At 28.7% G+C, this 112,190-nt stretch overlaps 4 protein-coding genes and 1 long non-coding RNA gene across 8 annotated transcripts in view; 4 read left to right on the forward strand and 1 right to left on the reverse strand.

The window, feature by feature from the left end:
- Positions 1–2,522, forward strand: part of LOC129959003 (centromere protein V-like) — a 7,847-nt gene extending 5,325 nt beyond the window's left edge. For both annotated transcript variants that reach the window (XM_056071768.1, XM_056071767.1), the window contains exon 4: positions 2,290–2,522. In XM_056071768.1, the coding sequence (XP_055927743.1) occupies positions 2,290–2,396 (107 nt within the window). In that variant the 3' untranslated portion in view covers positions 2,397–2,522. The remainder of the gene's footprint in view (positions 1–2,289) is intronic.
- A 5,178-nt stretch (positions 2,523–7,700) lies between these two features.
- Positions 7,701–10,526, forward strand: LOC129958609 (uncharacterized). Its single transcript, XM_056071206.1, has 3 exons — positions 7,701–8,711; positions 9,116–9,172; positions 9,260–10,526. Exon 3 carries the CDS (start codon positions 9,339–9,341, stop codon positions 10,176–10,178), a length of 840 nt encoding a protein of 279 aa, XP_055927181.1. The 5' UTR covers positions 7,701–8,711; positions 9,116–9,172; positions 9,260–9,338; the 3' UTR covers positions 10,179–10,526.
- Positions 10,527–14,932: 4,406 nt separating this feature from the next.
- Positions 14,933–76,482, forward strand: LOC129958232 (armadillo-like helical domain-containing protein 3). Of its 2 annotated transcripts, none has more exons than XM_056070525.1 (26): positions 14,933–15,054; positions 19,472–19,584; positions 19,676–19,732; positions 22,162–22,227; positions 28,724–28,804; positions 31,524–31,631; positions 32,260–32,352; positions 33,408–33,482; positions 35,015–35,101; positions 36,513–36,569; positions 37,372–37,415; positions 38,457–38,517; positions 40,692–40,744; positions 42,054–42,129; positions 43,123–43,192; positions 46,158–46,247; positions 51,951–52,009; positions 56,288–56,353; positions 56,662–56,792; positions 58,845–58,933; positions 62,963–63,045; positions 63,917–64,043; positions 66,365–66,440; positions 67,568–67,646; positions 73,002–73,118; positions 73,598–76,482. In XM_056070525.1, exons 2-26 carry the CDS (start codon positions 19,501–19,503, stop codon positions 73,688–73,690), a joined length of 2,022 nt encoding a protein of 673 aa, XP_055926500.1. In that variant the 5' UTR covers positions 14,933–15,054; positions 19,472–19,500; the 3' UTR covers positions 73,691–76,482. The 2 variants fall into 2 exon arrangements, with proteins under 2 accessions (XP_055926500.1, XP_055926501.1); XM_056070526.1 differs by having other exon boundaries at positions 14,944–15,056; positions 73,002–73,013; positions 74,144–76,482.
- A 1,365-nt stretch (positions 76,483–77,847) lies between these two features.
- Positions 77,848–78,384, reverse strand: LOC129959276 (uncharacterized). The gene has a single exon (XM_056072099.1). The coding sequence runs from the start codon at positions 78,382–78,384 to the stop codon at positions 77,848–77,850; it is 537 nt and encodes a 178-aa protein (XP_055928074.1).
- Positions 78,385–106,179: 27,795 nt separating this feature from the next.
- LOC129958125 (uncharacterized) lies at positions 106,180–110,818 on the forward strand. 2 transcript variants are annotated; one of them, XR_008783156.1, is made up of 3 exons: positions 106,180–106,254; positions 109,932–109,986; positions 110,708–110,818. It is a non-coding gene; the product is annotated as an uncharacterized LOC129958125 (long non-coding RNA). The 2 variants fall into 2 exon arrangements; XR_008783155.1 differs by lacking the exon at positions 110,708–110,818 and adding an exon at positions 110,267–110,379 and having other exon boundaries at positions 106,194–106,254.
- The last annotated feature ends 1,372 nt before the right edge of the window (positions 110,819–112,190 follow it).

Below are 112,190 nucleotides of genomic sequence, written 5' to 3' on the forward strand. Positions count from 1 at the left end.
TCACCTGATAGTTGGCATTCCGGCCAGATGTAACATCACCTGTCACTTCACACATTGTTACGCCCCGTTCCACCGACCTGTGCTTGTCTGCACACGAGCACATTTTCCCCTCTGTACCCTCACTAGTGGTTTTCCGAGGTTTTTTGATGTCTCTTCAGTTTACCGACAATTTGCTTGGAAACTCCGGATCGCGTCCACAGGCGTTGTTAGTTCAACAATGGGTCAATTGGAAGATTTACGACCTTATTCGTAAAGGCCACAAGACGTTGGAACGCGGCTTTAAATGCCTCCGGACTTCCAGATGGGGGAATCCTTTTCACAAGTGGAGTCATTGTGTCTGGTCATTAGTTGTATCCAGATAAAGGATAACATATGTGCATTTTGTCATTTCAAAGAGATCTATCGTATTTTCAAGGGAGAAGAGCATCAAAATATCTAGATGTTAAACTTTTTTTCCATAATGAAGGGAAGAATGAATACTATAAATGGGAATGAATGGGAATTATGAATTATTTCCCATTATGAATCACCAGCAACGGTTGTCATTAAGTGTCGCAGTTTCATTATCAGAGATTCCCACGATCGACTGGAGATCATTGAGGAAGCACTGCTGAGCAGCTATTGGATGATAATGAACTTAAGTTCACCAATGAGATAAATCAGAGGTGGAGATTGGCCGAAATAAAATGCGGTATTTTTCGAAGAGAAGAAAGAAGAGCTGTGAGAGCCATTTTTAAAGAGGAGTCGGAGAGACGTGAGTGTTGGAAGGTGTTCCTGATTTTATGAGAAGCTCCGTCGTGTGATTCGAGCTTCTGTGTTAAGATCCACCCGATAAAGATCGGTAGATTTCTGGAGCTACCCCTGGAGTTGCCGTTTGAGCTAACCGCCTATTAACGTTTTTGTGTGTGTGCGTGCTTGTGTGTGTGTTTATTCTCTGAATTGATCGAGGAACTATTTCAGGATTGACTTTTAACTGTTGTGTAAATTTTTTAAATAATATTAACCTAGATGAAAACAAGTTGTTTTTGTGTACATATATAAGACAATAAATACAATAAAGGAATTGTTTGTTACTCTACTCTCTCTTATTTGATTTGTCAGGATCAAGACATTACAATATGCTCCCAAATATACTGACTGACTGATGGCCAATCCTATGAAGAATTGAGCTCAGATTTGATTCAGGTCTACAATTCTAATGATAAATCTATATATTAACTTCATACAATTGATTGGTCGAGTTGGTGAGTTATTATGGTGCCATGGCCAAATGGACTTCTGAACTAATTTTGTCCAAAATTTCTAGAAATTTGCTTAGTTGATGAAAAGGCCTAAAATGCATTTCATGATTGCAGTTTTGTGGTTGGTTTGTACTCACAAAGTGATAGAGAGAATTTGGGAAAAATGCATCAAAATCTTGATATCATGTTGTTGTTGTTGTTGTTTTCATGATCATAATGATTACAATACTTTCCCTTTGTATATGAAAAAGTAGGAAAAACTAGCAGTGCCAGAGAAGTATTCTACCTCCACTACACCCATGCTCAGGACAATATTCTATTATAAAAAAATTTGCTGAAGCATGGGATATACTAACTTAGAAAAATTTGAGCTCTACTGTAAGAACATTCTCAAATTGTCAGTTTCAAAGCCCTTATGATGAATAGTTTCATTAAATGGAAAATTATCTCATTATCAGAAATTTTTCTAGGCTTTATTCTATGACACTGTTATGTAATTTTCCAAGTTTCTATGTTCTTTGAAACTATTATGAAATTAATAAAAAAAAATGAAATGATAGCCATCAATATTAAAGATATTACTTGCTTGAGTTTTTAAAATTTCACTGAACCTTTCTTGGAAAAAATATATTTGGTAGTTTTTGCCCTCACATTAACAATCAGTGATTGTTAATGTGAGTTTTAAGATATATTTCTCATTCTTTCAATGTTTCTCAATTCAATTTAGTTTACTATATTTTTCTAGTTCTTATTATGAAATCTTATAAGAATTCTATATGCAATATGTTTTGAACTTATTGAAAATGCCTGACTAACAATAAATAGGAATAATGCATACATTTAAGGGACCTTTTATTTATTTACTTATTTTCATTTATAATATGTATCTTAAATTCTGAACATTCTATCAGTTTCATTTTATTTTTTAAAAAAATGATCTTATTTGGTCTATAAAAATAATTATTTACAAATTGAATATGTGACATTGCTGAGTATAAACCTTGTTGACTTAAAATAAGTTGAAAATGTTCATATTTAATTTAATTAGGTGTGTCGATATATTGCCTTGATCCTGGAACTGTTAAAGAGGTTGAAAAATTTACTTTTGATGGTCAAAACTGGGAAGAAGAAATGAAGAAACGAGGAGCTTTATAATGTCTATATTTATTAATGTAACATTTTTAATCTAATTTTTATATAAAAAATATAACTTCATGGACCCTATATTAATAAGAATTATTTTTTATTTATATGAGAAAATAAAAAAACAATTTATATGCATATTATTTATTGAATGCTTTCTTTAAATTCAAATTTATCTTGTACTTCTTTGTGTTCTGCACACCTGTTAAAAAAGAAGAAAAAAACGTACCGTGCTTTAACAGAGATTCTTTGCTATTAGGTTAACTTTCTGTGTGAAAAATTTCCCTGTCATTTGAAATGTAGTATCATATTGAAGTTTTAAAAAGGTATTTCAATGACAACAATCCTGTGAATTTTTATACTTCACTTAAGGGTACTAAAAAATAATAAAATAAAGTAAATGCAGATTAAATGAACTAATGAAAAACTATAGAAGGCATTGTTATGAAACAAAATCTTTTATCACTAATTTTTTTAAATTAAATTGTTACTATTAAAAATGAAATTATTTCATTCTCAAAATGAAATAAAATTTAATTCGCTGGATGGGCAAATAAAGCATTTTATGATTAAATTTTATTTTTTCTAAAGTTTCAAATTTAACAAAAGTACAGTAGCTTAAAATTAATGTGAAACTTCATTGTCCTACTGCTTTATTATACGTTCTTCAAAACAGAAATTTAGAAAGGCATAAAATATGCTCATTTCCAATAATTTTTATTATATTTATTTATTTCCGCTTTATTTTTATTAAACGTACTAACAAAATTAACTGAAATGATCTTGGATAACAGATAAAACAAATTTATCTGTGCGATTTTCTTTCAGTGTTTCAAAAGAAGCTCATGCTGTTTAGTAGCTTAAGTGCCCTGTGGAATCAAAAGGGAATGATCTGCCCATGACTTTCTTGTATTCCCTTTATAAAGATGTCTCCTCCCGTATGAAAATTACGAAGATTGGGCATCGGCATGAGATTTTTATTACCCTCGTAATCTGAAAACTAATTTAAAACGGATGGATGAAAACTTAACCAGGATTGTCCTTCCCCTTCCGACTATCACCCCTAGTGGCACAAAATGGCACCTTTCATGATATTATGAAGGAAAACCGAATATGTATTATGAACACTTTCTTTTCATTTGATTGAAACCAAAATTTGATACAGATCTGCAATTTTGGTTACAAGAACACATGTCAAATGCCCTTTAAAACGTCGTGGAGTTATCGCTTTCACGAGCAAGCGAATATACAGACCGACAGACGATGATTCGAAGTCAGGTTCAGGTCTATAATTCTTATAAAACTATGCACCAAATCTTATCCATTTTTTAAATTTCCGTATGCACATGGACAGACAGACTTCCCGTGGATAGATTTGATCTAGAATTTTATAGAAATATACGCGTTTTTTTTTAATTAGTATATACCAAATTTCAGCCATGTAGTTCATGGTGTTTTTTTTATTGTGTTCTTAAAGTATCAGAAAAACACAATACCAAAAATGTGTTTTTCAGATTCAGGGCATTCTAAAATGAGGAGATTCGTCAAAATTTCTGGATCAAATTTTTTGATGATTACAATACTTCGTTACTTCGCCTTAGAAAAAGTAGAAATGACTTATTTCGGCTCAAAATCATGAAATTGTATGTGACCTAAAAGTTAGAGCATGCCAGTTTTTGAACGATATATATTCACATATCTTTACAAGAAAACCTTTTGACCTGATTATATCTACACAGATAAAGGGGAATGATCAGCTCCTTTTTTTAAAAAATGCGGGAACATTTCAAAGAATGAGTCAGTGTACTGTAAAATGACCCCTTTTGGGATATATCTCATGTAAGTAGTTTCTCTCACTGAAGCACCTGAAGTCATTAGATAAAAAAAAGACTGGACTAATTTTTCTCTCCAAATACTCCCACCAACTACAGGAACTAAGCATTGAACTATTAATTTCTTACCCTTTAATTTGATGGTTGGTTAGTCTGGTTGGAATACATCTTGAATGTAGTACGACATTCTAAATCACGCAAAGCTGGAACACAGCTATCATTGTTTAAATTGATGTAAATTCATGTTACATAACAATTATTTTTCTCGTTATCATGTCTATCAAGAATTCCCAACATTTGTATTCTGTTCTGGAAGTGTACATACCATGGAAATGCTATTTTATCATTGAATAAATTGAAGCCTTTTAGAAAAATTTTTATTCCTAAGCAAGCAATATTTATAATGCAAGAGTAATTATTCACGTCATGTTTGTAGATTTATATTGTTATAACATCTATATATCTTGTCGGATTCTATCTTGTTATCCGTTATTAATATAATAGTATTCGCTGAAATGTTTTTACATTTCCTTCAATCCAACCAAAAAATAAGTGGGTTTTGGTACAAATACATAATCCACGAATTTTTGTATAACAAATATTTTTACTATTGTTATTTTAAATATTTATTCCAAATAACTGCTTTTCAATCACACTTTTAATTAAAAATTATTAATTATTATTAATAATGAAATTTATTAATTGTAATTATTACTTAATTAATTTATTTAAGTATGATTGACTTTATCTATTTAGCCTAATTTTTGATTTTAATTCTATTCAAAACCATTTATTTAAGTATTTTCTAAAAAAAATAAAATAAAGTGTCATTTCTGTAAAGAATTCACTTTAGTTCGATATTCTGCCAATAGATAGCGCCTATAAAGAATGCCAATGGCAGGTCATTTCACGAAGCAGTTAAAAAATATTCCTATGCCAAGTCACTGAAAGTCAAGTCGCCAATACTATTAAGAACGACTTCACACTTACAAACATTTTCCTAACCCCGATTTCAGTTGCATGCTGTTTCGAATGATTACAATGATATTGTAAGTCGAATTATAACCGGCCTGTTCACTTTTCAGCCCATTCATAGATTTCTCCCTTTTCCTTTATGGCCTCAATTAAGGGGATGAAAGAATGTCATTCCTGAGGCTGAATGTATGTTTCTGATATTTCCTGTCCTCCTGTAGATGTCACCCCTTCTTTCGCCTGTGTTGGGCCAGACTTTTGACCATATGTCATTTATCCGGGAATTGTTTCTTTGTGGTTTGGAGTTGATGGAAATTGACGACTCATTTCTTTTCCACTTACAATATTGCCTATTGCAGACTTATTTTTTACATTAACATTAAATTTAAATAGAATTCGATTTGTTCCCCAATGGCTTGCTGTTACATTAATCTGAGAAATATCGATTTTATATTAATTTTTAATCACCATGAATGCAATGTATTTTATTTTTCAATGCGCAAGGTAAAAATATCAATGGTGATGAAACTTTAAATTCATTTCTTTGAAATTTTAATAATATCACTTGAATTTACAGCTAGAACTTTTAATAAATCTGCTTCACTTCTAAAATTTTTGATAACAAAGCATTATCTGGTGTTTATCATGGGATTCCATGCGATACTAATAAGAAATTTTTAATGCATATTTTCTTTTCGATGTTATTTATTTTCCATGTAATGTACCACAAAAGTTATAAACTCTTTTTTTTTTATTCCACATATTTTTAAAATAAGTTAAAAAATGTTATCGTGTAGAAAAAATTTCATACAAAATATGTACTTTTATACATGGATTTCATTGATCATCATAAAAGGAATCAATTTGCTTCTTCTATACAACTAGAAAGAAGCTGTAGATGAATGAAATAAGCTAAGCATAGTCGATTTTATACCCATTTAATTGATCTTTCTGTTATCCATTTCGTAGGCATCTTGTACTTTTAAAATTATATTTTGAAAAATATAATTTTTATGTTTATAAAGTCTATTTTAATTATAATTTTTAAAGATTTATGCCTTAATATATTTACGCATTGCACTGAGAATTCACTGTGATTCATTGTGATTTCTATTGGATTACTTGGTTGAAAGGTATATTTTTCGCCGCATTAGAACAACAAAAATAAAAACTCAAACAAGTAAACATTTACACAGCGCTTTAAACTTTTAAATGTAGAAGAACGCTTGAAGCACGTTACGGCCGCCTTGCAGAAGTTTCACTTGAACGCGCTAGGCGCGTTACGGACAACGAAGAGGTTAACTCCTAAAAACTTTTTTAAGTTTTGAGAGTCGCACTTAGCTGGCTCTATAATGCCAATACGATACCAATTTTTTAAAAATTTTCAATGAAACATGGCTAATAATTTTTTTTTGATATAACATTTATTTTAACATTTAAAAAGGGTAATTTGAAGATACTTTTATTTTGTTAATAACTATTTTGTAATTAATGAAATTTTATGAATTTTTAATATGCTCTATGTGCGTTTCTCTTATTAAAACTTTCTCTGAAAAATTAAAATAGAGTTCCAATAAAAATAATATGTGGACATTACACACCGGGATATAAATGACTAACAGTCAAAAGGTGAGTTACAGCCCTTTTCATCTATTCATCTCTTTATTTTCAAAAATTTCATTATCGATTTCAAGCATTATCGGCATTTTCTTGAAATAACTTTATAGCAAATTCAATAGTTATTATATTTTCGAGTCTACAAAACCAATGATTTCATTTTTCTTTTATGTAGCTCGCAAGCAGTTTTTAGCAAAGGAAAAAAAAATTATGTTAAAAAGCAGTTTATTTATTTGCGTCACAATTAAAAATATTTTAAAGAAAAAATTAGTTTATTAAGAAAAAGAATTAGTTTAAAAAATAATTTTAATGTGAACATTATAATTTTTTCCGCTGAGGAGAAATCCACGTTACACTGAAAATGAAATTAATATTACAATAAAAGAAACGAAACTGTTTTCTTTTCCACACTGCCAGCAATATTACTGATGATGTATAAAAACCAGTGATGTATACCTTGTGCCAATATTTACATTTTCTGTTAAACATTTTAAAAAATATCCTCACTTGGATGAATTTCTATGCATAACTCAAGATGTTTTTTAAAATGTATGAAGGGAAATTTATCAGAGACAAATTATTTAAAATATTACTTTTATTTTTAAAAGGACTTAAAAATAAATCATATAATCTGTTTAAAAAAGCAGGGCAGTCTTTGGCTGCAGCGGAATTCTCATGCTAACCAGGCAACTACAATTTAATTATATGAATTTCAATCATGGAAAAATATTAAATGTATGTCAGTTACTATAGCATTTATATCTATTTAGACGAAACTATATATGAAATTTGTTTGGAGTTTTGAATATCTGCAAAAACCTCTTTAAGAATATATATATATATATATATATATATATATATATATATATATTGTGGAGGCGAAAATAATCTGGTACACTTGCACAATGAGATAAGCAGCTTATTGGTTCCAACTTCCGTCTAACTGTTCGTGAAATGGGAAAATCTCTGCATCTGACCAGTAAGTCCTGCAACAACAATTGGGTGGGAGGGGATCTTTACTTGAAACATGCGTGCCTTAAATCCCGCGCATTTCGTTTTTTTTTTTTTTTTTTTTTTTTCCTTTTGGTTTCGAAATTCTCTGATGTCTGTTCATTTTACCGGCAATTTGCGAGAAGTTCCTGCTCGACATCCCCAGGTGATAGTGGTCCTACAATTGGTAGGATGGCAGATCTATGACCATAGCATAAAGGCAATGGGCCTGTCGAAACAGGACTTTTCCTACGCATGACTGAATTCTTGTTCTTTAGCTTTTATTGGTCAGATCGTATCGATTATTACTTTCTATCGTGATTCAGACCCTGTAATCGAAAATATCACCAATAAAATCATATGAAGGATTTGAATCACACTTCTCTTTGAAAAGTATTGATCACTGGTAGTTATGACTTTTTGATATTGGTACATAAAAACCGTTCGTAAAATATTCTTCAACCCTAGTGCAGTTCAATTTGATACATGTTCCATTGCTGTTTCCTTATTGCTGCAGGCTTTATCACACGGCCAAATACCGTCTACACTTTCGTTTACAAACGACCACGAAAGTGTAGACGAAGTGTACGTCACTTGAACATTTGCTGTCTGGTAAACCTAAAAAAAAGGTGTACTTTATGGTGTATTTATCGCTCTTTTTTCACTGCTTCTACTTAGTGAATATCTGCAGTTTTCTCATTTCATAACTCGTTGGATTCTGTTGCTCGAGTTGTTGGATTCTGTTGAATTGCTCGGTGCAAAATGGATTTTGCTGAGACAGCGCTATTGTGCATTATCCTGGGAACAGTGCTAAAAGAAAAAGAGAAATCGAAAAGAAAATTGTGCTCGCGGAAATGGCTGCTGATGTAGACAGAAAGGCTGCTATGAAAATCTAATGAGTGAATTGGCTTTGGAGGTAAGCAAAAAATTAGCTTGCATTTTTTTATATAAATTGTTTGATAATTTTACGGAATGATACAGCTATAAAATGAATTCTCTATTATTATCTTTGCTTAGAAAATGCTCTGTCCTTGCTTAGTTGAGTAATTTTTTAATTAATTTATTTGCAATACCTAAGATATGCATTCCAGATTTGTCTATTGATTATTTACTTTTAAGGAATTTTAATTATTAGCACATTTTGTATTAATGAACAGAATTGATATTTTTTGAATGTTCAAACCATTCAATCATTAAGAATAATGTTATATTTCATAAATATGTGCATGGATAATCTTAAAATAGTTCAGTCTTAAAAATTGTGTTAATGAAATAATACAAATTAGCAGCATGTTTTTTTATGTTCATTTACCTTTATAGGTGAAACACAAAGCTCCCTATCTTTCCAATTTCGAATTGCCCAAAACACTACATCAGGTATGTTGAATTTATTTCTACTTCCCTATATCATTTTTTACAGCATAAAATTTATATATTTCAAATTCTATTTTTGAATTTTCTTAGGCATTATTAAATTGGCGGGCAATGCACTTGTGAAAGTGTTAAGCCCAAATCATCTGCATGTGCCATCAACAAAGACTGAATGGAAACTGTGAGCGCCGCTTTTTACACTATGTGGCAATTTTCTCAGTGCATTGGTGCTCTGGATGGAAAACATATAAAAATTTCTCCCCCTCCAAACTCTGGCTCACTCTACTATAATTACAAAGGGGACTTTAGTATTGTATTAATGGCTTTAGTTGATGCCAATTTAAAATTTCTTTTTGTAGATGTAGGGACAAACGGTAGAATAAGTGATGGGGGTGTATGGGGAAAATGTAAATTAAAGTCAGCTCTGGATAAAAATACATTAAATATTCTAGTGGCGAATACTTTGCCATTAACTAATACTAAAGTGCCTTATGTAATTGTTGCTGATGATGCTTTTCCTCTGTCATTCAATCTCATGAAACCTTATCCTGGCAGAGGCTTGAATGAAGAGGAAAGGATTTTCAATTATCGTTTGTCTCGAGCACGGAGGATTTCAGAAAATGCATTCGGAATTCTTGCTACTCGATTTCAAATTTTCAAGCAGAGAATTCTAACAACTCCAATGAATGCTACAAAAATAGTTTTGTCATGTTGTGCTCTACACAACTTTTTAATCTCTAATAATTCTAACATCTATATACCACCCTGTAGCATTGATGTAGAATTAATTGAGAATAAAGAAATTCAAAGGGGTGACTGGATGCATTATGCATCTGAAGCCGTTGTTCCATTATTAATGAAAAAAGGTAACCCTGGACAAATGACTAAAGATATACGTCAAAAGTTCTGTAGATATTTTAATGGAGTTGGTGCCGTTAAATGGCAGAACGATGTGCCTTTTACATTAATATTTACATGTATTGTCTATTGTACTATTAAATCTGTTACATAATAAAACTTTTTTATTGCTGTACTCATTTTCAATAAGTTTTGTTATAAAATTTGGAATAAATTGTTTTTTAGTGATCTCATTAGCTTTCAATGTATGAAAAGCCCATGATAGTTTGAATTAAAAAAAATTACAACTATTATTGCTATCTTATCAAACTTGCAGATAAATTATGAAGCCTGTGCAATGAAATTCCTATTTCTATTGACATATTTATTTTGAGCTAAAAAGTTATTGTATTAGTTGAAATTAAATCATGAATATAATAAGGATTGTAAAATCAAACCAAGTTGTACATTTATCAAATTCGAAAATGTTTTTCCTGCAATTTTTCCTCTGAATGTCTTTCATTCCTTTGTTGTCTTCCATTGTCTTTTTCAGTGTTGATCTTATTGTATCATTCAACTGGTTGTAATGGTTGTTAAAATTTGTAAAATAATAAAGGTATTTTTTTTATTATTCTTAGTAACAGTTTTGTTGTTAATTTTTGCAGTAATAATATAACAAGCAAAAACACTTTTTACTGCATCTGCACAAATCATTTAATAAATATTGTTAAATTTTAAGGTAATTCAGCATTTAGTCTCACACTAACTTCAAAAATTAGCTCTGTAGTTGAATTTTTTTAAAAAGAGTGTTTTTTTTTAATGCTTCAAATCTTCGTTAATTTGTTTCTATAGATTTTTCTCAATGCCAATACATAATCAAAAATAGATGTATCATTCCAAATTAACTGGTAATTTGTTAAATTTAAAAGAAGCCTGAATTTTATTGTTAATCGTACAAAAGGTGATTTAATTTTTTGGTAATGATAAAAGTATGATCGTTTTTTGTTTTTTTCAAAATCAAATATATTTTACAATAGATGCTCCTGCAGTGCTGCAGGAATTAAAAAGTATTAAAATTATTATCTTATTGCAGTAATAATTTAAAATTTCAAAAATACACATTTAAAATTAATTTTAAAAATTTCAATAAAAAATAAGGCGTTATAATAAACATCCCATGCTTAGAAAATAAACAGGCGCACATATGTATGAATGTTAAAAATGCTTAATTTTTGAAGCATTTTCTCACTATGCACTATTTAAATAGAAAAAGTATTTTTTTTTCACATTAAAAAGATGAAACAGTAGCAGAATCATTCATATCTTATGATTCCCTCAAATGTACTATATGGTAACTATTTCAAGGTTAAAAAACATAATTAATCCTTATTAATTTTTACATTAACATAGGATTTTAAATTAGATAGAGGCTGTGATTAAATGAACTCTTTAAGTAATTACCATTATCAAAAGATTCAATATGTTTAAAATATATTTCACAAAAAGAAAACATTTCACATCAACATTTTTTTTATTTTTTTTTATGAAAAAATATCTGGCTGGATTTCGCCAAACTCCATTACCAGTTCAAAGATTCTTCGGGTGAACTGTTCCCCATACGGTGGTGCCAGTTTTTTTAAAGTGGAGACAACAAGTTGTCCCACAGCATGGGGAACAGATTACGAAGCATCACTTTTTTTTTTTTTTTTTTTTTTGAGTTCTGCAGACACCATTCTCAGAACATCTCCCCCCACATTTGTCTGGCGGCGTCTTTTGGGAGGAGGACCTAGACTGAAATTGCTTTGTTCAGCAACTCTTTTCTGCAGAGTGGTTGCCGAAAACTCTGGGCAATTTTCTTCGTATTCCGGCTCTGGCACAAAGTGATCCTCTGTTTCCTCCACAGAAATCTAAAAATAATTATGTTTTACTATACATTGAAAAATTAATCAAAGGATATATTTAAATGCGCATAGAAATGTCCATGTTAAGAATAAAGGTACCACCCAACTCCTTCAAGAGATTAGATGCTAGACCCTTCTCTAATATTAATCGATTGATTGGTATGCGGTTAATTAATGATATGATCACTAAAGATATATTTAATAAAATTCAATTACATTAGATGTTATTTAGTTACACATTCTATTTCAATTCACTTCTTGACCAGATTTTTTATCATTCAATTTTAAAAATTAAAGGTCAATGATTAAGCTTAATTATAACTAAATATATATATATATATAAGTTATTCATCAACTAAATAAAAGCATTATATAAGAATTATAAACATTTTAGCAAAATATACCATTGGTTCCGAGCACCCAACATCAGTTGCGAAAGAATAATCTAAATTTGACTCGGAAGAGCCTACATATATCGTGTCCCTCAGGAACAGCAGTCTGTGATAATGCACCCATTTTGGTGCAATATCCAGAGCTGCTGATCCTGAAGGCAATCTTGCTCTTTTATCCTCTCTTTGAAAATATGATCTGAGGGTGCAAAATTTCTTGCGAAGTATTTCTGGAATAAATTACGAAGAATTTAGTATGAAATATATATATATATATTTCTTTATATAAATATGTGTGTGTATGTGCATCATAATAATGTAATTTTACGTAGCCAAATATCTTTAACTTTAAAAATTATTTTACGCAATACCAAATTTAATTTTGTATAATTTGATTTGTAAATGAATATAGAATAAATTCTTCAAAATTTTGCTTTTAGTTTCATGAAAAATAGGGTATATTTGTAAGAAAGTAATGCTGCATGTTAATACACATTTACATAAGTGAAACACAATAATCACAAATGAAAATTAATAATGAATACGGAAATAATAAGTTAGCAGCTAACTGGCCGCATTAACCATCTTGTCTAATTTAATGAATAATACAATTATATAAACTGTGTATGGTTCAATATAGTAAATAAATTGCATCCCAATTTTTAAAATAGTTAAACTTTTTTATGCGTTTCATATTTTTCAAATATTTTAGCTGGGATTAAAAGAAAAAATAATTCAGCAAAATAGATGAGATGCTTATAATTTGTTTTACATATACATACAGAAATTTTTATCAGGAATTTTTTTGTACATATTTAAAAGAATTTTAAAAATTGATTAAATGCCGCCTTTCTGCATTATCATAAAATGTATTCGTATAAAACGTTTTTTGATCACAACATCATACTGAGAAACATAGAATATTTCACCTACTTGATGTTAAGTGGTCCTCATCTTCGGGCCATCTTCTTAGCATTTCTATTTTAATAGCCACATATAACGTTTTTTTTTTGGCATAATGGGCATCCAGTGGATTCCAAAGAGCCGGCTTCTCCTGAACAAGGTCAATGAGAGCCGACTCTTTTTCATTCGACCACAATATTTTTTTTTGCCATTTTGTATGTAGATGATGGTGAACTTTCACACTCACAAATGGACTACTTTTCACAAAGTAGTTGGCGTCAGTCGCGCCATTCTTGGCACACTACGTCACTATCGAAGTTTGACATGATTGGTTGAATTTCATTTGCAAACGATATTTCCGTTGCTATCGTCAACATTTTCAAGCTGGTCAAAAAATGCTCACGATGACGGAAAACTTGCTTCACCGGTTGCCTGCGGGTAAAAACGGAAAATTGCCCACGAAAGTGTAGACGATATTTGCCCGTGTGATAAGGCCTTATGAAAAAATCGTACTCATGATTCTAAAAATTTTCGAGAGAAAATTAAATGGAAAACTTTCTTTTTGACATTTGAGAGGGGAAAAGCTTACTGAAGCCCTGTTTCATTTTCTTTTGTTGAATGTCCGCCACTTCTTGAAATTTCAGAGTTAGAATGTGTCGAATTGTAGCAAATAACATAATATTGCTAAGGAAAGAGAATTATCATCAAGAAAACCGGACCTAGACCTAGCCGGATGATTACAATATTCATTAAGTAAGGGTTTTTTTTTGAAATTTTTTTTTTGAAAATTCTGTCAGATGGAACCTTTAGAATAACTTTTTAAATTATCTGTTTAATTTCAGATCATTTCTCGAATGCAAATACAATGTGATTGTATTTTTTTAATAAATAAAATAAATTTGTCCGCTTTCTTTCAGTGTTATAGATTTACATTTCGCATTTGCTGCACTTGATGTTTGGAATTCTTACATTATCTTGCACATTTTAAAATTATTTCTCAACATTTTTTGCTTTTGCTGAGCTGCATCTATTTAGGGACGAGAGGCTTATTAAATCTTAGGAGAAGCATTAAAAAGGTTGATCGGAATTTACTCGTATTTCGCTTATTTGGAAAATGCTTGCAGAAGCAGTTGTCATGTCTATTATAACTATATTTCCGCCGGCGTCCTGGCCTAGGGGTAGCGTGACTTCCCCGTGATCTGGGCGCCCCGGGTCCGAGTCCTGGTTCGGGCATGGTTGTTCTTCATCCTATGTTCTATCTGTGGTGTGTGAAAGAGCCCCCTTGTAAAAAAGGGATTATGTATGCGAGTGTCTGAGTGCTTATCTTTATATGATCTAGACTTCTGCCCTCGGGTGCTCAGGGGCCTTTACTCTCAGAAGCTACTTCACAAACTCGGCTTAAAATTGCTGACTTCGTAAATGAGCTTGTCTATGACAAGTGCCATTAGTAATACCAACAGCTATATTTTCCAATTTAAGAGGGTAAGTCAGTGTCTATAGCAACAGAATTATCTGACCTCGAACATTTGTGTTAAAAGTTTAAGCGCGATTTTCCAGTCTTAAGATTTATTAACATCAAACCCTAAAACTTAACTCAATTTTTAGTAAATGCTGGATCAGTTATCATTTCAAACACGAAAATTACAAAAACAACAGAGCCATAGCGGATTCATCAATCGATATATACTTGGAGAGTAAATTGTAATCATAAGCGTATTTGTTTTGAAGTTAGTTGTGCGGCGTCGTGGGCAGCGCATAGTGGAGATGTAAAAATATTAGTTTCGTAATTGTTGTCGTTTAATCTGAGCAGCTGTGACAGACCACGATTTTCATTATCTTTGATCGCTGCATATTTCTGGTGTAATAACTTGATCTTTTGATTGAAATATGATTTTATAATGTGTGTTACTTAGAAATAAAATTTTTAATGTGTTAATTAGAAATTAATTTTTAAAGTAATTTTCATTTCTCTTTCTCGTAATTATAAATTCATTACATGAGTTCACTGAAAACAACGGCTTTATTTAATTGTGTATAAGAAAAATTAATGAAATAAAGTTTAAAATCTATTATTTCGGTTCTATGGATTTTTTCCCAAAATATTATATTATTTTGCATAGTTTGTTGCTTATCGTATGTTCATAAAGTTATCGGAGATTGCCACGCTTTTCAGCTTGTAGTCCAGAAAAGTATGCAGTGCTCACGAAAATACAAAAATTCTTGCGACACATTTATGTACTCAGTTTTACTTTTTTTCCAGTAGATGACATAAAAATTATTTTTATATTGTTAGTGTGACAGTAGTTACAGAAGTAAACATTTTAGGGTGTAAATGTTATCCTGTTATTGAAAAATAATTCAGAATTATTTGGCATGTATAAAATGTTTGAAAATACTGTTTTATTTTCAGTTTATACATGCAACATTTACTTTTTTTTAAACATTGTATTTGAATTCTATATTTAAATTTCAGTTCACTGAGTTATTTGTAGATTTCTCTGGACATTACATACCTATATGCTGTTGATTGTAATTCATTGTCTATCAAATTTTTGTCTTATTTATATGTGGTATATTAAATAGTTTTAAATTGGCATATTAACTGCTGATACTTACATATTTTTATTTTTTTGGAATTAAGTAATAACAATTTCCCCCTTCTTCAGAAATCTATGCACATTGTACTAAAAGGTAATTTGAATAAATTAAGGCCTAATGGTTGTAAAAGCTAAAATTTTGAAAATTTGTAAAAAAAAAAAAAAAAAAAAAACTTTTTATTTAGTCTATAGGCTTAACATTCAAGTGATCTTTTTACATGCTCTGTTGAATTACGTAGAGAATTGCTAGGCATTTTTTTCATTATTTGCACTGCTCCGTATAAGTATTAGACAGTATTTTAGTATGAATAATTGAATTTTTTTTAGTACTTGCATTGTAAATTTTAAATTTGATTCACTGTGATTTTTTTTCTTCTCATTTTAAGACATTAAATAAAGTAAGAGAATAAGTGAATTTTTTCAGAATTTGTGACTTCATTCATTCAAATTTTTCATGTATCAAAATTTTTGGCTTAATTTTTTTTTCAAACTATAATTAAAAAATTATTCTTACCATGCATCATCATTATTATTCTTTAAAGTTTTTACTGAATTAATTACAAAAACTAGGTTTAGAACCAAAAATTTTATGAACAGTACAGAATGAATATCATGTAAAGTAATTAAAAATGATTTCATCTCATTGCTGTTGTGAGCTTCAGCTTGTTTATAAGAAATTATCCAAATCATAAAATTTAATTTTATTTGGAATTATTGCATAATATTACTCTCATGTTTATGTATTGGAAAAATCTGACATAAGCCATTATAGAGAAAGAGAGCTGCATTATCAGTTTTCTACTGTAGAATATTCCTACAAATATTGAGTCGTAAAGAAAAAAAGAATTATTCGTTATTCTGTTAAAGTAACTAGAGATTATATTTAAATTTTATTTTTGTTTTAAAAGACAGTACATTTCTTTTAAAAATGTAATGCTGAAAGTGAAACTCTTCTTTCACTCATGGCATGTTACGTTATTATATGCCGGTTCTTTTGTTGAATATAAAATAATTAAAACTGGAGTATAGTATATTCTTTTCATTTGTTTATTTATTCACTTCAGGATCAGTTTTAAATCGTAATTTATGGAAAAGGACATAAAATTAGAATAAACCTTTTAAAAGGCAGTAGTACAAAATATGTCCCACTTTTTTTTTTGTATATAAACTTGTTCTCTCTATTTTATCACAAAAATTAATTTACTGGATATTTGAATGCTTCTTATATATATTAAATTCCAGCATCATTGGAAACTAATTAAATGTCTTTAAAGTAAATTTAAATTCATAGATTTCTTATTAATGAAATTTCTTTTCATTGGTAATGTAACAAAATGATTTTTGGAGTAAGTGTTTGGTCCTACAAAGATCTTCAGTATTCAGTGAATATAGAAATAAAAATAAGTTTTTAAAAATAGAATTTCCTTATCAGTTATTTCAGTTGATAAAAATGTGACTCGCTGCACATCTACGGTTTATCTACCTGCAGAAGACAGTTCAGAAATTTGTTGATCATTTGTCTTTAATTTTGCTTGAATGTTATTAGTAATTTAGATAGTTTTATTTATATAAATTACTTTTGATGATTTTTTTTTATAAATTACCATTAACTAGTATTGGAAAAGGAATACCTCATGTCTAATAAAAATAATGTTGATATTTTTTAACATAGTAAAATAAAAGTATTTAACAAGAAAAAAAAAATTCTTCAAAAGTACAATTATACTTTTAAAGAAATTGCTGTACCTGAATTTATTTTGAGCAGAACTGCTGAAATAAAGATATTCCTGTTTTTTCTTGTAATTTCACTGTCCATGCACAACCAGTTTATTGACTTTTCATTCTTTTCTTTAACACAATGCTCTGAAGTTTCTGAGAATATCTGAGTTTTCCCTTTAATTTACCATTTCCTATTGTTTTTGAAATCTTACTTTGAACTTCCCAAAATGCACATTGCTGTGTATAATATACTAGTTTTACTGAATGTATTCAAGGGAAGTCTGAGGTTTTTCTTTGGATAATTTACAAATGGGAAGGGAGCATTTTTTAATAATGATTTTTGTTGAATTTAATCTCCATTAGCAAGCTTTTATGATTAGCTTCTTTATAAAAACTGAATAATTGTAAACATGTGTGCAGATAACACATTCCCGTTTCTTCTCTTTTAAAACACACAGAAGATGAATAAGATTTTTTTAAATTGAAAGTAGGTAACCTGTTTTATTTTGAAGCTTTTAAGGAGAATGGCATCCATCAGAATACAGTAGAAGAATATCAGATTTGAATCAGAACTCGTTATGAGAATTATTTTCTATTAAAATTGCAAATGCTCATACTTTTAAGGTATTTGAAGGGGAAGGGACCCTGTCTAAATAACCAGTTTTATGCTTTCAGTGTAAACAAGAATGAACAACACAAGTTGCAGAGGGATTTCTGAAAATATTCTAGACTTTTCAGGGACTTTGGGACACATAATATCCTACCTGTTGAGTGAAAATTTTATTTTTAATATAGTGTCCTCAAAGAGTTAATTTTTTCTTATGTAATGCCCTTCTGCCTTATGTAAAATAATAATAAAGCCATTATGTATTTTTCTTTCTGTTGCATATGAATTGAGATTTTTTGGCAATTTTATTTTTATGTACTTAAAAAAAAAAATAAAACTATATATATATATATATAATATTGGTAAGTTCTAAGGTTGGCTTTCTTTTTATATTCTAAAAAAATTATACTTTTCATTTTTACGGCTTAAATAAGAAAATAAGACAGTCACTTTCATGCACACATCCTGTTATTTTAACTATTGCAAAATTGAAATGAATTTAATTGGCAAAATGAATTTTATTGAAATATTAAAATATTTTAATGCTATTATATGGTAGAAGGTAATGTTATAAATTATGTCCAGAGTATATTTACAAAGTAAATTTGCATATACATTAAAACCAGAAGGGAAGGAGCTATACCATCAAATTTTAAGATGGCATAAAAGACTTTTCAAAGCTTAGTGATAAAAAGAATTCTGAAAAATACACATATAATTATACTTTTTATAATTTATGTTATTAAATTTAATTAAAAAGTTAATTAAAATCTAAAAGTATCACTCCAAGGTTTTGATTTGCACCTTACAAAGTGTATTTTAGGTAGATTCGTAATTCTTAGCGTAAAAGTCAGCCTTTCCTCACCTGAAGTGCCAACAAATATACACTGTTTTAGAGAAAAAATTCTTAAATTTAAAAAAAAATTTAATTTGAAAATTTTGATTTTTAATTTTCAAATTAATGGATGTTTTTCTAATTATCAGCAATTGTAAATTTTTTCATTATTGAAAGATGTAATAAAAAAAGTATATTTTGTTTGACAGTATTTCTGTTTTCTTCCAGTTTTATTTGCAAAGGCATAACAAAAATATATCTTTCTGAGGTTTTTTTTTTTTTTTTTTTTTGTTCAAGAAGGCATTGGCAATAATTATGGAAACTTAAAAATAAAAAATATATATCACATTGCTGTAATATTATTTCTTTTTTATGTGTTCAGTAATTACATAAAATATTCCAGTATGTCAGAAATGTATATTTTTAGTATTTTAGAGGAAAGAAAATTTCCCTTTTAGAATATTTTTTTTGTGAAGGATTTTATTTTAAAATTTTATAAATGTTTTGTTCTTTTTAGGATTTTTGTAGTCTATATGACATAAAAATATGAGTAATTCTGTGATAAAGAATGAAGGATCAAGAAGGCCCTTGAAGGAGAAAATTGTCCAAATATATGAAGCTTTTTTTCGTGTAGGCATAACTTCATTTTTTAAATTATTTCTCTTTTTTGGTGACAAATTTATTTTAAAAAATGATATAATTTCTCCTATATCTTTCATAGGGAGAAGATCCGTCGTTGGATAATATAAATTTTTGGGATGAATATTTTCTGCTGAGGGTAAAAAAAATATTTATTATACTCGTTAGTAAAGTATTTTAAAACATGTTATAATTATTTATTTTCTAGTATTAAAAACACTTTCAATTAGAAAATTTAATTTTCTATATAGATTTTAACTTGCTGATAGCTGTTGGCAAAGGAAAATAAGAATTTAAAATTTGTACATTGACTACTGTTGAAAAGCAGCTTACTGTTGTAAAATTTTGTCTTTTGATTTACATATTTGAAGATTTATACAGAAGACAGTTGAATAAACATTATTATGTTTTGTAATTATCAAAACGAATTTTCTATTTAAAAAATAATTATATTTCAGTGATATGTCATTTTTCTAAAGCATCATAATTCAGAATATCTTGCAAAGATTTTAATATAAATAGAAATGGAGATTTGCATCTGACATCTTCATCTCTTCTATCAACAAATTTGCTCCAAATGTTATTTTTATATAATAAAATAGAAAAAAAAACTGTAATAGGTATCTGCATCAAAAATTTTCTGTCTTGTTTATTTTTATACCATGATGGTTGCAGAATGCTGCAAAATCATTTCCAGTGTAATTATAAGATTTTGATTCCCTTTCTCAAATTAGTTATGTACAAATTACTAATTTCTAATAAACAATGTATCAATTCAATAATTTAGGAAAGTACTAGAATTGCTACATGGATATTAAATGAATTCTCGATTTTGAAAATTTAAATAATTGTTTTGGTCATGGCTTGTTTTTGAAATACCAGATTACTTTTAAAATGTCCACATTTAAATTTTGAAGCTGTTCTTTCATTTAGCGATACCAATGTAAGATGAACATTCACTACCAAACATTTTTTATTCAGGAATTTATTATAAAAAATTATAAATTTATATATAAATATGTATTATATATATATTTAAAAATTTCTCACTTGAAGAAGAAAAGAACAAAATTTCAAATAATCTTCATTTTATTTCCTTCTGACTATCTTTTTAATTAAGCATGGTATATGTTTGTGTTTAGTCTGTTTAAATAAAATATATTGAATGTGAAAGTTATGTGTCTTAATAGTAGTAAGATCACATAAAAAAAGAGAGAGAATTTCTATTTAGATGGAATGCAAAAGTAAGTCTAAATTCATTCAGCATTGTATAGAGGCTCCAAAAGTATTTTAAACCTAGGAAGCACTCTTAAATAGTTGTAACTATTGGGGAAATGAAAATGAACTGAATTTAAAATCTAAACAACTGAACTGGAAAAAAGATTTATTATGTTGGCTTAAAATATATATTCAATTTATGCCCACTCAGATTGTGAGTAGTTTTCTTTAGTAGCATTTCTAAAATCTACATTCTGATATATCTTGTATAATATTAATAACTCATTCTGATTCATCTTGCTTGATTAATATAAAATATGCATGTTTCTTTAGGTTTTTTATTTTCTAATAGCTGATTTATATATTCAGCATTGCTTGGAATGAAAACATTTTTGTGTCCCATTTATAAAAAAATTTACTATTTACTGTATTGTCTTTTAACTTTTACTATAACTTTTCTTATTCTGTCATATTTGCAAATTTTTAAAGTACTAATATTATGACTAATACTTGTTGAATTACAAAGACTATTGTTATCAAATACTTAATCAACTTGTGATGGCTCTATAGTAGAAATGTCATATGCCAGAAAGTAATAAATATATTTATTATAGCTGTCAGCTAAATGTCTACTCACAAATAACACATTTAAAAAAAATATATGTGTATAATATTTTTATTGTAAAAATACTTTTGTATAAGATAATATAACGCTAAAATCCATTATGAGCTTTTATTGTATTAATTAATTTGAAAGCTATCTTTAAATTATTGCTTCTTGAAAAATTACTAACTGTGAATTAGAAAATATGAAAGCATAATTTTTAATAAATAAAATATCACAGATCTTTTAATATAACCTTGTAACTTCATAATATTTATGAGCAAAATTTGAAGAAAATCTATTGTGTGTTTTGGATTTAAATACATTAACTGTGCAAAATGTTAAGCTTTTCTCTTTTTCAAGAAATATCTATTTGAAGTTCAAATCTGGAACTTTGAAACTTACAATAGGGTGCATTGTCATCTGTTCCTTTAGGATTTACTATTGCTAGATGTTTTTACCTTTTATTTGACACCAAAAGAGTGGCGTCCTTGACATGCATCGTCATGATAGCTTGTACTAATGAGTAGGAACTTTGGAAGGAGTTTTTAATTAATAAATAATTAACTGCTTAATTGATTGTGAGAAAACCTTCTTTAGGACTCATACTATTTGTGAGCAAAATTTGAAGAAACTTTATTTAATTAATTTTATTTCTATGGAATACAACTATTTTAGTATTTGATTTTTATAGATTCTATTACTGTAAGGAAATATGTTTTCTAATTATGAATTGAATATTTTAGCCAAACCTATATTTTTTGGAGAGTCAATTTGAAGCAATGACATATGAAGAAATTTCTAGCCTCAAAGTAAGTTCTGGGTTGATTGTTTCATTCGGTGTTAAAAAAAAAATCATTATTTGAAATGCAAGATTATTTAAATTAAACAAAAGGTGTGTAAAAATACAGTCTAAAATTGTAGAGCGAGTCAAAACCAAATTCCCCACATACCCTCCTGAATATGCGGTTTCGATTTCTGAAGGAAAAACAAATAGGTCAAAGCTTGGCCGATGGGGTTGAAATGACATTGCTACATAGCAAATATAAGTTATTTATTTTTGGAAAATAACTGCAAGTATTTTATGAAATAAAAAAGAGAAGTAGGTAAACTACATGCTATTTGTGACTCTTTTCAGATTTCATTGCAAACGTTCCAATCTCTTCAAAGTCAACCATTTGTCTAAAGTTTGTAATTGTTATATGACCTCAGAGCAAAAATTTTACTTATTGAAATACTTTGCACATAGCAGAAGCGTTGTTATTCCTCTGGCAAAAGAATTTTTTATGGGAAATGCTCGATTTGCTAAATTTAGTTCATTGTCACTAAAATCATAGTTTAAAGAAAAACTGCTTACTGCATTCATTTGTATAGGCTGAAGAATTTTAAATACTTTAAATTTTACAGAATTTACCACAGCGTTAGTGCCATTTTATCTCTATCAACAAAAACATGAGCTTCTCTTCAGCCCTCTTTAGATTTGAAGCTGCACATTCAGAAGAATATGTTTACTAAATTTGGTTGAGATTCAGTCTGTAGTTTTATACTTGAAGTGCTATCATATCTCCTAATTTGGATTATCCTGTATAATATGTGAAATAATAAATTATACAAAAGTTGTAAATTTTAATGTTCAAGTAATGAGTACTTTTTTGTTTTAAAAATGGTTGATTTAATTGCATTTTTAAAAAATTCTCTTTCCATCTCTCCAATTCTCTTTCTTGATTATCCCTTGCACATATTTTTAGATTGATTAGTTAGATTTATGTCCAATTTTAAAGCTAAATTAGGTCTCTTTTGTAATGAACTGGAATTAGGGCCCAAAAAAGAATGACATTTTAGCTTTTTTCTCAATCCCCTAACTTCCTTTTGTCACCACTTAGACCACCACCACAGCACAACAATAGATTTTGCAGATTCTAAACTTACATTCACCTATGCTCAAAGGAATAGAATATAAATCAGTAATCATTTTTTCTCGAAGACAAGATTGCCACCTTGACTATGTCTCTTTTTAGAAAATCTCTTTGTGGTATTTTTTCTTACTTTTTAACGTATTTTTAATATTCACCTCCTTAAATAAAAATGTGTTTGCATAAAAGTTTTTGATTATTCAAATTTTAATATAAATTTTGGCAGTGTTTTTTTTTTTATTTTTTGTTGTTTTCAGAATGAAAACACAAAAGTAGGAGACTTAGTCTATTTCTATAAGTTTTTAAGTTAATAATTTTACCTTTTTATCTCATTATTATAATTGAAAATCTAAAAACGAAATTATTTGATTATTTTTACAAATTATTTCTCTGATTAATTTTTATGAAGCACTATTTAAAAAGAACTTTGATGATCTATCTGATTCACATCCAAATTTTTCCATTCAAATAAATAGTTTATTTAAAATCACATTATTTATAATTTTCTTTTGAGTATAGTTCCTTAAATTATAAATCTACTCTCAAATGGTATTGCATGAAAGAATATTGGAGTTACATTGGCGAATATTGAAAGAAAACTTTCACATATTTCTGATTTTGGAATTCCATCATAATTTGCTGCAAAGTAAATTCCACAGAGTTCTTTTATTTAAGCATCCAAAATATGGTGCAAAAAGTTTTATCTGTAAAAAGTAAAAAATCTGTAAAAATTAAAATATTTAATAAAATATTTTTTTTCTCTTGCAAATAACTTTTAAACTAAATATATTTCTGAAAAATTAATGTTACAAAGCAAAGAGGCACAAAATTATTAACTAAGAAATTAACTTAAAAAAATTAACTAAGTTATTTCATAAGACTACAGATGACAAAGCTAAAAATTTTTGACAATTTGTTAATAAACTGAAGAGCAAGTGGGAAATGTTCTTTCTTGATACAAATAATATATTTAGTACCTGTCTAACAAGAGTGTGTGTGAGTGAGAGAGAAAGAGAGAGAGAGCCATTTCCTTAGTAAAAGAATGCAGGTGTGGAGTTCTTTAATGATTATATTTTATTACTTCATGAGAACAATGAAATTGTTCAATTTTGAACTATTATCAAGATTTTGCGCGTGTGTGTTCAAACTATGACCAGGCAGAACCATGATCTAAGTAGAAAGGCAGAAAGCATGAAAAAGAGCCTGTGGAAAAGCATTCCTAACTTCTAGTTTCAAAAAGGAATTTATCTGAAGTAGCATTTGGATACAACACATGTAGATTAAGCATATTAGAATAAAAGCACTGTGCAGAAGTTTAAGTGACGCCTGAGTGTGAGTAATTAGAAAATAACTATTTTTAGGGAAGTAGATAAATTTAAATTATTATATATTATTTAAAAGTCCGTTGATTTTGATAAAATATACTCTCAGCTAAAGATTTTACATATTTATAATGACATAATAATGTTTCATATACTGACAATGAATACATAGTGTTTTATCATATGTTTTCATCTTAATCTAGCATTTCTCTTGGCATTTTTTAAAATTCATACAAATTAATATTGAACTTTAAGATACAATTTTGAAATATTATTTTATAAGTTCACTAGATTTTTTTTAAATATAAGTGCGAAATATAAGAGCCTTAGAATATATAATTTTTGAAAGAAATTTTTTTTAATGAGTTTTTTAACTTAGATATGGAATAATTTAGAATACTGTAATCATAAAATGCTTTTCTAGGTATGCATTTTAAAGCTTAAATTGTTTTCTGCAAAATGGTATTGAATTATTTTAGTTAAAAGGAAAATTTTTTGGCTAGATAGGTTGGTGATGAAATAACATTTTCTTTCCTATTTTGATACATAGAAGTCCTTAATATAATTCTGTTCTTTAAAAGTGCACCTTAATTACATTTATATATTTATTTTCTGCATCAAAACATAGCTTTTAATGGAAATTTCAAAATCCGCTCACAAAATCGTTTTATTTGTTATTGTAACATATTCTTTGATTGAGTAGTTTCAGCATTTTAAAGTAAGATAAATATAAAATCCTAGAATGTTTTAATACAAGTAAGCAACTTCGTTTTTATTTGTGGCTGTAAACTGTATCCACTTTCCACTTCTGTGTCTATATAATGATTCAATTTCAGTTGGAAAATTGAATAAGTACACTTTTAGACATCTCATGTAGCAAAGCTGACAAAAGCCTGGATGTTTTGCTACATTATTGAATTTGGTTTAAGTTTTGTAGGCCTTTATACTATTGAAAATTGTTTAATTGTATTTTGTTAATTTGAATGTTAAAAAATACGAAATTAGATTTCAATAATCTGTAATCTATAAAGATAATCGCTTTTATGCTTAGTGTTGATAGCTAAAAGCACCCTATTACAACTTCTTTTTTTAAGTAATTAAGATATGTTTTGATTTAAAATTTCTCATTAAGATGTCCTGGGCAATTATTTTAAACTGGCATTTATTTTAAAGTAACTACAACTAATGTTTTTTTTTCTTACTTTTTTCAATTTTGAGGTTATTACAAAATTTTCCTTTGCAAAATTGGGCTGTTTAATTATTGTTTTGACCAGAACAGGTTCAGGTGAAAAGTTTCAGAAGCTATGCTTTTAAAACATTTTATTCTCACCCTTTTCATGCTTGATATTTTTATTATTGATGAATTTTGATAGTTTGTTATGGAAATCTGATGCTAGATTCTCATTAAGTACTGATTGCTAAATCCAATTCTTCGTATTGTGCAAATCATAGCTATTAAAAATTCTGCTGCCTTAAATTATTTTCCATTCATTGTCAGATGTTAATAATTTAATTATATTAAACTATATATCTTTCTCCTTCTTATTCGTTGATTCTTAACAAAGTAACTATAAAAAAAAAAAAAAAAAAAAAACTAAGCATAATGATATAGAGCTCATGAGCTCATGAGCAAGACATTGTAAGAGTTGTTGAGTACATTCCAACTTTTTTTTTTTTTTTGGATTTTATGCATTAAAGAAACGTATTGAAGCACAAACATGAGAAACAAGCATTGAAGGAAACATAAATTATTTCCTTACACTGACAAGTACTGTTTCCAATCACTGACAAATACTGTTTCACAAAAAAAAAAAAAAAAAAAAAAACTTACAAATCGTTGTCCAGTTTTGCCCTCCAACAGTAATGCATGTTTCCATGCTATGAAGTCCTTAGTGTACATTTTTCGATAGTTCCCGTTAAGGACTTCGTTACTTAGATTACGATTGCAGCTGCATATTTATGAGAAATTCCTGGCTTCTTTAAAAGTTTATATTAATCATTCTATTGTATATATATATTTGCTCATTAATGATAAGTTTTGATACTTTCCATAACAAGAAACATTTATTATAGTTTACTGTACTATACTTTAAGGTTTTATTCATGAGCTCTAAGTCATCTAGTATATATGAATCTTCAGTGTTTCCATCATGAGAATTTAAAAGCAAAGCGGTTTTAAAAAAACAGACAGAATCTTTTTAATAAACATATAGAATCTTTTGAGAAACATACAGAATCTTTTTGTGAGAAGTAAGTGAGTAATTAGAGTTGTTGTATGATCTGCATCATTTGAAGCTACAAAAGCATCTTTTTCACCTAAATTACACTGCTTCTATATTCGGATAATGTGAATGTAGTAGTGGTCGTCTTCAACGTCGAAACATACAATTCAAAGATATCTTCTTTTTTTTGTTTTCATCGCAGGTGGAGTGATCAGTTTTCTCACTCGCTTTGAAATTACAACTGAGAGTCGACAGATGATTTTATATACATTTTGTATCATATCATCCAATTAATAGCTTGGAAATGTGAGGAGTATAGAATACGTGTTATTGAATAATCTCTTGTTTTGCAAATTTTCTTCTTCATTGATAAATTGCCTGTGCTGTTACATTCATTGTTGTTTCGTGAATTAATATATAGTAGAGATTTTTGTTACGCTTATTAAGCAATATTGCCTAAATGCTTTTATCAACAGTAATATATTCTTGTTGCTTTTTATTATTACAAAAATTACAATATTCATGCGATTACTTCTCAGTATCAACAGTTGCGGAAAAATTCCTCACAAAAACCGTAAAATTCAACGACATTCAACAGATTTGGTGTAGTGCGTATATGGTGAAACAGTCTGCAGACTCAATCACACATTAAGATGTTTATTCAACACGAACATACAGGTGACAAAAACAGGTGACTTACACAAGAACAGCATTTACAATAAGCAGCAGAACACTGCTGCTTCACATAACTATTCTTGTCTCTTCAAAGGACTGCTACTCTTCACTGTCTCATCTCTTTAGCTGTACTCAAATGCAGATTCACTACTGACTCGACTGTATGACTGGTTATTCTGCACACTACTCGATGCTTCTTCAATACTTGACCCCAAGGCGCGGAACACAGATCAATCCTCACTAATCGCTTGAACTCCACTCAACTGACTCAATGCTTGTGCTTCGCTCAACTCACTCAACTGATCCAACGCTTGGTCTCTCGACATTTCATGGTTTCCGAAACATGTCAGAGAAAGTTCTAGAAAGATCATTTTAAATCACCTTTTAATGGACCTATTACCAAACTTCCTGAAAATTCTGGAATCTTTCATTTTGTCGCTAAATTTGTCACCAAGTCGCCATGCTCGGAGTTTATTAATCCGGCATCCATCAAAGCTGACTGCAAGACTGTTTTTCGTACGAGGAAATTAACTGCGCTGAGAAGCAACATTACAGATTCGTAACAATATTCTTGTAATTATTTTTCACTTTTTGAAACACTATAGTATATTAAAAGATTGCAGTCTTGAGATTTTGATTTTTTTAAAACTCTTTGAATGGAAAAAAAAAAAAAAATGCAGCATTTTGTCCAATTTCTTTTAACCCGCACAAAGACTAATTTAGTATCCTTATATGAGTTTTTTTTTAAAAAAATTCCTACAATTATTCTTATGTAAGAGTGACCCATAGTTTCTAATGCAATGTACCAAAAATTAGTTATTTGAAATGAGAGTGATTACTGTCATCCTGTTACCACTTTTATGTATGTATATGTGTATGAGTATAGGTTTCAAGCGTCTGAATAGTTTTGATCATTTCTTAACAAGAAATTTTTCTAAATTTTGTTATTCTGATTTTACCAAAAAATGATTTAGATAATGAGAGTAGTGCTTATTTAATAGGGAAAAGTGTATCCTTTCTATATCATTGTATTAAAAAAAACACTATAAATCTAATTGTAAATTGTTTATGTATAAATTGTGTTTGTTACTTGAATCTTTTATGAATGCAGTTTTAAATAATAAGTGGCTTTGTGAATTGTTGTAAAGTGTGTTAAAACATACTTATCTATTTCAGGAAACTATAAATAATTTGTTTTACCAGTGTGTTCGTATACTGAAAGATGGAAATCAAATACGTTGCATGAATGCCATACAGGTACTTTTAGTGTCTAAAATTGTTTTAATATTTGATTTGCATTCTTTATAGTTGATGCACAAATAATTTTTTTATTAGTCATAAATTATTTTTAAAATTGCAATACTGCAAAATACAATACGAAAAAAAAAAATGAATATAGTTGGATGAGCACACTAATATAAATTTATTTGAAACTAAATTAAAAATGCACTGGTATAATTTTTGTTCAATATTTTCAATTTTTATGTAATTTTTACTGTACCACATCTTATTCCCCACTTCTTTTAAACAATTAAGTACGACTTTATTGTTATTATTATTTTCAAAAATAAACAATAAAAAGACTTCATTTTTCAAAAAAATTAAATTTATTTCAAAAATTGAATATTGACATTAACTTTCTGAATTTCAGATGAGATAATTTGGATAGGATGTTGGGGTGGGTAAAAGTTGGCTGGATCGTTTATGCGTGTCCTATGTAACATGAAATTCTAATTATTGATATATATTAACCAAAATGTACCATATTAAAATCATGTAATCTGAAGGACGAAATACCACTAATAATAGAAAAAATGCTTTGTGAATGCAGTCTTAATGATGTTGCCATAGGCCCTCGATTTCCAAGACCATGTTAAATATCAGACTTCTGACTTTTCTTAATGCTTATTTTTCACCATTTATGGTTTTAAATTATAATTTATGAATAATTTTTTGTAATTTTATGGCAAATTAAGGAAATAGCTGAATTTTAAGGCTATTTGGGTAACCAATTACTTAATTTGACCGAACTATTTTACAGTATAAATAAGTTTTGTATTCGCAGCTTTTCCATGTATATGCATTACGTAATATATTAATGTAATAAATCCGTTTGTTAGTTTTGAGCAGTAATCCTTTTTTATCTCATACAATAAATATCATGTAATATTTACAGTGCTATTGAAGTTATGTAATCCTTACCCACTTTCTTCATTTTAAAACTGCACATGCTCTTTTGTGACTGCTGAATTTTCTAGTTTTTCCAAGCATTATTTACATTGTTATTAATCTTCTGTGTGCCATTGAATCTATACCTAGTTTTGAAACAAATGTGTTTTTTGATATCTTGAATTTTTTTTTTTAAAGAATCGCAAGTTTACGTTTATTTAAAATGAAATTCACATGAATTTTTAATAACTAAGGGAATCTAATTTCTAATAACCTAAAGCTATGATTTAACTATTAAATTCCTGTGTTATTGTTTGTTAATTTTGTCAAGAAGTGCCAGTGGTGTGATAACAATTATCTTAATTTTCTCAGATGCCTTATTAACAGTATATTTACTTCAATAAACACCAAGAGACAAAATAGTGTCTTTCATAACATTTGTATTTTCGAAGAATTTATATTTCAGCAAATTTCAAACACATTGATATTCAAACATGAAAGTCAAATGTAATTGATGTTTTCTGCATGAAATAAGAAAAGCGTATTCTTGATATGTTGAATTCAAAAATTTAAAGGTCTGATTGTCATATGTACTTGAAATATCAAATATTTTAGGTTATTTGCCTCGTATGATTATTGCTGTAAAATAATATGACTTGCTATATGGTTCATTAAGAGATGATATGAAATGCTAATTCATCAATAATTTTTCTGTAAAAATTTTCCAAACTCATATGTTGTAAAAGCAATTTTCTACCCTTCCAAATTTATTTCATATATTTTTAAACATTTCTTCTTCCATTTTCTACACACAAATATTTTTTTTTAAATATCCACTTCAGAACTTTTCTTTTCTCTCACATCCATGCCAAACTGATCAATACCAATGAATGCTCTAGAAATGTGATGTGTTATTTGACAATGGATTCTTAAACTCTCCGAGCTTTTGCGCATGCGTTAGGATATGTTTAATTCGTTAAAATAGAGGGGAGAAAAAAGATGAAAGGAGGAAATGTTTACATTTAACAATAAAATAAACTCAGATTACTCGCAGATTGAATTAAAATAATATGATCAGAAACAATACGTTATTCACATACGAGTGAAAAAAATTGAGCAAAAAAGTATCTTAATAGGGCGAAAATCAAGATCACAGAATGACGAAGAATTCTGGAAATGCGCTCATCCTTCCGCTTCTCTCCCCTTAATGAGATAGAATCTTCGAATCGTGGTCATCTCAGAATACTGAAACGAACAAGTAATAACAGTATGGTTCATGAAAAGGCTTATGCTGTATATATTGTATTTGAAATATTGTTTTCTACGCCATGTAATTTTATTATTTATATGTTGTTCAACTTGTGTTAATTTTTTTGTTCAAATAATATTGAAGTTCTTTATTATTTTTGATAATTATTGTTGTGCAAGTTAGCACTCACTTTATTGCATTATCCTTTCTTCTGTTGTCCTGTTTGAAATTTTGTTTTGCTTATCTTTTAATTTATAAAAAAATGTAGTATTTCCTATAATTTTAATTATTCTTTGTTGTTTTTAATTCAAAAATCAAGTTAAATGAACTAAAGTAGTTCTAGTGTCTCATAAACAATCCATTCTTTAACTATAGTAATCAATTTCACCAATTTAAAAGTTTAAAATTTTGAATTGTGCAGTATCTCAGTTTGACTTTTATTATTTGCCTGAAGTTGAGTTAAAAATAGAAAATAATAATGAACATTTAGCATATTACTAAGTAAAAAATCATTATATGGTTTATGATATCAAATAATTTAACATTTTTCATTTTTAGACATTATGTGCTCTTGTTCATGGTGTCTATGGAAAAGCCCCTGGAGATTATGGTTTTGATGTAATTAACCTTTTAATTGGTTTCAGTTCAGCTGAGCATCTCATGCAAGTAAGTGATATCTTATGCATGCAATTTTCTTATTTTTGAAATTTGGGGGGGGGGTTGTTTAGCTTCTTAGTAGGATCTGGATTTTTTTCTTTTTCCGTTGATCATTTTCTAAATTTTTGAATCTGTAGCATTACTCAAACTTTTCATGATGTAAAGTGGTATTTGAACTTTAAAAATAATTTTTTGCTCAGTGTTCAATAATAAGATATTAGAATTAATCCTTAATTTTATTTGAAGTCATATTTCCTGGTGATTATTAAATGTTTTATTTTATTAAGTGAAAATAAATGTGAGATGTCTGTAGGGTTAATACTTTGTTATTCATTAAATTGTAAAAATGAATTTACTGCCGCCATATTACGAAAAAAAAAATTATTTTATTTTATTTTTGTGCTGATTGTGAAAACTTATATTTGTGATCTAGGAAGGATGGATTGAATCCACATTAAAGTATTAACTTTCATTATTGGCAATCATTTTGTTTTTAAAAAAATGAATTTATTTTTTAGATTTATTTTAGTTATCATCTTTGATTTTCCGCTTGAAGTAATGTATATTACAGTGGGATGTTTGATGCAGATATTCGTTACATTTTACATATGTTCTAATCATCTTATTTTCCTTTCAGACTTTGATTGAACGGCTGTCTCATATTCTTTGCAATGAATATCCATCGAATTTGAAATCTCTAGTCTTAAAATTTTTATTGATTTTAGTTACTGTGAGTACTCACTCATTTATGTCATTTTTTTCACTTGATTATGTTAATTAAAATTGTGCTGCAGTTAATTGCGTTTTTATTTGAATATTTTTGCTAGCCATGGCAATGAAAATGTTAATTTTAAATGAAAAATTAAGTACAAATGTTAAAATATATATAAAAAAATCAGATATTGCTTTTTTAAAAAGAAAATATATAAAGTATTTATCATTTTTCCTCCTTAAAACCCATTTTTATGAGAGTCAGAATAAAATGAGTATACAGTTTTGTAATATTTGATTATTTTACTGCATATATGCAGTATCATCTGTCTTTGCGTCACTTAAACTACCAGAAATATGGATTATTAAATATTTTGAAGTCTCTGATATGAGGTTTATTATTAATCGGGTTCAAACTATTATTATTATTAAAAGATAAACGGGCATAGTGGAGCTACTTTTATTAAATCAAAAGGGTGACAAACGCCAATTACAATAAGAGTTGAAGGAAGAAAAAAAAAAGGCTTGTCATAGGCCCAGAAAAGTAATAAACTTTGATTTGTTTGTTAAAACTTGGATCGAAAATAGTTATCGATTATGTGGATGGCATATTTACATGAAATCGAATTTTCTTCTTCCGGCTCACTAGAATGAAGTGCTGTTGAAATTAATGTTTGGTTCTGCTAGTCTGTACATATATTTGCATAGCCATTTCGTGTTTAAATTTTTTTTCAAGAGTAGAGATTTTGGAATAAAAATTGAAAAATTTAGTGTAGAGCATATTATGTAATTTTTCTTGATTGTATTAAATTATTAATTGTCGAGTCTTTGCTGTAAAAAATCTTCATGGAACAAGTTTTTCCCCAAAATTTTAAATAGCTTAAGGACTTTCAAGGCTTTTTAAGATATTAACATTTTGTAAATTATTTTCCGACTTCATGGTAAGAATGCAATATAAATTTAGGTTATGAATAAAAGTTTAATGACTGATAAGGATTGATATAATTTTAAGCCTTGTAATGCTTTGCTTTGTTTCCTCTTCCCTTTATTTAAATTATTTTCTTTTACAAATAGGCTACTGAAAACGTAAGTCAAAATACATTGCTGGAGTATCTTATGATGAATAGTGCATTTGAAGCTATTATACAGGTATATATCTCATCTTATAAATGTCTTTCATCTTTTTAAATGTTATTTTCTTGAAACTTTTTTTAATTTCCTACATTATTTCATTATTTATTCAAGAGCACTTATTCAGTTTTGAGAATACTGTATAAAGAATTTCCATGAACTTACCTTTCAAATTTTATAAAATTACTTACCTTCTTAAAGATTTCATTTGACTGAGAGAGAAAAAAGAAATTTTTAAAGAATTTATTAAGGATGTTGTTATTATTATGCTGGACTAGCATCACATCATGGTCTGGTTGCTTAGGCAGCGGGGAAAGAAAAATTAATTAAAAAAAATATTGGAAGATGAAAATATCAATTCTATGTACAATTTTCAATAAATTAAACAAGCTCTTACACTATTTTTTAAGGACTAATTATCACATAAATGATATTTTAATTATAAATTTATTTTTAAATTCGTAAATTTAAAAGCAAATATATCTTATTAATGAATCTATGTTACTTTTAAAAGAATATTGAGCGAAAATAACATAGATGAATGTTACTTTTTTTTCATTTTTTTAATGTTTTGTTAATTTGAAAGATCGAATTAATATCGTTGATGGTATAACTAAAATTGTTGTTCTTTTTTTATTATCTTTTCTAAAGCAAATTTGTAAATTGATGCTTTTAGTTTATGTTCTAATTATACATATAAATATCAGAAGTAATAATGATTAATGTGAGAGATGTTACACTTTGCAGATATTATAGTGCATGAATATGCAGTATTTTGGGAATATCTTTACATACTTTATACAGATAACTGCAATTAAAATGTAATTTTCGTCTAAATTTGCACCATAGTATTGAAATATAAGATTTTGTTGTTAGCACATATATTGACAGCTTTCACTTTACTGTAATATATCATCACTTTGAAAGATTTTAAGTGATGAAACATTATCACATTCTGATGATTAATTTTTGCTAGAATTATTACTATGATGTTCTTAAATAAGTTATTTGATTTTTCACTTGCTGCAATGAAATATGTAAGTTGAATTTATATTAATAAATATCAGATTAAAAAGTATTTAGTAAATATTCTCAAAAGTAAATTAAAATGTTTTGCATAAAAAATAGACAATACTAGAAATTGGAAGATATTGCAACTTAAAACTTAATAAAAGGGGAAAAAAAATCGACTTCTTAATTTAAATTGAATTTTTGCATTAAGTAAATAAAATTGAATATTATGCCAGAGGAAGTAAAATATAAGCTTGGAAACTTTGACTTAAAAAAAAAAATTACTTAAAACCTACAAAATTTGCATCTTCTTGTTATAAAAATAGTTTTCCTGCTTTGAGATTAATTTTTAACTGTAAAGGTGTAACTCTTCTTTGACATTCGAAACAATTTCTCAACCAGAATATTGAAAGAATCTACTTATTCTTTATCATTTATTTCGGTATACAAGATATTATCGAATTATATATGAATATTAATTTAATATTAAAATGTTTGCTGATTCTGATGACACTAACATAATATTATTTGCATTGCAGCTTTTAAATGACACAAAATCGAGACAACATCATGGATATGATGCTGTGTTGTTATTAACAATACTTGTCAATTATCGTAAGCATGAGGTAAATCTGGCTTTATTTTAATTAGTGTTCTTTATATTTCTTATATTTAAATTAGTAGATGTTTTAATATTTTTATTTTAAAGAATTTAAAGCGTATATATTTAAGGCTTTTAAAAGCCTTTTCTATCTGCAAATTACCTGATTATTATGTGGCAATTTTTACAGACTGTATCATTAATACTATTATACTTAGTACAACTGTACCATTACCACTACATACTTTATATTTTCTTCTAGATAACAAGCAGTTTTTGTTTCAATATTATACATGACATTGTTAAAAGACCATCTTCATGAAATGACTGTTATAAAAATAAACATTTATGCATGCTGTGTAACATTTAATTAAACATGTATTATATTTAAGCTGCAAATTTTTAGTGATTGTTTGTGTTGGATAGCAAAATCGAATTTGATAATTGTTTTTTGCATATGGCATTATATCCATTCAAATTTGTGATAATGGATAAGAATTTTGTATTAACACTTAATCAGAATCAGTTTTATGTAATATTTATATTCTTTAAGTATATTTGAACCTTGGAGTAACGAGGGTAAGCGGCGCTTGAGATGTAATGATTTTTTCGGGTATATTTCGGGGCATATGATCCCCTCCTAAAAAAGTGTAAAAATAATGTAAAGATGTAAATAACTTCCAGGTATATTCCCCCATATATAACTGCAAAAAGTGGTATAGCTTCAGTAACATTTTGTTTCCTTGGCGCTCCATAAGAAAGGCTCCCGGACATCTGAACTCCCTCCCCCCCCCCCGTCTCCATTGCATTTAAGGTCTCAAAGTGATTTTCAGTTTTATCATAAACTTTTTCAATTAGCTTAAAGCAATATTTTTCTTACCTGTTGGATTTTTGAATATTTGTCTTAAATATATTGTAAAGCAAGAAAATAAAGTAGAAGTGTAAAGCATTATTTAATAATGCTAAATTTTTTATAAGTATAGAGTACACATTAATGAAATTCAGTTGATTTTATAATTATTTTTGGTTATTAATATTGAAGAATTTGAGATTATTTCTAGGGAACTTAGATAAAATCAAATCCTATATATATATATATATATATATATATATATATATATATATATATATATATATATATATATATATATAAAATAGAATACTGGGACCTTGGATATTAATGTTGACTTACATTACATTATTATATTTTTTGTTCCAATTTTAAATCATTCATCTTAATTTGTGTGTGTGTGTGTGTGTGTGTAATGAAGCACTAAATGCAGTTATGAAAAAGCCAATGTAATCTTCTTTTTAAACTGTATATTATAGACACATGGCGAGCTGTTTTAAAATCTAATAGTTTGAAAACGTATCTATAATTAACAAATTTTGCTAATGATATAAGAATCTATATATTTTTAATTTTTTTTATTTAGGCAGCAAATCCATACATTGTAAAATTGTCAATTATTGATCGTGAAATGTCTTTAAATGTGAGTATTTACATTTTACATTATATTCTTTATATTAGTAATTCATGACGCACATGGAAAAATATATTCTCCCTTATGGTGTTGGATCTTGTGGTATTCTAAGATTTTATTGTTATAAATTAACTCGAGCCAGCTGATCTTTTTTTTTTTAATCTTTGCTAGTTCAGTAAATTATTTTTTTTAATTAGAAAAGGATGGATAAAACAATTTGAGAAAATTAAATTTTTCTTTTTGGAAATTGGATATGACCTTTCTATTGCTTTTTAATTTTTGTCATATCTATTTTGAACTAGCTTGTTTTATTATAAGTAGAAATATTTGAATTTCTGAGCATGTTACATTGTGCAGCTTATGAATTGACTAAGCAATATTAAAATTTTGTCTTTTAATGACCAATTGCACATCTAATATGCATTTGATTTAGTGAGTTTACTTTAAGACATTAAAAAAAAAACTAGGAAATTATTTTGTGTAATGGGAATTTGTAAAAGTCTTAGTTTTGCAATCAGAAGATGAAGATTTTTGATTTTGAATAAATATCTACCTTGTGAAAAAAATTTTACAACTCATTTTTTTTTTTTTTTTTTTTTGTTATGGTGTTAGTAATTTTGGGGAATATATTACTATCTATCGTACAATCCTTATCATTTTATTGCTATTCAAGAATGCCCCTCCCCAAATAAAGTGCACCAGTGCTGTACTTTAAAAGGGGACCATTGTCTAACAAATCTTTATGCATAAAGTGTAAAATTTGTCGTGTTTGTTTTATAACAAATAATGAAGTATTGACTTTTCATTTCAGGGGTTTGGACAGGTTGTTTCACAGTCTTTGTCAGATTTTAACAGGTATTTCTCAATATTATTTTATACAGATTAGTTTTCCTTTACTAATATCTATTTTTCTATGCAGAATGTAGAAATACAGAAATCTCTCTTATATTCGTCATTCTGTTAGCCATAAGTATTTAAACAATTGCTATCATTAAAACTGAAAATTAAACTAATGAAAAAAAAAAAAATAAGACTCTCATCTTGAGGTTTCTGTTAATGGGGAGATGCATATTTGAATGTGGCTAATTCCATTCATGTATTTATCATAATGAATTGTCTGGAAGATATAGATACAACTAAGATCTTGGCTAAAAATTGATGAATATGAATTCTGAACTATCGTAATATATCTAGCATTAATTTTTTACTTGTTTTATGCAAATAATATTTGAATTGGCAACCTAATAGGGACCAAGGGTGTCGAAAACTAAATTGTGATGTGAGATTTAAAATACAATTTATATATGTAATTTACGAAATTTGTCCTTTTTGCCATGGATTTATAAATACTCCATGACCTCCTATTCATGCCTATGGTTATTGCATGAAGAGGCTGACAATCAAAATGCTGTTATATTGTCATTGTTATAAATTCATAAAATTTATGTTATTATGCCTTAAAATAGAAATATATGTGTATTTATGTGCATATAAAAATATTTAATTTCTTTGGAAACATAATATTCCCGAATTTTCTTTTATCTTTCTCCAATGCAAGCGCCTGTTAATCATTTTCAATGTATTTAATATGGCACTGTTATTACCTATAGAGTTATTCAAATGCTATGTAAAATCATATTCTGTTTCGGCAGCATCCACTTTATCTGATATGCTTTTAGTATTTCTTAAATATGTAATTTTAATAATTTACTCATAGTCCTAAAAGTTTTTATGTTCATTAATTAGATGCATACTTTAGCTTTTATATATTGAGAGAACTTTTATTTTATAATTAAGCATAGATATATTTAATAAATAAAATATAAAGATTTCTCAACTTCTTTTTCTCATAACAGATGATTGTATATAATATGTAATAATGCATTGTATTTGCAGAAAATTTTGTGAAGAAGAGCTTGAAACCCACTACAATTTCTGGTCATCAGTGACTACATTTGTGAGTAATAAATTTAGTTTTTGTATTAAGACTCCAATTGAATCGATGATTTTTCTTATTTTACATTTTAACATAAAGTTCATCTCATCAGTAGGAGGGAAATCTTTTAAAAATTGCAAAAAAAAAAAAAAAAAAAAAAGGAGGGGTTTATTTTATTAAATGCATGTTTTAAATAATCCTGTCCCAATAATCCATTAGTAATTTGCTGCTGAAGGGAAAACTATTCAGTCCTGTATAGATTATACCACTAGATACTTATATAATACAGAAGATAGTTTTATTAATTGCAGCTTGAGAAATATTGTGATTTGTTTAACAATATAATAAATTTAACATTTATTACAGTGATTAATAAATAAAAATATGAACTAGCTACTGAATTCTAGCCTATGTTTATGAATATTCAACAATTGTTAACAATTCTCGAGCATATGTTGGTATTTGTTGAAGTTTTATTTTTTAAAGGAGCTTTCTAAAAAATGGAGAGGAATATTATGTTTTATTTTATTTCTCAGTTCATTATTTTTTTGTACAATCTAAATCTTAATCTTTTTCAAAATACAACATATCATATCGCTTTCGTTTTAAAGCATCTGGGAAACTGTCACGAATTAAAGAGCTTTTTCAAACAATACTTATATACAATAAATTACCGTTGGAAGTATTGGGTAAAGACTATAGCTTTGTAGCATTGGACCAAGTATAATTATCATTTTTTTTTCTGATTTCCTTTTTTTACTATACCTTTTCACGATTTCGAGTATTAGATTGATTTGGAATTGAAGAAATATTTCTTTAATGTATAGATGGCTTGTTGTAAATCTTACTATATTTAATAAAGTTTCAAAAATAACAAAATACATATTGTGCGGATTTACGTATTCATATGTTTGAAGACATACTTTCACTTAAATGAATTATGTTAGTTAACTAGCATGGTGTTTAGAAATGTTTTTTTATTTTTCAAAGAAATTGTGAAGATATTTTTTTTTAATGAATTTTAGGGATCGTAAAAAAAAAAAAAAAAAAAAAAAATCCGCAATATTGAATTAAAATTAACCTCTTTTGCCAAGTTGTTTTTGTGGCAAATTGAACTAACTCATAACTTTTATCCAACTCTCATTGCATGCATTTGATTTTGCCACATGATTTTTACAACTTTTGATTTCACTCTTTCCTATTTTATATTTTCAAAAATATTGCCATAAATCAAAAATGGTTTATAGTGAGTGATTTCGTTATAATTTAAGGATAGTATAAGGTGTGAATTCCGTTAACGTATCTCGAATACTTGCTAAAAGCTGTACTAAATAGCTGCTTATTGATTTCGGTACAGATTACCTATAATAAAATAACCTATTTGATGCAACCGCTTTTCATATTTTTTGTTAATTTTTATATGAGAAATGAAATCCTTTCAATAAAAACAGAAAATTTTGAATAAATTTTAAGATTCCTAGGAAAACTGGAACACTATTTCTATAAGTTTTGCTAAATTTCACTTTATAGAAATCTTAAATTTTCATGCTAAATTTTACTGTATTAAAGAATAGTCTAGATTTTTTTAAATTGCAATTATTACATTTCCGTTGTTTATTTATAAGGCTTTTTTTTAAATCATAACAAAAGGTTTAGTTATTATCTGGGATTTGTGCTTAGCTTAATGTATGTTTTCAAGAAAAATAATACTGTTGATGAAACGCTTACATTATGAGGAAATTTTTAAGTGGCTAACTCATTCAATCCTTTGTTCAATAATCATTCAGGTGTCTTCATGAGTTTCAAAATTATCTGTAGTTAAGAAATAAATCTTTGCCATAGTTCATTTAGTTAAACGAACAAACACCAATTTGCATACCAACAATGAAGTAAACTGCCATTAGAAGTACTAATAATGAAATTAGAATAGGCTTCATGGACTCTACTATAAAAATAATCGTGTGATTTCGCCAGCAATAATAAACTGTATTAATAAACTTTTTTTTTTTTTTTTAGTCTTCATGAGTTTCAAAATTATCACTTTGGCCACGTAGAATTACCTACATTTCTATAAATTGGATTAAGTTAATATATATGCAAATACCTGGAATTCATTAAGATTCACAAGTTTATTATATTTTAAAATTAACGTGGAAATCTTCGTGGAATTTTCTGAATGATTTTTAATATTTTAGATTGAAAGTATGTTTGTATCTGAAGAACGAGAGGCGGATAAGCTTAATATTAGGTAAATATTCATTTCTGAAATTTTCTGTTTACTCATGAAAGTAAATTGTAATGATGCTTAATTGTTTTTCTGTTTTGTAAACATTTAATTCATAAAAAGCCAAACATTATCTCTTAAAAATTTAAATGGGTATTTAGTAACAACAGTATGGTTTTTCATGACAATACAAAGAGTAAATAGACAACTTTCGAAATTCTGTTACCTTGAAAGTGGTGTCTGATATTACCCATTTTTATCTTCAACTATTCCATGTTACTTTATTCTAAAATATTCTCCAAATATTTCCTAATCCAAATCCCACTTTTTTATTTAATTGTTTCTGACACGCACTCTAAAAAAAACTGATTCTGGTGTTCCCAATCACTGAGTGAAGAGATAAAAGGCCCTAACGCTTACGGCTTAATTTCAAAAGTACCTTAGATTCCCTTTACTAAATCGATACACCTCAAAGAAATTCCTAACAGAATGTCTTAGTAAAATCACTAGATGAAAAATTATTTTCACTTTAATCTTGTGTTGCTATGTAGACAGGCCTGTTGTCTTTTCATGGTTTCCCAAGTAAAAATTATGACCACCCGAGGAAAAATAAGTTGAAGTTTATTCATTCTAAATCATCAATTTTTAGGAAATCTACTGTGAACGTATCAGATTAACAAAGGAATAATTTCACGTAAAAACATTTGAGGGAAGAGGGGAGGGCAAGAACTTATTTGGATGACTTGTTTTTGTTTCTTTTTCTTTAAAAAAAAATTTCATGAATTTTTGTAGTTGATGCTAGTAAATTATTTATTAGTATATATTATACATATTGGTGTTTGTAGTAATTCTTTTTTCAGGATAAATAAATAATTTGTCTCTTCATCAATGGATCTAGGAAGATACTATTTATATATTGAACCCTGTAAAATGCCATTAAACTTATGTTTATCGGTTTGTCACTATTTAAACATTTATTATAAAACATTTTATATATTTTTAAAGAAAATATTTTGTTGAAATCTATAGTTGATTTTTAGGGTTCTATATTTATAGAAAACATATTCCTTTTCAGTGTATGAGCAATTAAATGTTTTAACGTTTAAAATCACTAAATTGGAATTATATAATATTCATTTTGGTGTTGAAACAATATCTTTCAGCGCAATTTTTTTCATTTCACTTTTTATTTATTCCGGATTTTTTTTTTCATTCTCAAGAAGATTTATACTTTTTCAAAACAAAGCAAGACATTTACACCTGCATGAAATTATTTCAGTAATTTGTAGAAATAATTTGCTCATTATATACTATGGATTCTTCCTTTTAATAGGGCAAATAATGCTGTTCTGCTTGCTTTATATGAAGTTGTTCATCTGAATAGGAATTTTCTTATTACTCTTACCCATGTATGTATGCAATTTTATGTTATGACTTATCTTACTTTTATTTTTATATTTATGAGAATTGTTTCTTTACTTAGGTTGTGAAATTTTAACTTTTGCTCAGTGTTATATATATCTTAACTGTTTATTTATAAAATTGACCCAAATGGTGTGAATCTCAAAATGAGTGAAAAGAGATAATATTTGTTTGATTTATTAGGCACTTAAAAAACCCTTTTAGATAAAAATTACAATCGGATATTTTTATCAGAGTGACTTTCAAATAATTTAAATTTTCGGTGAACCATATATTTTTTATAAATAATAGCTGTGGGAATTTTTAATAACAACTGTTTTAACTGTTAGAAAAATAAAGAGTTCAATTAACATTGTTTATATTAAGAATATGATAACAGCAAGACTGCAAATGTAAATTTCCTTTATATTATGACAAGGGAAATTGTCTAGATATAATTAGTTTTGGATATTCCAAAGAAAAGGGAGAAAAAGAGATATAAAAATCAACGAAATTCTGGATGCCCCATTGGTGAGCCGAGCTATTAACAAATCGTCCTCATCGATTCAATGAAAATTTCTAAAGCCCTTTTTAGTATACCGAAGAATATTCATGAGATAAATACAAACTTTGTATGTTTATCTCAAAATTCAGTTAGTTGATTCCATAATGCATCACTGCTGTCATTGCTTAGCAGCAGGAGGACTAAGTTAATAACTGGAATTTATTTCTTCCTATTATATATCTTACGGCTGTATTGAAAATATTCATTGAGTTTGGCCCTAATAATTTACTTAATTATTTATTGTGAAAAATGCATTGTATCAGTTATACTAATATGAAATTATTTTCTGTTCTAATAAATGTTTTAGCAATATTGGATTTTTTTTTTTGTTGATGATTAATTTTGCTTCCATGTGTTTTAATTTCACTGTATTTTCTTTTGTAGAAAATTATATAAATCTAAGTGATTTTTTTTTATCTGTTTCCTCTTGTAATAGTGCCAAGTTGATGCTTCAGGCTCATCTGTGTCTCCATCTCCCTCTGAACCTATTGATATGATAAATTCTTGTATGTATAATTAATTGCACATTTTTCAAAAAAAATTAAAAATCCTTTATAAAAAGTTTGAGCTTATTTTAAGGTCCAATTAATTTGATTACATCTTAGAATTTTTTAACCCTGTTCATTAAATATTTTTTTAATGTTGCAAGACTCATCTTGCTTTTGAAATTATTTCGTTTTTTTCTTTTTTTTTAAAGATGTTCCATTATATACAAAGGAAGATATATATCATTGCATGTTAGAAAATTAATTGCACTATTTAATATCCAACTGCTCGGCATTGATTTCAGAAACACCAAAGCAATTCCATGTTATTCTCTGCCAAGAGCATGCACTAAAAATGCTCCACGACTTTGGAAAGTAAAAGAAGAAAAGATTAGCGCATTCATGGCTTTTTTTTTTTTTTGCAAACAATCGACTAAACTGCATTTCACCTCTGGTATTGAATAAAATATACAAGAATGTATTTCCAGTTACAAAGACTCAAAATATATGCTTAGTAACTGATGGCCATGATTTTTCACCCTTTGAATTCTTTGTTAGAAACTGAAACATATGAAATATTTTTCGTTTGAAAGTCTGTGACAACAATTGTATTAACTATCAATATTACTTAATCATTCTTATTTGAATTAATTGGAAGAGGATGCTAATGTAATATCTATGCAATATAAAGTTCAGCTACTAAGAGAGAGAAGTTATAAAACAGGCTTTAGTTTGTGCCTCTCTTTCCCAGTTTCATTTTTGTTATATAAATCAAAGAAAAAGGTTTGTGCTGGATGAATTGAATTTTCCCAAAATAAATGTTTGACCCCTCTTTTTGTGCTACACATTTATCATCATTATCACAGAGTTAGTTTTAAGTGACATCTTCTTATCATTCGTTAGAAGCTCTCATGTGTATTAATCAAAAATATTTTCTACTGCATGAAGGAAAACCAAGACAGAAGATACTGGATTTTAGTATTGTAATATTATTCTTTATATTTTATACAAAGTCTTAAGAATATCATTGAGCCCTTAACCTTTGTTCTAAATGGGTTTCTTTCGAATCGTTGAAATCTGGAAAACTATTCAGAATTTTTTATTAAAAGAAGTCTCTACGAATAAGATGTTATTGTTTGTATCAGGCAAAATATATGATAAATAGTTATTTGTTCATTTTGAAATTGATTGTAACTAGCTATTCTATATTTTTTTCCTTCTTTTTACTCGAAAATAATCTTGACAATGTATATTCTCGTGACAGATATGGTATTCTTTTTTCAGTTCATTTTTGAATAAATGAAAAGAATTATTTTGAAATTACGTGTTTTAAATATCTTAAATAATGTTAATAATAACTCAAAATTGCTCTGACTATCTGTCTTTAAATAATATTTCCAAAGTCGCGAGGGAAAAATCTCGAACTTCCATTTGAATTTGGTAAGGTTTTTTTTTTTTTTAGGTTAAAGAAAAATTATGAAATGTTTTATTTAAGTTATAGTTTCTTCGGTTAGAAAAGAATGGTTTGCGCAAATTATTTTTTATATTTTACATCCAAAATTTTGCATGAAGTATTCAATATTTTCAGCTTTCCACTATGTATAAATTTTGCCGCTTTTGACTCAATTTAATAATTGATAATTTCTTTCTTTCAAAATACTTTAACTAATAACTAATATTAATGGCAAAAAGAAGATGAGATCACGAAGAAGAATTTTCTAAAAAGTTATGTTTCGTTTTATAAGTTTTTGCCGCCAAATCGAGAATGTTGTACTCCAGGTCATACCCGAGACTGCTGTAACTACGTGAGAGAACAGAATAAATTCCTTTGAGAGTAGCAATATTCAATCCACGGAAGCGGTATTTAGTCGCTCATACGCGAGTTTATTGAATGGTTTGTTTATTATTAAATTCAGAATATATTAGAGGATTTTTTAAAGATTAGAAAAAGGTTTTTTGAAGAACAGCTGGATTCATTTAAAGAAAAAAATTCGTTTGGATGATTTCTATTCTAATATTTTGAAATCAAAAGAATTTCTTGTTTTTGTTAAGTTGTAAAAATAATTCTTATGTTATTACATGGCAATGCGGCTGTGGAAAATAGATTTAATATCAACAAGGATATCCTTGTTGAAGATATGAAAGAAGATTCTTTAATTGGTTTAAGAACTGTGTATGATGTCTTAAACTTTTATGGAAGTTTTTTAAATGTTCCGATTTCAGACGATTTGCTTCAGTATGCTAAATCAGCGTGTGAGAGATTTTATGCAGCGTTAGGAAAGCAGAAAAATGTTGGGAAAAGAAAAAGAAGATGAATCCAACAAACGCAAAACAGAATTGCAAAAGAAAAAAATGAAATTGATTTCTGAAAATTCTGCAGAAATTGATGCCCAAATATATGAATTGACAAAAATAAATAAAAATAATAATCTTGTTGTGTAATGTTTTTTGTTAAATAACCATTGAATAGTTCATATTATGATAGCAAGAATGCTATTTTGTGTTTTATTTCACTTGAATCCTAAATTTTCTGTGACTTACTATTAAAGAGCATGAGAGATGACCAATATCTTTCTCCTTCCCCTTGATATATAAATTTTATCTTGCTAAATTTTAGGCAGTAAATAAAGAGTTTTTTTTTCTGTATGTAAATATAAACATTCTTTTAATGTAAATGATTTCGAGTAGTGTTAAATTGTCGCTCCCTTTTCTTGCCTTTTTTTCTTTCGTTAAAACTATGGATTATTGTTATTCCATTATAACTAGCATATCAGTGCTGTTCTCACATTTTCTTTTATATTGCATATATGTATAGGGAAAACGCAGAGAATTTATTTTCTAGATTTGATTGACAATCCTGTATAAGTAATGGTTCTATATTTAAAAAATTATAAAGCCAAAGATGTATGCGTATTCCACTGTCATTCAAATTAATTTTTTCAAATTCCTTATATTGATTTAATTGAAGTGTAATTTTTCTTTTTAGCTCCATCGAAAGTTGAAAATGAACTTCCTCCTTCGAATTTGCTGGTCACATTCTTAGAATTCTCATCAATTATCATGCTGAATACCAAAGGTTCAGGAAACTCTTCTATTTCCGTAAAAAATCAATTTAATTAATACTTGTTTTTAAAAAACGACAGATTATTTTACTTGTAACATTTGTTAAAATCTGTTTTGAGAGAAGCATATAAACTTTGAAACGAATACATAATTCTGAATTAGAATATCATATGTTAAAAAAATGGAAGAGGTAACTAAAAGTTAATTAATGTTATTATTGAATACTCTTATAAAAGAGATTACTTTTAATTTCCTTTTTTAATTTTTGATTTTCATATTTAGTTTTAAATACACTAATAAAATTTTGGAGACAATGTTTTTAATTAATCAAAATAAAAATGCTCATTAATGGATGCCTACATGTTTAAAATACTACAAACTTTAAAAATTTCATTGGCAGCACCCGTTTTACCAGTCTTGTATACGAAGTATAAATAAATTATTATAATCATCAAAAAACTGGGAACACAAGAGCGTGACGAATCTCCAGGTTTTAGACCTCTTTGAGTTCTAAAAACACACTTTTGGCGTTATGTCTGTCTATCGGTGAGAAATATAACTCAAAAATGCTTGGAGCTAGACGGATGAAATTTGGTATATGGGCTTTTCACCAGATTTGAAGATTTCTATCTTAGTTTTGACCCAAATCCATTCAAAGGAAGTACGTATGTGGTTTGTTTGAATATAAGTTAACGGGATAACTACAGAATGAAGAGAGCTAGATCGGTAAAATTCGGTACACAGTGTCGACACCTATCAAATTTTTAGCCAAATCCAACAGCCTGTCTATTCAGAGACATACTAATGCAAGAACTCAACAGCGCAGTGGCGTAAATTTACTTAATTTGGTATTTGATTTTATGACTACAATTGTAGTTCTGTGTCAAATTTTGGATGCAATCGGTTAAGAAAAATGCGTCTAAAACATAAATTTGATTTGCGAATGTTATTAACTGCATGCCAGAAATTAATCGCCAAAAAACTCTTCAAGAATCATACGATAGAATCTGTAAAAGTGCTAGATTCATGCCAAAGGTTAATGTTTCTTAACAATTCTGCGTCAATGCCATGCAAGGCGTTCTCTGCCTTACCCAATGTCCACAATTTTTTGCAGGATGATGGGGGATAACACATTATTAGAAACTATGCAACAAAGTTTTAGGGAGACTACTCTCTTTGGTTGATGTCATGAGTAGATTCCTCAAATTTTGGCTAATAAATCATGATATACATCAGGAGATGTTGATTTTATCTGCTAAGAGGTTGTTCCCCTATTTAGATATTTAAGATTTAGATATATTCTAGGCCTTTAGAATTTTTTAACACTTTTAAAGCACCTTTAAAGTTAAATTCTACATGTTACAATTTATTGATATATTATGCATGATGAAATGTTACCATAAAAGTTTCTGATTGAAGTTCGATTTTCACAAAAGTTCTTTTCCACAAAAAATATACAAAAGCAATGAAAGTTTTCTGAAAAATGTATCTAAGTCTCTATCATGCGCAATACAGAAAGTTTTGTTGTATGAGTGAAAGAAATAAAATTAAAAATCTTTTTTTGTGGGAAAAAATATTAATTTCAGAGTTACAATTAATATCTTAGTGAGAGAGAAAAAAAGTTGATGGATTTTTATTCTTTCTGCAATTTAATTTCTATTCTTTCTGCAATTTAATTTCTATTCTTTCTGCAATTTAATTTCTATTCTTTCTGCAATTTATTTTTGTGCTTCCCTGTCAATCTATTCTATTCCATTTATCATTGCTTGCTACTCATAAATATACATGGAATGCTATGTCACTTTATTTTACTACAATATAAAAAAGCATTTATTTACTAATAAATGTAAATAAGATTTTTTTCCTTAATACTTTATAGGCAATTTAATGCTCTGTATAAGTGTTTTTTTATTGCAAAAGATTTCATTATATGAAGACATATATATGTTGCAAACTTGGAATACTAATCGCAGAATTTTACTCTAAATGTTTATGCATTGATTCTACATATCTTTATTACTGTTATTGTAGAATCTTTTTAAGCAGTTAAGCTATTGAAAATATTTTGTTGCTTCAGATGCATATAGAAATTTGAAAGCAGGTATAATTATAAGAATAATATTCCAATGGATGTCTTTATGAAGTAACCAGCTTGATAATAGATTTATAATGAAAACTTTTTCATTTGGCATAAAAAAATATATACCATTTGTCAATCAAATATATTAATTAAAGTAATAAAATTAATAAAAATCATTTGAAATTCATAAGAATACATCTAAATTCAATATACAAGAAACAACACAATTACACTTTAAAATGTGAGAATAGTTGCATGTTTAATTTTTACAGTCGTTCCTAAGAAAAAAAATTTAAATTCTTTTCAAACGACAGAGAACAGCGCTTTAAATCCAAACAAAGATACTGCACGGTTGCTCATTTAATTTGAGGTCAAATAAAAAATTAATCACAAATATTTTGAAAATCATTTATGAACTGTTATCTCTGTAAGTAAGAAATTTTTTAAAGGTTAACAATTTGAAAGTGAATTTAACTCGAAATTTTAGTATTTTATATTAAAATATTTTTTTTGTCTTATTTTAAAGACATTCTCACAGTGTCATCTTTCCCAAGAAAGTTATTAATCTTGATATTCAAGTAGATTGAAATTTATGATTTTTAAATTTTATTTGAATCGCTTCTGCCTTTCATTTAAATGTAAAGTGAGGAATGCATAATTCTACATTAGCAAAAAACTGTTGTAATCCAAAATGTTAATCAGTAGTTCGTGAATCATTAAAATTATGTGAAAATATCGTTTTTGCATATACAGTGGCTCCTAAAATTGAGTATACACTATACTCTTTCCTCTTTAATTTTATTCTTTTTGATCTTAACATTCCTATTTATGGCTAATATTTATAAGAACGACAAAATATATATTAACAAAAATATTAGTCTAAAAAACCAAACGGAGGATTGCAAATTCCAAAGTCACAAAATTGAGTATATACCTTATAAAATATGCGACTTGACTGCCATTATTTATTTCCAAATGAATAAATAAAATAGTTTTGTTACTTTAATTGGCAATCATTGATTTCCAAGCGAAAACAAACGTTTTGGTTATCATAATGAACTCCAGAAATGAGACAAATGTTGAAATTCGGAAACTTGTTATTCGATTGTCTGAAGATAGTAAATCTCTTCGAGAAATTGCAAGGGAAATTCAATGCAGTCACAGATGCGTTCAAAAAATTATCCAGAAGTATAAAATGTATGGACAAATTGCTAATAAACATGGAAGAGGAAGAAAAAAAATCCTCAGTGCCACGACCAAGAGAAGAATTATTCGAGAGGTAGCAAACAATCCTAAGGGGAGTGATACAAAAATTGCTACATCTACTTCAAGAACAATTGGAAAGTGTGTTTCTGCAGAAACAATTCGAAGAGTAATTCGAAAAGCAAATTATAATGGTCGCGTAGCCAGAACAAAACCATTCATTTCCAAATTAAATCGAGAGAAAAGAATTTCATTTGCTAAAAGTCATATTCCAAAGCCTCCTAACTTCTGGAATCAAGTAATATTCAGTGACGAAAGTAAGTTCAATGTTTTTGGTCTTGATGGTCGATGTTATGTTTGGAGAAAGCCCAAATCTGAACTTGTTCCTAAAAACACCAATCCTTCTGTCAATCAGGGAGGTGGTTCACTTCTCGTATGGGGCTGTATGTCTGCAAAAGGAATGGGAAATTTAGTTTTCATTGATGGGATCATGTACAAAATTAAATATTTAGATATGCTGAAGAACAATTTAAAACAAAGTGCCCAGAATTTGGGTTTAGGGTCAAGTTTTCTGTTTCAACAAAATAATGACCCGAAACATACAGCTAAAATAGTTAAGTTATGGTTGTTGTATAATTGTGAAATGCAATTACACACCCCTCCTCAATCTCCAGATCTCAATGTGATTGAAAATTTGTGGGCACAATTAGGAAAATCAGTTTAAAAAAACACGATATTAGGGCCAAGGAACACTTAAAGAGTATTACAAGAAGAATGGTCGAAAATACCCGGCGAAACAACTCAAACTCTTGTCAACTCAATGCCATACCGTTTACAAGCTGTTCTAAATGCAAAAGAATATACAACAAAATATTAATTTATCTTTTTCTCTTTTTGTTGACAGATTTTGCTAGATGTATACTCTATTTTGCGACATTGGAATTTGTAACTTTGACATAAAAATTACTGTAATAAAAATATTATTGATTCCTCCGTTTTGTTTTTTAGCCTAATACTTTTGTTAATGTATATTTTGTCGTTCTTATAAATATTAGCCATAAATAGGAATGGAAAGATCAAAAAGAATAAAATTATAGAAGAAAGAGTATAGTGTATACTCAATTTTGGGAGCCACTGTATATATCATGTATAAATGCAACTTGCACCCAAAAGTTAATACAAAAGGCTTTATCTAGTTATGTTTTGATACCTGAATTTAAATCCATTTATGATTGCATACAATGTCTTAATTACAATTACATCATATTGAGACTTTTGTAAGAAATCTTGAATACATAAAACTAACAACAAAAAATATTAAATAATGAGAATTTATCTTTTACTTGTTACAAAATAAGGACTTTGTTTTGTATGATGTTTAAAATATGAAAGTCGTTTTGTATCAATTGTAAATAAAAATGATTTGGGCAATATTTTGTAAAATTAGCTACAATCTTACTAGGTATTATTAGAAAATGAAATTTCCGTTTTTTAAATTTTTTTTAATTTATTTATTTACTTTTTTATCGATTTATATTGAGTAAATGACATTCTGTGAGGCAAAAATTTTAGATTACCACAAACACAGAGACTCAACTGAAATATTATGGCACTGGAAATCATTTTTTTTTACTTAGATTTTATATTTTTTCCCCTGCCGAAATATCTTATTTGATATTGCATTACAGCAATGTGGTATAAAGAAATGCATGATCAATAGTATTTAAATGCCAAATAAAAAAACTACCAACAATTTGAAATTTGTGAAACTAACACCTAAATGCACCATTTTAAAGCCATTACAAAAAGTTCGATGTATCGGAAAAATTACGCATTGGAATGAGCTGAAATTTTTTGTACCCATATAAAATGTCCTTCTCCATTGATTTATGCTGAAATTTAGGTGTGTTGCTATTTTTAAAAAATGTAATTTTATTTTTGAAAAATTATATCACACGTGTAAAATTACTTTTTAATGATAAATATGTATGCAAAATGTGTAGAATACCTTATATTTCTATAAGAAAAAAATTTTCAGGCCAATAACTATATTATTTTTAAAATTAAAAATAAAAGTCCAAATTTTTATTTTAACTTTAGAGGATTACAATCTTGTTAGCTCATAATTCCGAGACCTGTAGACCTAGACTAGTGGAATTTTGTTTCTGGCTGTAATTTTTGGTGTTAATGTGAAACTTGACGAGGAAAGTGGGTGTTGCCTTTGGATCTTTTGAAGTTCATTCTTATTTCAATATACAGACAATCCCATATGAAATTTTTAATTCAACAGTCCTTAAGAGTACTTGAATCCCTTTTGAATAACACCTTTCTTTATGATTGTGTGATAAACGATGCTAGTTTAAAGCTTGATGGCTCCTTTTCTCCTCATGACTGTAAATTTTATTTATTTTGAATCATTTGTGTATCTTCTAGATGAATCCAATGTGAATACATGCAAATTGTGTTTCATTATTCTTACTTGTATAACTGAGGTAAGTTGAGAAGCTATGTGTTATACTTTCGTTTTATTTTATATATTGCTAGGTATAAAATATATTATACCTTATTATAAATTGTTTCATGTATATTGTATTGTTACATGTAAAAATTCAAACGATATTTGAATTTCTCCTTTATCATAGTGATTCAAATTGATTGATCATATTGGGAGGTTTGCATTATCATAATGTATTATAAAATTCTAATACAGTTGTAATCATTTGAAAATCATAAAATAAGTTCCGTAACTTGTTTTTATGCATGGCTTATGCGAGTCATTTTAAAGTAGAGTTGCACAGTTTAATATTTCCCCAACAGAACCAAAACGCTGTGTTTGCGCATTTCTTTAAGAAACTATATAAGTTCAAAATACTTTCCTACACTCTCTTTTTCCTGCCTTCTCTCTTCCTATTTAGTTCGCTGCACCATGTTCATCGTGGCTTGGACAAAGAACCTTAATAACAGATAAAAATTGGACGATTTCGTTAAATCACGAGGAATAAAAATTGTTGAACTCTATGACTGTTTCTACAAACCATGTTTCACATACACATATATATTCTGTGCTGCCGATGTTTACTGTTATTTGAAATGTTAAAAGAATCAAATGATGCATTTGTTTCTTTGTAATAGTAAAAAAATCTAGTTATTTTTTCAATTTGTTGAATCGAAAATTCGACTCAAGGCTACAATTTTTGTGTGAAAACTACATACGAAATTTCATATATCTAGCATGCTGTATTTCTGAGCATTCGCGTTTCAGCAATTCAAAAAAGGCAGAATAACAGGCAGTCAATCATTTAAGAGAGCTGGTCCAAAATTTGACACAGAACTTTAAATCTTGTGATAAAACCTTATAATAAGTTTCACTTCTCTAATATTTTTAGCTATCATGCTCGCATGCTCGTGGTCGGATAAACAAATAAAATGACTGCCCTTTTTCAGATTTTGTCCCAAACATGATACAAAACTTTATTTTCGATATAAAGACCTCACACCAAATTACATCGCTCTAACTCATAGGCGGCAATAATAGGAAGCAGGAGACAACTATCCCCTTTTGGTGACTCCGTGCTCCTTTACCCCCGTCGGCGAAAAATTAAGAATTTCTTCGGCAAAAATCTCCAGCGTTTCGGAATGGAGGCGTAGAAAGCTGGATATTAGAGATTCTTTCAATTTAAATCTTGTCTTAAGGTTATCATATAATAAATAGTCATTAGAATTGTGTCTAAATTTGATGATCTGGTTAACGACAGTTAAAACTGTAGAACATCCTACATGTTATTCTGTTGTCATCCCATCCCCCTATCCCATGTCCCCTGTAATTTACTCTATATTTGCTAGAATAATAGATATGGCGACAAGTGAATCAATGTCATGTTTTACAGAATTTTTTGGTCGTCGACTAATTGACGGATTATATTGTATGTTGTATGAATTTGTACTTTCTTCGACTGTTTTGGTCTCTTGTCCGCGGAATGGTTAGAGAAAATGAAGGTATATTAATATTATACAAGATTGAGACATTAGGATAAAATTCAATTTTACTGAAGACTTAAAAAAGAAAGAGACATTTTATTTATCAAATCCTTTCTTTTCGCAGAAAAAATTTTCAAGAATTTTTAGCTTGTTATATTTTACTTCTTAATAATAATTCTTTGTCTGGTTAATCGTTAAAGTCATCTATCAAAAACATAAACATCTGCTGCTACCATTCTTTTGCAGTATGGGTTTACTTACTTAGCAGAAATATCAAAAAAGTGGAGGAGTGATTATTATAGTAAAAAAATAATAATATAGTAATGAGGTTGAATTTTAAACATCTTCAACTTTCATATTTTAAAATTCTAATTAAAATAATTGTGTTTTATAATTAATTTTATCACTTTAAATTTAATTTTCAAACTAAACATTTTCTTCTATTACCTTTATACAAACGTCAAATTTATGAAAAAAATCTTTTTAAAAAATTGGAATATTTTACATTCCGCATGAATTTTACAGTTCATGAATACTTCTTGATTTTATTAGCTATAATGTTTAATTTTAAAAGAACTATAATTGATTTAGTTTGATGAATATAAAAACACAAACTTTTAGTTTAAAAAATATTTTCATTTAGAAATTTATCCGGCGAAATATTCTCACAAAAATACTCTTTAATTAAAAAATTTGGTACTTATACCCAAATTTTTATTGAAAAATATTAACATTATGTTAAATAAGTATTTATTTAATCGCCAAATATAACAGCAATAATGGTAATTTATATTTTGATGAACAAATCAGATTGATTTCATTTCATATAACGTCCATCTAATTAATTCACAACTTAATATTATTGGTCAATTGTCAAGTTTATTAATAAGTTAATAATTATTTTCGCCTGTTTTTGGCCATTATTTTACTTTGTTATGAAATTGAAATAATAAGGTGAAGATCTTTTTCCAATATAACGTATCAGTACATTTCATTTGAGATTATGTTATTGATTCTTCATTTCCTATTGTTCCTCCTTTTTGATCGTGCATTTTTTATTCCCCGATACCATACAAATAAATGAATATTTCAAATAATTATTTATGATAATTAAATTTGCTATTAAATTCTTAATTATTTTGATTTAAATAGGAAATTAATTATTTTGAAGATAAATTGGAGAAAATTTTTGCTTGCTCCTCCATCGAAGATGTCTTACCCTTTATAGGAAAATTTTTGCTGCCACCACTATTCTTAAGCCTTATCGTTGCAAGATTGCTTTTTTTGAAGAAAAGCAAAAAAAAAAAAAAAAAAAAAATGTATATAGGTAGCTTCTTTACGCTATAAAAAACATCAAAAAAAAATAAAAAAAAAATCGTGTAATAAAAATCATTTAATAAAACTAAGTTAAAAATTATTTTATAATGGTAGTATATTTTTATAAAGTAGTATGTATGGTATACTATACAAAATGAACATAAGGGTTAACTCATTCCATGTTGGAGGCTTCATTGGTAGTCATAATTCCAGAAGTGGATTTTTTTCGTCTTCAGGGAGGTCTAAAATATGAATATTCAGTAAAATTTCAAAGTCATATTATTTGACTGTTACAATGCTTTGTCTAATATACTCCGTATAAGAGAACATAAAATAAATAAACATGTTAATAGCAGTAAGATAGAGAAAAACATTTTTTTTTTACTTCCAATGCTGATTATTTCATCACCAGAAATACCATCTGTATGCAGTATTTTTTTAAAAGAAAAAAGTAATGCCAATTGAATTTCTTTCCAGAAACTAACCTTTATTTTTGTAGTTTATAATCCTAACACTTACTTATTCGGTTGATCTGATTAAAATATGTTTGAAATCTATTTAAAACCAAACGTGTGATATCTTTATTATTAACAACAACAACAACAAAAAATCTGTGCCTAATAAATTTCCTATCTGTTTAATAATCTCTTCCACCTGAAAATAAAATTTCCCCCTTAAATAAAGGCCATTATGCGAATGAGTTTCTTACAAATTAAGTAAAATTTCATTTACAACACACGGAACCAAAGCATTTAATTCACAGAAAAAATTTCTTAGTCCTGAAATCTCTATAGAGGTATCGATTATTAGTGGAGGATTCAGAAATATTTAAAAAAGTAATGAGATGCTTAAATTTCCAATTAAAAAATCATATATTAATTGGAATTTGAAAGTGAATGTTCACGCTAAAGATCAATTAATTTTTTTAGTTCATTTTTTTAAATCTTAATGAAATAAAATGAAGGAAATGCATTTTTTGCTTTTTGCAATCTCAGATTTATTTAATAATATATGGTGCTTAATAGGTTGGGTCTTTTCAAGTGGAGTTTTGAGCGAAATAATATTTAATTATATTTCAAGAACTACTCTGAATTTTGGAATGAAATTCTGTACATATATAGAAAAAAGCCTACTGGATGTAATGATTTAAAAAATCTCGCATTAATAATAAATAGATCCCTAGGTACTGATTAATTAATTCGGTAGATCAATCTTTCGATCTAAATAAGCGTGTTTGGGTCATTTCCATCGATACCAGTTTTGTGAAAATTCAACAATTAATATGGCAGTTAAAGCAGTCTTTTCTCTCTGTCTTTTGATGATTCTACCTCATTTTTAATCATTCAGTTATTCCAAAACAAAATATGATTTCATACTAAATGCTCATAGAAAATATTTAGGCTACTTTGAAACAATTTCTAAAAATACTTCGAATTTTATAAGATGTTCTTGACTCAATGTGTAAAATATTTCAGGATCAGTATGCCAATTCTATTATTCATGATGTCAATTTAGTTTACAAAGTACAGCTCCACAGGATGGTAAGTATAACTCGTACACTTTCTTCTTTAAATTATTTTCTTCTTTTTAACTGTGGTTTGTATTTTAAATTGAAAAAAAAATAGTCTTCCAACTGAAGGAATCTCTTCTTACTATTTATAGTAAAAGTATGAAAAGACATCTTTTTAAAAGTTTAGAAACCAAATGTAAATAAATTATTTTTAAAATAATAAAAAAATTCAATTTATCAAAAGGAATTCTTTTTAAAGTTATTCTTGAATTAATTTAAAGGTTTCTTTTCTATCCTAAGATTATGCATTTAAATCCGTTACCTTATTTTCTTTTGCAGCCAATGCGCCATAGAAAAGTTTGCCATGACCGAAATGGTTCTTTCCAACCTCTTGCTTGTCCTATGTTAGATTTGATGGTAGAATTCATATTAAGTCACATGACAAAAAGTTTGCCATTTGAACTGTATTAGTACGTATATAATCGCTTTGAATAATTTTTTTTTCTCTCTTGATAAATATATTATCAGTAGGTGCATGACATTTTTTATTTCAGTTTTTTAGCATTTAAATGTTGGCGGCTTGAGTTTGTATTATGGGTGTGCTGTATTTTTATCTTACCCTGCACAGTTTTGTCTTTTTTGCGTTGTCTTTTTTTTCTTTTTTGCCTTTTCTTTATAATTAGCCTTGAATAATTTAATCCTTTATAAGATAATTTGCTTTTGCATTTTTGACGTGACTTAAATAATTTATTCAAATAAAAATTTACATTCAAAATTAACATTTTTTTCTATTGTTCTTGTATTTCTTACTTCATTTATTAAGATTTTCACTACAGTAGCTAAACAATAAAAAGATTACGCAGTATTGTTTCAAAATAAGGGTATAATTAAAAAAAGAGCATGACTAAATATTAATTATTTTTCCTCGATATTCGAGTGACTTTTAAAAACTGTTTTAATAATTGAGACCTTTGTAAGGTAGTGCAACTTATTATAAATTATAATGCATTTCAGAACATATTTTTCCTTTGAAAATCGTTCAAATTCTGATGTAGTCATCGAAACTGCCAATAGAGAAATATGATCAATTTTACTATTTTATATCTAACTGAATTTGTGCTATGTTGTATTTAAATATGAATACCTTTACTGTGTTTTTTTTTAATTTTTGTGCAAAATATTATTCAAATCGCGAAAATTTTCATTGAACATTCTTTCTAATTCGTCATTATTTGTAAATAAAAGTTGTTAAAAAATTTTAATTTTAAAAATACGTTATTCCAATTAAAATAGTTTTTAATTTTTTTTTTGGCATTAATTAAGCCTTTTCTTGTATCACTATTTTCATTTTTTTTAAAATTTAGTCTTGCGAAAAATGTAAGCGCTTGGATATGCATCTTAAGTGGGAATTGTTTGAAACTCCTTTTCTAGTATTCAGAAATAGGATGGATCAGATGCCTAGTGCGAAGTCGTATTCTTCCATTGACCTTGAACGTAGGAAAGAAGCATGCACTATATTTGTGCACATTTCAGTAAGAAGAAAACAATACTCCAAAATAAACACCTCTATTACTGCTTTTTCTTTCGAAAGAGACAAATTTTATTCAATGTGCTCCAGGAAAAAATTGCAGTAAATTGTTGATAAATCTAAATATTATGTGCAAAATTAAATAAATCAATAATTAATGCACACAAAAAAAAAGTGTTGCAGTTCCACTGTATCTCTACAAAAATCGTCCCTACATTCCAATATGGAAGCTAAGGAACGGGTTTAAGTTTACTATTCCAAATTATCCAAGTGCATTATAAACTTACCTTTTTCTTAAAGAAAGAGGGCTAGCCATTATCTTGTTCTTATAAAATTCTATCTTCTTATTTGAAACAAAAATTCTTTCAAATTATAATTAGGATTTGCTTTTTATAATATTTCATCGAAAATTTGATTTCTTAGTTATTTAACACAAATGCCGTTATTGTTGATCCATTCTTTGAAGATATTTATTTTGAATAATTAACTAAGTTAAATTTTTGAAATTAGAATATAAGATTTAAACTTCTTTAGTTTACTTTTACAATGTACATTTACTTATTTAAATTTTTAAAAATATGCATTTTAAAAATTTAAAATATTAATGCTTAAACTTGGTTCTGCCTTTTCTAACTTCTACACAGATTAATGCAAAATAACTGTCAAAATATTTTAGTTTAAAGAAGCCAGTTGAGATGCCAATTTCCTTTTCTTCTGTGTAACTGATTGGAAAAAATCTAAACTAAAATCTAATGAGAAAAAAAATTATGTGCTAATTTTATATATCAGAGAAATACAAGATCATAATGCAGGTTCTTTATTCTATTATCAAAACCTATAACTGTTATCTTTTGATTTTGGATAGTCGATTACTCTAGCAAAGGTTTAAATTTGACTAGTAAACCCTAATATAAATTTGATTAGCACAAACATTTAAATATCTCTATAAAGTAATACGGTATCTGCTTTATGTCTATAACTTTTTTCAATATAGTTTATGTCTTGGTGTAATTCATCGAATTCTATGCTATCAGAAAAAAGGTCGCGTCCGACTGCAGTACCAGTGGAAAGAACTTTGGACAGGTATTTAAAACATGTTGGTTTTGTTTTTATTTTACTTTTTATTTTTACATATTTTGGTCAATAATTTTAAATATTTTTAATTTTGTAGGTATATAACAAATTGCAATGAATATTCTTTACAAAAATATAATAATAATAATAGAACTGGTATTGGAAATTATTTTTTTGTAAATGATTCTATTAATTTTATTAGTAATCAGTTGTAATTTTTTTGTGTAATACTGAATTTTTTTATAATTTTTAATGCAATTTAGTTTTATCAGGTTATAAAAATTCTAGGCAGAGTTATTTTAGAGAAGATGAATGATTTCAATCAACCGTTACTTGAAAACATTGTAGCATAAGGAAATGAAGACGCACTTACCACATAAAATAGAATTTCAATTATTCAAAGCGGAATTATACGGAATTTCCAAATATCCGACCTGGTTTTTGGAATGGAGAAATATAAAATATCAAAGTTAGAAAACAATTGTGAGAAAACAGAAAAGGTTTTAGACACGTTTTCCCAACTGAAAATTATTGTAACTACCAAATAGGATAGAGAAGGGGGGGGGGGATAATGGTAAACCATTTTTGTTTGGCCAAAAGATTACGAATAAAAATGTAGATTTTTTTAAAGATTTCATTGTTTCAATGAACTGTTTATTAACTATACAGAAAATGTTTTCATTGTAACTTAGGAAAAAGTCAACAAAATTTAAAAATACATTTTCTTTTATGTAAAATTTTTAATATCTAAATGAGTGACAAATATAGAATTAGAAAAATAATTGAAAGGTGGAAAGTATATTTTATTAATTATATAATAATTTATTAATATATAATAATAATAAATAATAATGTGTTATATTATAATAAATAATAATTTATTATAATATAACACGGTAAAGTGAAGAAACAACTCTCTCTCTCTCTCTCTCTCTCTCTCTCTCTCTATATATATATATATATATATATATATATATATATATATATATATATATATATATATATATATATATATATATATATAGGCTGTTTTTTTTAATTGATGGTACAGAGAGAACTTCGAACTATCAGCCGCAAAGCCATCAAATTTTGTACGGGGACTATTGACAACATGGGAAAAAGGAATCCGCGAAAAAATATTTTAGTTCGAAAAGTTGCCGATAGGAGGAATGTGGCTCTTTTGATCTAAATTTTAAGTTTAACTGCACGATAAAATTTTAAAAAACTTCAATAAACAAATAAATAAATAACAAAGAATTAATTTTTCCATAAATGTGCTTTATTCGAAAAAATAACTTCTGTAAATGGTTACAAATTAAAAAAACAACAACAAAAACAGAACAGATTCTATTCGACTTTCTTTTTATTCTTTGTTCTTTTTCAGTAGAATCGCTTTCCTTGGAAGACATCGGCTATTTTCATATGACCTCCATTTTCTTGGACTAAGCATTGCATTTTGTACACCGTAATCTCAGCTGAATGCAACATTTCAGGAGGCATATTCATAACAGTCCGTGCTATGTTTTCCTTTAAAACTGATAAGTTCGAGACTCCACCAAGATAAACCTTCGATTTTAAATAACCCCACAGAAAAAAGTCACATGGGGTTAGGTCGGGGGAGCGAGATGACCATGCAACTTGAAAACAACGACTGATGACTCTTTCTCCTGTAAAAGGATGGCGCAGCAGTTGCTGTACGGATGTACCAATATGTGGTGGTACTCCATCCTGTATAAAGACAATTTTATCTGAGCATTGACTTTGCTGAAGTTGTGGGATAACAAAACTACTCAGCATATCATGATATCTTTGAGCATTTACGGAATAGGTCTGCGGTCCTGCTTGGGTAATAGACTCAAAGTATGGTTCGATGATAAAATCTGCTGTAAAACCACACCAAACAGTTACTTTTTGAGAATGGAGTGGGATTTCTTGAAATGCACGGGGTTCTTCAGATGCCCAAATTATAGAATTCTGAGTGTTAACAGTCCCATTCAAATAAAAATGAGCCTCATCACTCCAGAGAATTGTCCAAGGCCAAGCCTCATCGACCTCCATCATCGCAAGAAATGTCAAAGCAAAGGTTAATCGAAGATCGTAAGCTGTAGGTTTTAATTCATGCAAAAAGCTAATTTTATATGGATAAAATTGAAGAACTTTCCATACTGTTGAAGCACTAACATCCAGTTGTCGGGCAACTCCACGTGTGCTGCTATTACTAGCAGTGCTCGTCTGATTTCTTTCAACGACAATGTTTGTGATCGTATCCTTCGATACCGGTTTCCGTCCTCTACCAGGCCGAGTTGCGATAGAACTTGCTTTTTCAAATTTTTTAGTCATTGCTTTCACTGCATTAATTGATAGAGATCCTTTATGTAAATTGTTTCGACTTCTAAATTCGCGAAGAGCGGTCGTTTGCATTTTATTGATTTAGATAAAAGAGCTTCGCAAGTAATGCACGCTGTGCTAAAGAGAGACGCATTTTACAAATCAACTGATACTTGAAATGATTTTCATTGCCCCCCCCCCTTCTTTTTTATAACTCAAAATACTGGCGCTGGTGTCGACTACGTAATCGGGATTTTGCACACCCCCCCCGTGTTTTAAGCAAAATTTTAGATGTTTTAAAGTGTAAAGCGCCACATTTTCCCCTATTGGCAACTTTTGGAACTAATTTTTTTTCGCGGATTCCTTTTTTCCATGTCGTCAATAGTCCCCGTACAGAATTAGGTAGCTTTTCGGCTGATAGTTCTACCTACGGAGGTCTCTGAATAATTTCAGTTTAAAAAAGAAACACAATATGAAACACAGAAAAAAAAGAAGAAAAGAAACACAAACAAGAAACAAATTTTATATATATATATATATAATATAATATTAACTTATGCGGCAGAGAAATTGTTCTTATTACTTATTGCCAAATAGCAAGAGACAAATGTAAACAAATCGACATATAACTGTTCTTCAGACAGCTTCATTGAACTCTTTTACAGCTGTCTTCAATTCAACGCTTCAGTAATTAATGGAGCTACAAAATATTATTAGAAATTCTGGAGAGAAGACTCGTCCTGTCACCAAAAGCTTCTTTCAGTCAGAGGAAAGAAGATGTAAACGAAAATAGAATGATAGAAATAGGCGTGTAACAAAGTTGAATCAAGCTTGAATATGGGCTTAACTGTCACTAAATGGTATCATGGTCTGAACATAATTCATATACTGCCATTCGTGTCAAAAACCATGTTATTTATACATTATTATTATTTTTTTTTTGTTTTGTTTGTGAGGTTTCTTTTCGACAATTAAATATTTATGATAACTGCTTGGTTGAGATATATTAATTTATTGATTTCTTAATTGGTGAAAGACTTATATTAGATAGTGATGTGACGAGGGAAAGTGTCGCCTAGGAAAAATATGGTTTATTTTCACCCCTACCCGTAATCAGTGGCTTTGTAACATTAAAGGGTGTTGGAAGGAGGCATGATTGTTATTCTTCTTCTCCCCTTTATCATATTTGATTTTTGAAAAGAACGACAAATGCTTTTTTTCTATGGCGCTCACTACAATGTCAATTATTCTCTGAAGTCAAAAAAAAATTTAAAGCATTTTGCTGTTTATTTTTATCTAGTGGATTCGAATTTATGTTGAAAGGCGAGTATTTTCTTTTATTCATAGTAAAGTAAAGAAGTAGTTTCGTATGCTTACAAAAAAAATTATGTGCCTTTAAGGTCTATAATCGTTAGTTTATATCTGCTTTCCTTTTCAATGTGCAAAACTTTTACCACAAATTGCAAATAATATTTGGATATTCTTGTGAATGACAGCACGTGGTATTTTAATTCACGTTCATAGAAAACGTTTATTTACAATCCTAAAGTATACCGTATTAGTGATTCCCAGTTCTGAAGTGCAATATATTACTCTTTTGTATACTTCTTTTGCATTTTATGGCGCCATTCAATGTTTTATGTATGTGTTTGTAGTTCATTGTTTTTGTAAAATTATTTCTTATGATTTCAAAAATATTTCATTTTGTAGCTTTAATTACTTTGATTAAGTTCCTTATGACACAAGAAGCGTTGCTGGCCAAGAATTGTAATATTTTCAACCTTTCTATCCAGGTAAACATAAAATACAATTATCTTATTTAAAATAGACTGTAACTATATAAGATTTTCCAAATTAATTATCGTAATTTAACTGAAATATCTCGGTATAAATTTTAATTTTTTAAAATTTATTGAATGGAATTTCCTTTTCTGTTTTCATCTGTGTCGCATTATTGATTTCACAATATTGGTCCTGATTTTTAATAGCTATTATGAGGTAGTTTTGAACTGGGACATATATGAAATGATTTAATCATCAGTTCTATCTTATTTGCTTTTGATGTGTCATTATTTGCAAATATTTACACTTCTAAATTATATATTTCATGTATTTTTCCTTTCAGTAGTGTTTCGATTTCTTTTCCTTGTATTATCATGCATGCTGATAGCAATTTCTTCACCAAAAATTGTACTTTTTTTATGTAATTTTATATTGAAAACGAAATTGAGTTTTGATATCTAATAATTTATACGATATTGATGAAATTGAAATATGCTCTTATACAAAAAGTGGGCACTGCGAATAAAGATAAGAATTATAAATTTTCATTTCTCTTCATCTAAACAAAAGAAATATAAAACGTACTTAAATCATTTCATTCCTATATTTTGCTTTATAATTTCTAAATTAATTAATCCTGAAATTCCAAAAGATTGCAAAAATAAAGCCGCAAAAATTTTTATAGCATAACAATTTTTTTTTTTTCCCTTTTGAAACTTTTTAGACATTCTGTTAACTAATTAAAGGTGTTTTTCTACCTCGTATGTATATTCTCTTAAATATCTACAAAGTTTAGTTTGCATAGCCTCTGAAATATATAGGAAATTCAGTTTAGTTTTTAGTGTCCCTTTTTGTATTTTAATTTTTTTCCTATAATTTCAGGTCATGAATACTCTAAATCTGTTCATTACATTTGGTGATACTTTTCTTCCCTCCCCTTCTTGTTATGACGAACTTTATTATGAAATTGTTAGAATGAATCATGTATTCGACAATTTGTATTCACTAAGTAAGTATTTTCTTAGGAGTCGTTTAACTGCTGTGTTATCTATTAATAGAAAACACAACAGTTATAGTCTGTGCGGATAACATTTTGGAGCTCATCTGCTTAGCACTGAACATGTAGGCAGTACTTTTATTGAAAATCTTGAATTAAAAATGACTTCAGAAAAAAAATCTGAGCTCATTTTTGTTTATAGAATTTACTTTATTTCTCTTTAAAAAAATTCTCTTTGAGTGTGATTTATGTTAATAAAAGATACTGCTTGTACTAAGTCAAATTATCCTATTAATAAGTTGGATCTGTAAGGTCAGAATGTCACTATAAAAAATCAAATTATATGAAAATATATTCCCAATTAATGATTAATTATTTGCAAATCATATGTATATTATTAAGTTATACAGATTTTATTGTCTGCATTATAGTAACATTTTTAGGCATTTTTTATTTTTTTTTAAATTTGCAAAAATTGCATCACATAATTCGGAAAGATTGAAGTGTACAAAACTTACTGAACGAAATGTTTGTTTTAAGAATGTAAAAGACGCCATGTCTTAGCAAAAAAAGTTCTTTAATTATATAATAAATTCTTAGAAGCTTGTGTGATAAAATAATTAATCATGAATTGTCAGCAATTTAAAAGTAAATAAATAACTCTTACAGCATTATTTAGTATTCTTTTTTTTATTTTTTTTTATTTTCAAACTCTTTTTCTCCTTTATCTTTTTTGTTAGTATATTTTCTTTTTAAAAATACTTTTAATTACTTTCATTTCTGACATATTTTTAGACTAGATTTGTGTTTTAATATGAAAGTAATTCTGTTTTTGTTAATGCTTGATTAAATTGTCCTGCACATTAACTTTTACTATGATAACAACTAAAATATGCACTGCAAGAAAATAGTTTTGGTATAGTATTTATGTTTCCGTTAATAAACGAACTAGAAACAAATCCAGTCAATCCTTCTTTTCTAGATTATTTGATTCATAAATTTAACAACTGTGTAAAATCGTTTGAAAATATTACTATTATCATCTTCGAAAATACATGGTATAGGGCTCTTTCCAGCTATAGAAAGCAAATATGTCTTGGTTTTAATTATTTTGGTGTCAATGGAAATATAAGCCCCTTTTGATTATTTTCCATTTATAGTTTGTGAGAATTTATTTAAATATCATTGATGTACGTTTATTGTATATTATTTATTTATTATTATTTTTGTAGTTTTTATGTAATAGATGAAAGTGCAGAATATCAGAAATTGTGGATCTCTTTAGTTTGAAAATGCCCCTACATTATATTAGATGTTGACTGTATTAAGTCCTCTTGTTGGACAACATTTAGTAAATTGAAGTATATTTCTGTGCACGAAACAAGAGAAAGAGCGATTATAAACTTAGCTTCGAAGACTTACTATTGCTTCGAATTTAAGTCTCTTACTTAATCTGTCGATACAATACACTTCTTCGAAATACGACTAGCCTTATAATACACGATTTACATTAGGAAGTGTACCTTTATGAATCACTCTATTTTTTGGAGCCGTATAATATTTATTTTATACACGTACAAAAGAAATATCTTTAATATTTATTTTATACAAGTACAAAATAAATGTCTTTAATATTTTTAACTTTCTTTTGTCCTGTTTTGTAAATATAAATTAAATTTTTTAAATTTCATTATTTTTCTTTAAATAGCTGAATTTAGAAGATCTTAAGTTGAAATTAAAGAATGTTTATGTATAAAGCTCAAATGAGATCTTAATACAAAGCTTCCAGAGAAACGTTAGGAAGCATACTCAACAGTTCTTTGATGAGAAATGATGTTTGAAAAAGAAAAGTGAAAAAAGTTTTTTATTATAAAACATTCAATCTGAAACCAAATTATTTCTATTTTGTGATTTTATCTTCCGATTCTGTTTCTGAATTATCTTATAAAAATTTAAGGGATAAGAAATAAAGTAAAAACAATTGGAAAAACAGAATTTTTATTTATTTTTTAATTATAAGATGGTTTTTAAGGTTTGCAGTATTGATGTAAAAATTTTTCCGTTAATTATATGAAATATTCAAAAAAAAAATTTGGGTGACAATTTAATTATGTTTTGCAACTTAATCAATCCTAGCCATTTTGGTTTAAAAATGAATCGGTACTAGTGGGCATAATTCAGCTTCGCTTGCATAATAAAATTGTCCTTTCTGTTCATTAAATTATCTGTGTGTGTTGTTTAACTATTCATATTCAAAGCTTCATGAATCATTTCATGTTTGATGTTTTCGAAATGTTAATATCTTATTTGAATCTATATATTTTCTTTATTAGCCTTGAGATATACAACTTGCGATGGTGAATGGAAAGAATATGCTGCTAAATTAATGAATAGTCTTGTTAATGTCAGGTAATGGTTTATACTGTAATATTTTCGAATAATGTCAAAAGATAATCTTAACATATATATTTTGATTAAATGTGACCTTTGATGCACTCATTGGTGCATACGTCTTGTATTTTATAGTCTTTTACTTCACTGAACTTACATTGATCTAATTGTGTTCTCAGGTCGGGGAAAATAATTGAAAGTATTGATCGTATGTTAATAATTATTAGGTAAAAATCAAGTAAAATTTTTCATTGAGCAGTTTAGATCTTTTAATGGATTTATGATGGCCCCATAGCAAAATCTCTGCTTTATAGATACATAGCAAATTTAATAGAAATAGCAGTATAATAAAGGAAGGGAAAATAAAAGAAAGGATAACACTATAAATTATAAGGAGTCCAGTCTGGTTGTAACGATTGACAAAGTCGCCAGACTGGATTCTGTATAATTTATGTGGTTGTCCTTTGATTTTTTTCTTCCTGTTCTTATACTAGTGTTTTTATTTATATTAGTCTTATTCTGGAAGCAACAGCATTTTGCGCACTCTAAACCCCAATTAATTAAATAATTTGTTAATTAATCAAATGATTTTATTTTACCGGTTATTTAATTGTCCAACCTTTTAACTTTTATTCGATGTCTCTCTCTATTATAACAAATTTAACTTTCAGTTTCTCTTTGACATCATTAATCTGCATGTCAATAAAATATTGTGAATAAGGTGTCAGTTCAGGTATTGGCCTCTTGATTTGATCATGATTAAATTCTAATTCTGGATATTCCATAGTGCTTTTTCACTATTCTTATTCATTTGTTTACAAAATAGTGAAAGATTTTGAGAGTGATTAGTATATAGTACTGGTTGTCCTTTTTGCTTTTGAAAGTAACTTTTTATGAGAAATATTAGCTGTACATAATTCATTTCATGATGTATCTGCAAATTGTTAATGCATATTTAATTCTCCGCATTGAATGAACCAAAAATTTTATAGAACATAAAAAGCAATTGCAAAATTTAGCATGTCACTTTTGCTGTCATCGGCATATATTTTTTTGATTATCTGATGATTATATCTTACTTCATTCTAAAAAAACTTTTTTTGATATATCTACTCAAAGGAATGTTATTCAATGTGTATTTTTAGGGCTATCATTAATCATTTTACTCCAAAGATTGAATCTGTCTTAGCTGATAATGGTCTATCTGCTTTAACAGAAGATCAGGTAAAACTAATCACTCACATTTTGAATTTACTCTATTTTTGTATTATCATTTATTATTTTCCGTATTGTAATCTATCCAATATAATTTTTAAATCATTTATTTATTATATGACATTTATTGATACATTTTTGCCATATGAATTGATTATGTGATCTGAATTAAGAATATTGTTTCAGCATGTGTCCCCCTAAGGATTCATTAATGTAATATTATCTAATACTTTTTTATTCATATCAGTATTAGTGTATCAGCCTTTTGTATTCTATTCACTATTGAAGTTCGATTTCTGAAAGTAACCTATTATTAATTCGAAAATTTAGACATATTTGCAAAACTGTTACGACTTTCTTTACAACTGCATTTAGTTTATCACAAATACTTTCATCGACATAATTCATTTTTTATTGAATAAACATTGATAAATATGTTTTCAAAATAGTGACTGTTCTGGAATTAGACTTATGTCTGTAAATGGTTTATTATGATTTTTCTATTATTTCATCGATTTTTTTTTCTTTTACTTCATTTCATTGCAATTTTCATAAAGAAATAAAAAAATTCTTGGCTGGCTGTGAGTTAAATTGTTCTGTGTAATCACAAGAAAATCATAACCTGCCACTCTACTTTTCTAAGTAATACCTTGCAGCTTTAATTGGGAAATCAGTTGCAGAAAATTCAATATCGAATTAACAAGTAAGAATTTCTGTTGAATGATAGTTAACAGCGCTAGTTTCTAGGAATTGTAGATTTCGTCTTTTGAGAAATATCATTAGCTGCACTCCTGGTTTTTGAGATGCAGAAGTGGTTCTGAGTCTTACCTACTCATTAACGTAATGAATTGTCACCAACCGTCTCTTTATATTTCCTCTCAGTGAATAGCTACTAACTGAAAATTTTTATATCCTTTTTTATGCAATTTTTTCTGCAGTTGCGATGAGCAAATTTGCATAATTCATTGCGTTATCATTTTCAGGTACCCTCCAAATATACAGTACTGTGCAAATAAATTGGGGCAAACTTCCTTTCTCGGAAATTTTCAGCCTCAAACCGCTTTTAACTGCATTTTCTTACCAAAAAGGGTTGACCTTGACTAGTTTAAATTGATTTGACCACGTGATCATCGCATGTAGAGCATTTTTGCTATCAGTTATCAGTTACATTTCGGTTGCTGTAAGAAGTGGTCGATTGTGCAGTTGTTTTGTTCTGACGTGTATAAAAAAAGTGATATCGCTCCCAGAGAAAGCACTAGAATTGGTGCTTTTAGTCAGCATACTTCTATGACTGTAAGGGATATTGCTGCAGCAATTGGAGTTGGAAAAATCCAATGTTTCTAGGATTATTAATCAGCAAATTAAGTTTGGGACATTTTTTCAAAAATGAAAAAGTAAATGTGGACTCAACCGCAAGGCAACACTTCGGACAGACAGATTTCTTGTACGAAATAATAAAATGCATCCTTGCAAAATAAGTACAGACCTTCAGAGAGAATTATTAGCTACTGATGTGAGTGTGGATTCATCGACAGTACAACGAAGGCTTATTGGAGCAGAGAGATGGCCAAAAACATCAGTCAAAAAACAGTAGTTAACACTTACAATAAAGAGGAAATGTTTGTATTGATCCAGAAAATATCAATCCTGGACTACACAATAGGGTGGAACGAAAAAATCAATTTCCGATCTTTAATTTGTAATAGTATGGAAAAGTTGCCTTTTAGTGTAGATAAAATAAATTATAAATATGAAAAATATTGGAATAGGTTTTGAGGTGTCACTAGGACGTTAAAGTTTCATAAAAACACACTTTTTGCAACTTTTGCCACGTTTATGGGGAAAAAAACACTTTTAAAAAAGGCGCTGTCATATGAATAGAAATATAAAAAACAGTTTTACTATTGCACTGGCATGGCACTGAGTCGTCACCGGAAGGGTTGTTATTGAGGTAAGGTGTCTGTGTCCGGTGACAAGGACAGGCCTGGTTTCAAATCTGTAGCTTTGCTGAGTTGGAATCTCCACACCGTCTATTGTGTAACTGATTTGTTGGTTTGTGTGCTTTGCTGTGAGTAAAAATGGCTCAGTCTAAATTAGTGAAGACAAGACAAACGTCGGAGCGTTCTATTTTTTAGGAAATTTAGTGATTTGCTTGAAGTTGAACTTCCTACTTATGAATCTGTTATGAAGTGCTACTGTTATATTAGACATAAACTCAAAATTGCTTCCGAGAAGGATCGTTCTCTGAATGAAATATGTGACACTTTAGTTCCCATAATAGAACAAATATGGTCAAGAACTTCTATTCCCGTTGCTTCTAGCAAAAGAATTTCACAAATGATAGAAGCTTATCATGTTAAATACAGGAATTTATTAAAGTCTAAAAACAGAATATGTTCTGCTATGTTTGATTCCAGCCATGCAGAATTTAGAAAAGAAGCTAAACGTTTATTTGATATTGTTGAACTGTATAAAAGAAAAAAAGTACCAGTTATGAAACAAAAGTTTCTAAACGATCAACGCTCTAACAGGAAAATGGCTATAGCTAATATTGATATTGCTACCACAAGCACTTTGGGGAAGAAAGAAGCAATAAAGAGTAAAGAATTACAAAGAATAATTAAGTTTAATCAAGAACGAACAAAAAATACTTGTGTGTCAGAAACGATTACTGGCGACAATGGTTACGCTGAAGAACAGCAGTGTTCTTTACAAAACGAGGCAAACCAACCAGAACCATCAAATAGACAAGAAGAGATAAAACTATCAAGTGCTTGTGTGGTTTAATATTAAGTTAAAACCTTCATGTACTTATGGTTCCAAACATCTTTTTAACCTTATCTCATTTTCACGCTATCTCTCTGACGATCTCAAGAAAATTATAGAACAGATTATTCAAAGAAATTGGTACTTTGCTGCTTCAGAAAATATTCTTTTGTCCATGCTAAGTGGTGAACGTAAAATTCAAAGAGAACTTGGTTTATAACGTGGTCCAAAGATAAACTTCGATACAAAAGATTACATCGACATGATCTCATGGCTTGAAAATGACGTAACTGAACCTCCCTTGTTAAAACATAACTTTCCAGTAACTCTCTGAAAGACTTTATCTGTGAGGCATCTGAAACTGAACAAAATAGTATAGGGGACTCGGTTATCGACCTTCCCCGGCTTCCTTGTCTTATGCAAGCAGTGAAGAGAACTGTGAAACTGGTCGCCGAATCGACTCAAAATGTCTGTGGTTCAATCGCAAGAGAAGGACACATAAGAGCAAAAACTGATTCACGTGTGAATATGCCGAAATTTAATTTAAAAAAACAGTTTAATGGGGCAATGAAGTAGAAACAAAAATTTTGAAGCTGTAACATTTGTAATCATTAAGGATACAGAAGTACAAAACGCAAAATTTGACATAAAAAATATTTGTTCTATTATCATACGTTGTAATTAATAATTTCTCCAATTGTAATGCTTATATGAGTATTTAAAACCATCTTTTGTAACATTATTTGAACGAAAAATCCATAAAAACATTTTCAAAGTTCATAAATTTCAATTTTTTACAAACTTTAAGCTCTTTACGACACCTCGAGATTTGATGTATTGCAACCAATTTTTTAAAATTTTTTTTTAAACCTAAAATCTAACTTTCCCCCACTATTGCCAAACTAAAAATTAAAAAAAAATAATTAGTGGCCCATTTTAAAAATTTACATTTTTTTACAAATTTCAAGCTTTTTGCGGCATTTCAAGATAATATAATATTGCAACTAAATTTTTATAAATTGTTTTTGAACCTGAGGCAGCTTTTCCGCGCTATTACAAAACTAAAATCTAAAAGTTCCTAACTAAATCTTTTGTTCCACCTTACTGCACAAGACTGGAATAAGGTTGTTCATTGACGAAACGCAATTTTTTTGTGCAAGGGATTCGATCAACATTTGTCAGACGAAATGCTGGAGAATGCACTAGGGAACAATATCTTAAGCAAACAGTTAAACACCCTCAGAAGGAGATGTTTTGGGGTTATTTTACATCTGGAAAACCTGGCAGCTTAGTACCAGTTGAAAGGTGAACCCTAAAAAATACATTTCAATAGTAGAAGAAAAAATAGTGCCTCTAATGCAAATGTTCGCTGGTGGTGTTGGTGTCTTTCAACAAAATCTTGCTCCATGGCCATAATTCGAAGGTGGTAAAGAATTTTTTTCAAGGAAGGAAATTAACAGTTTTGAATTGGTCTGGTAATTCTCCATATGTAAATCCCATCGAAAATTTGTAGAGCATTGTGAAGAGACGTATGACTAAAATGGACTGTTCAAATAAGAGAAATTTGATTCAGAATGTAATAAAGATTTGGTTTCGTGATGATGGCGTCAAAAATTTGTTATAAATTAGTGGAATTCATACCAAAACGTGTACAGGATCTCATTAAATCTTAAGGAGGACATATTCGCTACTAGATTGCTATAATATGCGTGTAAGTGAACCTATACTAATTAAACAAGATATGTGAAAATTTTTGTGTTTATCCCAATTAATGTAATGTAATCCTCTCAGTAATGTATGTTGTTTTTATATATGCTGAGCTTTAGAAAAAATCGAAAAATACAATTAAAGTTTTACTTTAAATTGATAGGAATCTCGTCTTCCCCCTAATAATCTTTTATATTATTTTTACATCAATTCTTGATTCTTCTTATTGTCCCTATGTGATTCCTGTAATTCACTTGTTTTAACATTTGTTTGATGAAGTAATGTATTATTTAGTTTAGTTAGGTTTGTACATCCAAAGCTGTTTTTTTTTTAGAAATGAATCTTTCCCACTTAATACATTTCTTTACAACTTGAGAGTTCTGTTCCAGAATATAATTTCGATTCTTGTAATTTTCAGTTATTCATTAAATGTGAAATTTCATATGGGTGTAACGAAGTTCTTGGAACCAGAAGTATATTCTTTTCAGAGAGAAATAAATGATTATTTATACTCATCTGTATTTTTGTCATCTTTGAAAAAACTAGAAACAAAGATCAAGGAGGAAATTGAAGTTTCTTATCTCAGTTGAATACTTGAAATTCATTGAAACAAAACAAACAAATAAAACTTAGTTCATTGGACTTTGAATTCAGTTATGCTCTATTTATTTATTTGGGTACTTTTTGTATCCTTACAATGGGAAATAAATATATTTTCAATTTTGGTGATGCTGAGAGATTTTATAAGGATTTATTGCCCTTTTCTTGACATTTTTCTGATATCTGATTTGTGAAAAGACTAGTGAAACTACACATACTTGTAAGTTATAATGTAAGAAATAAAATATTACAGTAAATGTTAGTTATATTTTTTTTGTATGGATATTTTAGGTACTGGATGTGGTAAGGAACAATTACGATACTCTTACTTTAAAATTGTATGATAATCTTGATCAATATGAAAAGTACACTGAAAAACCCATAGAATCGGCATTTTTCACACCATTGGTAAGTACTTTTATAAAATATTTATAAAATTATCTTCATATTAGTTTAAATTTACTTTTTTTTTTGCCCCGCTTTGTGTTTAATAAAGGCGTGTTCGCAAATTACACGGACCATTTAAAACCAACTATTAATTTTGAAATGCCTATATAAGTTTAATTGAATTGATATATGAGAATGTAAGGCCGTGAAGAGTTTTTGGTGTATAGAAAATATCATTTGTCATATTCCCTTATGCACGTTTATTGATTAGAAATAAAAGGTTTACCAGTTTCTTGTTTATCGTTCTGTGGCTACCTGCAATTTTTTGTGATATGGTTGATGTTTTTTTTAAAAAAATATTTATACTAAATTATAAGCAAATCGTATGTTTTTATGATGCTTGTTCAATTGTTTTTCAATGCTTATATGTAAACGTTTTCTTGCAATTTTTTTATTAAAAGAATATTATGCATATAAATTATTTCTTTTTCTGTTTTCAGGTTCGCAGTATTATCACTGAATATAGGACTTCTTTGAACTTTAAATCCTTAGAAATGCAAAGAATTATGAAGGAGTTTTCCATAATTAGTTAAAAATATTTATTAATTTGTGCTTGTACAATTCAATTTGTTCCGGATAAGAGCAATGAATTTTATTTTATCTTGCTAATGAAATATTTTATAACTAATGAACATATGCAATTTTTTACACATTTTTTAAGATCAATGACTCTTTGAATACATATATATATTTCAGTGCTAATTAAGAAAAACTGAAATCGTCCTAAAATGATAATGTATACTTTGAAAAAGATCTTTGAACTGTAAACCTATTCGTCAGTTGTGATAATTAATACTCCCCCTCAACTTATCTGTTGTGTATTGTAAGCACTACTGGATACTCATCATTAGATTGCTTATCATAAATTATCGTTATCATTTAGTTATCGTTGTTTTAATTTTAAATATGATTTTGCTTTTCATTCGAATGCATTTTTATTTTCATAGTCTTTGATACCTCTTTATTTTTGGGTTGCATTTATTTAGGGAACCTGAATATCCCATTTATAAAATTTTCTCTTGATTGAGTGAAAGAATCTACATAGGAGCATTGATACCTGATGTGGCAAACCACTATGTATTCTGCTTTAATTTTTAAATGCATGTAATTCGAAAATTTTTCTCATATCTAAAAATGTATATCAATTTGTTTCTTGAAATCATTTTATATAAATATTATCGCTTTTGAAGAATCTCTCAAAATTTCTAAAAATGCGGAATTGTGAATGTTTTGAGAGTCCATTACTGTTTAAAATATCTTGTTTTGCTTATTGATTTCAATGTGCTTAATCATAAATTATTGTTTTTATTGTGATTTAAATTGGATTACATGAAGTTCTAGTTCGTGTGAATTACGTTCAGTGTAAATTTCAGAGAATCGTTTTATACTTCTGAAATAATAATTTTTAAAAAAATCACAAACTTATTTAAAGAGATGTCTATAATAGAAAATTGCTGAGATATTACCAACCTTGAATAAATTTGGAAGTATTTGGGGCAGAAGAATCATTTTCAGAAAATAATGAATCTATTTTCTTATCTCAATAAATAAGATATATCTTTTATTATTTTAGTTCTTTCTATATCAGACCTTCTTAAACTATTAATAAATGTCCCTTTTCTTTTTCAAAATGTTTTCATGGCGAGGGTTCTTCCAAAAAACTTATCCTCCCCATCGATTCCAGTGTGCATACTCGGAGAAGAATACTCGAATGATATTATGAATTAGAAGTAAATTTAATCACATATTTATATTTCATATATTTGAAATATTTTACTTTCATATTACAGTGTTTAATTTTTTTTTTTTTTAAATTTTAAAAAGGTAACCGAACCACGTGGGTTCTTTTTCCCTTCATAATATTGGTTTGTATTCCAATTGATTCCAATTCCAAAATCCCAATTTGATCATGCGTTTGAAAATTCTTGCTCTATAGCAATGGATTTTAATAAAATGTGCTTAATCTGTACAGAATCCATGTAAAACTAATTTTTCTTCCCTTGTCAGTTATTTTTCAACGTTAATTCGAACTAATAGGATTTTACCGTATTTAAAAGTGTAGGTCAGTTACAGTAGTTTAAAAATTATTGCAAAGGAAATGACAGTTTATTTCTTGTTCACACTAATTTTACTCTACAATTTAGATTCTAATATTTTGCATTTTATCTTATTTTAATATTATTTGGCATAGCTTTGTTTTATTTTTAAAATTTGTTTAATTAATGCGTTTATTCGAAAATAATAAAACAAAATTGTTTTATGGGCGAGTTGTAACCATATGAGTTGCATGTTAAAACCTAATATAACTTAGAGTCCCCCACCATAATCATCCGGAAATTTTTAATATTCCTAAAGAAGATAGTGGATACATATTTTGGAATTCTGTTTAATGGCGTTTTAACTTTTCATAAGAAAAAAAAATCCTATGATTTTTTTTTTCTAATGATTTTTTGGGTTCTTGAAAAGTGATTAAATTCTCAAAATTTGTGGAATACAGATCTTTAGCAAACTTTTAAACCTAGCCAAAGAGCATTTTGCTGGATTACTGATTTATTTTTAATCTAAAATCGTTAGATTTAACTTTAACTAGTTTACTTCTTAAAAATTATTTTACAAAAAGAGAAAGAAGTTGTGATGCTATAAAAATCTTAAAATAAAACTATTATTTCATCAGTCATGTTGTTTTCAAATATTTTTGCTTCTGATTATGCTCCAATTGACATAGTATGTACTGAATATTCTTTAAATAAAGACATTTCATTATTTCAGCAGACCAAATTTAAGTTCAAGAACTAAATTCCACTAAGCTTCCAAAATGTTTTGTTATTTGAATGTTCTGGAATGCGAAAACAAATCCGAACATTTTCTTGGAAGAAATTTATATCTGAAACTGAAACTGCATTTAAAATCTTCTCAAAAATTTGAATCTTAAAAAGTGATACGTGATGACAAAATGAAGTATCATACTATATCAGATTTCTGTTATTTAATGCTAACTGACAAAGTGAATTAACTTTCATTTTTTAAATTTCTTGAATATTTTCCCCACTTTTGATTTTAAGAATTATTGATATACTTACTTATAAAACATTGTCAATCTAAAAATTATTTTTCCCTTGCACAAAATTATTCTAAGAATCGTAAATCATTTTATTAGTTTTTTTATTTTAATTCATAGAAAATTTATTGCTGTATATTTTGCTAATGGAATTCTTTCAGTATGCTTCAGATATTTAACAGTCCTTTGAATTTAACTTAATATATACTATTTTTGTAAAATTTGTTTTCATACTGTAGCCTTTGTAAATAAATGATGTAAAATTTATGTTCTCAGAATCATGTTTATTGATAAAGAGTAAAATTTATTTGTGAAATTAGTTAGTTTCCAAACACATTTAAGAATTCGAAAGTCCTTGATTATTATAATATGACACCATCTAAATTAACAGACATCTGGATTTTTGAAATCATTATTAATTTGATAATTGGATGAGTTAATATTTGATAAACACAGATGTACGTAGTAATGCTTAGAGTAAGATAAAGAGACCACTTTAGTGAAGACTTGCAGATTTTGAATAATTATTTACACTCTTGAAAATTTAAAAACACAGACAAGAAGCAAGTTTTGTAGCTCCATGCCTATACTTTTCATCACCATTATCTGAGCTATTAATATTTCTGATTACCGTACTGGATCATTGTTTTTAGATCTTATACCTTTTCGATTTGATTTCGTTGACATAGGACGCATAAAAATGTCATCTTGTATGAAATTTTAAAAATATTAAAATATAAAAGTGTACTATAAGGCTGATTTATAATCAACCTCTTGAAATTTAAATGTTAAGAAAGAGTTCTTAATTAGAAAAATTAAAATCTATTATTGTGGTAAAGCATCTACGTAGGTTACAACCGTGGCGGACATCGACAACCAAACATCTGTTGCCAACATTCGTTTTCACAAGTTAACATAAGCTAAACGATTACAATTCTTTCATCGATACACAAAGTGAACCTTACATTCGACCCCGCTCAATATAAAATTTAGACGGACAGAAGAAATTTTAAATTGAAGCGTAAAAATAAAAGAAACAAAGTTTTTGATGAAATCATAGTTCAAGTCTCTGGGGAACACAGAGTAGTTAATATCTTTTTGATGATGACTTAGTAGCTCTCATTCTCTTCGTCTGTGCTGTTTTCCTCGATGGTTGGTGAATTTCGTTTAAAGTAAGGGTGAAGATGTTGTACGTGGACAACCTTGATAAATTTGTTCTGCTGTGTTGTAGACTTGATCTCGTAGCACACGGCCCCGACTGGGCGTATAGTCACAAATGGTCCTTTGAAAATAGGAGAAAGTTTGTGATCTCCTTTTTTCGGCCAGTCGTACAATACGAGATCTCCTGCCTTGAAGGAATGGGATCTGCGATGGAGATCAAATCGTTTCTTGTTCTCCAAATGTGTTTCATACACATTATTTGCTGCTTCGGCCCTGGCCAAAGTTAAAAGGTCTAGTTGGTCTTCACGTGGCGTGTCATCTATGAAGCTACCAATGTGAAGTTCACGTGGAAGGCGTGGCTCATATCCATGAAGTAAATAAAATGGTGATTTCTTAGTAGAATTTTGTTTTGTGGTGTTAATTGCGAGTAAGGCATTTGGAAGTAATTCATCCCATTTATTCGGGTTTTTGTCAATCATTTTTTTTCAAAGAGGACACAATGATGCCGTTGGCTCGTTCAACGATACTATTAGCTTGTGGTGAATAAGGTAGTGTCGTTGATTGTGTGATTCCATATTTTTGAAGAAACCGCTGAGTGTGACGTGCGGTAAATGCTGTTCCTCCATCTGATAAATACATATTTGGCGGTCCATATATAAGTATTATATTATGATACAGAGCATCAGTCACTGTATGAGCGGCGAGAGATGCAGAAGGTGTTGCAATTACACAGCGTGTGGAATGGTCAATTTGGACAAGCATATTTGTATTTCCATTTCTTGTTTCTGGCAAACAGATTATGTGGTCAGCAGATAAAATTTCCCAAGGTGTGGATGGAATCGGGAAATTGCTGCAAAAGACTATAGGCATTAACAGTACGTCGGTTGACAATTTGGCATTTATGACAGCTTCGAACATATGCTTTACAGTCCTTGCGCATATTTGGCCACCAATAAGTAATTGCAAATTGTCAAGAGTTTTTTTTTGCGTCCATATGTCGAACATCATCGTGAGAAGCGATCAGAGTTCTCTCTCTCATTGCCTTAGGAATCACTACTACAGATTTCGAATTATTATCTTTAACTCGCACAAGAGTGTTGTTGTCGATATTGTAATTGCATATGATTGACATTGTCCTTTTGTTTGAATTTTTTTCTCTGAGTAAGCGAAAAATATACTGACAAAAGTCATCTCTTTTCTGTTTCACATAAATGTCTGATTCATAACTTGCAGTAACTGTTAAACAAACAGGTGGGGTTGGGAAACGTGAAAGGTGATCAGCGATGACATTTTGCTTTCCGGGTTGGTGCTTAGTTCTGAAATCAAATTGAGCCAAATCCACTAACTATCGTGCAAATTTTCGATTAATTGCAGATTTTGCAACTACATAAGCGGTTGTATAGTTGTCTGTGATGAGTTAAAACTTGTGACCTAGGAGATAGAGTCGAAATTTTTCAGTTAGGGCCCAATGTACAGCAGTACATTCCAGTTCGTTACTGTGGTAGCGCGTTTCAGCATCTTTTAAGGTACGTGAAGCATATTCAATGACACAACGCTTTCCATTCTGTTCTTGAGATAAAACTGCTCCTTGTCCAGAATAAGATACATTAGTTTCTACAAAGGTTGGTAATTCTTGTTTGAAATACGAAAGAAGTGGAGCAGTAGTAATTGCAGTTTTTAAAGATTCAAATGTACGCTGTTGGTCATCTGTGAAAACTATGGGAGAATTGTTGGTCTTCTTTTCTAAACCTTCTAAAACGCTTGTTAAAGGTTTAGCAATAACAGCATAGTTACGAATATACTTTCGAAACTGATTAGCAAATCCAAGGAAACTACGGACTTCATGAATTGATTTGAGAGTTAGGTAACGTTCAATTGCTGCTATGCGTTCCGGATCAGGACGAACACCATCTTGAGAAATAATTCGACCAAAAAGAGTGATTTCTGATACTGCAAATTGCGTTTTTTCTCGTGTCAGCTTGAAGCCAGCTTTTTGAGTTGCTTCAAAGATTTTATATATCACTTTGAGATGATAATTGAAGTCATCATGAGAAGTTGATATATCATCAGTGTATGTGTTGACATTGTGGGGTGCCAGATGATTGTAGGCTAATTTAATCGCTCTTGTCATTGTAGATTGGCCATTTGTGACACCAAAAGGCATTCGAAGAAATTCATAATGTCCGTCAGGAGTGACAAATCCACTTTTGTAGGTGTCAATGTCTCTTATGGGAATGCAGTTAAATGTAAATTTTACATCCATTTTAGAATTGTAGCTCTTGCCTGCCATGCGTTGAATAACGTCTTCCATTTGGTCGATTGGGTGCGGATCAATATTTGTGATAGGATTAATAGTGCGAGAGAAATCTACCACAACTCGCCTAGGAGTACTTTCATGAAAGAGCTGCTCCACAATGAAAGCTAGTGCTGCGTACGGTGAGTTGGAATGACGGCAAATTCCTTATTTTAACCATTTTTCAATTTGCATTTTTAGAAACTGGCGATCAGGCTCTGAAAGTCTATAAGGTCTACATCTAATAGGCTTTTCATGTTGCAATTCGATTTTGAATTCCACATATGGACATAGTCCAATGTTATCATCATTCGAATAAAAAACATCAGTAAATTTTCCAATTACTGCATCAAGTTGAGCTTGTTGAGTTGGAGAGAGTCCTGCGGATTTAGGAATAAGGTTTGTTTCGGATGAAATTATATTGGTTGTTGCTTCTGGCAAAGTAACATCATCTAATGATGGTAGTGAGGGTGGATGAAGAGCGACACAGTTGATGCTGGGTTTCGAAGCATGAATACATTCGTACAAATGAAATGAAGTTGGAGTAGAAATACATAATGAGCCATTAGGGTCGTAAGTGCATCTAGCTTGAACTTGTTCTTGCCAATCGAATCCTAAAATACGCTTAAATGGAAGCTGGGTACACACTCCAATTTTAGGCATCATGTGTTCCAAATTACCAACAATTATATTTAAAGAAATCCGACCTATTGGCTTTATTTCATGGTCAACAACTTGGAACTGTCCATAAGTCCACGGGTTAATAACAATATCATTTGGAACACAAGATTGTTGAATGACTGTGATATCTGCACATGGATCACAGAGGGCTTGAATTTCTGTGTCATCGTCGATAATAACAGGTATTAAGGCACGTCTGTTAGTTTCAGTTCTAATACAATTTATGGAGTTATTATTTGCACTATTTGCGTTGTAGATCTTCCAGATGTCGAGTTGCGATTGTTGTTGTTGCGGCAGGAATTTGAAGAGTTCAAACTTAGGGTTTTGACTACTGTGTTATTATCAGAACTAGTTGAACTGCTAGAAGATGGGATTTGGGCATTAGTTTGACTGTTGGTATATTGATTTTGTCGTGACGTGTTTCTTGGTTGAGCTATGGTTGAGCCACGTGGAGGAGGTGGTAAACTGCACATAAAATATGCATGGCTTTTGTTTCCACATCTCCAACAAGTAATATCACGAACATCGTCAGTTACTGGATTGTATTTATGACGTTGTTCATCTTGTGTATAAAAAGATCGAATTTGAGATTTCGGAGAATGTTTCTTATGCTCTTGTTTTGCACTGAGAATAGCATCAAGTGCAGTTGCCCTATCAATTAATTCTTCAACAGTATTCGTATTTTGAGTAGCTAATGCAATTTGCCATTTTTCCTCGGTAATATCACCTATGAGCATAGAAATACGGTCAGGCTGGGGAATGGTGAAGGGAGCTTTTTCCAAAAGAGCGTCTTTTGTATAAATATAATCTACTAAACTTTCATTATGCCTCAACTTTCGTTCACTTTGGTGAGGCAAAAATTCTTGCATTGTAATACGCTTTTTAAATCTTGAGGCGAGAGCATTTTTCCAAGTAATCCAATCATTAAAATTTTTTCTAGTTGTTAATTGCCAATTTTTTGCAGATCCTGAGAGACGAGAAATAGCATTAGTTAATTTTAATTCGTCGGACCAGTTAGATACAGTTGAAATTCTTTCAACTTCCTTTAACCATTCAAGTGCATTTTCAATTATATCACCTTTAAATATTTGGATTGAATTTGCAGTGTCATTTGTAGATGTGATTTGAATCACATTTGGATTTACTTGTCTTTCTAAAAATTGTTTTTGCGTTTTCATTAATGTAGAAAGAATAGCTGCGATATTCGGATCTATTTGAGAGGGCGGAGGCATAGGAAGTGATTGTGTAGAAGAATTACTTAAAAGTTCTACTTGTTTTCGCAGAGATTCAATCTCTGTCAATAAATGTGCATTATCAGAAATTGTCTCCTCAACGTTATTAAGATGCTGCACTCGAAGAACATTTAATTCTTCCAAAGTTCCTTCACTATTTCTTTTATTATCCTCCTCTACAATACGCAAAATTAGTTCATTCTTATTTCCAGTTAGCAAAAGATTTCTGAAACGTAATTCTTTTTTTCAGTTGAACTATCGTTAAAGTTTGTAGCGGTTGCGAGTCTAAAGAAATAAAAATGATATCATCTTTTGTTGACATTTTTTTTTTTCTGTTCACTGTTCTTGACGAAAGAAATAAATTAGCGAAGATTGCTTGGCGACGTTCTTGTTTAAAAAGCAAACAATAAATTTTGCAAACAGAATAATATTTTTGAAAGTAATGCGAAATGAATATTCAACATTCGTTAGAATACTCGCACTGATTTGTACAAGGTTTTATCACAAGTAAAATGAAAGTATATTGATTTTCTCATAAACTTCACTTACTATGCGTGGGCGTTTTTTGGAATACGTTCAGGCAGAAACAATCTTGGCGAGATTATCATTCCTTGGCGAGGATTCTGAAAGTTCCAAAGAAGGCTTAACGTGTGCGATGTTTTTTTTATAAAATATTATTTGAAATTCCCTTTGCAAGTCCATTAAATTCCGACTGCGCCATATAAGGCTGATTTATAATCAGCCTCTTGAAATTTAAATGTTAAGAAAGAGTTCTTAATTAGAAGAATAAAAATCTATTATTGTGGTAAAGCATCTACGTAGGTTACAATAGTGGCGGACATCGACAACCAAACATCTGTTTCCAACATTCGTTTTCACGAGTTAACATAAGCTAAACGATTACAATTCTTTCATCGATACACAAAGTGAACCTTACAGTACGAAATGAAAATAAAAAGCCAATGCCTTTTACTTGCACTCGAAAACTTGTAAAAAAAAAAACAATATTCTTTAGCTCTCTTAAATAATTAAAAACGTGTTTATGTGAATAAAAATTCCTTTTAATATTTTGTCGATCAAAACCAGTCACCAAGCAGTTCTGGTCAATACAGATCTTTGCCATATGGGGGAAAAAATTTTTTTTTAGGTCTATATTTTGTTTTTGGCGGCGAAATATTTGATTCCTCATTACAAATTTTAGTGAGATGTTATCTGCCTTCTTAGTTCGAATTTCGACCTCTTACAGCAGAGTGTTTAGTGGAATAAAATTTGCCATACTATTTTTCATTTAATATGTTTATAGCTAGCTTGGGAATAGTTGATGACGGGATACATCATTAAATCCATCAGTGTAATTCAAAGAGAGAAGAATCAACTCGAGCCTGAATCGATATATTTTGTGCTTTATTTTGCCTGCTAAAGATGAAAAGTGGTATCAAACTTTTAAAAAAAAATTAGCCTTTAGGTTACTAGCTAACGAAAATTCAAACATCCTCATCTTATGAAGATTTTGACGAAGTACCAGGAAAGTTCGTTCCCTTCTTTTATAACGGTCGTGTCAGGTCTGAATAAGAAAATATAAATATGGATATTTAAAAAAATGGAATGAAAAAATTTAATATATAACATAATATTATAATACTCTATCTTCTTTTCGTCTGCAACTCCATTTTTAATTAAACTAAAAATATCAGTTGCATGAAACGATTTTTTTCCTTAAGTTCATAATAATTTTCTAAGTATGATAGAAAATTTAATTAAACATTGAGAGTGGTAATTCAGAGGCAAAAAAATGAAATTATTTAAAATATCTAAAATATTTTCATTCTAAAAATGATAACATATACGATAAATTAATCTTTTCAGTTCATGGAATTATAGTTTTTAATGAATGAAAAATAATTATTTAATTAATTTCATGGTACTCTTGACGGCTTACCTGGACCTTCATAGTATTTGCAAGCAAAATTAGAAAAAAAAAAAAAAGAATTTATTAAGTTGCTTGAATTGATCTTGCCTTAGTAGTTTCGCTTTTGTGTATATACGTAGGGATTTTTTAAAATCTATACTCAAAAGTATTTATGCAAACTTTAAGCATAGAAAAATAAGTCAGATATACAATAAAATAATATTACAAACAAACAAACATTTATTTAACTCACCAAAGAATTAAGGAAATAAAATGGATTGATCAAATAAAGTGTGCAATGCAGGTTTAATGAAATACAAATTCACGGTAGCAAAACAACATTTTTGCATGAATAACGACATTTTAACTTGCTCATAGCATGAGAAATGTAGTTGCAAGTTGACCGCGATATCGGTAACAAAGCTTTGGAGTACCTAAAATGTTTAAAGGATTTACTGTCCGAAGCGATACATGCGGTGTCCTTTCGGCTTTACAATTAAACTTTCTAATTTTTTTTTTTTTTTATTTTTAAATCTTCTGCTAATTTTTAGATATGGAAACCCGTCACGCTTTTGCGCTTGCGTCCAGAAGCGTAAATTTCGCCAAAATAGGAGTGACATAAAAGACGGAGAAATTTACTTTTAACAGTAATTTGCACCAAAATTATTTGTAAAATTAGGAAGCGTAGTAACTATGAATAACCAGCAAAAGGACACAAATTTATACAAAAATATTTTAGAACAATTTTCATGTAAGTCAATGGCCCAAACATAGAATTATTACCTAATAAACAATAAATTTCTGTGCTTAAAATTTCTTAATTTTTCTACATTTAAAAATTTTTTATTTTATTGTTAAAATGCATTTTTTTTTTTTCAAAACAGGAAGTAATTTAATCATTTCCCCACCACCATAACAGAAAAATATCATACACATAAAATATCATGATAATGCTGCAGTAAAATTCACATCTAGATGTTTTTTTATTTCTTCCATAATATCCCCTCCTTTTTTTTTTTTTTTTTTTTTTTTTTCCTTGAAGCAAGACTAGATTTATGTTCCTCAGCTGCTTCTCGGCAAATCTGGCATTAATAGAACCTTCGGCAATTTAACTGGTTCGTTTTCTTATATATGTGATCAAGATGATTTCCCATTTTCGGCTTCTCGATCACAATATTTAATACATTATGTAAATATTTGTAGTACAATTCTTAAAACATTATTATGTCTTATTGTTAACTATCTATATGAACACTAAATCCATAAGCTTCGAATTAAAATAATACGATCCAAAACGACGAGCGGGGAAAATATTTTAAAAAAAAAAACCGTCTATCGAGATAAAAATCAAGATTAAAGGTTTGAAAAAATTCCGGAAAATACTAATCTTACTGGATATCACCTCTTTGTAGACTGCAGCGCTCCGGAACTGCTAGTCTCGAAGTCCTGAAACGAACGAAGTATGCCCGACTCTCCCTACTTTGTCAAAGGGCGTTTGGATCATCTTGTAGATAAGAACTATGAATGACCGTTACTATTGTTTTCCCTGTTTAGCAATCAGTTTTATCATAACATAAAGAATAAATAGAACATAGGATTAAGGCATTCAGCCAGGTTTTTATAACACAGATTAATTGCATGGATGTAGGAAGTGAAATCTTAATCGTTTACCTGCATGGCAACTGCACCTTTAAGCACTGAAGTCCTGCTGCTACAGCGTTTGTTTTACTTGTGCAAAAAAAGAATATAATAACACTGGTGCAATTTCACTGCGTTACTAGCCTCCATGACAAAGGTTTGTCTGTAATAAGTGCCACTATTCAAAAAGCAGAATTTCGACTTTCTCGATTTTTATTAATTTAATTCCCATATTTTAAATAATTTTATGCAGTGGATTTATTAATGCTGACATTTCTGACAAAATGTATTTGATTTTAAAAAATAAAAAGGAAATTTTAGATATTAAAAAGACTCATATTAGTTACGATCACATTTTTTTTTTTTTTTTTTTTGCATATCTCTCTCTTCTTTTTCTGTTTGATCACACACACACAAAAGTTATAATTATTGCTTATATGATGAGCCACTTAGAAACAGAATTAATTAATCCGGTCAAATTTTATTTTGGCACAGAAGAAAGGTATAACATTATTTTTATTCATTTTTCAGACATGGTGAAAACTCGTTCAAAAAAAAAAAGATTGAGATAAAATTTAGCTTCAAATTCAATTTTCATCTCTTTTGTGGATTCGGAATACAGAAAAGTATTTATATAATTTCTGACAAGAATTTTTTGCTCCTTTAAAAGTTCAGCTTTTCAAAAACTTTTGGAGACACCTATATTAATTTACCGATTTTTACTGGATATTTTCTTCGATATAACACAAACTTTAGTGAAATTGCAAAAATTTTATCTCAATTTTTTAAAAATATCTTTCAAAATTGGCAGTTTTTTTAAAGTTATTCCTGGCTAGATTCAATTAACTTTCGATTGCTCATTTTATAGATTTTTTTCAATACTTATAAATTTTCTAATATGAAGTTTTTCTTTCAAATAAAATCGAAAAACCACTGTTTCGATTCTTCCGCCTATTATCCAATAAAATAGCCGAGTGCACATATAAAGGCAAGTTTTGGATGTGCAATCCAATAAATTTAAGCAATAAAAACTCTGCTACGTATTTTTCTCTATATTTTGAATCATTTAACGATAATTCGATTGGATTATAAGGATTAAGAATCTTCGCATATTTTAAAAACAATTTCTTTTTATCATCATGAAAATTTCCTATTTATTGAATGAATAAAACTCATTAAAAGAGCATAATTTCCACAACTTTTCAAGCGCATTTTTTTCAACAGAATATGTTTTCAGTGGGAGCAAAGTATGAATATTGTTTATCGGGAAACTACAATCATTTGTCAAACCAAGCTATTATTACTAATGACTGCTGAAGCATAGATACTAATCATTGAAAACTTGTCATTCACTTTAAAAATTCAAATAAAACTTTGATAGAAAATGCCCATTATACAAGTCAGGAAAAGTGAATATAAACTCATAAATTTTCCGAACACTCGTCCTTCTGAATTAGGCTTTTACATATAGTTAACTGGAGATCTGGAGGTTCAGAGAAAAATTGAATCTATAGCAATAAGTATAATGGGGGAAAAAATAATTTTTTTTTTTCAGTTTTGTGTCTGTTTTCCATTCGAGATCCTTAATGAATGCTAGCTTTTAAACAAACTACAGATTATAATAATTATTATATATACTATATATATATGCACTATAGTATATTCTTCAATTTGTAGTGGTTGATATATTATGTTTTAAAACTTTTTTTACTGGTTGGCAATAAGTAAGTGATAAACAGAAAGTCCTAATTTATCATTAAAAAACATGTGTTAATATTTCTTTGTGATTTAAGGATTTTTTTTTCTTATGATCTAAATTTAATATCTAATGAATATTATTTAAACAACAAAACTTCCATTTTCACTAACACATTATACAGGGTAGCTAAAAAATAACTTTCCCTGCTACAAGGTATCTATCTGCATTTAAAATTAATGAATCGAATGAAACCACATTTCATATGCAGAGTATGGAGGGCAAGAAGAGATGAATTCTGCAAATGAAAAACAGACAATAAATCTCAGATGCTATATACTGTATAATAGAGGAGATCAGCACATCGAAAATGTTATACATGAGCCAGAGTACTCTAATTATGAATAAAGACTATTTTTTGTGAATTTCATATAGTACATAGAGAGCCGGTCTTCTCTATGAAGGGGCCGAGTGCAAGAAACCATTTCAGAGTCTAAATGTTTAACAAAGTAACCATTTCAGAGTCTAAATGTTTTACAAAGTAAAAAAAAAAAAAAATGCAAATACGAATACGAATACACATTACTATTGCATGTTTATTTAATGCGTGATTTTGTTTCTGCTATTAATTACTTCCGGAAAATTACAACTTTTTGCAATTTCTTTTTCGCAGCTTAATATAGGAAGTGCATTTAAACGTTATCACACATATTTGACCGAAGACAATTCTTTATTAATTTTAATTTGCTGAATCAACGCTCAGTACTTTTTATGGTAACTTGCAATGTAAAAAAAAAGTTTTAAAGCAGTTAATACATTTAGAAATAAATCTTTATAATTATTAATTAGTATGTATTGCAATATGTGTTATTATAAGGGTAATCAATTTTTATGCATTCTATTTTTTTTGTTTATTTAAAATCTTTTTGAATTGATATCTGTAGAGCTTTGCATAACCATGGAAGCAGATTGATCCCATTTTAAAGTAATAACATCTCTATTGCTCCGCTAATGAAACTTTATGAAAACGACTTAAATATTTTTAAAATCTTGTTTGATGATTATGTGTTTCAGTCTTTAAAAGTATTCAATATATAAAGAATATTTCTTTTCTGATTCCAAATATTTTAAGTGAAAAGGTTCTCCTTTTTAAACTTAAACTAAGAAAAACAAAAATGATGCAGTTTCCAAAAAAAATTTCTTCGTTTTTTGTATTCCTTTTTAAATTAAATTTCAATACATTGGCATTGTAATGCCCACTCTAGAAAATAAGCAAAAATAAAAAGAAATCTCTGTCACTTTCTCCTTTTACATAATAAAAATAGACCAAAAAATAAAGGATAGTAACTTTATTTATTTCATATATATCACATATAAAAGATTGAAAAGTATTTGTTTTCCTCTAAATTATTTTATACGGAAAAAAAAAAAAAAGCTTTCATTTCGAATTTTGTATAAGATTGCAGCGCCACCTTTTAATAACCTTATGAAGCATCAATATGTCGCAATTTAAAATTGCTACTATATGAGAGCTTCCTACTCCTATTGCAATAGGACGATATCTTATAAATTGTTCTTTTCAACTTTTAATCACAGTATCATAGGTTGTTTGTGAAAAATAATTATTCTTTTACTGGATTTGAAAAAAATAATTCCATTGAAGCCTCATTTTTACATATGACGTCTTAAAGTTGAAATCATTTTTTTTCCCAGAAATTCTACCACTTTTCATAGATTACACTTATTTACTTAAATTTATATATGATCACTTATCGTGAATTTTATTGACATTTCGCGACATTTCTCAGACATTTCGACATTTCGCGGATTCCGTTTCTAGCGTTCGCTGAGTGAAGACGTGTTTCTCCTGACCTCAGTTCGTACTGACATCCCCTGAGCATCCCGATACGTGTAAGCTGCCCGACTCGTCCTTGTTAGGATCAGTGTTGGAAGCGCAGAGAATGATGAATATTGAGAACGCTGAGTTCCCGCTGATGGATACCTCTCCCAGTCTCCAAGCCTCCTCGGATTTACTGACCAAGACCATTCCACCCGCTCAACATTTGACTGATGCCAACTCCATCTGTGATGAATTAAGAAAGTGCACCGCAGCCATCAAAACCATAAAGAAGAACATCCAATGCCTCCAGACCGTAATGATGTCAGGCACTGAGAACCCAGAACTAAAAGCGCTCTCAAGGATGGACAAGACCTTACACCAGCAGCTGGAGGACCTGCAAAAAAGGGTGCAGTGATATTGGAACTTGTCCTTTAGTTAATTGCATGCATCATACCCCCCAAAACCAGTCCAACTTAATCAAAACTAAAAGACCTAGAACTGAAACTGTAAACTCTAAGAATGTTAAAAATCCCAAAACTGCAAATAAAAACTTAAAATCAAATGAAGATCAAAAAACCAAAATATCAGATAATAAAGAATTTAAATTCCCACCCAAAAGATTAACTGCCAAAATTGTCACTAAAACCCAGGATACCGACAATGACTCAGCTTTAAGTGAAAACACTTATCAAAACCTCGAGAACCTCGAAATTGACGAGGAAATAGATGAAACTAAAATATTAACTTCCAGCCCCCCTCCCCCCGATAATGCTTAAAGAACAGAAAAATTCATTGATGACCTAAAACTGATTAACGATAAATGTTTCCCAGAAGAAAGCAAATTAGGAGGTCCATACATAAAAATTTTCATTAATAATGATAATGAGCATCGTAAACTAACAAAATTCCTAAAAGAAAATAAACTCGACTACTTTGTCATAACACCCAGATCTAGCCGCCCCATTAAAATTGTTATCAGAGGTCTCCCCAACAATATTCCAACCCAAACAATTAAAGAAGCTCTGGAAAATGATTGTAATTTTAAAATTGAAAAAGTAGCCCAACTAACTCGCTTCAGAACTAAAGAACCACTTCTCCTGTTCCAAGTCACACTGCCTAATATTGACATTAGCAAAAGTATCTGGAATCTAAATTCCCTACTTTACCTAAAAATAAAAGTAGAAAAATTTATTAGAAAAACAGGCAGCATTCAATGCTTCAACTGTAATTATTGGCACCATAGTGGAGCGTCCTGCCACATGAGACCAAGATGCATAAAATGCGGTGGTGAACACCACAAAGACCAGTGCACTACGCCACCAGAAAAATCCGTCTGCATAAATTGCGAAAAAGAACATTATGCTTCATACCGTGGGTGTGAGAAATTCCCCAAACCCCAAAGAATTACTAAAACACTCACCAAAAATAGCTACGTAAACCCAAGTATTTCGTATGCAAAAATAACAACGAACCATTTCAAGCTGAACTACCCCCGCCAGAAAAAATGACTCCCGAAGATACAGAAAATAATGTCCAGGCTCTAGTGTATTTCCCCAAGGATAACGTCTCTGAACTTGAAGACATTAAATATGTAATCAACGAATTTAGAGCACTCTTTAAAGGTTGTGACATAAGCAGCATTGCTAGGCAACTCAGAAACGCCAACAACCATCTAGATAAACTGTCAATATTAATCAAAATCATGCCCATATTCAGCAAAGCCAACACTGTGTAATTTTATGATCCCTGGCCTCAACATCATTTATTGGAATGCAAACGGATTCAAAAACAAAATGTTTGATCTCCGAACTTTCGTAGATGAGAAAGAACCTGACTTAATCCTCCTTCAGGAAACAAAACTCAAAAACAGCTACACCCCCTATTTACCGAATTATTTATTCTACAGACAGGACGGTCCTCAAAACTCCCTATGTGGTGGAACTGGAATTTTTATAAAAAGAAACATCAAATATGCAGAAATCTACATCCCCAACCTAAACTGCATTGAAATCACAATAGTCAAAATAACGCCTCAAAATAGACCCCAAATAACAGTTGCCTCAATTTATATCCCGTGCCGTATAAATATCATATTCACCAGAAACCTGGAGAAAATAATAAACCTTTCAGACAGTGTTATCATGTGCGGTGACACAAATGCACACCACACCAACTGGTTTTGTAAAAGAATCTCTAGTACTGGGAAAACCCTTCAAAAATTTGCATACGATAAAAATCTGGAAATTATCGCCCCATCCACACCTACTAGATTTGGCCCGAATTCGGCCACTACCATAGACTTCACTATTACAAAAAACTTCTCATACAACCATGAAATAGCCTCAATATCAGATCTCCCTTCAGATCACAACCCAGTGATAATCAAATTCAACTTTAATATCACACCCCTAATCATAAATAGAAATAATGTCACAACAGACTGAATAAGCTACAAAAAATTTCTCAGCAGTAACGTCCCTTTCAATACCCCAAAAATTGAAAACACCGAAACCCTGGAAAATGAAATAGTCAAATTAACAAAAAATATTACCCTGGCCTACAACAACAGCTCAAGACCTCTAAAACATCATGAAAAATTATACCTCCCCCCAAATATAAGAGACCTAAAAACAGAAAGAAATAGAACAAAAAAGATCTGGCAAAGAAATAGAGACCCAGCCTCAAAATCTTATTACAATAAAGCTCAAGAAAAATTTCGCTTAGCGGTCTTAAAATACAATAGAAGCATCTACATCCACCAAAACGAAATGCTCAATCCTCAAGACAACTCGCTATGGAGATCAACTAAAAAACTCAAACGAAAAAGAACTCACATCTCCCAACTAACTGACCCAGCACCAAACTTCCAGCACACACAGATGCTAAAAAAGCTGAATTAAGTGCAAACCAACTGGAAGAACAATTCAACCCAAACAATCTAATTGACCTAAGCACAGAAAATATTGTTGAGAGATCAATAGCAGCATACGAGCTTAAAAACCTCGACACAAACTACCTCAAAGTAATGCCATCAGAAATAGTCCAAAGAAAATAAAAGAAAATAAAAATTAACAAAGCTCCAGGTCCCGACTCAATAACCAACAAGATGCTCAAAAAACTACCTGACAACATTATTATCAAACTAACCCTACTATTAAACAAAATCTTAGAGCTCAGATACTTCCCCAAATGCTGGAAAATAGCGAAAATCATCCCAATACTTAAACCTGGAAAAGACCCCTCCCTGCCTGTCAACTACAGACTAATATCCTTACTTCCAACCCTCAGCAAACTATCTGAAAAACTAATCCCCATAAGATACCTAACCCACAGTAAAGAACTTGGCATCTCAATCCCACAGCAATTTGGGTTCACAGAGAAACTTTCCACCTTTCATCAATTACTCCGCATGATTGAATTCCTTCATGAAGGCAGAAAAAACAAAAAAACAACAGCAGCCATTTTCCTAGACATAGCTAAAGCATTTGATAAAGTTTGGATCCCTGGCCTAATACATAAATTAATTGCATATAATTTGCCCAAAACCATAGTCGACACAATCAAATCTTACCTCACAAACCGATACTTTACAGTACAAGTCAACCAGATCGATTCAACCAAAAGAAAACTCAGAGCTGGGGTACCCCAAGGCGGAATTCTGGTGCCTGTCATATTTTTACTCTACCTGAATGACATACCCCAACAAAAAGATATTATGATAATTCTCTATGCAGACGACACTGCAATTTTCTTCCAAGGCAAAAGCCCTCAGCAAGCAATCATCCCCCTACAAAACTACATTAAAAATCTTGAAAATTGGCTAATCCGCTGGAAAATAAAACTCAACGTGGACAAAACAGAGGCAATATTATTCAAGAAAAACAACAATTGGCCCAAAATTCAAATCTACAATACTGAAATCAGCTGGCAAAACGAGGTCAAATACCTAGGAATAATACTAGATAAAAACTTAAATTACAAAACACACATAAACAAAAAAGAGAAAAATTTAACTTGGCTTTCAGAATCCAATACCCACTAATTTGCAGAAATTCAGGTCTCTCTATAAATAATAAAGTCCTTATTTACCTAGCATACCTAAGGTCAATCCTTACTTATGCATGTCCGATCTGGGCTGCTACGGCAAATACAAACCTGCAAAAAATAATTGCCCTACAGAACAAAACATTAAGGATGATAGCCAGGGCCAGATGGTTCGTCAGAAATGCGGATATTCTAAAAGCTCTGAACATCCCCCCAATCAAACAATTCATCCTCAAACAAGCCCAAAACTTTTATGGCAATATCATAAATATAGACAACCCCACTCTAAGCAACTTACCGACATATGATATCAACGACGCCTCCAACAAACGCAGACTTCGCTGTGCCCTTGCAATTTAAATTGCAGACAAAATACCCCCCCCCCCTTTTTTTTTTCCACACACAAGAAAACAATACCTCCAAATTAAAATAACCCATGTATGATGCATTGTAATTAATAAGGTCAGTTTCATCATTCCAAAGTTAAATACTTCTAGATTTACGGATGGTGGGGCCTGCGGCCCCAATGAGCCGTAATTCCTCTCAACAGTTCGTGAATTTTATTTCAAATTCTGTTAAAATGACTTGGCATCTTTTTATTATTTTATTTAAAATAAACTATTTGTTATTTCGATTTGTTCTAATATTGTTTTTAATAAAAATTCTTACTGAAAAACATTTAGGTAAGTCAACAATTTGTATTATATTAAATATATTTTTTATATTATATTAAATTTTTTTAAATTTTTGATAATAAATTTAATTACATAAATTTAGAAGTTAAGAATGAATTAATTTAAGATAATATTTCTAATTTATTTTGGATATACATTGTTACTAAAGAATTAAGATGCAAATATGAAATTGAATAGAAAATACCGTTCAGTCTTTTGACATAGTACGCTGATAGTACGTTGACACTGTTTATTCCAGTTAGAAGGAAATATAAATAAGAATATTTTTTCGTAATAATTTTCGTTTTGTAACTGGGTGTGCGGGTTTTGATTCAATAAACAATTCTTGGCTGCCTTTTTATTTTTGTAATTCGACATCAAACACAAAATATGGACGAAAATCACAAAACATAGCCGCTGACAATGAGCGAGATGTGCCTCGTTGCATCAGCTTAAGATACAACAGTCACGTTGAAGAAAGAAGAAAAAGCAAATGCTAGCCTCTCACTTATCAACTATACAGCTGGGAATACATACAGCACTATCTACAAAGGATAACAATTAGAAACAAGAGAATTGCATTAATATGTTTTTTTTTTTACACTTAAACAACGAGAAAAAAAAAAAAGATGCATTTGCCAAGAATAAATGTTTCGATTTTTATTCGTGGTTAAATCAGAATTTGAACGCTTGGACACTTTAAAGTCTATCATATTTAGTAAATAAGCAAAAAATTTTCATTCACTTAATACGATAAAGCCCTAATGCTTTTTTGGAGGGAGCGGGATTTCGTGAACGACCACAGTGCCCCATTTATTAAGATAGGGAAAAAATAATTATCCGCTAAAGTAAATCGTTACTACAGCAGAGCTTCCTAAGCCTATGTAATCGAACGACATCTTATAAATTTTTCTTGATTATTTTTAATCATAGTAATCACGGATAACACAAAATACTAATTTAGTAAACAAATGATTTCAAAAATTCAAATCTAAATCTCAACTTACAAAACTTGATACAACCACAACAAAATACTGTACGAAAAAAAAGACAAGAGTTTAGCATCAAACCATAAACACCAAGAAGTTTGAAAACCAAGAATAAATGCAATGAAAGCATACCATTTGAATGTAAATATCCTCCAATAGGAATGTAAATATCCTCCAATAGGAATGTAAATATCCTCCAATAGGATAAATTACAAGGGAAAAAACTGAACTTATTTCTGAAGACAAGTAGAACTATCAAATTTTCTTTCATGCGCTTACTGCTGAACTCGTCTACGACATTTGATTAAAGTCTTTCGTCATCAAACGATTTAAATTAAATTTTCTCAGCGCCAAATAAATAAAATCCAAAGAGAATGAATTAGAAACCATATCCACAGTTTTGAAAATATTAGGATATAGGTAAATCCTCCTTATTAAAACTTTTATATTACAATAGCTTTTAAGAAAATCATTAAAAGTAAGTTCTTAATAAGATTGTAACCTTAATATCAGAAATATTTTTACAAAATTTTGATGTCAAACTCATTACTTTTATCATAAATACCTACCAAAATTTTCCATACAAAATTTCTATTGTTAAATCCAAATAAGTAGCTTTCCACTGATTTTCGTTGTTTCAGTTAAATTTAAATCGTTTGGATAACAATTAATTATAATATTAGAGTCAGCACCTAGGGTTGAAATAAGTTCTTTCAGTCATGTCCGTAGAGCATCTAGAGAACATCAGTATAATAATAATAAAAAAATCAATCATTCACTCATATAAAATTGCCATTTCATTGTTAAAGTAACACACTTAGACTTCCCCAAGGAAATAATTGATGGTGCACCTCAAGAGTTAATTCTAGCACCAATAATTTTCTTATGATGCTTGAATGAAACTTTCAAACAAAGCAACATAACTCTTAACGACTTCTGCAATGAAACCGTTCTGCAAACCTCCTATTGATTGAAATATGCATTAGCAGCGAGGCTAATGCTTACTGGATATACTGGCAGATGTGACCAATCGAAGGTAGATGGAGGTGGTAAGTTTTGCGGAGCACCCGCCTTGCGTAGCAAGGCTATCTCCAAAATCCTTGTTGTTTGAGTCCTTGCGTCGTGAACTGTCTGATCTTTCTATAGGATACTACTTATAAAACATTTTTTTTAAAAAAATATAATAGTGGTGAGTAATGAGCTGTTATAAAAGTGGACTCGCAACTATTTCTTCACATATTATAAACAGTCAGATTTCGCGAATTTTGATATTCTTACTTTAATATTTAAAGAGTTTCTACTATCTCTTCAAAAATATTTCGGTCTGAATATTTTTGGGATAATTATTTTAAATATATGGATCTTACTGTTTAATATGCCTTTATTGTCACTCAGTATTGTTTTTATATTTCAAAAATTATGCTCAACGTATATTGTATGTCATTAAAATTTTCGCTTATTATATGGACATGTCATGGTATGAACTTGGGAGGTCTTGAATGTAGGAGAGTCAAGAGCTCGAATGGACCGAAGACCGTTAATCAAAGTGATTGAGTCGGAATGGTGTGAAGGGGAGCAAGAAAAGAAATTTGGCGGCTTACTAATCAAAATGTAGAAAAAAACTTGTGGAAGAGGGCAGAAACCTTGATAATGTATCTATCAAAATGACTTCATTTCTGAACAAAATATTTGTCTTATCCTTGCGAAATTTTAGGAGAATTTAATCACCGGTTCGGTGATAATTCCAAAATCAAAATTCAAATATCGTTGTTGCCACTGATATTAGGGTAAGTTCTGAATTTAAAAGCACAAATAATTGTAATTCAAAATTTTTCACTAAATTTTTTTGTTTTAAAAGCAATTGATTCTTCTGATAAGTAGAAAAAATCATGAAATTTGTAGTAGTTTAATTTAGAAATACATTTCGCTAGCAATGTTGCATTTCGATTTCCCTATTTCTTAGGTGGCGCTAACAGCAATCAGTCTTAATTTGATAACAGCAGCTTTAACTACAGAAATTTATAAAAATAGTTTTTTTCCAATTTAAATAAGCTTACGAATTTATGAAAATGCCTAAAATGGTTTTTAACCCTTGTTTGATGATTATGTGTTTATCCGTTTTTAAAAGTGCTCAATATATAAAGAAAATAAAATATTTCTTTTGGGTTTTCAAATGTTTTAATTGAATAAGTTTCCTTTTTAAAACGTGAATTAAGATAAACAAAAATTATGTATTTGTCAAGAATAATTTCTCAGTTTTTATTCCCTTTTAAATGAAAATTTGAATGTTTGAGCATTTTAATGTCCACCCTAATTAGAAAACAAACATAGGCAAAAAGAAACCATTGTCATTTCCCCCTTTTACATTATAAAAGTAGAGCAAAAACTAACAGGTACCAACACTAATTATTTGATATTTATCACATAAAAAAGGATTAAAAAGTACTTTTTTTTAATCGAAATTAATTAATAGGGAAAAAATGCTTTTATTTCGGGCTTAGTATGCGATCGCAGCGCCTCTTTTTAATAGACTTATCAAGCATAAATAGTTTCCAAATTTAAATTGTTACTATATGAGAGCCCAATGTAATGGGACGACATTTAATAAATTGTGTTTTTCAATTTTTAATCACAGTATCATGCATTGTTGTGAAAATTAATTATTCTTTTACTGGATTTGAAGAAAACTACTTCATTACAGCATCATTTTTACAAATGACGTCTTAAAATTCAAATAATTTTTTTCAGAAATTTTACATTTTTCATAGATTAACATTTATGTTTTCATTTATGTATTGGTGGAAATATATGAAACTGACGTCTCACCAGTGATGGGGTATTTTGATGGAGCAACCGATCTCAACGAATCACAATATCCGACGTCAAGTCTTTAATTAATTAAAACCTTGTTGCTATATCGTGAATAGTAACATATTTATTTACTAGAGATTAACATTTATCATGATACGTTCATACATACAATCATTCATTCATCATCTGATAAGCATATGCATTCATAATCTCTTCAAACAACAATAAAAAAGTTTCTTTACCTGTGTGTAACTCCTTTATCGTTTTTATCATCAATTTTGCCAGAACAAAACAAGTAGTAAATTTGAACATATAAAATTAGTTAGGGAAATTGGGAATACGGTTTGCAGACTTTGCGATTTCCTTCTATTTGAATTGATCATATGAAGTAAATAATAATAATAATAATAAGCTGCAATTTTATGTAAATACATAAGATTGTTCTGAAAGAATCATCAAACAATATCTTTTCCAAATTAATTTATTATATAACCTGTCATTTTCCAAGTTAATTTAATACTTAAATTATCTCAGTCACAGCGAAGCTCATAATTACCCTAGTTTGCTCTCAATTACCCTGGAGACTGTGGAATAATTGAAACACTTGTTTTCGCTTCTGTTAACAGTAACAAACTGATTTAAAGAGAATATATTTGAAATTAAAAGAAACTATTGCTTACTACCTAAAAATTTATTTTACCATTCTTTCCCGAATATCCAAATGTGCTGCATTGTTTGAAACTGGTTAATGAAGTCGAAAGAAGTTTATATTCTAGTAAATCAATTAAAAATAACTTTCGTAAAGATATATTAAAATATTTATCTCTCAGAAGAAATGTTTGGTTTCCTCAAAAAAATATTTAAAATAAATGGTGTTAAAGCATGTTGAATTTTTCAACCACTATTTTAATAAACGCTCGACTTTTATAAAATCTGAGTACCAATGCAAAACACTAGCTTCACCAAGTGACACAACAAGATTCTAAAATTTCAATATCCTAATAATATCATGGCAATATACTAAAAGCAAAGCTCGAATCAGCCACATCAATAAGGGGATAGTCATACTCTAAGGATGGGTCCCCGATAAACCCATCATCGAGAGTTTCGAGGGAACAGTACCTACGTCAATTCCGGCATTATAGTGTCGAATATATCATGAACGTTGTTTTACATCAGCGATATCTGTAAGGAGAAAACAATTCTGCTTCAGCAGCGTTCTGTCAAAACCAGAGGGAGCATAACACGGGTGTCTTCTGTGCATGTTTCTACAACCAAATATTTCTAGATATTAAAAATAGCACTCGTAAACATGCATTAAAATATTTCTCTCTTAGCAGGAATATCTGGTTTCCTCAAGAAATTATTTTAAAAATTGGTGTTAAAGCATTTTGAGTTTTTTCTTAAAGCATATTTTACAATTACTATAATAAGCGTTCGACTAGTTATAAAATTTCAAGTTGAAGGTTACTGTGTCTGTTAGAACACCATTTAATGTCTCAAGGTAGGCTAACTTAGTTGGCGTGTCGGCTAAAAATTAGTTTATATAGGGACGTAATCAGAGTTTGTAGAAAAAATTCCTACGGAAATTCTGGAATATAGATAAACGACAACAACGCCACTATTTTTGGACGTTGGAACTTAATCAAACACCTCCTAAAGTACTTTAGGAGGTGTTTTAGGAGGTGTTGGTCCCACGCATTTGCATTGTATTAGACTCAGTTTAAGGCCATTAAATTTGAGGTATAATTTAAGAGAAAATAAAAACAATTTAATATTTTTTAAATTAATATTTAATTTTTTAAATAAATCCCCAAATATAATTGAAATATTTGTGAATTCCTGCAACCTGGCAAATTTAATAAGCAGATTTTGTAATTTTATAAGGACAGGCACTGCAGCCTTTCTCGGTCTAGAAAGTTAATTTTAAATAATTTCCTGAATAAATGTAGCGATTAATGGATTACCACCGGAAATATATCCTATGAAAATAAACAAACAATACTAAAGCTTCACAGTAACTTTCCATAGTTTTGAAATCTTCATTAAGTTCGGTCAGAAAAATGGACCGAGTCCTATACATTTGCATCGTATTAGACGCAGTTTAAGGTCAATAAATTTGAGGCACAATTTAAGAGTAAAAAAAAGCAATTTAATATTTAACAATTTTTTAATAAATGTTCCTGGTATAACCATACAAATAAATTACAGTATTCATTTTGGTTAATAAAAGGAGGGAAATATCCAACCCGTTAATTTCACTATTTCAAATTTTTAAACTAGAAATTCTTCTGTAAAGCAAGATATCTTATTAATAATTTTTATCTGGAAACAAATATACCACTATACTTATATATATAATCTGTAGTTCTGCAGTTTGTATAAAGAAGAAATTTATTATGATGCATCTTTAATTAATTGGTGGATTTTTTGATTTTGAATAGTATAAAATTTTCGTAACTATTTTTATATTTGTTATTAGTAAATTATAATTATTTATTCCACATAATTTTTTCCATACAAACTTTATTTAAAAAATTTCAATTTCTTTCCTTTCAGAATTTGTGAGACTGAAAGCGGAGTTGTCTGCATGATCTAAGACTGAAAATTCTTCCTAAGGTTAGCGTTTTTCAAATTCTTTCATGTCTGTAATATTTGCTGGGTTGTATAAATTTCTAGAATCAATGATAGCAAAGTAAAGTAAATTAGATGAAATCTTCACCTCATTATTAAAATTTATTCATGTTTAATAGTAATTTCTTTTTTAATTTGATGCAAAAATAGTTCTTATTTTTTGGCATGCCTTTGATAGGAATTATCTCTTGGTTCATTTTTTAAATATAAATTGTTAATAATTACTATTTAATATTTATAAGATGGACATTTTTTCATGCAAGTTGCTTACTTTAATATACAATAATAATATCTTAAGTTTTCCTCTCATTTCCTTATTGAATAAGATTTATGAAATTAATAGAAAATGAACTGCATAAGTTGCTTTGTTTGCTCACTTAGAGATTATTTTTTGAATACAGTTGTTGCCAGGCAGAAATTATTGAAATTTTGTTGTTATGACTTTTGATGTTTCTTTACACACTTTGCTACTCGGCTGTTTATTAAAAATATAATGTGATTTATTTATGAGCATGTATTGATTTTAGTTTTTTAGGTTATTCATGTCGAACTGGTCTTAGGGAAGCATTCTAAATATTCTTCTGTTATTGAAACTCCTAAATTTTGTATGTGTAGCACTGTTTTCCTGCCTAATATTTTTAATGTGGTATATTTTTTTCATGATAAATTCTCTTCATCTTTGACCCTTATTTGTTCAAATATTTATATTTAGTATCAGTAAAATTTATTATGCATATGATAATGTATATACAATTTGTTAATAGTTTCCATATATTAAATGGTTTAAATTTCATAAAAGCATTTTTGTGTTTTGTTGTTGTTCTTGATTATTGTATTTTTCTATTAGACGAAAGATATTTCTCTGTACAACACTGCTTTTAGTGCTAATTATACTGCAGTGATTTCATGAGTGATTCTGAACTTGAATTGTTTTTGTTAAATTAGCTCCAATTTTTATGCTCAAGTGAAAATGAAATTTCTTGTGAATTCTAATTCTTATTAATTCATGTTCTTGTATGTGTGTGGCACTCAAATCACATCAAAACTGTTTAATTAGAAAAAACTATTATATAATTAAATCATTACAATAAACAATCTTTATTGGGAAAAGTAATCAGTATATAAATCAAAAATTAAATCAATATACAAATCAATGTTACATGAAGTTAAAGAAAAAAAATTTAAACAAAATGAATAAATGAAATAAAGCAATAAATTTACAGAGGTGATGTACCTACACCTGCTTTGATGTTTTTGGTTTATTACTATGGTATCCTGATGGACCTTCTCTTTTTGCATGTTACTGATATGTCCCAGATTTTAAGAGTTGTCCAAATTGCTTTGTAGAAAATGAACCTTTATGCATATACTGGAATTATTTTTCAGCATACTTTGTAATATTTCTTTATCGTTTTCTGCTTTATTATAACCTAAAAGATTCTGAATAACTAATCTAAAACATGGCCATGCAAAAAAAAAAAAAAAAAAAAAATCCAGTATCAGACATTGATGTGGAAAATTTTTACTCTTTAAGGAATTTATAAATTTCTAAAAAGTAAAAAATCTCTGATTTTAGGTTTTCATTATTCAGTCCAGAAATTGCTTTAAGCATATTAGAAGAAACCATCATGATTATTTTGTGTCCAAATCAATTGTTTCTTTAGATTGGAAGAAATTCTATACTCTGTTTCACCCTAACTTGGCAGTAGTGTATATTCTAGGCATGCCGAATCGCAGTCGTCGTCAGGGGAGCAGGGTTACTTTAAAGTACAAAGTTACTAGAAATGCAGATCGCTGGCGAAACTTTATCTCGCAAATTTTTCGCCAAATAGTAAATATTTATTTACTTTATCATATTATCACTTTATCGGAGAATTAATTGTTTCCTTATTTTCATTATTTTTTCAATATTATTGACACATTATTTTAATAAATCATTAAAGTTATTTCATTTCGTTTCAACGTTTCTCAAAAGAAAACAATATATCTTTCAATATTCTGTAAAGCGTAGTTCGGCTAATGTTTTTCGAAAAGATATCTGTATCATCGTTCACATCTTTTAAAACTTTATCTAGTGTTAGGATTTCATTTCTGCCAAAAAAGTGCATGGATTTTTCGCCAAATACAGAATAATGTAAAATCATCATATTTTACAAGACCTGAATGTTTATCTATTGAGCCTGGTCGCTTCTTTCCAGGGGTACTTAAAGGATGCCTTTATTTCTTTTTTGAAAAGGAAAACTGTTCATTGCGAAACATCTGTAAGATGCGAAACTTTATCAACGATTTGATTGATAGAATCTTAAGGGTTTTCTCGGAGTCGAGAATAAACATTTAATATGTTTTTACATGCTGCACTTTTTGTTGGTTTCACTCGTCTTGAAGGGTGTGCACAGCGTAGTCAGGTGAAAACACTTTCTCTTTTTCAAACATTTTAGAAGTGAATAGAAATGACGAATCGAATAAATATTCACCAAACAAAACTAATAACTACTAATGCGATTAATAGTATCAAAAATATCAGCTGCTAAAAAAGCGAGAATAAAAAAGTAAGAAGGGTGATAATGGTTGCGAACTGAATGAAGTTGAGTTGGCGGAGACGTAAAAGAAAAGCGCGCCAAATAGTTGACATTGAAGACCGGTTCTAGCCAAAGTGGAATTCATTATGTCAATCTTTTAGTTTTATTCGTTCGCTTTATTTACAAAATACTTAACATGTAAGCACTTCTAACTTGAGAATAATTTTAAATGCATATTGATAAAAAAAAGGATTTCTGTAATCTATGATATTATTTGATAAATTTCTGCGCAAATTAACTATTTTAAAGTCGGAATTGATGGGGAACTCTTTCCCAACGCGGAGCGTCACATTTTCTACCTTTTACAATACTGCCAAGTTAGGATGAAACAGAGTATATCTATTGTAGGATTCTGTCATCCTAAGGATTCCTGATAATGTCTACTGCACTTATAGCTAGGTTTTCTTTTAAATGCCATTTCATTTGTTTTGATTTGTAAATTCCTTACTATCTTGTAATCAAATAAAACAGGAGTATCTCCTATGTCTGTTGGAAGGAGGTAAAATTTAGATCTACATGAATAGACCTCTGATGTTCCTGAAAGCAGAGTATCTTCAAAACCTTTTGATATTCTTCTTTTCCAGGTTGAGAATTTGAAAGTGAAAATGACCGATAGACATTGTATGGCAACATACATTTTAAACATCTGCTTGTATTGTCTGTAATAGGCCTCACATCAAAATCATATCCTATTTCCATAAGAAAAAGAAGCTTGTAATTATTATTGCCATATGCAAGGTATTTGTCTAACGAATTTTCACCTCCCTGGTTCTGTAAAGCAGTTATTTTAAGGTCAAACAAAAAATCGCCCCTCCTCTCTCTAATATCGATCCTTAAGCTTCTGAGTTTTTCTTTTACAGGCCAATCAGATAACTGAATGGAAATGCAAATTATCCATATTAGGCAAGACTAAAAAATTGCCATTGATAACCTTTTTTCAGAAATTATTTTAAGCATGGGTATATGCTGGTTTATGCTCAACTTTTTTAATGTGTAGTAACAAACAAAAGCAAATAATATTTGTTACTTGTATATGTAAATTTATTCATATTTTTTTATGATTTCACTTGTTTCTCATATGATCTTTGATTTAAATTGTTTTATTAAGTAGTGCTATTTTTCTTTTCACTTACAAAAAATTTAATAAAATTTAAATTTGATGCTATGAATCACCTTATTTTTAGAAATGAAAATTAATTTAGTTTGGAATCTGGAAGTTTACTATTTAAATTTCATTTTTTTTTTTTATCAAGGCAATTCTTGAAGTCTAACATTCATAAACTTATTAAGATTTATTTATTTATTGTTTTGTATTTAATTTTTAACACACACACACACACACACATTTGGATTTCCTAATAATCTCTTATTGATTTTAATTTCTGAGGGTTTGTTTACATTGAGATTGACACATTATTCTAAATCCTCTGTTATAATAGAAACTGTTAAATTATCATTAAGTTTGTGTTGCTTGCCACTAATTTCCCATCTGAAATTTATGGATCATGTTCTGTACTCAAAAGAAAACTTTTCTTCTTATCTGACCTGAATTTTTCTCACTTTTCAAATATTGTTCACATTCTGTAGATTTTATTAAGCATATTACAGTGTATCTGAAATTAATTGATAGATTTTCCTTCTTGCATCTTTGTAATGATTAAAGCTTTACACATCCATGCACACATAAGATGTCCATCATTGTGATGATTAACAGATATTTTATTCCATACTACAAACTTTCTTTTATTCATTTTTTTATTATTACCAGAGAATTTATTATTATTTGACTTGGATAGTTTCTATAAACTGCTAAATATAAGGATATAGGATGAATAATATTGGAAAATATATAAAAATTAGCAACATACATTAATGGGTGCAGATGGCATTGAATATTTAGATTTTTCAGTGTTTTGAGGGCTTGTTTGACAAAATTAATATTGGTTTTAGAATCAACAGCCTCAAGACACTCTAAACAATTAAATCTTCCATGACAACAAAATTTGTTTTTGAACAGTATTATCAACATTAGATTTATTTCTCAGAGGATTTAGTATAACAAAATTCCATTTCTTTCATTTTTCTTTTCTTTTCTTTTTTTTTTAGATTTAACTGGATACATATTGAAGTTTCCCACACTGAGATTGAAAAATCTACCTGTGGTAAACTTGTTAGAGATCCTAATTTTTGGTTTATTCTGGAATCTATGGTAGTAAAATAATTCCTGTGCTCATTTTTTCTAAATTATTTATGTTTTAAAATGCCTTCTTCTGATGCTTGTGGATTCAGTTATTTAGCCTATAGTTCTTATGTTATTTCTGATTCAAATTATGATATTTAATGAGTTTCATTTTTCTTTTCTCTAGTTGTAATTGCCTTTAAAATTTAAAATAAATCTTATGAATTACTTTTTTTGAGTAAGGGGGATTAAAACTTAATGATACTTAAGTTAGTAATTTGTAAATTTACCATTTAAAATTTAGATATGTTGTTTTGTGAACAAAAATGTTTCTTTGGCTATACATTTGTTAATATTTTAAGTTTTTGCTTGATGTTCTAATTTTGATAATTAATTTTTTAAAATATAATGTTATAGATATTGCAACTGATTATTTTTAAAAAAATAATATTAAAAGTTACCATTTTGAAAAAGTTAATAATACTTTTTGAATATTTTTTTTGTTAGTTGTTTGTAATTTTTAAGGTTTGATGAATTAACTGTCATGTTAATTGTGCCCTGAACCCCCATATTTTGATGAGTGAATAATTGTGAAGACTTCTTTTTTTGTCATTTTGAGTAGAATTAGAAATATGAAGTTGATAGAAAATTAAATGCCAATTTGCTATCCTAGTGTATATATGTTTTATTTTTAATTCTTTTTTCGCTAGTGAATTTTTTTATAATCCTTGTTATAGATTTTGATTTTTGTTGCATGTTTTGCTACTGAACAATTCATTAAAAATTATGATTAATTTTTCCAAAGCAGTAGTTTGTTTGAATTTTTTGGTTTTCCTCATGCTGAAATTGTCAGAAGTAAGACATTCAAAATCTTTTTCAATTGAAACTATTGAACTTACTTAAATTTTTAATGCATGCCACTGATTTCTGTCAATTTTTTTTTCATGCAATATATTTTATGTTCATTACAAATTTTCTTTCCCTCTTTCACCCAGTTTTGTATTATTTTCTTTACTTCTGATGATATTCATATACTTTTGCAGTAAAATTTATACAGCTTATTACCAGATATCTCAAATTTATCAATAGACTTTTTGTTTAAATTTTTAAAATATAATGTTACTTATATGCAGCTGATTATTTTTTAAAAAGCAAAATGAAAAGTTTCCATTTTTGAAACGTTAATAATACAATTTAAAATATATGTATAGTGAAAATCTTTTTGAATATTTTTTGTTGGTTATTTTTAAGATTTGATGAATGAATTGTCATGTTAATTATGCCATGAACCCCTATATTTATGACTGAATGGCTGTATATTTTTAAAAGAATATTTCACTATATTATAGTTGATACATGTAAACATGCATCATATGCAAACACAGTTATTTAGCATCGTAAATATGACGTGTTATTAAAAATCAATATTGATGTTAGATTTTTCCACTTTTTAAATTATAATGATACTGAATAGACTAAAACAGTTTAGTTGTTTAATTAGCTTGTGGAAGAATTCAGTATTTGTTTAATTATTTTTCTCTCTACAAAAAATGGGTGCACTTTAATTTTATTTAAATTTACTTTCAGAATAAAATGCTTCATCTTTTTTTCCTTTCGGGCCTACTGTTATTGAAATTGTGTGTTCTCTGCATGATTTGAGGCTGAAAAATACAAAAATGGTAAGCATTTCAGAAATTACTTTAGACATGTTATATTTTTTTATGTACACCAAAAAGTATATCTACTGCTTGGTTACACCACAAAATTATTTATAGTTGAGAATGTTTCCCCATTTATATCTCATGCTTGGATGGGGAAACAAAAGGAAAAAAAAGAAACAAACAAACAAAAGGAAAACCCGATTTATCGTTTTGTTCTTAATAGTTATTGTGCTATTTAAACGATAAGAAAAAGAGTTGTTATATTAACCAATTAATTCCTTCTAACTGTGGTATTTAAAAATATGAAATTTAAGCATCTCTTTTGTACTTTTGAAAATTATATTCTTGTTTGATGATGCTGAGCATTTTAGTGAATATTTATTAAAATTCTTACCTCCAAATATTAAAAATTCCAAACTACTTGAGTAAGCTTTTTAAGTCAAACCAAATAAAATAATTTTGTAAATCAAATGTTTTTAATGTCATATAGTTGTGAGACAAACTATGTACATGAATTTTAATTTTTGTTTTTTAGAAAAAAATTTCAAACATATTTATTTTTTTTAAAAAGTGTTGGCAACTTATTGTTTATTTTTTTGAGTAATGTAGCATAAAGAATGATTATAAATTGAGTTGAATGTTATATTTAAAATTATGGTTTAATTTTTTGTGTATCACTTTACATTGTATTGAATTTTCATATTTTAGTGCATATTATTTCTTTTAATGTATTTTAAGATATATTCATCTGTATGTTTTGTTTCATTGAATTGATTTGTATGTATTTAATTTATTGTGAAGACTTTTAAATTGCTATACATTTTCAAGCAGGATTATTAATTATACGCCTAGAGCTATCATTTTGTCTTTTTTGCTATATAGAAGTTCTATGATACTTAATTCCTGTTTTGTATACCAGAGTTTGGATCATGCTCATCAGTTTTTATAATTGTACTGTATTTATTATGATTACAGTGCTTGTAATTTTGCTTACAAAAAAAAAAAAAAAAAAAACTTATCACTTTAATTTAAGCAAGTTTTGTTGTAAGTACTCAATAGATTAAATTCTGTTCATGAATTATTGAAAATTTGCATCTTTAAAGTATACTTATTTCGTAAAAATAATTTAACACCCTATGAAAAGCATTCTCTACTCATATATATTATCAATTGGCTCTCTCTATATATCTGCAATTTTGAAAAATGTAAAAATTTAGTTTATGTATTGTAGAATTATTTTTAATAAAATATCAAAATGACAAAATCAGTTCTCAGATTACATTTCTTATTGATGCAATTTCCTTTTGCATGAAGAGTTTTAAAGTTTTATATCTACTCTATTTTGAAAATTTAGTGAAGAAATTTGTTGCTAGTTTTACTGATATCAGTATGATTCTCTTTGAAAAAAAATCATAAAATATTTCATTCTTCGCAAAGTTTTAAATTCCATTATGAAGACTTTTTCTGTAAATGTAGAGGATTGCTTATTGAAAATTTCTTGATTCAGAACTAATCCCTTCTCCAATCCTGTTTCATTACTTGGTACAAGTGTGTTACATTTGGGTTTTTAAATTAATTAATACAGTTTACTTAATACACATTTAATTGAATATTACATATGCATTGGAACGTAATAATGAAACATAAGCAAAAAATATTAGAACCTCATTAACTGTAGGCATTCATATGTTTCACCATCTTAATTGTTGCAGAAATTATAAGAAACCAATTCTTATTCAGATGGAAAATCTGGTTACTCTCAAAATGAATTCCTGGATGTGAAGAAAAGCTCAAAAGCAAAGGTATTAATATCTATCTCCAAAAATGATCAAAAATTAGAAAAAGCTGCAAAAAAATAGAAAAGTGTAAGCAGCAGTATCCCTCTGATATTCTTCAGAAAGACAACAATACAATATGTTGAAAGAAATGCCTGAAATGCAATCATCTGCATTTAGGCATTTAACTTTTTGGAATTTTGCTAGTACATGAATACTCTGCATTAATGAAAATATTCTGCATTTCATATAATTTTGGGCAGACACAAAAGTATGTCAACTTTTACATGATATGAAACTTATGGGATTATGGGTTATAGATGAATTAAAAGTTCTCTTTTTCCTAAAAGTATTTCACTAAAAAAAATTTGTGCCCCATGACTTAAACTTTTTTTTCATGATACAATTATTCACAGTAGGTTGTATGAAATCATAAGATATGTACTGTTTAATTTTAAGTTGAAAAGATCTAAAATACTTCAAACAAATCAATTTATACTAACATTAGAGATTTTGAACATAACTTAATCAATTTTTTTTAAGACATTCAAATCATAACGACAAACATTTCAAGAATTGGTAAGCAATACGTATAGGGAAACCCTGATGAATTCTTGATTAAATTTTGGATGGTAGCTGATGGTCAGTCAAAACATTTGTTAATTGGCTTTCCATAGTCAAAAAAAAAAAAAAAAAAAAAAAAAAATCAAACAGGCCCATTCATGATACATTAGGCAGGTGACGACTTAGCAGAGCTGTTTCATATTTTGAACAAAACAGGGCAACTGTCATTTTTTTTTTTTTTTTTTTGCTAACTAAAACTTTGCAAATAAAGGACTTATCTTTATTTTTACTGTGAAGCTTAGAAAGTAAGAAGTATTCAGATTATTCTTGCTTGAAAACGGAAAATTGGATTCAATAAATATTCTCAAACATAACATATCTCTAACGACATAAAGAAAAAATGCAATGAAAATATAAAAATTAATAGCTAAATATAATTTACAAACATATTATAGCAAACTAGTCTTGAAAAGTATGTGGTTTTGGATAATTTAAAGAGAGCTGTCAAAATGATTACTGCTGGTCTTTCCAGGTATACATATTACACTGCCTTTATAATGTTGGATTTTGTTTTATTTCTTCTTCTTTATATTTATCTAAAATAAATTTTTTCTGGAGTTTTAAAATGAGACATCTTGCTACTTCTGTTTATTTTAGCATCGCCCTTAAACACATTAACTTCTTCCATACTATTAAATAATTCATCTGTATAATGCTGGCAAATAGCAGGTACTTTGCTCAAACCATACATTAATCTCTTACAAATATTTAATCAATTATGCATATTTATTGTCAAAAGTTTCTGACAGCTCAAATTTCTTTTGCAAGTCTGTATGGTGAAAATCTGATTTTGAGATTTGTTTTCTTCCTTTTAAACTAAGAAGAATTTCCTTTAATCTTTTGTTATAGTGTGTCGTGGCTTGATTAAACTGTAATATAAAGTTACAGAGTAATTCTCACATAATTCTATACAGCCACCTTGCTTTACTTCAAGTTCTACCGGCGTTGCCATGCAGAGTTCTCTACTTTTATTATGATACCCTTTGTTTCTAATCTGTGAATTTCATTTTTGACTCTGCATTTTAAAATAAAGGGTATTGTTTGAACTCTACAAAATACTGGTTTTAACAGGCTTTAAGTTTGAATCTTACTTCAAAATTAGTTATTTCAGAACTTTATCACGACAATGTCTTTATATTCCTCTAAAAATTCTTTTAAGTTTCTTTTGATATTAGTTCTAACTGCTTTAATTGTGCTCCATTCCAAATAGGTTTTATAGAGCCTTGAATTGCATTCTGATTTTTCTTTAACATTGTACCGATTCAAATTAAAAATTTATTTTTATATTCAATACAGACACCTACTCCACAGGTTTTTACGAGTCTTCCAAAAATTCTTAAAAATTGCATTGGTAAGTGGAATTTTTTATTTGAAATTTTTCTGTAAGAAGTAGAATGCTTTATGAATCTAAGTTCTTATAGTACTATGCAGTAGTAGTATTTTAAATGTTTCCCTTGTGTTCTAAATTCATCATAGTGTGTTCAAATAAAAAAATTAAATCCTGCTGTTACTCTCTTTCCTTGCTTAGGTCCCCCCCCCTCCCTTGTTTAGAGCATGATAATTCCTTGAAATCTGAAATTTTAGCTTATTTTTTTAATGAATTGTAACATTTTTTGCTCCTTTTCCTACAGAACAGTTCTTGGGAAAAGGAAATTATAATCTGTTATGAATAAATCCTCAGACATCAATATGAATATTTAAATAATTGTCACAGAAGGGCAATGTTGTAATATAAAATTTTGAATTTGCTGAAATTTTCATTCCTGCTATTTGTTTCCTGTGTATTATATTATACTTTATATAAACTTTCTCTTATTATTTGATCTGATATTTGTTTCTCACCTTTAAACAACGCTTGTATTCAACAATTTTAAAACTTCATTAAACGTATTATGATGTGTATGAAATTTATTGATAGACCATCCATTTTGAAATTTATTGATTGAAATCCATTTTTTATGGTTCATTTTTATTATTATTTATTTCTATTACACAAAAAATTTGTTCACATTAACTTTATTTCTAGGATTATACAGTAAGAAAAGTCACTTTCTTCCTTTTTTTTTTTTTAGAGTGAAATCAGAAATCTAAAGATGATCCAAGAATGAAAAATGTCCTAGTAGTTAGATTTTTGAAATTATCTTATGCTTATTGTTTTTTTTGGTTTATATTTAACTTCTGGTATTAATAATAGCAAAACAAATTAATTATATTGCTTGCTTTTTAATTTTTCATTTTTTGTTGAATAAGATGCCAGAAATTAATAGAAAATGAGCTACAGCAGTTGGTTTGTTTTCCCTCTTGGAAATTATTTTTCAAAATAATGGGTATCCAAATGTGAAATATTTATAAACTTTTTTATATTTTTTTGAATATGTTTCTATTTAGTTATCCATTAAAAATATAATTGGATTTACTCATTAATAGACATTGATTTTAGGTTGTTACCTTATTCATACTAAGTTGGTCACATGGAGGCACACTAAATCTCATTCAATAGTTACATTTAGAATTTTCTTAAATTTTAAATACATACCACTGATGTTCCACGTCATTTTTTTAAATGCATATATTTTATATTCTGCAAAAACTTTCTCTTCTTAGTCAACGTGTGATTAACTTTGGCTATTCAAGTAATGCTCATATTCAATGTCAGTAAAATTTATTAAGTATATTATAATAAAATTCATTAATTTAGGTATATGAATATTGTTTACTTTTATCCTATTGATTTTGATATTTATATTTGTCTTTATTCAATGCATTTTATTCTGTAAATTTCTAAAAATAAGTGTCTTGCAACATTATTTGTTTTCCTTCGTTTAAGTTTTTATTGCTTGCTACATAATAGTTAGTATGATTTCAGAAAATTCACAATGTGCCAGACTGAATCTATTTGTATAAAGAATAGGCATAAATGAACCATGATTTATATTAAAAAATGTAAGTAAGATTAATTACTCTCTAGATTAAATTTTATTATTGACATTAATGCAGACATTTATTAAATCAAACTAGAATGGGCTGACCGAGATCTCAGAATTAAGCAAAATTTTCATGACATTCTAAGACATAATTTTATCCAACAAATGTCCATTCATTTACTGTTATGTTACATTTCATTAAAAAAAATTAATAACTTTAGCCTTGCTGATTATATTACTTTACTAAGGACTTTGAAATCATACATAGCATTAGGCATTAACAAGAAACCTTTGTGTGTTTAAAACATATTAATTGTTTCTTGAATCCAAAATCTGTTTCTCCCTATCTTTTTACTTACATAATTATTGAATTATATCATACAAACTACCATGCCTAATTTAATGTGACATCAAATATTGTACTAAATACCATTTTCGCATTTTCCTGAAACAATAGATTTAACACACATCTATAACTCTGTATAACATAACAACTATCAAATTATTTACCTTTCCAAATTTTTATATATTACATAATAATTTATAATGCTGCTAATAGTTTAGTAAATTCGAAAAACTACAGATCTCAACATTAAAAAGCAGAAATCTGGTATTCAGCCTACTAATAAAA

Source organism: Argiope bruennichi, chromosome X1 (assembly GCF_947563725.1).
Source record: "Argiope bruennichi chromosome X1, qqArgBrue1.1, whole genome shotgun sequence".
In the NCBI taxonomy this organism is placed as follows: domain Eukaryota; kingdom Metazoa; phylum Arthropoda; class Arachnida; order Araneae; family Araneidae; genus Argiope; species Argiope bruennichi.

What these genes read in the sequence shown, in the direction of transcription:
- LOC129958609 (XM_056071206.1), top strand. Translation starts at nt 9,339, where the DNA reads ATGGAAACTGTGAGCGCCGCTTTTTACACTATGTGGCAATTTTCTCAG.
- LOC129958232 (XM_056070525.1), top strand. Translation starts at nt 19,501, where the DNA reads ATGAGTAATTCTGTGATAAAGAATGAAGGATCAAGAAGGCCCTTGAAG. An exon ending in TCAATTATCGTAAGCATGAG is followed by an intron (nt 35,102 to 36,512) that starts GTAAATCTGGCT and finishes TTTTTTATTTAG; the next exon opens with GCAGCAAATCCATACATTGT. An exon ending in AAGTACAGCTCCACAGGATG is followed by an intron (nt 56,354 to 56,661) that starts GTAAGTATAACT and finishes TTTCTTTTGCAG; the next exon opens with CCAATGCGCCATAGAAAAGT.
- LOC129959276 (XM_056072099.1), bottom strand. Translation starts at nt 78,384, where the DNA reads ATGATGTTCGACATATGGACGCAAAAAAAAACTCTTGACAATTTGCAA.